The sequence below is a fragment of the Myiozetetes cayanensis genome, unplaced genomic scaffold, assembly GCF_022539395.1.
Source record: "Myiozetetes cayanensis isolate MyiCay16 unplaced genomic scaffold, myiCay2020 scf88, whole genome shotgun sequence".
NCBI classification, from domain to species: Eukaryota; Metazoa; Chordata; class Aves; order Passeriformes; family Tyrannidae; genus Myiozetetes; species Myiozetetes cayanensis.
The window spans coordinates 1,473-145,651 of record NW_026088163.1 but is presented as its reverse complement, the minus strand read 5'-3'; the positions used below and the strand labels follow the sequence as shown (position 1 = coordinate 145,651).

The following is a 144,179-nucleotide window of genomic DNA, read 5'->3' as shown; positions in this document are numbered from 1 at the left end:
GGACCATCCCAGACACTGAACTCCTCCCCAGCTCCCATCTTGATCCTTTAGATGAATGTGGAACCAGCCAGCTCATTCCAATCTGCCCAACTGGCTGACATGGGCTCTTAGAAAAAGAGGAGAGACCAGAGAAGACATGAAGAGGAGAGGAAGCAGTGAGCAGGATATGCCATTCCAGCCCAGTGAGATCCCAGCTGATGAACCTCCTCATGTCCTGGTGGTGGCAGCTGGGCAGCCTTGGCCCTGATGCTGAGGGTCACTGAGTGTGTGAGGAGGGAATCCTTCACCATTGGTGGCTGTGCCTGCCTGGGAGCTGGACCAGCTGCCTGGGAGGAGAAAGGCACAGGCTGAGAGCCTGCAGCTCCCCAGGTGCTGCACACACTGAGACACTGTGGGGATCCCAGATCCACCATCTGTCATCTGTGAGGATCAAGAAATGAATGCCCTGCCCAGTTGTGGCTCTGGAGAGAGCTCAGCCCCGTGCCCCTTCCACATTCCCATTACTGAGGACTTACTAGACAAGAATTTTCCCACCCATGTGGTTCCATCCCACACCTTCTTTTTCCTCTCTGACACCACCCCAAGCCCGGTTTTTGCATGGTTTGTGGTTCCAGGTGGATGGCTCTGATGCCTAAAGCATTTCAGCACCTCCCAGGTGTTACACTCTGCCCTGAACCCATTGGGAAGTGTTGAAAATCACCCCTTTTGTTCAGAGTCCCCTGGGGGCTGAAGGAAGCAATCATCCTCCTGCCTTCCCCAAAGCAGCTCTGCCCATCACTGCTGCACGCCTGATCCACACAGCCTGTGTCCTGCCCTGTGCCCAGGACATGCCCTGTCCTGCCCCTCTCAGCAGCACTCCAGTGCTCCTCCCTCCTAGACAGATTTTGTCCACATTGTGACCAACTCTTCTTCCAGGGTCAGCCATTCCCCTCTGGATCTGAATCCTGCGCTGTGTCCTCACAGTGCTCAAGGGCTGTGCTACCATTGCCCTGCTCTGCTTTGCTCAACCCCTGCTCTCTGCTCACACACAGCCCTGTAGAAATTCACAGAATCACACCCAATATTCCAAGTTGGAAGGGACCCACAAGGATCATCGAGGAATCCTCTACCAAAAATCCCCCTCAAAAAAAGGAACCAGTCCGGAATTCCTCGCTTTTGGCGCAATTCCAATCGCGGTCAGCAGGGGCCGCTGTTGGATCACCAGAGGGGCAGAGCCTGCAGGGGCTCCCTGACAAGGGCGATTTTCTCCCCCCACACTGAGAAGGGAAAGAGAAAGGGGATGTTTCTGCCTCATCCAAGGAGAAGGGTCAGGTGAAATGTCCCCCTGGAGCAGCTCTCTGTCTCCAGGAGTTTTAACCAAAACCTGCTACACGGTGCTCGTGTGGGGACAGCCCACATGGGAATATGCAGAGCTCTTTTTTTCTAAAACTGTAACATTACGGCAAACCTCTATCTACCAACTGATGACAATTTTGATGCAGGAACAGATGTGACCCTGTGACCTCACATGGTATTTTAACGCTCCATTGGTATGGGCTTTTTTGTGTCCAGTCAGGGCTAAAAATTACTTTGGGCTGGGATTTAGGTTAGGAAAGAAAATCCAAGGGAAGAAAGGAGGGGCAGTAGAACAGTATGAATAGGAAGGTTTGAGGTTCTGGTGGATGTCTCAGTGGAGATCAGACTGCAGAAGTCTTCCCCCACCCCCACTCCGTGTACCTTCACAGTCTCTTCATGTCTCTCCAGCCACTCCTTCTTATCTCTAGTTCTTTGGTGTCCAGGGACCTTTCCAGAATGGAGAGGAGAGGCCATGATGTAACAAAGGGGTCAACGGTACACAGGCGGGCCTGCACTCTGTGGGAGTGGGGTTTGTGTTCTTTGGTTTCCAGGGGCCATTCAGGAATGGAGAAGATAGACCATGGCATCACAAAAAGGCCCAGGGCACACGGGTGGGGCTGCACTGTGGCGATGAAGGGCACTGGTTCTTTGGTTGCCAACATCCATAGGCGAATGGAGGGGATATGCCCTGACATCACAAATGGGCACATGGCTTGGGCTACACTGTGGCATGGGAGCCGTTGGTTCCTTGGTTTCCAGGGGCCATTGTGGAATGGAGAGGACAGGCTGTGAAATTAGAATGGGGCCCATGGCACATGGGTTGGGCTGTACTCTGGGGTGTGATGCGTTGGTTCTGTGGTTTCCAGGGGCCAATCCAGAATGGAGAGGATAGGCTGTGACATCACAAAGACTCCCATGGCAGACATGCTGTGTTGCATTCTTGGTGTGTGAGGCATTAGTTCTTTGGTGTCCAGGGACCATTCTGGAATAGAGATGATTGGCCGTAAAATCACAAATAGGCCAATGGCACAAAGGAAAGGCTGCAGTGTGGGGGTGTGGTGCATTGGTTCTTTGGTTTTCAGGCATCATTCTGTAATGGAGAGGGTAGGTCATGACAACACAAAGGCAATCAGAGAACACTTTTGGGGCTGCAGGGAGGGGGTGTGCACTTCAGTTCCACCCAGGAAAGAAAGCCCTGAGCCTCTGTCTCTCTAGTGCAGTTGCTGCCCCACTCTCGGCACTGTACAAAGAAAAAGAGCTTTCTGTGTGGCATCTTTGGTCTGGCAGTTATCTCAAACACCAGACCTAAACTTAAAAAAAACCTCTAAACCCAAACCTAACCCTAAACCTTAATCCCTAACCATAACCCTGTCCCTTACCCTAACCCAAACCTTACCTAAATCCTGTCCTAATGTAACTCTAATGCTAAAATTTACCCTAAATCCTAGACCCTAAAACTAACCCTAACCCTGACTCACCACCTATCTAGTGCAGTTGGTGCACCACTCTTGGCACTACACAAAGAGAGCTTTCTGTGCAGGCACCTTTGGTCTGGGAGGTGTCTTCATCTGTACTAAATTTTGGCTGTCTGTCTCAGTTTAATGAGACAGAATTGTTTTTATAAGGAGGATGAGTTATGAGGAAAAACCAGAATTCTTCCATCTAAGAAATCGTAAATCCAAAATTAAGAGGCTCCGATTGAGAAAGTGTGGAGAAAGGAAAACAATAACAGCCCTTTATTAAAGGATATATGTGTATTGACAGAACAACGAAAGAACACAAAGAAAACAACCAAACAATAATCCTGTACCCAAGAGTCCTCTTCAAACAGAAAAGTAAACAGCTCAGTTTGCATTTCTTTGGTGCAATTGGAACCACAGTCAGCAGGGGGCGCTGTTGGATCACTGGAGGAGCAGAGCCTGCAGTGTCCTCTGGTGTCCAGCAGGGGCGCTGTTGGATATGGCGGTTGCCATGAGGGGTCCCTGGGGGTGCAGAAGAAGCTGAAAATGGAGATTTCCCCACACCACACCGAGAAGGGGAAAGAGCAGAGAAGGGGTTCTTCCCAAGAAAACTCACGCTGTCTGTGGCTGGCTCTGTGACTTCCCCTTTTCCTTGATGTATTTAAAAAAAAAACAAAAAAAACCAAAAAAAAACAACCAACCAACCAAACAAACAAAAAACCACTGCCAAAAACACAGGAGCAGAAGATTGGAAAAAAGGGTGACCTCCTTCCCAAATAGTTCCTCTCTGATGAAGCCCCAGGTCTGGGCTGGGGGCAGAAAACAGGGTGCAGGCAAACTGGAGTCAAGGGACCAGGCTGAGAATAAAGAAACCTTGGAGCTTTTCCAACCTACACCTTGTCTCAGTTAAAGGCAACAATGAAGTGTCCTGTTTCCCAGGAGAGGGAAAAGATAAGAAAACAAAACAAAACAAAAAAAAACACCTCCTCATCCCTCCCCACAGTCTTCAAGGACCATCAGTCTGGAATCTGAGTCCCCAACCAGTTCTTTTGTGTTACTCAATCACCCAAGGCAAGGTCAACCTGCCCATTAAACATCCCTCCCACAAAGTGAGGAAGGAGGGGAAGGAAAACATTCAATGCTCAGTTCCTTTTTTCATTAGAACAAGCAAATGTGTCCCACTGTGGGACGGCCATTTCAGCCCAGCACTCCTACAAGAGAACGACTGCCCTTCCACCCAGGAAAGAAAGCCCTGAGTCTGTGTCTCTCCAGTGCAGTTGCTGCGCCACTCTCAGCACTGTACAAAGAGCAAGAACTTTGTGTGTGGGCACCTTTGTCTGGGACGTGTCTTCGTCCCGTACTGACCTTTAGACCTAAACTTAAAAAAATTCTAAACCGAAACCTAACACTAAACTCTAACCCCTATTCGTAAAACTATCCCTTACTCTAACCCAAACGTTACTTAAACCCTAACCTTAACCTAATTCTAATCCTAACCTTAACCCCATCTGTAACCTTAACCCTAAATCCCAGCACCTCACATTAACTCTAACTGTGACTCACCATCTGTCTGCTGCAGTTGCTGCGCCACTCTCGGCACTACACAAAGAGCAAGAGCTTTCTGTGTGTGCACTTTTGAACTGGGAGGTATCTTAGACAGCACTGAACTTCAGACTTAAAAATAAATCTAAACTTGAACCTAGTGATAAACCCTAAACCCTAACCGTAACCCTATCCCTTACTCTAACCCAAATGTTACCTAAACCTTAAACCTAACCTAACCCTAACCCCTAACCCTAAAACCTAAACATAAATATAAGCCTAAACCTAACCCTAAACCCTAACCCCCTAACCTTAACCCTTAACCCTGAAACAAACTCTAACCCTAACCCCTAACCCTAACCCTAATGAATGCTGGGGACAGTGGTTACATCACAGGTGACTAGTGACAATTAAAGGATAGCTGTGATGTCACAGATGTAACAGTGATGTCACAGGGATGTGGTGACATCACAGGGGACTTCAGTGACTTCAAAAGGACAGGGGTGACATCACCATGACACCAGTGATATAATCTGGGTCATTGCTGACATCACAGGGGACACAGGTGACATCACAGGGAGAGAGGTTACATCATCAGGGAACAGTGATATCACAGGGGACTAATAACATCAAAGAGACAGCAGTGATGTCACAGGCACATGGGTGACATCATTAGGACATGGTGCCACGGCTCGGCACAGTGGTGACATCACAGAGACAGCAGGGACATCACTGGGGACCAGTGACATCAGAGTGACAACAGAGGGACAACAGTGATGTCACAGGGACATCTGTGACATCTAAGGGGTCTGGTGACATCACAGGGACATTGATCACATCACAGGGAAAGGGTGGCACTGTTGGGAACAGTGGTGAAATCACAGAGACAGCAGTGCCATTACTGGGAAGCAGTGACACCACAGGAGAATGTTGACAACAAAAGAGAGCTGTGATGTCACTGGGACATTGGTAAATTCACAAGAAGAGGGTTGACATCACAGAGACACCAGTGACATCATTGGGGACAGTGGTGACATCACAGGGACAGAGGAGAAATCTTTGAGGACCAGTGACATCACAGGGGACAACAGACAAAAAAGAAAAGCCCTGATGTCACAGGGAAATCAGTGACATGACGGGGACATGGAGCCACTGCTGGGGAAAGTGGCGACATCAAAGAGACAGCGGTGACATCACTGGGGACCAGTGACATAACAGGGGACTTGTGACAAGAATGGGAAAGTCGTGACATCACAGAGACATCAGTGACTGCACAAGACCAGGGGTGACATCACAGAGACACCAGTGACATCATCAATGACACTGGTGACATCACAGGGACATCGGTAACATCACTGGGGACCTTGGTGACTTCACAAGGACAAGGGTGACATTACTTAGACAGCAGTGACATCATCGGGTACATTGGTGACACCACAGGGGACAGTGGTGACATCACAGATTCAGAAGTGACATCACTGGGGACTAGTGACATCACAGGGACATTTGTGTCCCCAGTAGGGACATGGTGCCACCGCCAGTGGTGACATCACAGATACAGAATTGACATCATTGGGATCCAGTGACATCACAGGGGACTGTTGACAACAGAGGGACAGCCATGATGTCACAGGGACATTGGTGATATCACAGGGGACTTCAGGGACTTCACAAGGACAAGGGTGACATCACAGTGACACCAGTGACATTGTCAGGGACATCAGTGACATCAGAGGGGACAGGGCTGACATCACAGGAAAGTCCGTGACATCACTGGGGATCAGTGACATCACAGTGGAGTGTTGAGAAAACATGGAACATCCGTGATGGCACAAAGCCATCCGTGACATCACAGGGGTCCAGTGACATGACAGGGACATCAGGGACATCATAGGGACATGGTGGCACAGCTGGGGACAGTGGTGAAATCACAGGGACAGCAGTGACATCATTGGAGACCCGTGACATCACAGGGGACTGCTGACAACAAAGTGACAACCCTGATGTCACAGGGACATTGGTGAAATCACAGGAGACTTCAATGACTTCACAAGGACAGGGGTGACATCACAGTGACACCAGTGACATCATTGGGGATATTGTTGACATCACAGGGGACAGTGGTGACATCAGAGGAGATGGGTTCCATCACTGGGGACCAGTGACATCACAGGGGACTGCTGACAACAAAGGGACATCTGTGATGTCACAGGGACATCACTGACATCAGTGACATTACTGAGACATGGTGCCACAACTCGGCACAGTGGTGACATCACAGAGACAGCAGGACATCATTGCGGACATTGTCGACATCACAGGGGACATTGATGACTTCACAAGGCCAGGGGTGACATCACAGAGAAATCAGTGATATTATCAGTGCCACTGGTGATATCACAGGGGATAGATGGGTGACATCACTGGGGATATTGGTGACTTCAAAAAGACAGGGGTGACATCACAGAGACATCAGTGACATCATCAGGGACAGTGGTGACATCACAGAGATATCAGTGACATCACAGGGGACATCGGTGACATCACAGAGACATGGTGCTACTGTTGGGGACAGTGGTGACATCACAGAGACAACAATGACTGATAATAACAAAGGCACAGCAGTGATGTCACAGGGACATCAATGACATCACAGGGGACCTGGATAACAACACAGAGACACTAGTGATATCATAGGGGACATTGGTGACATCACAGGAGAGAGTGGTGACATTACTGGGACAGCATTGACATCATTGTAGACCAGTGACATCACAGAAGATTGGTAAAAACAAAGGGGTAGCCGTGATATCCCAAGGACATCAGTGACAGCACTGAGGACATCGGTGACTTCACAAGGACAGGGGTGACATTGCAGAGACACCAGTGACATCATCAGTGACACTGGTGACATGACAGGGACATCCATGACATCACTGGGGACTAGTGACCTCACAGGGGAATGGTGATAACAAAGGGATAGCTGTGATACCACAGTGACATCGGTGACATCCTTGGGGACATTGATGACTTCACAAGGACAAGGGTGACATTACAGAGACAGTAGTGACATCCTCAGGGACATTAGTGACATCACAGGGGACAGCGGTGACATCACAGGGACATCAGTGAGATCATGGGGTCATGGTGCCACCGCTGAGGACAGTTGTGACATCACAGGGAGAGCAGTGACATCACAGAGACATTGGTGACTTCACAAGGATATCAGTGACATCACAGAGAGACCAGTGATATCACCGGCGTCATTGGTGACATCAGAGGGGTCTGGTGACATCACAAGTATATCGGTGACATCATGGGAACATGGTGCCACCACTGGGGACAGTTGTGACATCACATGGAGAGCAGTGACATCACAGGGACATCAGTGACATTACTGGGGACCAGTGACATCACAGCAGATAGGTGACAAGAAAGTGAAGGCCATGATGTCACAGGGACTTCGGTGTCACCACTGGGGACAGTGGTGACATCAGGGGGACATGAGTGATATCATTGGGGTCAGTGACATCACAGGGGACTGGTCACAAGAAAGGGACAGTCGTGATGTTAGAGGGACATCAGTGAAATCACAGGGGTCTGGTGACATCAGAGGGACATGATACCATTGCTGGGCACAGTGGTGGAATCATAGGGACATTGGTGACATCATTAAGGACCAGTGACATCACAGGGGACAGGTGACAACAAAGGGACAGTCATGATGTCACAGGGACATCGGTGACATCACATGGGATGTAGGTGACTTCACAAGGACAGGGGTGACATCACAAAGGACTGGAGACATTACAGAGATACTGGAGAATTCACAGGGACAAGGTACCATTGCTGATGTCAGTGGTGGCATAAGATGGACCGCAGTGATATCACTGGGGACCAGTGACATCACAGGGGACTAATGAGAACAAAGGCTAAGCCCTGTTGTCACAGGGACATCGGTGACATCACAGAGGACATCAGTGACTTCACAAGGACAAGGGTGACATCACAGAGACACCAGTGACATTATCTGGGACATTGCCGACATCACAGGGGACACTGGGGACATCACAGGGACATCGGTGAAATCACTGGGGAACAGTGAAATTACAGGGGAATGGTGAAAACAAAGGGACATCAGTGAGGTCACAGGGACATCAATGACATCACAGGGACAGGGATGAAATCAGAGAGACAGCTGTGACATCACTGAGGACCAGTGACATCATGGGGGACTGGTGAAAACAAAGGGATAGTCACGATGTCACAGGGACATGGTTGATGTCAATGGTGTCTGGTGACATCGCAGGGACATGGTGCCATCGCTGGGGACAGTGGTGACATCATAGAGACAGCAGTGACATCACTGGGGACCACTAATGTCACAGGGGACTGTTGACAACAAAGGGACATCAGTGATGTCACAGGGACATTGGTGACATCACAGGGGACTTCAGTGACTTCACAAAGACAGGGGTGAAATCACAGTGACACCAATGACATCACTGGAGTAATTGCTGGCATCACAGTGGACAGTGGTGCCATCAAAGGGACGTGGGTAACATCACAAGGGACTGCTGACAATAAAGGGACAGCTCTGATGTCACAGGGACATTGGTGACTTCACAAGCACAGGGTTGACATTATAGAGACACAAGTGACATCACTGGGGACATTGCTGAAGTCACTGGGGACAGTGGTGACATCACAGGAACAGAGGTTACACCACTGAGGAATAGTGACATCACAGGGGACTGGCGGCACAAAAGAAAAGCAGTGATGTCACAGGGACATTGGTGACATCACAGGGGACATTGGTGACTTCACAATGACAGGGGTGACATCACAGAGACACCAGTGACATCATCAGGGACATTGGTGACATCACAGGGGACTGGTGACAATAATGGGAAGCCATAATGTCACAGGGACATTGGTGACATCACAGGGGATTTCAGTGAGTTCATAATGACAGGGATGACATCACAGTGACACCAGTGACATCATCAGGGTCATTGCTGACATCACAGTGGACAGTGGTGACATCAGAGGGAGATGAGTGACATCACTGGGGATCAGTGACATCACAGGGGACTGTTGACAGCAAAAGGACAGCTGTGACTTCACAGGGACATCACTGGCATCAGTGACATGACGGGGACCAGGTGCCACAGTTCGGCACAGTGGTGACATCACAGAGACAGCAGGACATCATTAGGGACATTGTTGACATCACAGGGGACAGTGATGACACCACAGAGACACCAGTGACATTAACGGGGACATCTGTGACAGCACGGGGGACACTGGTGACTTCACAAGGCTGGGGTGACATCACAGAGAGACCAGGTTTGTCTGGTTCTTTTTGGTCCTCAGGTCTACCCGGTTCTTTTTTTGCCCTCAGGTCTACCTGGTAGTTTTTGGCCCTCAGGTCTACCTGGTAGTTTTTGGCCCTCAGATCTACCTGCTTCTTAGCGGCCCTCACGTCTTTCCGGATCATTTTGGCCTTCAGGTTCGTCTGGTTCTTTTTGGCCCTTGGGTCTGTCCGGTTCTTTTTGGTCCACAGGTCTACCTGGTTCTTTTTGGCATTTTGGAACCTGGTGGAATAAGAGGAACCTCGAAGTATTTTGGGAACCTCAAGGAACAAAAGAAACCTCGAAACATTTTGGAACCTCACCGAACACAAAGGACATCTGGAGCAACAAAGGAACTCCCCAACTTTTGAGGGTTCTGGGGGTCCCTCGCCATGTTCAGTCTGCTGGTAGGTCTCCTGTGTTTTTGGGGGGTCCCCCCTCTCTGGGGTTCGGCCTTTTCTGGGCTGCTGGAGATCCCAGGAATCCTGGGGGGTTCCCCCTTGATGCTGAAAAAGCCCTGGAATGATGAATTGCGCAGAGACCTCCCCCATTAGGTGACCTGAATCCTTCAAGCCTGCAAAGTCCTGGCTCTGGGCCTTCTGTATCCCATTGCAACGTCTCATTTACCTGATTTATTCTTCCAGCAGAGCAGGGAGAGCAAACAGGAGAAGCTCTACCAGCTGAACCATTGTTAACTTTTGGGGTTTTTTTTTGGTGCCTTTTCGCCATCACCCTCTCAGAGCCCCCTGTTTCAGGGTCCGGGGGTCCCCGGTCCCCCCACACCCCTCTCTATTCACCCTCTCCACGCTCTCCGACAGCCGGGGGGGTCCCTCAGCTCTACTGTGACCCCTCTCTGCTTCCCCCACTCCGGGGTCCCTAAAAAAGGGTGTCATCGCGTCCCCCTCCCCCGCCGGGACCGGGCTGACCCCGGAACACCAACCCCCACCGCGGGGGAGTCCCCGCATCCCCCCGCCCAATCCCCGGGGCTCTGCCGGGAACCCACACCGGGATCCCCCTCCCCCCGTAAAAAAACCCCAAACCTCCAGGAGTCCCCCTAAGGTCCTCCCGAGGGACATTTGCGGCTCAGCTTCGAAGCTCCAAACATCCCCCCCACCCCCGAAACCACCCCGGAGGCCCCTCCCCCAAAATATCTGAGAGGAGCTCTCCCCTCCCCCCGCGGCAACGTGAGGGATTGGGGGGGAAGATGCTCCTCCTCTCCCTCCTCCTCTTCCTCTTCCCGCCCCTCCTCCCGCTCCTCCTCCCCGCTTTCCATTCCATGAGCGAGGAGCTCACCTGGTAAGTTTGGGTTTGGGGGGGAATGGATGGAAAAAAGGGAGAGGGGAAGGAGAAAGGGGGGGATTGGGACCCCCAAAGAGAGCGAGAGAGGGGGTGGGACCCCCAAAGAGACCGACCGAGGGCGGGAGGGGAGGAAGCCGGGGTTGATGGGGGGGGGAGGGGTGGGCGACGGGAAAAGGGTGGGAGAAGAGAATAAGAGGAGGTGGGAGAGCGGGAAAGGGGTTCCCGTGGGGGTCCCTTCGTGTCCCCATCGCTTGATCCCCGGCCAGGGGGACACCCCCGGGACTGAGGTTTGTTGTCGATTCCCGGCGGGCCGAACAAAGGCCCCGGCCACGTGTCAGGAACTCTTTGATTGTCCCGAACACTCCCAGAGTTCCCCAATCCTCCCCCCCACCCCCCGCCGCGGCTCCCCAAAGTGGGGATATCGGAGAGAGGGGAACCCTGGGAGTGCTTTTTTGGGGTGAATCTTGGTGTTTTGGGGTAAATCTTGGGGCTGCCGGGGGGCACAGTGCTGGGAAAGGGGAGTTGGAGGGGATCCCAGGGCCAAAGAAAGGGGAGGGCAGGGATCGGGAGAGGTGGGATGGAGGGTCCAGGGAGATCCTCTGCACAGGGGTCGCCGGTGTCTGGGAAAGGGAGGGTCGTGGAGGGGTTGTGAGAACGTCCAGAAAACGGGGTTCAGGGGGTCCCCCGGTGTTCTAAAACAACAACAAAAAGGGGGATTCAGAAGTAGGTAAAAGGCACGAATGGGGGTCCAGGGAGTACCAGTGTCAAGGAAAAGAGGGGCCTGGGGGCTGGGAGAGGCAGGAGGGCCGGGAAAGGGGTTGTTGCAAGGGGTCCTGGAGTTGAGGAAGGGGGTGAAAGGGAGTCCCAGTGCTGGAAAGAGGTGCAGGGGGGTCCTGATGCCCAGGACTGGGAGTCCAGGGAGTCCCAAGGTAAAGGAAAAGGGAGTGTGGAGTCTGGGAGAGGTGGGATGACCAGGAAAGGGGGTGCAGGGGGGTCCTGGTCCTGGATAAAGGGCTTCAGGGGAATCTGGTGTACAGGAATGGGGAGTTCAGGGGGTCCCTGGGGCACCCCAGGACCGCCCGGCAGGATAAACCAGGAGTGGGGAGCTGGGGAGACCTGGAGATTTGGGGGTCAGGGTGGTCCCAGGGTCAAGAGAAGGGAGAAACTGGGAGAGCTGTGGGAACTGGGACGGGGTTTCAGGGAGTCCTGGGATCAAGGAAAAGGGGAGCTGGGGCTGAGGTGATGGGGGATGGCCAGCCATGAAACAGGGGGATGCAGGGACTGGCAGAGGTGAGATGGTGAGGAAAGTGGGGGCAGGGTATCCTGGAGTCAAAGAAAGAAGGGTCTGGGGTCTGGAAAACTGGACTGGCCAGGCAAGGGGGGACCCAGGCCAGGAGGAGCAGGAAGAGGAGGAGGAGCAGCTGGTGGGGGCTGCTGAGACCCCTGGAGTGGGGAGAGTAGAGAGGGATGGTACCAGACCCGCGGGACCCTCGGCAGCCTGGAAGTTGGGAAGGGGGGAACCTGCAGAAAGGGGAATCTTGGGAGTCCAGGAACCCTGAAAAGGGGGCCTGGAGAGGGGGTACCTTGGGTCCTCTGGGACACTGAAGTGGGAAGCCTGGAGAAGGGCGAGTCCTGGGACCCCCAGCAGCCCAGACAGGGGGACCCCAGAGAAAGGGGAGCTCGGAGAAGGGGGACCCCTGGGATTCCCAGGACCCACAGCAGCCTGGAGAGGGGGAGACCCCAGAGAGGTGGGACCCCTAAGACCCCCAGCACCCCAAAGCAAAGAGTAAGGGGAGAAGGGACCCCTGGGGCCTCCAAAACCCCCAACATCCCTGAGCAGGGGGACCCTGGAGGGGGGAGGAAGTCCAGGACCCCCAGGAACCCAGAGAGGGCAGGGACCCTGGAGAGGGAGATCCTCCAATACACGTGGGACCCCCCCAGCAGCCCAAACAGGGGGGACCCCCCAGAACCCCAAAGTGGAGAGACCTGAGAGGGGAACTCCTGGAAGGGGTTTTTTTGGTCTGAACCTTGGAGTTCTGGGGGAGGGGTTTTTTTGGGGGGGCCTTTGGTGTTTTGGAGGTTTTTATGGTCCCAGGATGCCTGGTGAGCTCCAGAGATGGACTGGGGCAGGAGGAACCCCCAAGGCAAGGCACTCAGCCCTTGTTTTCCCCCAGGAGGATTTGTCCTTCCCAAAGCTTGGGCGGATGGAGGAGGAGGATGAGAGGAAGATGCCACGGTCCCCCCAGGCAGGTGAGGAGGAAGTCAGTGCCCCTTTGGCCCTGTCTTGTGGTGCCTGTGGGGGCCAAATTTGGGGGGAATGTCCTTGGCCTTCCCTCTGGGCCAGAGGTAAATCCCCTGCCTGTCCTTCTTCCTTTCTGCCCCAGGCCCCGAGCTGAGGACGGAGAGCACGGAGGACAAATCCCCCTGGCAGAGCCTGGTAGGAGAGGCTGTTTTGAAGGGCTCCCCAGTGCAGGAAGGCAGCGGGGAGGAAAAGGCCTGGAGATGCCCCCGGAGGAGGGGCTGCAAAGCCAGCCCAGGGAGCTCTGAGGAGGAAAGACCCGGCCTGCACCAGGAAGGCGGCCGGAGCTCTGAGCTGGTGGTCCCTGAGCAGCCTCCCAGCAGGGAGAAGCCCTTCAGGTGCTTGGAATGTGGGAAGAGTTTCAGGAAGAGCTCCCACCTCCTCAGGCACCAGCACATCCACACTGGGGAACAGCCCTACACATGTGGGGAATGTGGGAAGAGCTTCAGGCAGAGCTCCAGCCTGATCCGACACCAGGTTATCCACACTGGGGAACGGCCCTACAAGTGCTTGGAATGTGGGAAGAGGTTTAGGGGCAGCTCCAATCTCCTCCTGCATGAACGGATACACACAGAGGAGAGGCCCTTCCGCTGCACCAACTGTGGGAAGGGCTTCAACCAGAACAGCAACCTCATCACCCACCGGCGCATCCACACCGGGGAGAGGCCCTACAAGTGTGGGGAGTGTGGGAAGAGCTTCACCCAGAGCTCTACCTTGACCAAACACCAACGGACCCACCAGTAAGGGAAGGCCCTACGAGTGCCCCGCCTGCAGGAAGAGCTTTGGCTGCTGCTCCCACCCCGAATGACCCCCTGATGGTGAGGCAACCCCTGGAGTCCAGGGACTGTCAGTCCATCCCTTTCTACCAGAAAGGGCCAGTCCCCTTTCCCAGGGGCAGGTTGTGTCAACAGAACCCTTCTTGGAGGGTGTGTGGAGATTCCTGCCTTGGCTGGGGATCCCCCAAGGTCACTGCTGGAGGTTGAGAGCAGAGATCTCCCCATGAGCGTTGGTCTGGGGGAGTTCCATCCATCTCCAATTCATAATTCTTGCTTTGGTGCCAGCTTGAGTAGAATTGCTTCAACAATTGCTTTAGTGTAGAGCGCTGTCCTATCTTATGCTGCCCTACTGGTAGTTTTGTGGTTTCTATTGTACAGAAAATAATTCTGATGAAGATCTTTTGTCTGATCATTTGTAACCCTAAATAATTCATTTCTGTCAATAGATATGATTTGCCACCCTTAAAACCTGGGGGACAAAAGTGGTTCAGTCCCACCTCTGTAATTCCTCTGAACTGAAAGTGTTGGCATAACCCAAGGCTGAGATTGGATCCAGCAGCCCCAGCACCCCACAGTCAGTTGGGAGCTCAGGGGGGCACCCCCCTTTTCCAACCTCCCTGTTCCCAAAGACCCCCATGGGATTATTGGATCCTCCAGACCACCCCGACTTTTCCATCCTTCTTCCTGTTCCTCCCACTTTTCCATGGTCCCCTATTACAATCTGCTTAAATATTGCAGAAAGAACTTCAGATTTGAATATACCCTTGAGCAAAACTAAAACTCACACAAGTTATCTGTTGATACCAAAAACTGATTTTTATTAATTGCTAAGAGATACAAAGAGAATAAGGAAAAAATAAGAAAAGGTTGGAAACTGCTAAGATTATTTCTAGAAGTAGAGAAAAGATACCACCGAAAACTTTCTTCTCCCACTGAGCTGGTCTGTGTGTGTGTGGAGAAGCAGTTTCTGCCTTTTTTTCTCTGTCCCTGCAGCTTTTGGATGTTATCTCTGTAGCTGCAGGGGGTCTGACAGCTTTAGTTCTCTGCAATGCACCATGTGTGGTTTCACCACTAACACTCCTGTCCCAGGCCGTGCAGGGTCTCAGCGCAGCCAAAGCTTTGGGCCCTCAGAAATATGGTCAGGGTAGAAGGATAAGGTAGAACTCCCACATGTGGCACGGTGGTCTCAGCTCTCTCCAGGCCGGCACAGTTCCAGTCTCCGGTGGCAGGCAGGCAGCACGCGGTGGTGGAGAAAAGGTGAGGGGAGGTGGGCAGAGATTCTCGGCTACAGTCACCAGTTCTTCTGCCTTTCTTCTCCCTGATTTTCCAAAATTTGTCCTCAACTTTTATAGTGTTCAAAAGAGGTTGTACATGGTTTCTTGGCACGTAACCAGTTCAGATGTTGGAGGAGATATGGTAACCATAAACAATGGCAGGATCTTTTGGCAGGAAAGGTGGCATGGGAAGTCCTGGTGAGAACTTCCTTCAGAGAGCTGACAGAGAATGTTTGATAGGAAGTTTTTGACAGGCAGAAACAATTTTTGGCATTTTTATATTATCTGTGTGTTACGGATGGTTGCCATGGTAAGCGACGTAACAGGAAATGCATAATGGTTGCCTTATTAACCGACCCTAGCAATGCAAACGCACAATCTTTGCCATGGTAACCGAGTTAACAATGAGAATGCACAATGGTTGCCATGGTAACCAGCAAAACAGTGAGACTGCATGATGGTTGCCATGGTAACCGAGGTAATAATGAGAATTCACAATGGTTGCCATGGAAACTGTTGTAATAATGGGAATTCACAATGGTTACCACAGTAAGTGATGTCAGAATGAGAATGCACAATTTTTACCATGGTAAGCATCACAACGACAATGCACAATGGTTTGCATGGTAAGCAACATCACAATGGCAATGCACAATGGTTGCCATGGTAACCAACTTAAAAATGAGAATGCACAATGGTTGCCATGGTAACCGAGGTGACAATGAGAATGCACAATGGTTGCCATGGTAACCGAGGTCACAATGAGAATTCACAATGTTTGGCATGGTAACTGAGGTCACAATGAGAATGCACAATGGTTGTCATGGCAACCGGGGTTACAGTGGGAATGCACAGTGGTTGCCATGCTATGCACAGTCACAATGAGAATGCACAATGTTTGTCATGGTAACAAAGTTCACAATGAAAATGCACAATGATTGCCATGGTAACTGAGTTCACAATGGTTGCGAGGGCAACTGACAACACAATGAGGATGCATAATGGTTGCCATGGTAAGTGAAACCACAATGAGGATGCACAATGGTTGCCATGGTAACCTAGGTCAAAGTGGGAATACATAATGGTTTCCATGGCAACCGAGGTCACAATGGGAATACACAAGGGTTACCATGCAACTGAGGTCAAAATGAGAAAGCATAATGGTTCCCATGGTAACCAAAAGTCACAATGAGAATGTACAATGGTAGCCATGATAACCAAGGTCACAATGAGAATGCACAATGGCTGCTGTGGTAAGCTAGGTGATGATAGAAATGCACAATGGTTACCATGGTAATCATTTAATAATGGGAATGCACAATGGTTGCCATGGTAACTGATGTTAAGAAAAAAAAACCACATAATGGTGGCCAAGGTAACCAAGGTCTCAATGAGAATGCAGAATGGTTGCCACGGCAACCAAATCACAATGACAATGCACAATGGTTGCCATGGCATCTGATGTCACAATGAGAATGCACAATGGTTCCATGGCATCTGTGGTCATAATGGGAATGCACAATGGTTTCCATGGTAACGGAGGTCACAATGAGATTGCACAGTTGTTTCCATTGGAAGTGACATCACAATGAGAATGGACAATGGTTGCCATTGTAACCAACATCACAATGAGAATGCTTAATTGTTGCCATGGTAACCACTGTAACAGTGAGACTGCATAATGGTTGCCATGGTAACTGAGATCACAATGGGAATGCACAATGATTGCCATGGTAAGTGACATCATTATGAGAATGCACAATGGTTGCCATGGTAACCGAGGTCACAATGAGAATGCACAATGGTTGCCATGGTAAATGACGTCACAATGAGAATACACAATGATGTTCATGGCAAGCGACGTCACAATGAGACTATACAATGGTTGCCATGGTAACCAAGTTAACAATGTGAATGCTCAGTGGTTGCCATGGTGTAAGGGGGTGCTTTTGATTTAGATGATCCATGGAGCAAAAAGGGGTGAAAAAGTGATTATATTCGTATGTGAACACAGCCAGAGTATTGTACAATGTGACTTCATTGCACAAGTTGACTGTAAGGCCCATTGTGCCTTTAGCAAAGTTAACTGGATGTCCCCCATTATCAGAGCTGAGCTCCTCCTTGGCTTGGCTCCACTCTGCAAGAGAGATACAAATCCCCTTGAAACACAATGGTACAGGTCGTCCATAGGGCTGAGGAAGGGGATGGAGAGGAAGATGATGTGGGCAGGGGTCGTTGGCCCCTTGCCCTACAGTGGGGCACGCCCAGACTGTTGCCATGAGGTGATGAACGGGCGCTGTTTGGCTGTCACTCAAGCACCACCTTCTGCTGCGTCCTGGCCCTACGCAGTGTAATGTAGAGCTGATGGAATGGGGTGTCAGCACTGCTGGGTGGAGCGATGCTCATCCTTCCATCCACACTGTGCTGCTCCGCGGGGACACCCGCCAAGCACGGGCACCGACCAGCCCTGCAGAGCCTGGTAGGCCTGGCCTGTCTGTGCAGGTGAGCACAGTTTATTGATAGGAAGCAACCAGGAAAGCAAACATTTTATATCCTTTTTCTTGTATTCCTTTAATTCCCTTTTTACTAGCTAATGCTGTAACAGAGGCTGCTCGTAGTATTGTATGCATGCCAACTGATAAAGTAGTGTTTTTGTATTCTTTTTAAGCTTTTGATTCTCTTTGCTAATAGTTTTTTTTTACTCTCAATGCAATAAAAGACTTTTTGTAGTGTTTGAATGACTGTTGTACTTGTCTTTTTTCCGGACATGTGTCCTAGCAAACCTGGTACATGGGGTCATACTGGGAGTGACTGGAAGCATTCTGTTGGCACAACTTGGATATACTGGAGGTGACTGAGATCATACTGGGAGTGACTAGGACCACACTGGGGGTGACTGGGAGTGGCTGTGAGCAACTGGAATCATGCTGGAAGGTACTGGGAGCAACTGGGAGTGAGTGGGACCACACTGGGGCCAACTGGGATATACTGAGAGAGACCAGGAGTAACGGGGACTAACTGGGAGCAGGCTGAGGTCAACTGGGAGAGACTGGGACTATAGTGGGGTGAGTGGGAGCAAGTGGGACCCTGCTGGGGACAAATGGCTTTATATTGGGAGTGACAGGGAATGTCTGGGTTCATCCTGGCTGTGACTGTCACCATAGAGGGTGTCACTGGGATCATACTGGAGTCATACTGGGAGGGACTGGAACTACAGTGGGGTGACTGGGAGCAACTGGGACTGTGCAGGGAGTGACTTGGATTCTACTAAGAGAGACTGGGATCAAACTGGGACTGACTGGGAGAATGCTGGAGGCAATTGGGCTATACTGGGAGTGGCTGGGGGTGACTGGGATCGTTCTGGGAGTGACTGGAACCATAGTAGAGGTGAAGGGGAGCAACTGGAAGCCTGCTGGAGGCAACTGGGATCATAGTGGGAGCAGCTGGGCCCCTATTGCTGTCCTGCTGGGGTCTTACTGGGAGTGACTGCAATAATACTGGGAGTGTGTGAGAGGGACTGCAGCCATACTGGGGATGAGTGGGATAAAAGTGAATTTGTACTGGAAGTATCTGGAAGTTCCTGGGATCATACTGGGGGTGACGAGACTCATGCTGGGATCATACTGGGAGCAACTGGGACCATGCAGGGGGCAAATAGCATCGTCCAGGCAGGGACTGACAGTGCCTGGGGTCATACTGGACTCAGACTGGGAGTCCCTGAGAGGGAAAGGAACCATCCTGGTGTGGGGCTTGGAGCAACTGAGACCACCTTGGGGACAACTGGGATCCAATTGGGAGTGACTGGGAGTGACTGGGACCATAGTGGGAGTGACCAGCACCATACTGGGATCATAGTGGGAGTGACTGTAAGGGACCAGGATCAAACTGGGAGCGACTTTGTGGTAGTTTTAAGACTAGGCCTTCCTTGGTGACCAGGTTGTAACCAAGGAACCAAGGCCATGTTCCCAGTATTCCATACGATTTTTACGTAAGCAAGAGTATAAATAAGAGAGAGAGGAAACTCTCACTCTCTTTCTTCCAGTGGACCGAAGGCGAAGGTAGCTTTGCTGTCGCTCTGCCCGGGCGAGGGAGTGAGGCCTAGCGCATCTGGTTGGCCTTGAGAGGCAGAGAGTGCCGGCGGTTGTGTGGTGTGGTTCGCTATCTCTGGAGGGAAGTATTTGCATTGTATCCCTTTTTATCCCTTTTTCCTTTTCCCTTCCCTTTTCCCTTTTGGGGGGTTCCCTGTATATAATTTTCTTTGTATATATATATATATAAATCTTCCACTTAAAATTCAGTTCGGTTTGGGTTCTTTTGATTTTCTTTTTCGTGATCTTTTCAATCAATTACGTGAGAGGGAGAGGGAAGACTTCGTCCCTAAAGTCTGGGCACTTGGCTGGGAGCCAAGTCCAACCTGGGACATTTTTGGAGGTTCCACCGAGATAACCAGGAGGTTGTTTTGGTAACAATTTCTGGGCAGGTGGCCAAGTTCTGCCAAACATTGACTTTGTTTGGGAACAGTACCGGGATCGCAGCCAAGAGGGATTTGTTTATATAAATATACCTCTTGTTTAAGAACATTGAGGACAACTATATAAATAATGGCCACTTTCTTAATTTTTAATGTACTTTTAGCAGCTTTTGCACCTGTTTTAGGCTACTACATGTGGGACAACCCACTTCCAAACTTCAGGCTAGAGTGAAAGAGCTGAAGCAGAAGGAAACCAATAAGAAACTTGTCTTTGTAGTTGATGCGAATTTTGTGGAAAAGCAATTGCGATCTCCACAACACAAGAAGGCTGAAGTCCACTTCCTTGACAACAAGAAGGCCGCTGGTGGAGCAAAGAGGATATCTGACACTGAATACTCTGACAAGGACCAATAGAGGGGCCCTGCCTTCTGCCAGGAGAAGGAAAGGGACCAGAAGGATAATCGGGTTTACTGGGCTGTGTGGGTTTGATGGCCTGGCACATCGGATCCACAGAGATACCGGGCTTTGATAGATACCGGTGCCCAGTGTACACTAATGCCGTCTGAACATAAGACTATGGAGACTGTGTCTATTTCTGGAGTGACAGGAGGGTCGCAAGAGTTGTCAGTGGTAGAGGCCGAAGTAAGCTTAACTGGAGACCAATGGGAAAAGCATCCCATTGTGACAGGGCCAGAAGCCCCCTGTATCCTTGGTATTGATTACCTGAGAAGAGGATACTTCAAGGACCCAAAGGGGTACCGATGGGCTTTCGGTGTAGCCACGGTGACTGAAGAGAAATCCAAGCAATTGTCTGCCCTGCCTGGTCTCTCAGAAGATCCTTCTGTTGTAGGATTCCTGCAAGTTGATGATCAACAAGTGCCAATAGCCACTTCAACAGTGCATAGGCGACAATACCGGACCAATCGAAATGCTGTGATCCCTATTCATAAGATGATCAGGAAGTTGGAGAGTCAAGGGGTGGTCAGTAAGACTCACTCACCCTTCAACAGCCCCATTTGGCCTGTACGCAAATCTGATGGCGAATGGAGATTGACAGTGGACTATCGTGGCTTAAATGAAGTCACACCGCCATTGAGTGCTGCTGTGCCAAACATGTTGGAGCTCCAATATGAGCTGGAGTCCAAGACAGCGAAGTGGTATGCTACCATTGACATAACAAATACATTTTTCTCCATTCCCTTAGCAGAAGAGTGCAGGCCGCAGTTTGCTTTCACGTGGAGGGGCGTGCAATACACCTGGAATCGACTGCCCCAGGGGTGGAAACACAGTCCCACCATCTGTCATGGATCGATCCAGGTTGTACTGGAGAAGGGTGAGGCCCCAGAACATATACAATACATTGACGACATCATTGTATGGGGGAACACAGCAAAGGAAGTTTTCGACAAAGGAGAGAAGATTATCCAGATTCTCCTCAAAGCCAGTTTTGCCATTAAGAAGAGCAAGGTCAAGGGGCCTGCCAGAGAGATCCAGTTCTTAGGGGTGAAATGGCAAGATGGAAGGCGCCAGATTCCAACCGACGTCATCAATAAAATTGTAGCAATGGCTCCACCGACAAACAAAAAGGAGACCCAAGCTTTTCTGGGAGCCATAGGCTTCTGGAGGATGCACATCCCAGAGTACAGTCAAATTGTGAGCCCTCTTTATTTTGTGACCCGTAAAAAGAATGATTTCCAATGGGGTCCTGAACAACAGCAGGCTTTCAGGCAGATCAAGCAAGAGATTGCACATGCCGTGGCTCTTGGACCAGTTAGGACGGGACCAGATGTAAAGAATGTACTTTACACTGCATCTGGAGATAACAGGTCCCTCTTGGAGCCTCTGGCAAAAGGTGCCTGGCGAAACACGAGGGCAACCACTTGGCTTCTGGAGTCGAAGCTACAGAGGATCTGAAGCCAACTACACCCCTATGGAGAAGGAAATACTGGCGGCATATGAAGGCATACAAGCAGCTTCTGAAGTGATTGGCACTGAAGCACAGCTCTTCCTGGCACCCCGACTACCGGTGCTGAGTTGGATGTTCAAAGGGAAAGTGCCTCCTACACATCATGCTATCAATGCCACGTGGAGTAAGTGGATTGCTTTGATTACGCAACATGTCCGAATTTGGAAATCATAACTAATTGGCCCGAAGGTGGAAACTTCAGTCTGGCAGATGAAGAGGAAGAAGAGCCAGTGAGTCGAGCTGAAGAAGCTCCGCCATATAATCAACTGCCAGATGAAGAGACGCGTTATGCTCTTTTCACTGATGGTTCTTGCCGTATTATAGGAGGGAACCGGAAGTGGAAAGCAGCTGTTTGGAGTCCCACCCGACAAGTCATGGAGGCCACTGAAGGTAAAGGCGAATCGAGTCAGTTTGCAGAACTCAAAGCTGTCCAATTGGCCCTAGACATTGCAGAGAGAGAAGGATGGCCAAGGCTCTACCTCTACACCGACTCATGGATGATAGCCAATGCCCTATGGGGATGGCTAGAGCGATGGAAAAACATGAGTTGGAAGCGTAGAGGAAGACCTATATGGGCTGCTGATTTGTGGCAGGACATTGCTTCTAGAGTAAAGAAACTAGATGTGAAAGTCCGCCATGTAGATGCCCATGTACCCAAGAGTCGAGCCAACGAAGAACATCGTAACAACAGACAAGCGGATAGAGCTGCGCAAATTGAAGTGTCACAAATAGACCTGGACTGGCAACATAAGGGAGAGTTGTTCCTAGCCTGATGGGCCCACGATGCTTCAGACCATCAGGGCCGAGATGCCACCTACCAGTGGGGTGGATTTAACCATGGACACTATTTCCCAGGTTATCCATGACTGTGAAACCTGTGCTGCTATTAAGCATGCAAGAAGATTGAAGCCCCTATGGTATGGTGGACACTGGAACAAGTATAGATATGGAGAAGCATGGCAGGTCGATTATATCACGTTGCCACAGACCTGCCAAGGTAAGAGTTATGTGCTTACCATGGTGGAAGCAACCACTGGATGGTTGGAGACATATTGAGTGCCCCATGCAACAGCCCGGAATACCATTCTGGGTCTTGAAAAGCAGGTCTTATGGAGACATGGCACTCCAGAGCGAATTTAGTCAGATAATGGGACTCATTTCAAGAATAATCTAGTGGCCACGTGGGCATGGGAGCATGGTATTGAATGGGTCTATCACATTCCATATCATGCACCTGCTGCTGGGAAAATTGAAAGGTATAATGGACTGTTAAAAACAACTTTAAAAGCACTATGTGAGGGAAAATTTAAGAACTGGGATAAGCACCTAGCCAAGGCCACCTGGTTGGTAAATACTAGAGGCTCTGTCAATCGAGCTGGCCCTGCCCAAGCAGAATCCCTCCATGCTGTAAATGGAGACAAAGTTCCAGTGATTCACCTGAGAGGTATGTTGGGTAAAGCCATTTGGGTTACCCCTACCTCGGGCCAAGACAAACCCATTCATGGAGTTGTTTCCGCTCAAGGGCCAGGGTACACCTAGTGGGTGATGAGGAGGGATGGAAAGATACATTGTGTGCCTCAAGGAAATTTATCTTTGGGGAAAAACTAACTTTGTGCTTCAAGTTGTTTTACAGGAGACCAGTCACCAAATGAGAGAGACCTGACCAAAGCCGATACCGGTATCTGGCGATGAGACAGTGAACCAGTCCTAAACCTGAACTGTGATTGTAACCAAAGTGCCAAGGATCTGAACCGAGCTACTGTTGATGCTGAAGCTGATCTTCTACCACAAGACAACTACTCCAAAGGACTATATATATAATTATGTGTATATATACATGGGATATAAGCAAATACATGACATATAAGTGTTACATAAAAACAGTATGGAATAAGGGGTGGAGAATGCAGTGGTTTTGAGACTAGGTCTTCCTTGGTGACTAGGTTGTAACCAAGGAACCAAGACCATGTTCCCAGTATTCCATACGATTTTTACGTAAGCAAGAGTATAAATAAGAAGAGAGAGAAAACTCTCACTCTCTTTCTTCCGGTGGACCGAAGGCGAAGGTAGCTTTGCTGTCGCTCTGCCTGGGCGAGGGAGTGAGGCCTGGTGCATCTGGTTGGCCTTGAGAGGCAGACAGTGCCGGCAGTTGTGTGGTGTGGCTTGCTATCCCTGGAGGGAAGTATTTGCGTTATATCCCTTTTTATCCCTTTTTCCCTTTTCGCTTTCCCTTCCCTTTTCCCCTTTGGGGGTTTCCCTTTATATAATTTTCTTTATATATATATAAATCTTCCACTTAAAATTCAGTTCGGTTTGGGTTCTCTTGATTTTCTTTTTTGTGACCTTTTCAATCAATTGCACGAGAAAGAGAGGGAGGGGGAAGGTTCCTGAGGTCTGGGCACTTGGCTGGGAGCCAAGTCCAACCTGGGACACAAACCCTTGTCAGAGAGAAAATGGGGTGCCTGAGTCCTGGATGCTTTTAGTAAAGAGCTCGAAACGTTTCTTTAGTAATGGAGGGGTGACTTTTTTATTCTTGACATTTCCAGTTCTCCATCTGGGGGCAGGATGTCCTCTAGGCTGATGTTTTATTCCCTTTGGAGTGAGTGCAGCCTCAGAGGGCTTAGCCCTCTCTGGCTGGGCTGGGCCTGTCCTGGAGAGCCTCAGGCCTGGCTGGGCTGCCCCAGGCAGACATTGCAGGAAGAAGAGCCCAGGCTGCCTGTGTCTGCTGTCCCTGGGGCTCAGCCTGTGCCCCATTCTTGCCCAGAGGCTGAGCCCACCTCTGCCTCGGGGCCTTGGGCAAAGGGCTGGCGAGGGAGAGGCCCAGGAGCCTTGGGGCCTGCCCAGCTTTCCTCCTCCCTGGGGGCTCCCAGTCCTCTCCTGACACCCTGTTGGCCCCAGGACTTGCCGGCTCTCGGCTCACGGCCTGCCGGCACCATCCCACCGGCCTGATCCCCCTCCATACCCTCTCTCCAGTCGCTCCTGCCTTTTATGGCCCCATCCAAGGAGAACCCCGGTGATCAGCAATGGCACCTGTGGGACGGCTGCAAGGCTCGAGTGTGCCAGGCAAGAGCAGGCGCACAGAGAGCCTGAGGAGCCAGGAGATGCCCTGGCTGAGCATTGTGCTGCTGTGGGACGAGCTGACCCCTCTGCACAGTCTGTGCCGTCCCTGCCAGCCAAGTTCTGCCCGGGCTCTGTGCACGGGGACGGAGCACTGACAGTTTTCAGCCCCCGCGCTGTTCCACAAAGGCTGGGATGGCACAAGGCCCTTGCCTGGCACCCAGGAGATGGGCAAGGCAAGGCAAGGATGGAGCCTCTGAGCCACCAGCACGCTGTCCCAAAGGCTGGGATGGCACAGAAACCCAGAATCCATGAGGTTGGCAGAGACTTCTGAGGTCAACCGGCATCCAGCCTACGACCCATCCCCAGCACGTCAAGCAGACCACGGTACTGAGTTTGCCATGTCCAGTCTGTCCTTAAACACCTCCAGGGATGGTGACTCCACCACCTGCCTGGGCAACCCATGTCAATACCTAATCCTTGTTTCTGCCCAAAAATTCCTGCTCCTGTCCCTGACAAACACCCCCTGACAGGCAGGTCCTCATGTCCTCTGTATACTTTTGTGTACATCTGGTGTGTGCAATGGGTCAAAGAGGGGATCCCATGAGCAAATAAGGCAGGGTTGTCTGGCATTATATTCCTAAAGGTTCTCAATGCGGGTTTAAATTCACCTTTGATCCAATAGATGAGTGAGGGTATTAAATTTGAGGTAAGATGGTTACATTTACTTTTGATTCCATAGTTTCACAAACCCTGTGACCAGTTCTCAGGAGATGTTCCTTTGATTTCCACTTCTAACAGTCTGTTCTGCTGAGCACATGGACAAGGTAAATAACCACACAAACAGAACTAACAAATGATAACCACAGTTACCAGTGAACTGAACCAGAGTCCAGATCTGAGGTTTTTCATTCCCTGTTCTGAATCCTTTTCTCCATTGAACAGTTCCATGTAAAAGAAAAGAAAAAGGTCTGTCCTGCCCCTCTTAGGGCCAACATTAAAATACAGGAACAGTCCCCTGAGAGCTTATTTTATGTTCTTTATCATGAGCATCTTTTGCTTTCCAGGTGTCCCTGTCCAAGGGAGGACCATTGGTACAGCTCCTACAGAAGGTAGTGCCACCAATACAGGCTGGCCAGGAAGGGGAGAGCGTTTTTGATCACCCTCAGGTTTGGATGTTGCTGGTAGCAAAGGGGGAGGCAGTGGATAAAAAGCTGTGGGTCCAGGATAGCCATTTATTCCCCATCAGTCATTCACCATTTTTACAGCATCCCACAGTCGTTCAGTCCCATTAGATTTCTGAAGTTTTAGAAATTGTTTCAGCAGGTCATTTGTTCTTTCCATTCTGCATTTGTTTGTGGATAATAGGGGTTGTGAAATATCCACTGGATTCCTTCCTTGGCCCACTCCTGGATGATGGTAACTGTGAAGTGTGACCCATTGTCTGACTGGATAGATACAGGTTTTGGGAAAAAACTGAACCCCATTTTAGGAGCTGCTGGAGTCTTTGCCCTCATTGCCCAAGGGAAAGTTTCTGCTTGCACTGATCCTGACCCAATTTCCACTCCTACTAACACACACTGTTTTCCCTCAGATTTTCTAAAGGGTCCAATCTAGTCTGTCTGCCTCGTGTCCCACAGCCCTTTTCTGTCTCTTCTGTGTAAGGAGGGTTGTTCTACAGGGTGATGCTCCAGTTGGGCTCTGCGCTGCTCACATGAGGAGGTGCAGGTGGGGCACATCTCTCCAGTCAATGCCTATCCCCTGTTCCTGCTGCTCTGCATAAGTCCTGTGCCCCTGTGTGCTGTGGCTTGAAGTGCAACCATTCTCAGAGTCTGTCCCAGCTCTCTGGGAGGAGTTGTTACACTTAGAGGGGCTGATCTGGCCAGTTCATCTCCTTGGTTGTTCCAGTGACCAGCTGGAGTTTCATTTTCCTGATGGGAGGCTGCCCATCCCACTAAAAAGTTCCCTTTCTTTACTAGAGCAAGAATATCTTGCCATTTCTTCTTTTGCCAAACAGAGATTCCATTCACTTCCCAGTCACTGTTGTCCCAGCAGGGGAGCCACTCAGTGCACCCTTTGAACACAGTAAAAGAATCCCTGTAAACATAGACAGAGGGTTCAGTTTCCTGGTTAAATACCCTCCAAACTATTCCTGATTCTCCTGCCTGTGCCCTGCTTTCTCTTTCGGGGACTGTTTTGTCTCCTGGATGTCCCTGTAAAGCCACAGCACGATATTTCCAAACTGCCCCTTCCCGCTCAGCTGAGGCATCAGGAAACCCCCCATCCTGCAATTGCTCTGAGTGTGGGGGTGCCCCTTGAACCACAGAAGGGGGAGAATCAGCTGAGCTATTTACAGTCCCCTCATCTTCTCAGGGAGGATTTTTGTGAGCTCCTTCTGTTCCCTGAAAGATGGTGCAATAATGTTCAATTTGAGCCTCCCATTTCCCAACAGGAGCTGGCTGGGCCACCCCACCAGGGAGTAGGGTTCCTGTCAGAACAGGTTTGATGACCTTAAAGGGTCCCCTTCAAATTAGAGACTGCTGAGGAACAATTTTTTCTGCTTCCCACAAATAAGTCCTTTTCCCAGGGAGAATATAGTTTTTGGGTATCTTTGACACTGCATGAGGAAAACCCTACAGGCCTGGTGGGGACAAGTAGGTTTGTGCCCTAGTGTGGATGTTCTGGTGTCTGATCATGTTGGAGCTCCAGCTGGAGCCTCATAATGGTGCAGGCCTCATAAAGCCCATAAACATCACAAGAGGCTCTCATCATGAAGTCTCCTCATAAAGCCCATCTACCTCACAACGGGGCAGTCTCAGAAGGTCTCTGTGCTCATAGAACCCATCCACCCCATAATGGGGCAGCCTCAGAAAGATACTCTCCTCATAACCCTCACACACCTCATAACAGTGCAGGTCTCATAAGGCCCCTGTCCTCATAAGGCCCATAAACCTCCTCATGGGGCTCTCATCATAAAGGAGATGTTCTCATAAATGCCATAAACCTCATAAAGGCTTTGTCCTCATAAAGCCTTTGCACCTCAGAGGGGCAAACATCATACAGGCTCTGCCTTCATAAACACCATAAATGTCATAAAAGCACTGTCCTCATACACCCCACACACCTCATGACAGAGCTCTCATCATAAAAGATCTTTCTGCATAAAGCCCATGCACATCATAGGGTGCTGTCCTCAGAAAGCCCATACACCTCATAAGAGGCTCTCCTCATAAAGGCCATGTCCTTATAAACCCCATAAACACTGCTGCCTAAAAGACTGCAGAGGAAAAAAGACTCCAGGCCAAATTAGGCAGGAGGGCAGAGAAGCAGCAGAGGTTTCCATGAGCCTCCAGTCTCCAGGAATACAAACCCACACCCATCCCTTCCAACGCAGGGGTTACAGTTTTTATAATGATTTCCACCCAATGCCCGTCCCGTCCCCGCCCCGGTTCTGCCCCGCTTTGCCCCAGGAACGCCCGTGGGGAATTGAGTCTGGGGGAGTTTGGAGCTTTGAGCCGCTGCAACTACAACTCCCGGCGTGCCCCGCGCGGAAAAGGGGGCGGGGCGGGGTCTCTGCCGGCGGTGCGCGCGCACAGCCCCGCGGTGGCTGCCGGGAAAGCGATGGCGGCGACAGCGGGATCTGCTCCGACTCTGTGAGAGCTGGCGGGGGCTGCGGCGGGGCTGGGGATGCGCTCGGGGGCTGCGGGGAGCGCGGCTGTGGGCGGGAAGGCTGGAGGGCTCGGCAGAGTGGAGAGGAGGGGCTCGGGGGTTCCCGAGGAGGTTTTGAGGTCCGTGAGGGGCTGTCGGGGGGTCGCGGAGGGGATTTGGTGTCCTGAGGGCGCTCAGAGGGGAGGGTGAAGGTGCCTGAAGGGGTTTAGGGGGTCCCTGAAAGGGCTGGGGCCTCGGAACCCTCCTGGGGGGGGCTGTTTAAACACCATGGCTGCACTGCGCAGGCGCCGGCGGAGTTTCCACGAGGGAACTTCAACTCCCAACAGGCCTCGCGGGGCGCCGCCATTTCTGCTCGTGCCACAGCGCCCCCTGCCGGCTGGGCGGACCGACTGCAGGGAAAGGGAATCCTGATGCCCCCCCCGAACCCCAGAGACCCCCAAAACTCAGCACACAGAGACCCCACAGGGAGGGGATCCCGGGGTCCTCAGAAGCCAATCAGTGGGGTTCAAGGGGTTTCCCAGTCCTCAGGGGAGGGGTCCTGGCAGTGCCACCCAAAGTCTTGTGAGGAGTGACCACAGTGGTCCCAGTGCCCCAGTATAGCCCAGTGACCTCCCAGTGGTTCTCCGTATGGCCCAGTAACCTCCCCAGTGACCACCCAGTGTTTCCCAGTGACTTCCAACTGTCCCCCAGTATGGCCCAATGATCCTCCAGTGAGCACCCAGTAACCCCCAGTATGGCCCAGTAACCTCCCAGTGTCCCTCCGTGTGTCCTTGTAATCACCCCAGTAATCACCCAGTCCTTCCCAGTGCCCTCCCAGCATCCCTCAATAACCCCCAGTCCCCAATGTCCCCTGGTTCCCCCCAGTATGTCCCAGTATCCTCCAGTAATCACCCAGTGCCCCCCAAAGCCCCCTAATTGTCCCCAACGTGTCTCCACATGTCTTTGAATTTTCTATGAGTGTGAAGGGGGAATGGTCTGTGGTCAGAGGGTCCAGAGGGGGCTTCTGGGGGGTGATAGAGGGCTGGAAACATTTGGGATGGGGTTTGGGAACAGTGGAATTGGGGGTGTCAAGGGGGGAATTGGGGCCATGGGGAGGCCCTGAGGACATTGGGGACACCAGGGGGGTCTCAGGACTCACCTGCTTGTGGTGCTGCCCCTCCTCTCCCACCCAGGTGCACCTGAGAAATATCCCAGAGATGAGCCCGGAGCTGGCCCTGAGGTGGCCCTGAGAAGAAGTGGAAGGCAGAGGTGGTGCTGAGGCAGGAGAGCCCCGTGCTGGGGAAGAGGCTGAGCTGGGAGTGCCCAGCAGCGAGAAGGTGCTGTGTCCATGCCCTGTGTGCCAGGTGAGCTGGGGCTTTGCTGCAGAGCTGCGGGCGCTGATTGGAGCGGCTGCAGCTGCTGAGCTGGTGGCCCCAGGAACACAAAGTGTGCCCGGCCACGGAGCCTGCAGGGAGGAGCAGGGACAGGGTCAGGGCCACTGTCAGCCCGGGGCTGGCTGGGCAGACACAGCAGTTTTGGGGTCCCCCTGGGAGCTGCCGAGGGTGGAGGGCGGAGCGGGCGATGCCGGAGCTGGGGGAACCCCCGGCAGGCTGGAGGGGGGAGCACGGAGAGGGAGGAGCCCCGGGACCCCCGGGAGCCTGAAACGGGGGGAGCGGAGAAGGGGAAGCCTGGAGAGTGGGGACCCCTGGGATCCCTGGGACAATAAGGTGGAGAACCTGGAGAGGGGAATGTCTGGGAAGGCGGCACCCCGAAGGTGAGAGTCAGAAGAGGAGGGACCCTTGGGACCCCCAACACTCCCAGCATCCCTAAGTGGGACCTCCAACATCCCAGACAGGGGAGACCCTCTGAACCCCATAGGAGAGAGACCAGAGAGGGGGAACTTGTGGGGGAGATTTTTTTGGCTTAATCTTCAGATTTTGGAGTATATTTCAGCTGAATCTCAACTTTTTGCAGTTTGTGGGGCAGGGGTTTTCTTGCTATTTCTGAGGAGTTTTTTTGCCTGCATATTGGTGATTTCAGTTTTTCTAAGCTGAATCGTGATGTTTTGGAGGTCCCCCAGAACCCTGAAGTTGGGAGATGGGGAGTCTTGGATTCCTGGGAGCCCCAGCAGCCTGGAGAGAGCAGAGACCACGTAGATGGGAGACCCCAAATACACACAGGATTCCCAGCAGCCCGAACAGGGGGGACCTCCAGAATCTCAAAGTGGAGAGACCAGACAGGAGGAACTCCTGGCTGGGGATTTTTGGGCTGAATCTTGGTGTTTTGGAGGTTTTTATGGTCCCAGGATGCCCGGTGAGTTCTAGAGATGGACTTGGGCAGGAGGAACCCCGAAACCAATGCGCTCAGCCCTTGTTTCCCCCCAGCAGGATTTGTCCTTCCCAAAGCTTGGGCGGATGGAGGAGGAGGTTGCAAGGAAGAGGAAATATCTACAGGCTCCCCAGGCAGGTGAGGAGGAAGTCAGTGCCCCTTTAGCCCTGTCTTGTGGTGCCTGTGGGGGCCAGAATTGGGGACATGTCCTTGGCCTTCCCTCTGGGCTGGAGGCAAATCCCCTGCCTGTCCTTCCTTCCTACCCCAGGCCCCGAGCTGAGGACGGAGAGCACGGAGGACAAATCCCCCCGGCAGAGCCTGGTGGGAGAGGCCGTTTTGAAGGGCTCCCCAGCGCAGGAAGGCAGCGGGGAGGAAAAGGCCCGGAGATGCCCCTGGAGGAGGGGCTGCAAAGCCAGCCCAGGGAGCTCTGAGGAGGAAAGACCCGTTCTGTTCCAGGAAGGCGGCCGGAGCTTGAGCCGGAGCTCCGAGCTGGTGGTCCCTGAGCAGCCTCCCAGCAGGGAGAAGCCCTTCAGGTGCTTGGAATGTGGGAAGAGCTTCAGGAAGAGCACCTGCCTCCTCAGGCACCAGCACATCCACACTGGGGAACGGCCCTACACATGTAGAGAATGTGGGCAGAGCTTCAGGCAGAACTCCACCCTCCGCAACCACCAGCGCATCCACACTGGGGAACGGCCCTACAAGTGCTTGCGATGTGGGAAGAGGTTTCAGACCAGCTCAGCTCTCCTCAGGCATGAGCGGACACACACAGGGGAGAGGCCCTTCCGCTGCACCGACTGCGGGAGGGGCTTCAACCGGAAGTCCACCCTCATCAGCCACCGGCGCATCCACACCGGGGAGAGGCCCTACAAGTGTGAGGAGTGTGGGAAGAGCTTCACCTGGAGCCGTTCCCTGACCCTACACCAACGGACCCACGAGTAAGAAAAGCCCTCTGAGTGCCCCGACTGCGGGAAGAGCTTTGGCTGCTACTCCCACACCGAATGACCCCCCTGATGGTGAGGCAACCCCTGGAGTCCAGTGACTGTCAGTCCATCCCTTTCTACCAGAAAGGGCCAGTCCCCTTTGCCAGGGGCAGGTTGTGCCAACAGAACTCTTCTTGGGGGGTGTGTGGAGATTCCTGCCTTGGCTGGGGACCCCCCAAGGTCACTGCTGGAGGTTGAGAGCAGAGATCTCCCCCCGAGCGATGGTCTGGGGGAGTTCCATCCCTCCCTAATTCATAATTCTTGCTTTGGTGCCAGCTTGAGTAGAATTGCTTCAACAATTGCTTTAGTGTAGAGCACTGTCCTATTTTATCCTGTCCTACTGGTAGTTTTAGTGTTTCTATTTTGCAGTAAATATTTCTGATGAAGATCTTTTTTGTGATCATTTGTTACGCTAAATATTTCATTTCTATCAATAGATGTGATTTGCCATCCTTAAAACCTGGGGGACAAAAGTGGTTCAGTCCCACCTCTGTAATTCCTCTAAACTGAAAGTGTTGGTATAACCCAAGACTGAGATTGGATCCAGCAGCCCCAGCACCCCACAGTCAGTTGGGAGCTCAGGGGGTCACCCCGCTTTCGCAGTGCTTTTGGGCCCAAAGACCTCCTGGGGATCATCAGACCTGCCAGACCACCCTCCCTTTTCCACCGTTCTCCCTTTTCCTTCCACTTTTCCATTGTCCCTTCAATCCCCAGGCCCTCCAAGATCAGTTTTGTGGTCCCAATCCCGACATTTTTCCACACCCCTTCCACATCATCCCCCCACTCCCCAGCCGCCTCATGCTCAGTTTGGGGGTCCCACCCTGCCCTTTCCCCACTCTTTTCACCTCTCCTACCCTTTCCCCATGGACCTCAGTCCCTCTCCACTTTTGGGGCGGTCCCTCTCCCCTCCCACTCATTTTGGGGTCCCACCATCCCTTTTATCCCCTCTGACCCCCCTTTTCCCACCGACCTCCCCCTTCACACCCCCCGCTCCCCTGAGAGCTCCTCGCCCGCAGCCGGGGGGCTCCCAGCACCACCAGTGCCCAGAGAAACCCCCCCAGAAAAGGGGCTGGGTGGGGTCCTGGGTGGACTCTTGAGTGTTTTGGGGCATCCTTGAGGGGCTGTGGGGAGGTTTTGGGAAGGTCCCAGCACCTTTTGGGGTGAACTGGGTGCCTATTGAGGGGCCGGTGCCCTCCCAAAGCCCCCCAGAGCGGGGTGACACGGGGGGAACACAGGGGGATCCCCATTCCTGATCCATTCTGGGGCTGGTTCTGACTCCCCAAACTCAGCTCCACACCTTGGGACCCTCTGATTCCCCCCCAGTGCCCCCCAGTAACCGGGACTGGGGAGAACTGGGAAGCTGCCCCCAATAACCAGAACTGGGGCAACTGGGATCATACTGGGAGCGCCTGGGCCCATGCTGGGGTCTTACTGGAAGTTACTGCAATAATACTGGGAGTGTGTGGGAGGGACTGCAGCCTTACTGAGGATGAGTGGGATCAAACTGGGTTTGTACGGGAAGTGTCTGGAAGTTCCTGGGATCATAGTGGAGGTGACTGGACTCATACTGGGATCATACTGTGATCAGACTAGGATCATACTGGGAGCAGCTGGTTCTATGCTAGGGGCAACTGGGAGCTCTTAGGATCCCACTGGGAGCAACTGGGACCATGCTGGGTACACATCTTGGGTGCAACTGGGCCCACAGTGAAGGTGGCTGGGGTCATACTGGGAGTGACTGGGAGCATTCTGAGGCCAGTTGGGACCATGTTGGCCCAACTGGAATATACTGGAGGTGACTGGAATCATACTGGGAGTGACTAGGACCACACTGTGGATGACTGAGAGTGGCTGAGCAACTGGGATCATGCTGGGAGCAACTGGGAGTGAGTGGGACCACACTGGGGGCAAATGGGATATACTGGGAGAGACCAGGAGTGACTGGGATCCTACTGGGACTGACTGGGAGCATACTGGGACTGACTGGGAGCAGGCTGATGTCAACTGCGAGAGACTGGGAGTGACAGGGATCCTACTGGGAGGGACTGGAACTGTAGTGGGGTGAGTGGGAGCAAGTGGGACCCTGCTGGGGTCAAATGGCTTTATACTGGGAGTGACAGGGAATGTCTGGGTTCATCCTGGCTGTGACTGCCACCATAGAGGGTGTCACTGGGATCCTACTGGAGTCATACTGGGAGGGACTGGGAGGGACTGGAACTACAGTGGGGTGACTGGGAGCAACTGGGACCATGCAGGGAGTAACTTGGATCCTACTAGAAGAGACTGGGATCATAGTGGGACTGACTGGGAGCACACTGGAAGCAACTGGGCTATACTGGGAGTGGCTGGGAGTGACTGGGATCATTCTGGGAGTGACTGGAACCACAGTAGGGGTGAAGGGGAGCAACTGGAACCATGCTGGGAGCAACTGGGATCATAGTGGGATCAACTGGGCCCCTACTGGTGTCCTGCTGGGGTCTTACTGGGAATGACTGCAATAATACTGGGAGTGTGTGGGAGGGACTGCAGCCATACTGGGGATGAGTGGGATCAAACTGGCTTTGTACTGGAAGTGTCTGGAAGTTCCTGGGATTATCCTGGGGGTGACTGGACTCCTACTGGGATCATACTGGGATAAACTGGGACAATGCAGGGGACAAATGGCATCATCCAGGCAGAGACTGACAGTAGCTGGGGCCATACTGGACTCAGACTGGGAGTCCCTGAGAGGGAAAGGAACCATCCTGTGTGGGGCTGGGAGCAACTGGGACCACATTGGGGCAACTGGGATCCAATTGGGAGTGACTGGGAGTGACTGGGATCACAGTGGGAGTGACCAGTGCCATACTGGAATCATAATAGGAGTGAGTGTAAAGGACCAGGATCAAACTGGGAGTTACTGGAACTATGCAGGGGGAAACTGGGAGCCAGTGGGGCCGTGCTGGAAGTCAACTAGGAACATTCTTGGAGCAACTGGAATAATGCTGGAAGGAACTGGGAGTGAAAGGGTACATGCTGGAGGCAACTGGCCTGAACTGGGAGTGACTGGGCTCACACTGCTGGGAACTGGGACCATCCTGGGGCAAGTGGAAGTCACTGGGTGTCAGGGGTTTCTGTGGGTGGGTTTTGGTAGTGGGGGGGCTCCAGGGGTGGCTTCTCTTGGAAGCTGCCAGAAGCTTCCCCTGCCCCGTGGAGCCAATGCCAGCTGCTCCAGGATGGACTTGCTGCTGCTGGCCAAGGCCGAGCCCATCGGGAGCAACAGGAACAGCTCTGGGATAATAGATTTAGGGACAGAAGGAATTGCAGCCAGGGAAGAGCAGAGTGGGAATGTGGGACCAGCCGTGCAGACCCCAAGGGTGGGGCAGAAGGAGGGGCAGGAGGTGCTCCAGGTGCCAGAGCTGAGGCCCCTGCAGCCCCTGGGGGAGCATCGGGGTGCAGAGACCCCCCTGCAGCCCCTGGAGGCTCCCACGCTGGAGCAGGGGATGCAGGAAGGAGGTTGTGACCCCGGGGCAGGCCCAGGATGGAGCAGGTCCTGGCAGGGACCTGCAGCCCGTGCAGAGGGAAGCCCAGGCTGGAGCAGGTTTTTCCCAGGCAGGACTCGTGGCCCCTGTGGGGGACCCACGCCGGGTCAGCTCATCCCTGAAGGACTGACCCCATGGGAGGGACCCCACGAGAGCAGGGAAGGATCCAGCTCCTCTCCCTGAGCAGTGACAGAAACAACAACTGACTGTAACCCCCATTGCCGTCCCCCTGCACTGCTGGAGGGAGGAGGGAGAGCTGAGAAGGAAGGAGGGGTGGGGGGAAGGTGTTTTTCAGACTGCTTTATTTCTCACTCTTTGGCTTTTATCCCATCAGTAATAAATTGAAGTATTATCCCTACTTTGAGTCTGGTTTGCCCCTTAGGAAGCGACTTTCTCACCACCCTCATCTCTACTCAGGAATCCTCAGCTGTTTTTTCCTCTCCTCTGTGGAGTTGTAGAGGGAAGGGGAGGAAGCAGCTTTTAGTGGGTGTCTCAAATCCAGCCAGGGTCAACCCACTAAACCAACCCCTGTGCTTGAGGCCCTTTTGTGATGTCACAGCCTACCCTCTCCATTCCGGAATAGCCCTTGGCAACCAAAGAACCAACACCCCACAATGTCAGAGTGCAACCCCACCCATGTGCCCCTTTATGATGTCCCGGCCCATCCTCTCCATTCTGGAATAGCCCCTGGAAACTAAAGAACCAATGCCCCACACCCCCACAGTGCAACCCCACCCATCTGCCATGGGACTCTTTGGGAAGTCACAGCCTTTCCCCCAGGAAAGAAAGCCTGTAATCTTCGGGTTTCACATGCATTTGGTGGGCCACCCTGGGTACTCCATGGGCAGCAAGAGCTTTCTGTCCTGCCACCTTTTGTCTGGCAGGAATCTTTGTCCAGATTCCAATTTGGCAGTCGGACTGACAATTCCAGCTCGGGGCTCCTGCAAATGAACGACAGCCCTGCCCTCCAGGAAAGAAACCCCTTCCCCTCGGTCTCTTTTCCTCTTCCTTCAAATACAACCTGCAGGGCAGCTTTCTGCCATCTCTTCTCTTGGGAATTGTGAAGAGAGACCCGCTCCCATGTTTAACACCTCAGGCAAAACCACCCTGTTAACACCTTTCCCAACCTTCCCCATCCTTTCACAAAGCTGAGATGCGGAAAGAACAAGTGCCCTTGTCCCTGGTTGTGCTGCTGTGCTGGGAGTCTCTTCCCTCCAGCTCTGCACATGGGCACTGCCCCTACAGATCCAGAGAAGGGCTGAAGAAGCATCTTCAACACAGAAATCAGGGCAGATGTATCAGGGATTGTTGATATTTTTTGGTCTGTGTTTGGCCCAGCCACCTGCAAATGTTTTCTTTTTTGCCTACCAAGTTCACTGATAAATGGGAACTTCGTCCTTGGAGAGAGAGTTTCTTGTATAAACTGTTTTAATTGGTGTTCTGTGATTGGCTCGTTGTCTGTAGAGGACATTTGAAGGAGAAACTGAAGAGGAGAGGATGAAGTAAAGCCCCCAGACCCAAATAGATCAGAGCCCTTGAGTGAAACAGCGCAAGTGCGAGGGGAATCCCCACGTTCTCCCGCATGGCTGAAGGGGGGCACTCACAGAACGGGGCAGGGACCGAGGGCCTTTCGGCTGGGCGGTGCTGCCACACCGGCCCAGGGAGACATCCACGGATCATTGGATAAAAATGCAGGTGGCTCGTGCTCGGGGCTCTCAAGCTTCACAGGAAGGACAACGTTATCTTTTGTGGAGACACCGCTATATTTGTGAACCTGCTGACCCTCCGAGGATGCAGCCTCTGCTATGGGGAATTCTGGTTATCCTGGGGTCGGTAAGACAACCTGTGTGAGCAGGGGTTTCACTGAGGGCTTAGTTCACTCCTCTCCTTTCCTGACTCTCGGGTTCCTGTTTACTTGGCCACTTTCTGTAATAAATATTGGGTTTCATTGTTGAGCTTTCAGCATTGTCTTGGTTTTTCTATCTCGGCATCCTTTCGAACTCACCCCTTTACAGAGACTCAGACTGACAGTTCCATCAAATATGTTCTGATTCTAATCAAATGCATTTCTACCCAGGAAATGAAGCCCTTCCCCTCCATCTCTCCTGTGCAATTGGTAAGCCACTCTTGGCACTCCAGGCACAAAGAGATCTTCTTGTGCTGGCACCTTTTGTCTGGGAGGAATCTTCATTCTTATTCCATTTGGGGGATCAGACTTGTGGAGTGCTGAGCTGAAAAAAGACACACTATGGATCAGCCATGCTAATTGGCCTCAGTTAGGCCTGCCCCTGAAAACCAGAAGCCTCTTTGCAGGCAAGGGAAAGATACAGGAGCAGTGATAACAGATTGCAGGAATGTAAACAAAGGGAAACCTGTGACAAAAACAAGGAGGAATTTTAAGAGAAAAACAATGTCTTCATATCACATGGACATGTGTGTGCACCCAATAGGAAGTGTGTCAGTAATACACACTCGGTTTGTGGGTTACAGCAAATAACCAATAGTTTGAAAGTGATCATGCCCCGGGGGGCAGTGAAAGTATATAAGAGGTTGGGTTATGTAAATAAAGGGGAACATTTGCGTAAATCATCCTGATTTCTGTGCAGTTTGTTCTGGAAGCTCCTTCGCCGACATCCACGTTATATCACAGCTGTCCTTTTGTTGTCACCAGTCCCCTGTGACATCACTGGTCCCCAGTGATGTCACCACTGTCCCTGTGATGTCACCAGTGTCACCAATGACATCACTGGTGTCTCTGCGATGTCACTCCTTTCCTTCTGAAGTCACCGATGTCCCCAATGATGTCACTGATGTCCTTGGGAGATCACGGCTGCTCCTTTGTTTTCACCAGTCTTCTGTGATGTCACTGGTCCACAATGATGTCACTGCTGTCCCTGTGATGTCACCAATGTCCCCTGTGATGTCACCAATGTCCCCCATGATATCACTGGTGTCTCTGTGTTGTTATTCAGGTCCCCTGTGATGTCACCAATGTCCCTGTGACATCACAGCTTTCCCTTTGTTGTCACCAGTCCCCAGTGTTATTTTTGTCCCCAATGACACCATTGCTGTCTCTGTGATGTCACCACTGTCCCCAACGGTAGCACCATGTCCCCATGACATCAGCAATGTCCCTGTGATGTCACTGATGCCCCTGTGACATCATGGCTTTCCATTTGTTGACAACAGTTGCGTATGATTTCACAGGTTCCTGTGTGATGTCACCACTCTTCCTTGTGATGTCACCAATGTCCCCAATGATATCACTAGTGTCTCTGTCTTGTCATCTCCACCTTCTCTAATGTCACCAATGTCCCTGTGACATCGCACTTTCCCATTGCTGTAAGCAGTCCCCAGTGACGTCACTGGTCTCCAATAATGTCATTGCTGTCCCAGTAGTGCCACCATGTCCCTGTAATGTGATCCATGTCCATGTGCTGTCACCAGACCCCTGTGATGTCACCAATGTCCCTGTGACATCACTGCTGTCCCTCTGTTGTCACTCTGATGTCACTGGTCCCCAGTGAGGTCCCTGCTGTCTCTGTGATGTCACCACTGTCCCCTGTGATGTCACCAATGCCCCCGATAATGTCACTGCTGTCTCTGTGATGTCACCACGATCCCCTCTGATGTCACGGAGAGCCCTATGACATCACAGTTGTCCCTTTGTTGTCAGCAGTCCCCTGTGAGGTCACTGGTCCCCAGTGATGTTACCAATGACCCTGTGATGTCACCACTATCCCCTTGTGATGCCACCAGTGTCACTAATAATATCACTGGTGTCTCTGTGATGTCACACGTGGCCTTGTGATGTCACCGATGTCCCCTGTCATGTCACAGATGTCTCCAATTATGTCACTGCTGTCCTTGTGATGTCACCACTGTCCCCAGGGGTGACACCATGTTCCCATGATGTCACCAATGTCTCTGTGATGTCACCAGACCCCTATGACATCACTGTTGTGTCTGTGACATCACAGTCATCCTTTCATTGTCATCAGTCATCTGTGATGTCACTGGTCTTTAATGATGTCACTCTGTGATGTCACCACTGTCCCCAGCAGTGGCACTGATATCCCTGTGATGTCACCAATGTCCCTGTGACATCATGACTTTTTTTTTCTTGTCATCAATCCCCTGTGATGTCACTGGTCCCCAGTGATGTCACCACTGTCCCCTGTGATGTTAGCAATGTCCCTGATCAAGTTACTGGTGTCCCTGTAAAGTCACTGATGTTCCTGTGATGTCACCTCTGTCCTCTGTGTTGTCACTAACATCCTTGATGATATTACTGGTGTCACTGTGATGTCACCCCTGTCCTTGTGAAATCACCGATGTCCCTTACAATGTCACCGATGTCCCTGTGATACCACGCCTGTCCCTTTCTTTTGCACAGTCCCCTGTGATGTCACTGGCACCCAGTGATGTCACCCATGTCCCTGTGATGACACCAATATCCCCAGTGATGTCACTGATGTCTCTTTGATGTCAACCATGTACTTGTGATGTCACTGATGTCCCATGTGATGTCATCTATGTTCCTGTGACATCACAGTTGTGTCTTTGTTTTCATCAATCCCCTGTGATGACACTCATCCCCAGTGATGTCATCAATGTCCCTTTCAATAGGGTTAGGGTTTAAGGTTAGGGTTAGTCTTAGGTTTAGGCATAGGTTTTAGGGTTAGGGTTATGGGTTAGGGGTTAGTGTTAAGGTTTAGGGTTTAGGGGTTTGGTTTGGGTTAGGGTTAAGGGTTATGACTAGGGTTAGGGGTTTAGGGTTTTGGGTTAGGCTTAGGCTTACATTTAGGCTTTGGTTTTGGGGTTAGGGTTCAAGTTTAGGGGTTAGGGTTAAGATTTGGGGTAAGGATTAGGTTAGGGTTAGGTTTTTGGTAATGTTTTGGTTAGAGTAAGTGATAGGGGTACGGTTTGGGTTTAGGGTTTAGCATTAGGTTCAGGTTTGTTTTTTTTTTTTTTAAGGTTAGGTCTAGGGTTCAGTGCTGTCTAAGATACCTCCCAGTCCAAAGGTGCCCGCACAGAAAGCTCTTTCTCTTTGTGTAGTGCCGAGCATGACACAACAACTGCACTGGAGAGACAGAGGCTCAGGGCTTTCTTTCTCAGGTGCAATGCCAGTCGTTCACTTGTAGGGACACTGGACTGAAACTGCCGTCTGACAGCCAAAATTCCATAAGGACGAAGAAAACTCCCTGACTAAAGGTGCTTGCACAGAAAGCTCTTCCTCTTTATATAGTGCCATGAGAGGCACTTCCACTGCACTAGGTAGATGGTGAGTCAGGGTTAGGGTTAGTGTTAGAGTCTAGGATTTATGGTAAGGTTTAGCATTAGGGTTAGATTAGGATAGAATTTAAGTAAGCTTTGGGTTAGAGTAAAGGACAGGGTTATTGTTAGGGGTTAAGTTTTGGCATTAGGTTTGAGTTTAGGCGTAAGAGTAATTTTTAGGAGAAAGGCCCATGCCATTGGAGCATTAAAATACCATATGAAGTCACAGTGTCACATCTGTTCCTGCACCAAAACCGTCATCAGTTGGCAGATAAAGGTTTGCCTTTAAGTTTTAGAAAAAAAGAGCTGTGCATATACCCATGTGGGCTGGGTTTGATGTCCCCACACAAGCCCCGTGCAACACATTTTTGTTAAAACTCCTGGAGACAGAGAGCTGCTCCAGGGGGACATTCCACCTGACCCTTCTCCTTGGATGAGGCAGAAACATCCCCTTTCTCTTGCCCTTCTCGGTGTGGGGGGCGAAAATCGCCCTTGTCAGGGAGCCCCTGCAGGCTCTGCTCCTCCGGTGATCCAACAGCGGCCCCTGCTGACCGGGATTGGAATTGCGCCAAAAAGCGAGGAATACCGGACTGTTTCCTTTTTTCTGAGGGGGATTTTTGGTGCAGGATTATTTGGTTGGTTTTGTGCTCTATCGTTGTTCTGCCAATACACATACATCCTTTAATAAAGGGCTATTATTTTTCTTTCTCCATACTTCCTCCCATAGTTGGAGCTTCCTAATTTCAGATTTACAATTCCTTAGAAGGTGGAGTTTGGTCTTCCTCCTAACTCATTCTCTTTAGCCAAAAACTTGTGCTTCATTTAACTGAGAGAGGTGCAAATTCGTGCTTTGTTTACAGCCCAGAGATCTTGCAGGCTCTTCTCATTTGCCTCTGCCCCTCTCAGAGAACTTGTGTGGACACCTTCCCTGCCTGCACTAGGTGATTTCACTGGGAAACTGGGAGCTGGGGTATTTCTTGGAGAAAGACCTGGGGGTGTTTTGAGACCTCTCCAAGCAAATGTTTCCTTCAGGAGAGCTAAAGCCAGGACAGGGGGAGGAAGAGCAGAAACACAACTCCTCCAGCAATGGCAACGCCTCCAGGAATTCCCAGCACATGCCCACAGATCCTCTCAGAGCGGTGAGGCAGACATCAAGGTTTGATATGAATACCCTGTTTGGGATAACTTAGGAGATGGCTGCATCCCCTCTCCCTCCCCCAGAAGTTGGAGGTGCTGCTGTCTGGGAGCAGGAGGTGCCTGTGTGGGGGTTCAGCACTGCTTGTTTGGTGCAGGTACAAGAAGCGTTTGGACGATGCTCCCGGGTACATGGTGTGACTCTGGGGGATGGTCCAGAGAAGACTCAGGAGTTGGACTCGATGATCCTTGTGGGTCCCTTCCCACTTGGAGTATTCGGTGTGATTCTGTGAAGTTCCACAGGGCTGTGTGTGAGGAGAGAGCAGGGGCTGAGCAAAGCAGAGCAGGGCAATGGCAGCACAGCCCTTGAGCACTGCCCCAAGCGGGCTGAGCCCAAAGGGGAGCTGGGGGTGGGGTTGGTCCCACTCAGGTTAGGGGGCAGAGACACGGGGACAGCAGGGAGTGCAGGGCAGGGAGAACATCAGATGGGCATGGAGATGTCTCCAGGCTGGGCTCTCCCACTGCTCAGTGGCCCCATCTCTCCAGGACGAGGGTGCTGATGGGGGCGGACGACAAGAGGAGCAAGGTGAGGACACAGCACAGGATTCAGATCCAGAGGGGAATGGCTGACCCTGCAAGAAGGGTGGATCACAATGTGGACAAAACATATCCAGGAGGAAAGAAGAGTAGAAAGGACTCACAAGTTATCACTTGCCTCTGACAGGAAATATTGTCTTAGTGGAGGTGCTGGTGTCTGTTAGAGAAATGTAGAGCTCATGATTCTTGGTGTCCTGTGCAGGGACCATCCCAGACACTGAACTGCTCCCCCAGCTCCCATCTTGATCCTTTAGATGAATGTGGAACCAGTCAGCTAATGCAAATCTGCCCAAATGGCTGACATGGGCTCTTAGAAAAAGAGAAGAGACCAGGGAAGGTGTGATGGGGAGAGGAAGCAGGGAGCAGGATATGCCATTCCAGCCCAGTGAGATCCCAGCTGATGAACCTCCTCATGTCCTGGTGGTGGCAGCTGGGCAGCCTTGGCCCTGATGCTGAGGGTCACTGAGTGTGTGAGGAGGGAATCCTTCACCATTGGTGGCTGTGCCTTCCTGGGAGCTGGACCAGTTGCCTGGGAGGAGAAAGGCACAGGCTGAGAGCCTGCAGCTCCCCCAGGTGCTGCACACACTGGGACATTGTGGGGATCCCAGATCCACCATCTGTCATCTGTGAGAATCAAGAAATGAATGCTCTGCCCAGTTGTGGCTCTGGAGAGAGCTCAGTCCCGTGCCCCTTCCACATTCCCATTACTGACGATTTACTAGACAAGAATTTTCCCACCCATGTGACTCCATCTCACATCTCCTTTTTCCAATGTTTGACACCACCCCAAGCCCGGTTTTTATGTGGTTTGTGGTTCCAGGTGGATGGCTCTGATGCCTAAAGCATTTCAGCACCTCCCAGGTGTTACACTCTGCCCTGAACGCATTGGGAAGTGTTGAAAATCTCCCCCTTTTGTTCAGAGTCCCCTGGGGGCTGAAGGAAGCAATCATCCTCCTGCCTTCCCCAAAGCAGCTCTGCCCATCACTGCTGCACGCCTGATCCACACAGCCTGTGTCCTGCCCTGTGCCCAGGACACGCCCTGTCCTGCCCCTCTCAGCAGCACTCCAATGCTCCTCCCTCCCAGACATCTTTTCTCCACATTGTGACCCACCCTTCTTCCAGGGTCAGCCATTCCCCTCTGGATCTGGATCCTGTGCTGTGTCCTCACAGTGCCCAAGGGCTGTGCTGCCATTGCCCTGCTTTGCTCAGCCCCTGCTCTCTCCCCACACACAGCCCTGTGGAACTTCACAGAATCACACCCAGTAGTCCAAGTTGGAAGGGACGCACAAGGATCATCGAGTCCAAATCCTCTACCAAAAATCCCCCTCAAAAAAAGGAACAGTCCGGAATTCCTCGCTTTTTGGCGCAATTCCAATCCCGGTCAGCAGGGGCCGCTGTTGGATCATCAGAGGGGCAGAGCCTGCAGAGGCTCCCTGACAAGGGTGATTTTGGACCCACGCACCGAGAAGGGCAAGAGAAAGGGGATGTTTCTGCCTCATCCAAGGACAAGGGCCAGGTGAAATGTCCCCCAAGAGCAGCTCTGTCTCCAGGAGTTTTAACCAAAACCTGCTGCACAGGGCTCATGTGGGGACATCAAACCCAGCTCACATGGGAATATACAGAGCTCTTTTTTTCTAAAACTTTAAGGCAAACCTCTATCTGCCAACTGATGACAATTTTGATGCAGGAACAGGTGTGACCCTGTGACCTCACATGGTATTTTAATGCTCCAATGGTATAGGCCTTTCTGGGTCCAGCCAGGGCTAAAAATTACTTTTGACTGGGATTTAGATTTGGAAAGAAGATCCAAGGAAAGAAAGGAAAGGCAGTAGAACAGTCTGAATATGAAGGTTTGAGGGTCTGGTGGATATCTCAGCTGAGCTCAGGGCACAGACATCTCCCCTTTCCCTCACCGTGGAGCTCCACAGACCCTTCGTGTCTCCGCAGCCACCCCTTTGTATCTCCAGGGCTGTCACTGGGCAGCTCAGTCCCATTCCGGGAGGGACTGTGGGAGGCAGAGGTGCAGTTGGGGAGAGAAATCCATGTTTGTTCTCCCTGGGAGCAGAAGCACCTGAGCATTGCACACCCCATAGCCCTGAGCACAGCAGGGCCTCAGCCCCTGTGTGCCTGTGCAGCCAGGGGAGCATCAGGGTGGGCACAGAGAAGAGCACACCCGCAGTTGGATCCCATGATTATGGACACACAGCTTCCTTTGGACACAGGGCATGGAGATGTCTTCACTCGAGGGGCTCACGTCTCCATGTCCAATGCAGGGAATAGTTTTGATCTGGATTTATCCTTCAGACATTGTCAATACCTGTGCCAGTCACAAAGATGCTTTGGGATCAAGGCATCCAGAACACATTTCTGAGTGGTCTGGGCCTGGTGGAAGGGTTGGGTGTGGCCATGTTGGCATGGCCAGGGTTTGTGGGGAGGGGTTGCCCTGCCAAGCCAAGTGAGACCAAGAACATCCCCGCGCATGACATTTGCAACGGCATGTGTTCCATCCCATCCACACAAGAGTCAGTCAGGATGTATCAAACAGGACAAATAGAGGTCTCCACAGAATCTTGGGCTGCCATTCCCTTGGGATATGGAAGACAGGTGGGATGGCATTCTGGGGTAGTGAGGCATTGGTTCTTTGGTGGTCAGGGAGCATTGCAGAATGGAGAGAACAGACCATGATATCTGAAAGGGGCTGATGGCTCAAGGGTGGGGCTGCCCTGGGACACTGTGGGGTGTGTGTTCTTTGGTTTCCAGGGGCCATTCTGGGAGGGAGAGAGTAGGCCATGACACCACAAAGAGTCCCATGGCAGACATGTGGGGCTGCATTCTTGGGGTGTGAGGCGCTAATTCTTTGGTGGACAGGGACCCTTCCGGAATGGAGAGGAGAGGCCGTGATGTAACAAAAGGGTCAGTGGCACACAGGTGGGCCTGCACTCTGGAGCAGTGGGGCTTGTGTTCTTTGGTTTCCAGGGGCCATTCAGGAATGGAGAAAATAGACCATGACATCACAAAGGCAGTCATGGAACACTTTTGGGGCTGCATTGAGGGGGTGTGCACTGCAGTTCCACCCAGGAAAGAAAGCCCTGAGCCTCTGTCTCTCAAGTGCAGTTGCTGTGCCACTTTCAGCACTGCACAGAGAAAAAGAGCTTTATTGCCAGCACCTTTGGTTTGGTAGGTATCTTTGTCCTTATTGAACACCAGACCTAAACTAAAAAAAACCTCTAGATCTAACCCTAACCCTAACCCTAAACTGAAACGCATAACCGTAACCATTTCCCTTACTTTGACGCAAATGTTATCTAAACAATAACCCTAACCTAATCGTAACCCTAACCCTAAACCAAACCCTAACTCTTATCTTATCCCTAACACTAACTCTAACGCTAACGCTTATCCTAACCCTTACCTTTACCCTAAACCTAACCCTAACCCTAACCCTTACCCTAATCCTAAAGCTAATCCTAACCTTAACCCTAACCCTAAAACTTACCTTATCCCTAACCATTAACCCTAACTAACCCTAACAGTATTCTTAACCCTAACCCTAATCCTTATCCTAACCCTAACCCTAACCCTAACCCTAACCCATACTAGCCCTAACCCTAAACCTAAGCCTATCCCTAACCCTAACCCTAACCCTAACCCTAACCCTAACCCTAACCTTTTCTGTAACCCTAACCATAAGCATAGCCCCTAACACTATTCATAACCCTGATTCACCATCTTTCTAGTACAGTTGTTGCACCACTCTCAGCACTACAGAAAGAACAAGAGCTGTGTATGCAGGCACCTTTGTCTGGGAGACCTACACCCTAAACCTACACTTAAAAAAAAAATCCAAACCTGAACCTAATTCTAAACTCTAAACCCTAATCGTAACCCTATCCCTTACTCTAACCCAAACATTTCCTAACCCTAATCTAAACCTAACTTTAAACCTAAACCTAACCCTAAGCCTAACCCTAACCTTTAATCATAGCCCTGAACACGAACCCTAACCCTGACTCACCATCTACCCAGTGCAGTTGGGGCACCTCTCTCAGCACTATATAAAGAGAAAGAGTATTCTGTGCGAGCACCTTTGGTCAGAGAGTTTTCTTCATCCTTATGGAATTTTGGCTGTCAGACAGCAGTTTCAGCCCAGCGTCCCTACAAGCGAATGACTGGCATTGCACCCGGGAAAGAAAGCCCTGAGCCTCTGTCTCTCCAGTGCAGTTGTTGTGTCATGCTCAGCACTGCACAAAGAGCAAGAGCTTTGTGTGTGTGCACCTTTGGACTGGGAGGTATTTTTGTCCATACTGAACCCTAGACCTACACTTAAAAAAGAATCTAACCCTGAATCTAGTGCTAAACCCTAAACACTAACCGTAACCCTATCCCTTACTCTAACCAAAAAATGGTCTAAAACCTAAGTTAACTCTTGCTCCTAACCCTAACCCCTAAACCCTAACCCTAACCCTAACCCCTAAATCCTAACACTAACCCCTAACCCCCAACCTTAACCCTAAAACCTAAGCCTAAACCTAACCCTAACCCTCACCCTAAACCCTAAACCCTAACCCTAACCCTAAACCCTAAACCCTAACACTAACCCCTAACCCCCAACCCTAACCCTAAAACCTAAGCCTAAACCTAACCCTACCCTAAACCCTAACCCCTAAACCCTAACCCCAACCCTAACCCTTACCCTAACCCTAACCCTAACCCTAATGAAAGGGACATTGGTGACATCACTGGGGACGAGTGTCATCACAGGCAATTGATGAAAACAAAGAGACAGTTGTGATGTCACAGGGACATCGGTGACATCCCATGGGACACCAGTGGCATCACAAGTACATGGCTGACATCAAAGAGACATCAGTGACAGCAGTGGGGATATTGGTGACATCACAGCGGGACAGTGGTGACATCACAGGGACATGGGTGACATCATTGGGTACCAGTGGCATCACAGGGGACATCAGTGATTTCACAAGGACAGGGGTGACATCACAGTGACACCAGTGATATCATCAAGGGCAATGGTGACATCACAGAAGACAGAGGTGACATCACTGGGACATGGGTGACATCATGGGGGATCAGTGACATCACAGGGGTCTGGTGATATCACAAGGATATCAGTGACATCACGGGGACAAAGTGCCATCACTGGGCACAGTGATGACATCACAGGGACAGCAGGACATCATTGGAGACATTGTTGGCATCATAGGGGACAGTGATGACACCACAGAGACACCAGTGACATCACAGGGGACATCGGTGGCTTCACAAGGACAGGAGTGACATCACAGAGACACCAGTGAAATCATTTGAGACCAATGACATCACAGGAGACTACAGACAACAAAGGGACAACCCTGATGTCACAGGGACATCGGTGTCTTCACAAGGACAGGGTTGACATTATAGAGACACCGATGACATCATCAGGGACATTGCTGACATCAAAGGGGACAGTGTTGACATCACAGGGACAGAGGTTACATCATTGGGGAACAGTGACATCACTAGGGACTGATAAAAACAAAGGGACAGCAGTGATACCACAGAGCACATTGGTGACATCACTGGGACATGGTGCCACTTCTGGGGACAGTGGTGACATCACAGAGAAAGAAGTAACATCATTGGGGATATTGTTGACATCACAGGGGACAGTGGTGACACCACAGAGAAACCAGTGACATCAACGGGGACATCTGTGACATCACAACTGACATCGGTGACTTCACAAGGCAAGGGGTGACATCACAGAGACACCAGTGACATCATCAGGGACATTGGTGACATCACAGGGGACAGTGGTGACATCACAGAGACAGTAGGGACATCATTGGGGACCAGTGACATCAGAGTGACAACAGAGGGACAGTAGTGATGTCACAGGGACATTGGTGACATCACAGGGGTCTGGTGACATCACAGGGAAATGGTGGCATTGCTGGGGACAGTGGTGAAATCATAGTAACAGCAGTGACATCGCAGGAGAATGTTGATAACAAAGGGAGAGCTGTGATGTCACTGGGACATCGGCAAATTCACAAGGAGAGGGTTGACATCATAGAGACACCAGTGACATCATCAGGGACAGAGGTGACATCACCGGCACAGTAGAGAAATCATTGGGGACCAGTGACATCATAGAGGACTGGTGACAAAAAAGGAAAGCCCTGATGTCACAGGGAAATCAGTGACATCATGGGGACATGGAGCCACTGCTGGGGACAGTGGTGACATCACAGAGACAGCAGTGATGTCATTGGAAACCAATGACAAAACAAGGGAATGGTGACAACAATGGGAAAGTCATGATGTCACAGGGACATCGGTGACTGCAAAAAGCCAGGGGTGACATCATAGAGGCACTAGTGACATCATCAGTGACACTGGTGACATCACAGGGATATCGATGAAATCACTGGGGACATTGGTGACTTCACAAGGACAAGGGTGACATTACAGAGACAGCAGTGACATCATCAGGGACATTGGTGACACCACAGGGGACAGTGGTGACATCACAGAGACATCTGTGATATCACAGAGGACAAGTGATGTTGCAGGGGACTGGTGACAAGAAAGGGAATCCTGTGATGTCACAGGGACATCGCTGACATCAAAGGCATCTGGTGAAATCACAGGGACATCAGTGACATCACGAGGACATAATGCCACCACTTGGGACAGTGATGAAATCACAGAGAAAGTAGTGACATCACTGGTGACCAGTGACATCACAGGGGACTGTTGCCAACAAAGGGAAAGCCGTGATGTCACAGGGACATCAGTGACATCACAGAAACATTGGTGACATCACGGGGACATGGTGTTACCGTTGGGGACAGTGGTGACATCACAGAGACAGCAATGGCATTATTGGAGACCAGAAATATCACTGGGGACTGGTGACAACAAAGGAAAGCTGTGATGTCACAGGAATATCAATGACATCACAGGGGACCTGGATAACAACACAGAGACACCAGTGATATCATGGGGACATTGGTGACATCACAGGGGACAGTGGTGACATTACAGGGACAGCAGTGACATCATTGTGGCCCAGGGATATCACAGAAGACCAGTGACGACAAAGGGGCAGCCGTGATCTCCCAAGGACATCAGTGACATCATTGGGGACAAAGACAAGGGTGACATCGCAGAGACACCAGTGACATCATTAGTGACACTGGTGACATCACAGGGACGGCAGTGACATCATTTGGAACCAGTGATGTCACAGGGGACTGCTGACAAGAAAGGGACAGCCGTGATGTCACAGGGCTATCAGTGACATCAGAGGGACAGGGGTGACAACACAGGGGACAGAGGTGACATCACAGAGACATTGGTGACATTATTGTGGGCAAATGACATCACAGGGGACTGGTGACAACAAAGGGACAGCCGTGATATCACAGTGACATCAGTGACATCACTGGGGACATCGGTGACTTCACAAAGACAAGGGTGACATTACAGAGACAGCAGTGACATCACAGGGGACGATGGTGTAATCACATTGAGAGCAGTGACATCACTGGGGACTGGTGACATCCCAGAAGTCTGGTGACATCACAGGGACATCGGTGACATCATGGGGACATGGTGCCACCTCTGGGGACAGTTGTGACTTCACATGGAGAGCAGTGACATCACAGGGACATTTCTGACTTCATAAGGACACCGGTGACATCACGGAGAGACCAGTGACATCACCATGGTCATTGGTGACATCAAAGGGGTCTGGTGACATCACAGGGACATCAATGACATCATGGGGACATGGTGCCACCACTGGGGACAGTTGTGACTTCACATGGAGAGCAGTGACATCACAAGGACATCGGTGACATCACAGGGACATTGGTGCTACCACTGGGGACAGTGGTTACATCACAGAGACAGTAGTGACATCATTAAAGACCAGTGACATCATAGGTGAGTGGTGACAATGAAAGCATAGCTGTGATGTCACAGACATAACAATGTTGTCACAGGGGTCTGGTGACATCACAGGTACATCAGTGATGTCACAGGGACAAGGTGCCACTGCTGGGGACAGTGGTAACACCACGGGGAGAGCAGTGACATCACTGGGGACCAGTGACATCACAGGGGACTGGTGACAATGAAAGGATAGCTGTGATGTCACAGGGAAATCAGTGACATCAAATAGAACATTGGTGACTTCACAAGGGCGGGTTGAAATTATTCAGACACCAATGACATCATCAGGGACATTGTTGACGTTACAGGGGACAGTGGTGACATCACAGGTACAAAGGATACATCATTGGGGACCAGTGACATCACAGGGGACTGACAACAACAAAGGAACAGCAGTGATGTCACAGTGACATCAGTGACATCACTGGGACATGGTGCCACTTCTGGGGAAAGTGGTGACACCACAGAGACAGCAGTGACATCAATGGGGACATTGTTGATTCACAAGGCAAGGGGTGACATCACAGAGACACCAGTGACATTATCTGTGACACTGGTGACATCACAGGGGAAAGTGGTGACATCACAGGGACATCGGTGACATCCCTGGGGACCAGTGACCTCACAGGGGACTGTTGACAACAAAGGGACAGCCATGATGTCACAAGACTATCGGTGACAACACAGGGGACAGTGGTGAAATCACAGAGACAGCAGGGACATCACTGGAGACCACTGACATCAGAGTAAAAACAGTGGGACAGCAGTGATATCACAGGGACATCGGTGACATCAAAGGGGTCTGGTGACATCACAGAGACACCAGTGACATCACTGGGGACAGTGGGGACCTCACAGGGAAAATGGAGAAATTTTTGAGGACCAATGACATCACAGGGGACTGGTGACAAAAAAGGAAAGCCCTGATGTCACAGGGAAATCAGTGACATCATGGGGACATGGAGCCACCGCTGGGGACAGTGGTGACATCACAAAGACAGTGGTGACATCACTGGAAACCAGTGACATAACAGAGGACTGGTGACAACAATGAGAAAGTCGTGATGTTACAGGGAAATCAGTACCTTCACAAGGCAAGGGATGACATCACAGAGACACCAGTGACATCATCAGTGACACCGGTGACATCACAGGGACATCGGTCACAACACTAGGGATATTGGTGACTTCACAAGGACAAGGGTTATAGAGAAAGCAATGACATCACAGGACATTGGTGACACCGCAGGGGACAGTGGTGACATCACATAGACATGGGTGATATCATTGGGGACCAGTGACATCCAAGGGGACTGGTAACAAGAAAGGGACAGCTGCGATGTCACAGGGACATCGATGACATCACAGAGGTCTAGTGACATCACAGCGGACTTCAGGGACTTCACAAGGACAGGGGTGACATCACAGTGACACCATTGACAATGTCAGGGACATCAGTGACATCAGAAAGGACAGGGGTGACATCACAGGCAAGTCAGTGATATCACTGGAGATCAGTGACATCACAGGGGAGTGTTGAGAACAAAGGGACAGCAGTGATGGCACAAAGCCATCTGTGACATCACAGGGGTCTGGTAACTTCACTGGGGACATCAGTGACACCACAGGGACATGATGGCACTGCTGAGGACGGTGGTGATATCATTGGGACAGCAGTGACATCACTGGAGAACAGTGGTATCACAAGGGACTGCTTACAGCAATGGGAAAGCACAGAGACATTCGTGACATCACAGGGGGTGGAGGTGACAACACAGAGACACCAATTATATCATTGGGGACAGTGGTGACATCACAGCAGAATCTGCGAAATCATAAGCTATTGTTGCCAACAAAGGGAAAGCCGTGATGTCAGAGGGACATCAGTGACATCACAGGGACATCGGTGACATCACGAGGACATGGTGCTACCGTTGGGGACAGTTGTGACATCACAGAGATAGCAATGGCGTCACTGGGGACCAGAAATATCACTGGGGACTGGTGAAAACAAAGGGAAAGCCGTGATGTCACAGGGAAATCGGTGACATCACAGGGGACCGGGATAACAACACAGAGACACCAGTGATATCATGGGGGACATTGGTGACATCACAGGCGACAGTGGTGACATGACAGGGACAGAACTGACATCCTTGTGGACCAGTGACATCACAGAAGACTGGTGACAACAAAGGGGCAGCCGTGATCTCCCAAGGACATCAGTGACATCATTGGGGACATCGGTGATGTCACAAGGACAGAGGTGACATCACAGAGACACCAGTGACATCATCGGTGACACTGGTGAAATCACAGGGATAGCAGTGACATCATTGGGGACCAGTGACTTCACAGGGGACTGGTGACCACAAAGGGACAGCCGTGATGTCACAGGGTTATCAGTGACATCACAGAGGACATGGGTTACAACACATGGGACAGAGGTGACATCACAGAAACATTGGTGACATCACTGGGGACAAGTGATGTCACAGGGGACTGGTGACAACAGAGGGACAGCTGTGATATAACGTGGATGTTGGCAGAGGAGCTTCCAGAACAAACTGCACACAAATCAGGATGATTTACGCAAATGTTCCGCTTTATTTACATAACCCAACCTCTTATATACTTTCACTGCCCCCCGGGGCGTGATCACTTTCAAACTATTGGTTATTTGCTGTAACCCACAAACCGAGTATGCATTACTGACACACTTCCTATTGGGTGCACACAGATGTCCATGTGATATGAAGACATTGTTTTTCTCCTAAAACTCCTCCTTATTTTTGTCACAGGTTTCTCTTTGTTTACATTCCTGCAGTCTGTTATCACTGCTCCTGTATCTTTCCACTGCCTGCAAAGACGCTTCTGGCTATGTCAGGGGCAGGCCTAACTGAGGCCAATAAGTATGGTTTGTTCATAGTGTGTCTTTTTTCAGCTAAGCACCCCACACATGGACATCAGTGACATCACTGGGGACATCGGTGACTTCACAAGGACAAGGGTGACATCACAGAGACACCTGTGACATCATCAGTGACACTGGTGACATCACAGGGACAACCATGACACCACTGTCTGTACCAGGTTCACAAGAATACGTCTGGAATAAAGACAAGTACAACAGTCATTGAAACACTACAAAATATCTTTTGTTGCAGTGAGAGTAAAAAGAACTATTAGCAAAGAGAATCAAAAGTTAAAAAGAATACAAAACCACTACTTTATCTAGTTGGCATTCATACAATATTACAAACAGCCTCTGTTACAGCATTAGCTAGTAAAAAGGGAATTAAAGGGATACAAGAGAAAGGATATCAAATGTTTGCTTTCCCTGTTGCTTCCTATCAATAAACTGTGCTCACCTGCACACACATAGGCCAGGCCTACCAGGGTCTGCAGGGCTGGTCGGTGCCCGTGCTTGGCGGGTGTCCCCGTGGAGCAGCACAGTGTGGATGGAAGGATGAGCATCGCTCCACCCAGCAGTGCTGACACCCCATTCCATCAGCTCTACATTACACTACGTAGGGCCAGGACGCAGCAGAAGGTGGTGCTTGAGTGGCAGCCAAACAGCGCCCGTTCATCACCTCATGGCAACAGTCTGGGCGTGCCCCACTGTAGGGCAAGGGGCCAACGACCCCTGCCCACATCATCTTCCTCTCCATCACCTTCCTCAGCCCTATGGACGACCTGTACCATTGTGTATCAAGGGGATTTGTATCTCTCTTGCAGAGTGGAGCCAAGGCAAGGAGGAGCTCAGCTCTGATAATGGGGGACATCCAGTTAACTTTGCTAAAGGCACAATGGGCCTTACAGTGAACTTGTGCAATAAAGTTACCTTGTACAACACTCTGGCTGGTTTCACATGCGAATATAATCACTTTCTCATCCCTATGTGCTCCACTGGTCATCTAAATCAAAACTACCCCCTTACACCATGGCAACCATTGTGCATTCTCATTGTGACCTCGAAAAATGAAGAGGGAGAAGAGTGGAAAAGGGGGAGTGGTCTGGCAGGTCCAATGCTCCCATGGGGGTCTTTGGGCAAAGGGGGCTGGAAAAGAGGGGTGTCCCCCCTGAGCTCCCAACTGATTGTGGGGTGCTGGGGCTGCTGGATCCAATCACAGCTTTGGGTTATGCCAACACTTTCAGTGTAGAGCAATTACAGAGGTGGGACTGAACCACTTTTGTCCCCCAGGTTTTAAGGGTGGCAAATCACATCTACTGATAGAAATGAATTATTTAGGACTACAAATGATCAGACAAAAGATCTTCATCAGAATTATTTACTCCACAATAGAAACACTAAAACTACCAGTAGGACAGAATGAGATAGGAGACTGCTAATTACTAAAGCAATTGTTGAAGCAATTCTACTCAAACTGGCACCAAAGCAAGAATTATTCATTAGAGATGGATAGAACTCCCCCAGACCAATGCTCGGGGGGAGATCTCTGCTCTCAACCTCCAGCACTGACCTTGGGGGGTCCCCAGCCAAGGCAGGAATCTCCACACACCCCCAAGAAGGGTTCTGTTGGCACAACCTGCCCCTGGCAAAGGGGACTGGCCCTTTCTGGTGGAAAGGGATGGACTGACAGTCCCTGGACTCCAGGGGTTGCCTCACCATCAGGGGGGTCATTTAGGGTGGGAGCAGCAGCCGAAGCTCTTCCCACAGTCGGGGCACTCGTTACTGGTGGGTCCGTTGGTGTTTGGTCAAGGCAGAGCTGTGGGTGAAGCTCTTCCCACACTCCCCACACTTGTACGGCCTCTCCCCGGTGTGGATGCGCCAGTGGGTGATGAGGGTGGAGTTCCGGTTGAAGCCCTTCCCGCAGTCGGTGCAGCGGAAGGGCCTCTCCCCTGTGTGTGTCCTGCTCATGCACGAGGAGATGTGAGCTGGTCTGAAACCTCTTCCCACATTCCAAGCACTTGTAGGGACGTTCCCCAGTGTGGATGCGATGGTGTTTGATCAGGGTAGATCTATCAGTGAAGCTCTTCCCACACTCCCCACACGTGTAGGGCATCTCCCCAGTGTGGATGCGCCGGTGGGTGTGGAGGTTGGAGCCATCACCAAAGCTCTTCCCACATTCCCCACACGTGTAGGGCCGTTCCCCAGTGTGGATGCGCTGGTGTTGGATCAGGTTGGAGCTGTCTCTGAAGCTCTTCCCACATTCCCCACACGTGTAGGGCCGTTCCCCAGTGTGGATGTGCTGGTGGCTGAGGAGGTGGGAGCTCTGCCTGAAGCTCTTCCCACATTCCAAGCACCTGAAGGGCTTCTCCCTGCTGGGAGGCTGCTCAACAGATACACCACACAACAGGGCCAAAGGGGCACTGACTTCCCCCTCACCGGTCTGGGGGACCCGCAGCATCTTCGTCTTCCTTGCAGCCTCCTCCTCCATCTGCCCAAGCTTTGGGAAGGACAAATCCTGCTGGGGAGAAACAAGGGCTGAGCGCGTTGGTTTCGGGGTTCCTCCTGCCCAAGTCCACCTCCAGAACTCACCAGGCATCCTGGGACCATAAAAACCTCCAAAACATCACCATTCAACCCAGAAAAGCCCAAATCACCGAGATTCAGGCACAAGGCCTGGCTGTGCCCAAGGCAACCAAACAGCCCCAGAGTCGGCAGGACACCAGAGGCTGTCCCAGGGCAACAAGAGCAGGGTTCTCCTCACTCCCCTTAGCCCCCCTCTCCCATCAGACCCCAAACCCCGTCTCCCTTTGGGGGTGACCCCCCCTGCCCCTTGTTCTCCCTTTGGGGGTCCCACCCGCTCTTTTTGCTTGTCTTGCCCCTTTTCCATTGGGACAGGCAGGGCCTGCAGGAGAAGGCACAGGAACAATCTGTGTCCCCACAGTGCCAGTGCTGTCCCTGCTCCTCCCTGCAGGCTCCGTGGCCGGGCACACTTTGTGTTCCTGGGTGCCACAAGCTCAGCAGCTGCAGCCGCTCCAATCAGCGCCCGCAGCTCTGCAGCAAAGCCCCAGCTCACCTGGCACACAGGGCATGGACACAGCACCTTCTCGCTGCTGGGCACTCCCAGCTCAGCCTCTTCCCCAGCATGGGGCTCTCCTGCCTCAGCACCACCTCTGCCTTCCACTTCTTCTCAGGGCCACCTCAGGGCCAGCTCTGGGCTCACCTCCGGGCCATTGCTCAGGGCCACCTCAGGGCCTGCTCTCCAGGACAGGAACCTTGCAGGGAGGGCAGATGATGTGCAAGCCCAGGGGGGCCTGCTTGCACTGGCCTGGGGGCTTCTTTCTCCTGCCACAACCACCCCACAACTTCTCCTGCTTTTCTAACCCCACATCTTTGCAGACTGACCTTGTCTCTCTGTCTGCACAGACACATCTATCCCCTGTGGACAGAGCCTCCAGCATGTGCTGCCCTGGCAATGGCACCCAGAGAATCCCAGGATCAGCTGGCTTGGAAAAGACCTCCCAGATCATCAAGTGCACCCCTTGATCCAACCCCGCCGTGGTTCCCAGACCGTGGCACGGATGCCCAGGGGAGGGGCTTTGGGGATGAGGGCTCTCCCAGTACAGTCCACTGTGTTCCTGTCCCAGGGTGCTGGGTGATCCCTCTTTGTTGGGAGTTTGTTTGGGATTTGGGGCGTTTTGGGGGGCTCTGGGTGCATTTGTTGGAGTTAAAAGAGGTCTTGGGGGAATTAGGGGGTAAAAGGGATCTGGGAGGTGATTAAATGAAAAAGGAGGGTTAGGGGACATTTGGGGGGCCTTATTGGGGTCTGGGGGGGACAGGAGGGGCAGCACCATGAGCAGGTGATTCCTGAGACCCCCCTGGTATCCCCAAGACCCTCCTGCTGTCCTCAATTTCCCATTTGACAGCCCGAGACCCCCTGGTGTCTCCAATGTCCCCAGGGCCTCCCCATGGCCCCAGTTTCCCCCTTGACACCCCGCATTCCACTGTCCCCAAACCCCTCCCCACTGTCCCCAAACCCCATCCCTGATGTCCCCAACCCTCCACGTCCCCCCAGAAGGCCCCCCTGGACCCTGTGACCCCAAAAACGGCCCCATCCCCCCATGCTTACAGAAATGTCAAGGGCATCTGGGGACGCGTTGGGGAGACTTGGGGGGCTTTGGGGGACACTGAGTGATTACTGGGGGATACTGGGACACACTGGGGGGAACCAGGGGGCACTGGGAGGGACTGGGGGTTATTGAGGGATGCTGGGAGGGCACTGGGAGGGACTGGGTGAAAATGGGAGGTTACTGGGCCATACTGGGGGTTACTGGGTGCTCACTGGAGGATCATTGGGCCATACTGAGGGGTAGAGGAAGGTCACTAGGAAACATTGGGTGGTCACTGGGGGGGTTACTGGGCCATACTGAGAGCCACTGGGAGGTCACTGGGCTATACTGGGGGCACTGGGATCCCTTTACCCACATGTGGTTCATCTCCCTCACAAGACTTTGGGTGGCACTGCCAGGACTCCTCCCCTGAGGGCTGAGAGACCTCCTGAACCCCACTGATAGGTTTTAGGGGACCCCCGGGATCCCCTCCCTGTGGGGTCTCTGTGTGCTGAGTTTTGGGGGTCTCTGGGGTTCGGGGGGGGATCAGGACCCGCTTTCCTGCGGTTGGTCCGCCCAGCCGGCAGGGGGAGCTGAAACACGAGCGGCAATGGCGGCGCCGCGCGAGGCCTATGGGAGTTGTAGTTCGCTCATGGGGACTCCGCCGGCGCCTGCGCAGTGCAGCCATGGCGTTTAAACCTCTCTCCTGAGGGGGTTCCATGGCCCCAGCCCTTTCAGGGACCCCCTAAACCCCTTCAGGCACCTTCACCCTCCCCTCTGAGCGCCCTCAGGACACCAAATCCCCTCCGCGACCCCCGAAGAGCCCCTTAACGGACCTCAAAACCTCCTCGGGAACCCCCGAGCCCCTCCTCTCCACTCTGCCGAGCCCTCCAGCCTTCCCGCCCACAGCCGCGCTCCCCGCAGCCCCCGAGCGCATCCCCAGCCCCGCCGCAGCCCCCGCCAGGGCTCACAAAGCCGGAGCAGATCCTGCTATCACCGCCATCGCTTTCCCGGCAGCCACCGCGGGGCTGTGCGCGCGCACCGCCGGCAGAGACCCCGCCCCCTTTTCCGCGCGGGGCACGCCGGGAGTTGTAGTTGCAGCGGCTCAAAGCTCCAAACTCCCCCAGACTCAATTCCCCACGGGCGTTCCTGGGGCAGAGCGGGGCAGAACCGGGGCGGGGACGGGACGGGCATTGGGTGGAAATCATTATAAAAACTGTAACCTTTGCGTTGGAAGGGATGGGTGTGGGTTTGTATTCCTGGAGGCTCATGGAAACCTCTGCTGCTTGTCTGACCTCCTATCTAGTTGGGCCTGGAGTCTTTTTTCCTCTGCAGCCTTTTAGGCAGCAACGTTTATGGGGTTTATGAGGACATGGCCTTTATGAGGAGAGCCTCTTATGAGGTTTATGGGCTTTCTGAGGACAGCACCTTTATGACTTGCATGGGCTTTATGCAGAGAGATCTTTTATGATGAGAGCTCTTTTATGAGGTGTATGGGCTTTATGAGGACAGTGCCTTTATGAGGTTGCCCCATTATGACTTGGATGGGTTCTATGAGCACAGAGACCTCCTGAGGCCTGCCCCGTTGTGAGGTAGATGGGGTTTATGAGGACATGGCCTTTATGAGGAGAGCCTCTTAAAAGTTTTGTGGATTCTGTGGATGCAGCCTGGCAAAAAGAGAGAGGCTGAAAAAAATGGGTAAAACAGTGGGGAGAGCCCTGAGGCTCAGATCCAGTGCTGGTGGGGGGCTGTAGGGACAAGGCAGTTGTACAGAACAAGGCAGAGCCGTGGGGGCACTGTGGGGCTGTGGCTCTGACTGCAGCCAAACCCCCCCATCCCAGAGGAAGGCAAAGGGCACACAGAGATCCGCAGCCCCTGCGAGTGCAGGCACTGGGGCAGTTCCAGACGAACACTGTGGCCATCCTGCAGAGCCTGACTGAGAAAAAGATCCTTTCTGGGGAAGCCTGGGCTGGCTTGGGTGCAGGGCACTGGGGACAGAGCCCACCCGGGGAAAGGAGGGACAGTTAACAGGGCTGGGCAGAATTTTAGGCTTCTTCAAGGGCCAAAAGCTCTTTGCCCCCCACCCCGTCCGGCTCACGCTGTTTCCTCAGCACCTTCACTTGCTCAGGTGAGGCCACACTTGAAGACTTGGAAAAGCAGATTGCCCACAAGAAGGGATCCTGGCAGAGGGCTGCAGCCCTCGGATGGGGCACAGGGATATACAGGAGCTACATGGCATTGTTATTGCCAGGTTATGGTAAAGCATCAGGGTTTGTTCTTCTATCTCAAAACGCCCAGGGGGATGTGGATTGTATTTTAAAAAAAAATCCTGAGAACACCAAAAAGGACCTTGATCAAAACCTCTGCTGTGAAGCCAATGGCTTGCAGCCAGCAGGGGAAATAAAGAGCTTTCCTTTTCCCTCTCAAGCCTCACGTGCAAGAGCTGAACAGCAGCACAACCTCTGTTCCAGTGAGGCTCTCCCTCAGCCAGCCCAGGGAGCTCCAGCACAGCCAGTGCCCAGGGAGAATCGCCCAGCCTGGCCTGTTGTCTCTGAAAGAGCTTTTGACCTGGGAAAATGGGGCTGGGAGTTCCAGGCTGGGCTTGGTTGGGGTTTGCTGGGCAAGGGCTGGGAGCTGGGAGCATTGGGGCTGCTCCTCCAGGTCCTCCTCTCACCATGTTCTCCTCCTTTCCCTTCTTAACCCCACTTGCAGCCCCCACGGCACATGGGGTTTACAGACATCTTTGTAACTCCCAGCGGGTTTGTCCCTGTGTTCAGGAATCTGCTCTGAGCCAACCCCTGGGGTCGTCTGCACCAGTTCTGCTGGGGATTGGCAGTGCTTGGCTTGGCAGGGCAACACCTCCCCAGCTCCTCCTCTCCTGGAGGACAGAGAGCTGCTCCAGGGGGACATTTCACCTGAACCTTCTCCTTCGATGAGGCAGAAACATCCCCTTTCTCTTGCCCTTCTCGGTGTGGGGGGCGAAAATCGCCCTTGTCAGGGAGCCCCTGCAGGCTCTGCCCCTCCGGTGATCCAACAGCGGCCCCTGCTGACCGGGATTGGAATTGCGCCAAAAAGCAAGGAATACCGGACTGTTTCCTTTTTTTTTGAGGGGGATTTTTGGTAGAGGATTACTCCATGATCCTTGTGGGTCCCCTCTAACTTGGAATACTGGGTGTGATTCTGTGAATTTTTACAGGGCTCTGTGTGAGGAGAGAGCAGGGGCTGAGCAAAGCAGAGCAGGGCAATGGCAGCACAGCCCTTGAGCACTGTGAGGACACAGCACAGGATCCAGATCCAGAGGGGAATGGCTGACCCTGGAAGAAGGGTGGGTCACAATGTGGACAAAATATGTCTAGGAGGGAGGAGCACTGGAGTGCTGCTGAGAGGGGCAGGACAGGGCGTGTCCTGGGCACAGGGCAGGACACAGGCTGTGTGGATCAGGCGTGCAGCAGTGATGGGCAGAGCTGCTTTGGGGAAGGCAGGAGGATGATTGCTTCCTTCAGCCCCCAGGGGACTCTGAACAAAAGGGGGTGATTTTCAACACTTCCCAATGGGTTCAGGGGATGGTGTATCACCTGGGAAGTGCTGAAATGCTTTGGACATCAGAACCATCCACCTGGAACCACAAACCCCACAAAAACTGGACTTGGGGTGCTGCCAAACAGGGGAAAAAGGAGATGTGGGATGGAGCCACATGGGTGGGAAAATTCTTGTCTAGTAAATCCTCAGTAATGGGAATGTGGAAGGGGCATGGGGCTGAGCTCTCTCCAGAGCCACAGCTGAGCAGGGCATTCATTTCTTGATCCTCACAGATGACAGATGGTGGATCTGGGATCCCCACGGTGTCTCAGTGTGTGCAGCACCTGGGGGAGCTGCAGGCTCTCAGCCTGTGCCTTTCTCCTCCCAGGCAGCTGGTCCAGCTCCCAGGCAGGAACAGCCACCAATGGTGAAGGATTCCCTCCTCACACACTCAGCTGCCAGCACCAGGACATGAGGAGGTTCATCAGCTGGGATCTTCACTGGGTTGGAATGCCATATCCTGCTCACTGCTTCCTCTCCCCATCACGCCTTCTCTGGTCTCTTCTCTTTTTCTAAGAGCTCATATCAGCCAGTTGGGCAGATTTGCATGAACTGGGTGGTTCCACATTCATCTAAATGATCAAGATGGGAGCTGGGGGAGGAGTTCAGTGTCTGGGATGGTCCCTGCACAGGACACCAAGAATCATGAGCTCTGCATTTCTCTAACAGACAGCAACCCCTCGACTAAGACAATATTTCCTGTCAGAGGCAAGTGATAACTTGTGAACCCTTTCTACTCTTCTTTCCTCCTGGATATGTTTTGTCCACATTGTGACCCACCCTTCTTCCAGGGTCAGCCATTCCCCTCTGGATCTGAATCCTGTGCTGTGTCCTCACAGTGCTCAAGGGCTGTGCTGCCATTGCCCTGTTCTGCTTTGCTCAGCCCCTGCTCTCTCCTCACACACAACCCTCTGGATCTTCACAGAATCACACCCAGTATTCCATGTTGGAAGGGACAAATAAGGATCTTTGAGACCAACTCCTGAAACTTCCCTGGACCATCCCCCAGAGTCACACCACGTGCCCGGGAGTATCGTCCAAACGCTTCTTGTACTTGCACCAAGCCAGCAGTGCTGAACCCCCACACAGGCACCTCCTGCTCCCAGACAGCAGCATCTCCAGCCTCTGGGTAAGGGAGAGGGGATGCAGCCATCTCCTAAGTTATCCCAAACAGGGCATTCCCGTCCAACCTTGATGTCTGCCTCACCCCTCTGGGAGGATCTGTGGGCATGTGCTGGGAATTCCTAGAGGCGTTGCCATTGCTGGAGGAGCTGCATTTCTGCTGTTCCCTCCACTGTCCTGGCTTTAACTCTCCTGAAGGAAACATTTGCTTGGAGAGGCCTTAAAACACCCCCAGGTCCTTCTCCATTAAATACTCCAGCTCCCACTTTCGTGAAATCACCTGGTGCAGGCAGGGAAGGTGTCCACACAAGTTCTCTGAGAGGGGCAGAGGCAAATGGGAAGAACCTGGAAGATCTCTGGGCTGTAAACAAAGCATGACTTTGCACCTCTCTCATTTAATGAAACACAAGTGTTTGGCTAAGGAGGATGAGTTAGGAGGAAGACCAAACTCCTCCCCCTAAGCAATTGTAAATCCAAAATTAGGAGGCTCCAAGGATGAAGAGGAAATATGGAGAAAGGAAAAATAACATCCCTTTAGTAAAGGATATATGTATGTTGGAAGAACAATGAAAGAACACAAAACAAACCAAATAACCCTGTACCAAAAATTCCCATCAAAAAAAGAAATGGTTCAATATTCCTTTCTTTTTGGTGCAATTCCAATCATGGTCAGCAGGGGCCGCTGTTGGATCACCGGAGGAGCAGAGCCTGCAGGGGCTCCCTGACAAGGGCGATTTTCGCCCCACACACCAAGAAGGGCAAGAGAAAGGGGATGTTTCTGCCTCATCCAACCCTTACTCTAACCCTAACCCTAATCGTAACCCTTTCCTTAACTCTAACCAAAAAGTTACCTAAACCCTTACCCTAACCAAAAGCCCTAACCCTAAACCCTCACCCTCACCCTAACCCTAACCCCGACCCTAACCCTGACCGTATCCCTTACTCTAACCCAAACATTACCTAACCCCTAACCCTAAACCTAACCCTAAAACCTAAGCCTATGCCTAAGCTTAAGCCTAACCCCAAACCCTTGCCGCAATCCTAACCCTAAAGAAAGGGACATCAGCGACATCATTGAGGACGAGTGTCATCAAAAGGGATTGATGAAAACAAAGAGACAGTTCTGATGTCACAGGGACATCGGTGACATCACATGAGACATCAATGACATGACAAGTAAATGGCTGACATCAAAGAGACGTCAGTGACCTCACTGGGGATATTGGTGACATCACAGGGGTCAGTGGTGACATCACAGGGACATGGAGGACATCACTGAGTACCAGTGACATCACAGGAGACTCTTGAAAACAAAGAGACAGGTGTGGTATCACAGGGAAATCAGTGACATCACAGTGACACCAGTGATATCATCAAGGACATTGGTGACATCACAGGGGATGGAGGTGACATCACAGGGACATGGCTGACATCATTGGGGACCAGTAACATCACAGGGGTCAGGTGACAAAAAAGGAAAGCCCTGATGTCATAGGGAAATCAGTGACATCATGGGGACAGTGGTGACATCACAGAGACAGCAGTGACATCATTGGAAACCAGTGACATAACAGAGGACTGGTGACATGAATAGGAAAGCCGTGATGCCACAGAGACATCGGTGACATCACAGGGGACATCAGTGACTGCACAAGGCCAGGAGTGACATCACAGAGACACCAGTGATATCACTGGTGACATTGGTGCCAGCCTTGATATAACAGGGACATTGATGACATCACAGGAGTCTGGTGACATCACAGGGATATCTGTGACATCACGGGGACAAGGTGCCACTTCTGGGAACAGAGGTGACACCACAGGGACAGTAGTGACATCATAGAGGACCAGTGACATCACAGGGAACTGCTGAAAATAAAGGGAAGGCCGTGATGTCACAGGGACATCGGTGATATCATTAAAGACCAGTGACATCACTGGTGACTGGTGTCAATGAAATGATAGCTGTGATGTCATAGATATAACAGTGATGTCACAGGGGTCTGGTGGCATCAGAGGGACTTTGGTGACATCAAGGGGAAGAGGTGTCACTGCTGGGGACAGTGGTGACACCACAGGTACAGCAGTGACATCATTGAGGACCAGTGACATCACAGGGGACTGGTGACAATGAAAGGATGGTTGTGATGTCACAGGGAAATCAGTGGCATCAAATAGGACATTGGTGACTTCACAAGGGTGGGGTAAAATTAGAGATAACAGTGACATCCTCGAGGATATTGGTGACATCACAGGGGACAGTGGTGACATCACAGTGACATAGGTGACATCACTGGGGACCAGTGACATCACAGGAGACTGCTGACAACAAAGGGAAAGCAGTGACATCACATGGACATGGGTGACATCAAAGGGGACATCGGTGACTTCACAAGCACAAGGATGACATGACAGAGACACCAGTGACATCATCGGAGACATTGTTGACATTACAGGGGACAGTGGTGACATCAGGGGGACTTGAGTAATATCACTGGGGTCAGTGTCAATTCAGGGGACTAGTCACACGAAAGGGACAGCCGTGATGTCACAGGGACATCTGTGAAATCACAGGGACATGATGCCACCGGTGGGCACAGTGGTGAAATCATAGGGACAGCAATGACATCACTGGGGACCAGTGAGGTCACAGGGAACTGTTGTCATCAAAGGGACAGCCGTGATGTCACAGGGACATTGGTGACATCACAGGGGACTTCAGTGACTTCACAAGGACAAGGATGAAATCACAGTGACACCAGTGACATCATGGGGGTCATTGTTGACATCACAGGGGATAGTGGTGACATCACAGGGAGATGGGTGACATCACTGGGGACCAGTGACATCACAAGGGAATGCTGACAACAAAGGGACAGTCGTGATGTCACAGAGACATCACTGACATCGGTGACATGACAAGGACATGGTGCCATGGCTCGACACAGTGGTGACATCACAGAGACAGTAGTGACATCATTGGGGACATTGTTGACATCACAGGGGACAGTGATGACACCACAGAGACACCAGTGACATTAATGGGGACATCTCTGATATCACAAGGGACATCGATGATTTCACAAGGCCATGGATGAAACAGGTGACATCACAGAGACACCAGTGACATCACGAGAGACATGGGTGACATCACAGGGACTTGGGTGACATCACATGGGACTGTTGACAATAAAGGGAAAGCTGTGATGTCACAGGGACATTGATGACTTCACAAGCACAGGGTTGACATTATAGAGACACAAGTGGCATGGAAATTGCTGAAGTCACTGGGGACAGTGATGACATCACAGGGACAGAAATTACACCATTGAGGACCACTGACATCACAGGGGACTTATGAAAACAAAGGAACAGCTGAGATGTCCCAAGAAGACTATTTACATCACAGGGGACATTAGTGACTTCACAACGACAGGGGTGACATCACAGAGACATCAGTGACATCATTGGGGACCTGGGTGACATCACAAGGGACGGTGGTGACATCACAGGGAAAGCAGTGACATCATTGGGGACCAGTGACATCACGGGTGACAGTAATTGGAAGCCATGATGTTGCAGGGACATTGATGACATCACAGGGGACATCAGTGACTGCACAAGGTCAGGGTGACATCACAGAGACACCAGTGACATCATCGGTGACACTGGTGACATCTTAGGGAACAGTGGTGACATCACAGGGGACAGTGATAACACTACAGAGACAGCAGTGACATCAACAGGGACAACTCTGACATGACAGGGGACATCAGTGACATCAGAAGGCCAGGTGTGACATCACAGAGACACCAGTGACATTACCGGTGACATTGGTGGCCTCACAGGGGATAGTGGTGACATCACAGGGACATCAGAGACATCACTGGGGACCAGTGACCTCACAGGGGACTGTTGACAACAAAGGGACAGCCATGATGTCACAGGGTTATTGGTGACATCACAGGAGAACGTGGTGACATCATAGAAACAGCAGGGACATCACTGGGGACCAGTGACATCAGAGTGACAACAGAGGGACAGCAGTGATGTCACAGGGACATTGGTGACATCAAAGGGGTCTGGTGAAATCACAAGGACACTGATCACATCACAAGGACATGGTGGCACTGCTGGGGACAGTGGTGATATCACCAGGACAGCAGTGACATCACTGGAGACCAGTGACATCACAGGGGACTGCTTACAGCAATGAGAAAGCCGAAATGTCACAGGGACATTGGTGACAACAAAGGGACGGTCATGATATAACGTGGACATTGGTGACATCATTGGGGATATCGGTGACTTCACAAGGACAAGGGTGACATCACAGAGACACCATGACATCATCGGTGACACTGGTGACATCACAGGGACATCCATGACATCTCTGGGGACTAGTGACCTTGCAGGGGAATGGGGACAACAAAGGGATAGTTATGATACCACAGTGATGTTGGTGACATCCTTGGGGACATTGGTGACTTCACAAGGACAAGGGTGACATTACAGAGACAGCCACCCCTGGAGCCCCCCCGCTACCAAAACCCACCCACAGAAACCCACGACACCCAGTGAACTCCACTTGCCCCAGGATGGTCCCAGTTCCCATCAGTGTGATCCCAGTCACTCCCAGTTCATGCCAGTTGCCTTCAGCATGCAACCTGTCACTCCCAGTTACTCCCAGTTGCTTCCAGCATGATCCCAGTTGCTCTCAGTCCCCCCTGCATAGTTCCAGTCATTCCCAGTATGATCCTGGGCACTGACAGTCACCCCCAGGATGGTTCCAGTATGGTCCTGGTCACTCCCCACTATGATCCAAGTCACCCCAGTCACTCCCAATAGGGTCCCAGTTGCCCCCAAGGTGGTCCCAGTTGCTCCCAGTCCCCCCAGGATGGTTCCTTTCCCTCTCAGGGACTCCCAGTCTGAGTCCAGGATGGCCCCAGGTACTTTCAGTCCCTGCCTGGACGATGCCATTTCCCCCTGCATAGTCCCAGTTGCTCCCAGTATGATCCCAGTATGAGTCCACTCATCCCCAGTATGACCCTAGGAACTTCCAGACACTTCCAGTAAGTGGCCAGTTTGATCCCACTCATCCCCAGTATGGCTGTAGTCCCTCCCACACACTCCCATATTATTGCAGTCACTCCCAATAAGACCCCAGTAGAGATCCAGTTGTTCCCACTATGATCCCAGTTGCCCCCAGTATGGTTCCAGTTGCTCCCCTTCACCCCTACTATGGTTCCAGTTACTCCCAGAACGATCCCAGTCACTCCCAACCACTCCCAGTATAGCCCAGTTGCCTCCAGCATACTCCCTGTCAGTCCCAGTATGATCCCAGTCTCTCTTAGTAGGATCCAAGTTATCCCCTGCATGGTCCCAGCATGCTCCCAATCACCCCACTGTACTTCCAGTCCCTCCCAGTATGACTCCAGTATGATCCCAGTAACACCCTCTATGGTGGCAGTCACAGACAGGATGAACCCAGACATTTCCCCGTCACTCCCAGTATAAAGCCATTTGACCCCAGCAGAGTCCCACTTGCTCCCACTCACCCAGTACAGTTCCAGTCCCTCCCAGTAGGATCCCTGTCACTCCCAGTCTCTTCCAGTATATCCCAGTCGACTTCAGCCTGCTCCCAGTCAGTCCCAGTATGCTCCCAGTCACTCCTGGTCTCACTCAGTATATTCCAGTTGCCTCTAGTATGGTTCCACTTACTCCCAGTTGCTCCCACTAGCTTCCAGCATGATCCCAGTTGCTCACAACCACTCCCAGTCACCTCTAGTGTGGTCCTAGTTCCTCCCAGTATGATCCCAGTCAACTTCACTATGGGCCCAGTTGCTCCCAGTATGATCCCAGCTGCTCCCAGTTCCTCCCAGTGGGATCCTAAAGGCTCCCAGTTACCCCTAGTATAGAACCAGTTGCTCCTAGTATGATCGTAGTCTGATCCCAGTATGATCTCAGTAGGATGGCAGTAACTCCCAGTATGATCCCAGGAACTTCCAGACACTTCCAGTACGAAGCCAGTTTGATCCCACTCATCCCCAGTATGGCTGCAGTCCCTCTCACACACTCCCAATATTATTGCAGTCACTCCCAGTATGATCCCAGTATGACCCCAGTAGGACCCAGATGCTCCCAGTATGATTCCAGTTGCCCCAGTTCTGGTCCCGCTGGATCCAGTCCAGCTCTGGGTGTATCCCGGTGTCCCCCCTGTCCCCCCACCCCGCTGTCACCCCCTTTTCTCTCCCCACAGAGCTCCTGAGCCGGTGGCGGCCGCAGCCCCTCCCTGGGGCCTCGGGCACAGCCTGGACCCCCCCCATGTCCGTGAGGATTTTGGGGGGTCGTGTGTCCCCCCTCCCCTGCTGTCACTCTGCCTCCACCCGGCTGCTCCCAGTGATCCCAGCAAAGTTTCCCAGTTCTCCCCAGTCCCGGTTACTGGGGGGCACTAGGGGGGAACTGGAGGATCCCAAGGGGTGGAGCCGAGGTTGGGGGGACAGAACTGGTCCCAGGATGGATCGGGAATGGGGACCCCCCTGTGTTCCCCCCATGTCACTCCCCTCTGGGGGAACTTTGGGTGGGCACTGGCCCCTCAATAGGTACCCAGCTCACCCCAAAAGGTGCTGGGACTCCCCAAAAGTTCCAACAGCCCCTCAAGGTCCCCCAAAAACACTCAGAGCCCACCCAGGACCCCACCCAACCCCTTTTCTGGGGAGGCTTCTCTGGGCACTGGTGGTCCTGGGAGCCCCCCCGGCTGCGGGCGAGGAGCTCTCGGGTGAGCGGGGGGTGGGAAGGGGGAGGTCGGTGGGAAAAGGGGGTCAGAGGGGATAAAAGGGGTAGTGGGACCCCAAACTGAGTGAGAGGGGAGTGGGACCCCACAAAAGTGGAGGGGGACTTAGGTTCATGGGGAATGGGTGGGATAGATAAGAAGAGTGGGGAAAGGGCAGAGTGGGACCCCTAAACTGAGCATGAGGGGGCTGGGGAGTGGGGGGATGATGTGGAAGAGGGGGAGAGAGGGGAAAATGTGGGGTTTGGGACCCCTAGAATGATCTAGGAGGAGCTGGGGATTGATAATCATGAAAAATTGGAAGGAACAGGGAGAAGGGTGGAAAAGTCGGGGTGGTCTGGCAGGTCTGATGGTCCCATGGGGGACTTGGGCACAGGGGGTTGGGAAAGCGGGGTGGCCCCCTTGAGCTCCTAACTGACTGTGGGGAGCTGGGGCTGCTGGATCCAATCTCAGCCTTGGGTTATGCCAACACTTTCAGTTCAGGGGAATTACAGAGGCAGGACTGAACCACTTTTGTCCCCAGGTTTTAAAAATGATCAGATAAAAAGTCTTCATCAGAATTATTTACTGCACAACAGAAACACTAAAACTACCAGTAGGACAGCATAAGATAGGACAATGCTCTACACTAAAGCAATTGTTGAAGCAATTCTACTCAAGCTGGCACCAAAGCAAGAATTATGAATTAGAGAGGGATGGAACTCCCCCACACCAACACTTGTGGTGAGATCTCTGCTCTCAACCTCCAGCAGTGACCTTGGGGGGTCCCAGGCAAGGCAGGAATCTCCACACACCCCCCAAGAAGGGTTCTGTTGGCACAACCTGCCCCTGGCAAAGGGGACTGGTCCTTTCTGGTGGAAAGGGATGGACTGACAGTCACTGGACTCCAGGGGTTGCCTCACCATCAGGGGGGGCATTCGGGGTGGGAACAGCAGCCAAAGCTCTTCCCAAAGTCAGGGCATTCCTAGGGCTTCCCTTACCGGTGGGTCTGTTGGTGTGAGGTCAAGTTACCTCTCTGAGTGAAGCTCTTCCCACACTCCCCACACTTGTAGGGCCTCTCCCCGGTGTGGATGCGCTGGTGGGTGATGAGGTTGGAGTTCCGGTTGAAGCCCTTCCCGCAGTCGGTGCAGCGGAAGGGCCTCTCCCCTGTGTGTGTCTGCTCATGCATGAGGAGATTTGAGCTGGTCTGAAACCTCTTCCCACATTCCAAGCACTTGTAGGGTCATTCCCCAGTGTGGATACCCTGGTGTTGGATCAGGCTGGATCTATCAGTGAAGCTCTTCCCACATTCCCTACACGTGTAGGGTCGTTCCCCAGTGTGGATGTGCTGGTGAGTGAGGAGCTTGGAGCTCTTCCTGAAGTTCTTCCCACATTCCAAGCACCTCAAGGGTTTCTCCCTGCTGGGAGGCTGCTCAGGGACCACCAGCTCGGAGCTCCGGCTCAAGCTCCGGTCGCCTTCCCAGCACAGGCCGGGTCTTTCCTCCTCAGAGCTCCCTGGGCTGGCTTTGCAGCCCCTCCTCCGGGGGCATCTCCGGGCCTTTTCCTCCCCGCTGCCTTCCTGCACCGGGGAGCCCTTCAAAATGGCCTCTCCCACCAGGCTCTGCTGGGGGGATTTGTCCTCCGTGCTCTCCGTCCTCAGCTCGGGGCCTGGGGCAGGAAGGAAGAAGGACAGGCAGGAGATTTGCCTCCGGCCCAGAGGGAAGGCCAAGGACATCCCCCAAAACCTGTCCCCCACAGGCACCACAAGACAGGGCCAAAGGGGCACTGACTTCCTCCTCACCTGCCTCGGGGGTTCATGGCTTTTTCCTCTTCCTTGCAGCCTCCTCCTCCATCCACCCAAGCTTTGGGAAGGACAAATCCTGCTGGAGGGGAAACAAGGGCTGAGAGTGTTGCCTTGGGGGTTCCTCCTGCCCAAGTCCATCTCTAGGACTCCCCGGCATCCTGGGACCATAGAAACCTCCAAAACACTGAGATTCAGCCCAAGAAATCCTAGCCAGGAACTCCTCCTCTCTGGCCTCTCCACTTTGGGATTCTGGAGGTCCCCCCTGTCCAGGCTACTGGGAGTCCCATGTGTATTTGAGGTCTCCCCTCTACGGGATCCCTGCCCTCTCCAGGCTGCTGGGGGTCCCAGGAATCCAAGGCTCCCCCATCTCCCAACTTCAGGGTTCTGGGGGACATCCTTCTCCAGCGCCCCCTTTTTCAGGGTTCAGGCGTCCCTGCTGCTGGAAATCAGCACTTTGGAGCCTCATCACATTTTTTCCTCCTACTCTTCCCTATTATTATTGGGATCCCCCTGCACCCCTTTTTTTCCTTGCACTGGGACCCCCTGCCCAGCCATTCTCCGTTTTCCAGCCTCCAGAGCCCCCTTTCTTTGATTCCAGGACCCCCCTGCCTCCCCTTTCCCAGTTATTCCGTCTCTCCCAGCTCTTGGATCCCCTTTTTCCTTTGCCCCCATTCCCAGCCATCCCAGGTCACCTCACTCCCAGCCCCCCTTTCCTTCCCCCCAGCACCCCCTGCAGCCCCTTCCCGGCTCTCCCAGCTCTCCCAGTTCCCCCCTTTCCTTCAACTTGGGACCACCCCAGCCCCCAAATCTCCGGGTCTCCCCAGTTCCCCACTCCCAGTGCTTCCTGCAGGGGGGTCCTGGGGTGTCCAGGGACTCCCTGAACCCCCCATTCCTGTACACTGAGACGCCCCTGCAGCCCCTTATCTGGGACCAGGACCCCCTGCACCCCCTTCCCCGGCCATCCCACCTCTCCCAGACTCCACACTCCCTTTGCCTTGACGCTGGCACCCCCTGTGTTGCCCGTAACAAGAACACAAACCAACAGAGTGTCAGTTTATGCGGTGCTTTATTAAGGGCCCGGGAAACTTGAGGACTAACGTCCCAAGTCAGGATTCCAAAGACCCTCATGTCGACTACATCTTTTATACTCTTTAACAAACAAGGCTACGTGATTGGCTCATACATCAAAGTAAACACACCAGTTATACATAAACTTACATATATCACCCGATTACAATCCACCGTTCACCCCCTATCATAAATCTACCTCAACGGTCTAACTCTAAACTTTGTGTAACTGCCTCCCACCACCAGACCACATCCTATCTCTAGTTACAAATCATCTTGTACCAGTTCTGCATGCTTGACTTAATCCTTTGATTATTGTTTCTTCTCGATCAACACATTCTTAACTCTAACAAGTCCTAACTTGTGCCTGGCAGGGCCTCTTTCAGGCCTGCCCTACAAGGCAAGCCTTGACCACAGTACTACTAATGCTATAGTTACTGCAACACCTGGACCCCCAGTCCTGCCTCTCCCAGTCCCCAATCCCCCCTTTCCTCAACACCCAGGACCCCCTGAACCCCCTACTGGGACATCTCGGGTCTCCCCATCCAATGAACCACCTTTCCCTGAAACTGGAGGCCCCTGGACCCCCCTTTTACTCGGCACAGGGGCCCTCTAGACCCACTCTAGTGCTAATTCCTCCATTTCCCCTTTTTCCTTAACTCTGGGACCACCCTGCATCCCCTAATCCTGCACCAATAACCTCCTGCACCCCCTTTCCCAGACACTCCACCTTTTCCAGCACCCAGGTCCCCTTTAACCTTGACCCTGGGACGCCCTGGACTCCCATTCCTGCCTTTCCCAAACATCAGACCCCTGTGTTTTGAGCACTGAGGAACCCCCTGAACCCCCTTTCCTGCCATTCTGTGTCTCCCTACTCTGTGACCCCCCCCTTTCCCCGACACCGAGGACCTCTGGATCCCCCTTTCCTGGACACAGGGTCCCCCTTGACCCTCCATCCCCCCTCTCCAATCTCTGTACCCTGCTTTCCTTGGCCCCGGCACCCGCGGGAATCCCCTTCCCCAGCATCCCCACGACTCAGCCCAAAATAACCCTCCCACGAGTTCCCCCTCTCTGCTCTCTCCACTTTGGGGTCCCGAGGGTTCCCCCTCTCCGGGCTCCCCGTTTCGGGCTCCCAGGGGTCCCCCTCTCTGTGCTCCGGGTTGACAATGAAGGGCCTGACCCAGGAACACCAACCCTCACCGCGGGGGGGACCCACATCCCCCCGCCCACCGCCGGCAACCCCAAAAACACCTCCCAGCCACCCCCAACATCCCCCCAGGGCTCACCTGCGTCTCAGCTTTGGGCGCCTGCAAGATCCAAACCTCCTCTCCCGCAAAAAACAACCCCAAACCCCCCAACCCAGAGCCCCCCCAGCCAGCCGGGGCTCGGCTCTGCAGTCCCGCAGCACTTTCTCTCTCCTCTCGCTCCCGGTCCTGTTTCCCAGCTCCGGCCCAGCCCCGTGGCAGCACCAACGCCAGCCCAGCCCCGGGGCCATTCCTTGCCCCTTCCCGGCCTTGCCCCGGGCCCAGACCGGCTCTCCTCTTCTCTCCCACCCCCCGCACGCAGCTCTGGGGGGCACTGGGGGGATCGGGGGGCTCTGCTGGGCCTTGGCAGCAGCGCCTGGCAGCGCTTGGGCAGTGTGGGGGGAGCTCCTGCGAGTGCTGCCCACAAGAAAACACAAGAGCTGCGGCCACGTGTGCGGGGCTTTGTGGATCCCGGCGGGAATTCACAACCAACAGTACGGCCCCCACCGCGGGCTCGGCACAGGGGGCTCGGGGGTCCCCTCTCTCCAGGCTCCCCCCTCTCCAGGGACCAAGGGATGGGGACACCAAGGGACCCCGAGGGACCCCTTTCCCGCTGTCCCACCTCCCCTTATCCCCCCTCTCCCACCCCTTTCGCATCGTTCCCCCAAACCCCGGCTCGTTCCCGGCTCCATCTGGGGGTGACCCACCGCCCCTCGCGCTCCCTTTGGGGGTTCCAGCCCCTCTTTTCCCCCTCTCTCCCCTTTCCCACTCTGTCCCCCCCCGCTCACCCGCCCGAGAGCTCCACGTGTGCGGCCACCGGGACGGAGCACGTGAAAAGGGGGAGGGACGAAAGGGAGGACATTAAGGAGGAAAGGGAAAAGAAAGAGCATCGCCCTGCCCCATTGGGCGGGGAATTGTCAGGAAGAAACTCGTTCCAAAAATTCCGGTTGGTTGTCGGTTGTTTGTTCCTGGGGGGGTAGCGGGGTGAATGTTTGGATCTTTCAGGACCCCAAAGCTGAGCCGCAGATGCCCCTTGTGGGGATGTTGGGGATCCCCTGGAGGTGTTTTTTTGGGGGAGCCGGGGTGGGTTGCCGTCGGTGGGCGGGGGGATGCGGGTCCCCCCCGCGCTGGGGTTGCTGTTGCTGGGTCAGTCCCCGCCGCCTCCATTGCCAGCCCGGGGCCGGCGGGGGGGGCTGGGCCGGGACAGACGGACGGACACGACACAGCGGGTTTGGGGAGCCCTCGGGACAGCCGGGGGTGGGCGGGAGGACCCCCGGAGTGGGGAGAGCAGAGCGGGGTTATTCCACAGTGTCCCAGGGCTCCGTTGGCTCCAGAAGGCCCTGCAGTGTCACAAAGGTCCTTTGTTCCAGGAGGCTCCACCGTGTCCCTGCTGGAACACCCGTGGCTGTAACGCTGCTCCACCTGCAGAGCTGCCTCCAACTCTGGGGTCCAGAATAGGAAGGACATGGAGCTGTTGGAGCGAGTCCAGAGGAGACCACCAAGGTGATCAGAGGGATGGAGCAGCTCTGCTGGGAGGAAAGGCTGAGAGAATTGGGATTGTTCAGGCTGGAGAAGAGAAGGCTCCTGGGTGACCTCATTGTGGCCTTACAGTGCCTGAAGGGAGCCAACAAGAAAGATGGAGAGAGACTTTGGACAAGGCCTGCAGTGACAGGACAAGGGGCAGTGGCTTCTCACAAATAGAGGGAAGGATTCCAGGAGATAGGAGGAAGGAATTCTTTCCTGGGAGGGTGCTGAGATGCTCTTTAAGGCCCCTCCCAAGCTAAAGCATCCCATGATGCTGGGACTGGTGGGTGAGGGGGTGGTGGGAGCCGTCTGGGGCACAGGGACACGAAAGGAGGGAGTTTTCCATCCTGAGGGAAGGAAGGAGGGGGCAGCAGAACTGACCCCTTGGACACCTGGCAGGCAGGCTTTGGCTTGAGGTTGGTGATGGGCAGCTGAGTGAAGCCCCCACAATGCAGGAGGAAATGGTCAGTGACCTGCTCTGCCAGTGAGACCCCCACGAGTGCCTGGGCCCAGAGGGGATGAACCCCAGAGTACTGAGGGAGCTGCAGAAAGAGCTGGCCAAGCTACTCTCACTCCTGGCCCAGCAGTGCTGCAGAACTGCAGCAGTCCCAGCTGACTGGCAACAAACAAATGGGATGTCCATCCACCAGCAGGACCAGAAGGAGAATCAGGGGAGCTCCTGGTCTGTCACAGTGACCTCAATACCGGGGAAGTCCATGCTGCAGATCATCCTCAGTGCCATCCCATGGCAATGGGCAGGGGATCAGGCCCAGCCAGCGTGGGGTTAAGAAAGGCAGGTCCTGCCTGAAAACCTTATCTCCTCCTATTATGAAATGACCCATTAGCTGATGAGGGAAAGGCTGTGGATGTGTCTGTCCTGACTTCAGGAAAGCCTTTGACCCCATCTCCCACAGCATCTCCTGCACAAACTGGCTGCTTATGACCTGGACGAGGGAACTGTTTGCTGGGGGAAAAACTGGCTGATGGCCCAGGGAGTGGTGGGGGATGGAACGAAATCCAGGTGGGGCCGGTCACTAGTGGGGTTCCCAAGGGCTCAGGGTTGGGGCTGCTCCTGTTTAACATCGTTCTTGGTGATCTGGATGAGGGGATCGAGTGCCCCCCCAGGAAATTCATGAATACCATGAAGTTGGGTGTGAGTGTGGATCTGCTGCAGGGCAGGAAGGCTCTGCAGAGGGATCTGGACAGGCTGCATCAATCAGGCCAAGTGTCAGGGCCTGCACTTGGGTCACAGTAACTCCCTGGAATGTTCCAGGCTGGGGGTAGAGGGGCTTGAGAGCTGCTCAGCAGGAAGGGACTTGGGGGTGCACCGATCAGCCCTGCAGACCCTGGTAGCCCTGGCCTGTCTGTGCAGGTGAGCACAGTTTAGTGATAGGAAGCAACCGAGAAAGCAAACATTTTATATTCCTTTTTAAATCCCTTTAATTCCCTTTTTACTAGCTAGTACTGTAACAGAGGTTGTTCATACTATTGTATGAACACCAACAGATTAGGTAGTTTTTCTTGTATTCTTGTTTGGCTTTTGATTCTCTTTGCTAAGAGTTTTTTACTCTCACTGCAATAAAAGAGGTTTAGTAGTGTTTGAATGACTGTTGTACTTTCTTTGTTCTGGGCAGTTATCCCAATGAACCGATACAGCAAGCTCCTGAATTGTGTTTCTATCAATGCTTTTGTATCTGACCTGTGAAAAACCTTTCTGATAACGTTGTCCCTGATAGAAAGGTGACAGCATCAGGGGCAGCTTGTACTGAGCATGTGCTTACAGGTGTTTGGATGTTTAGGGAGGTTGTTCATGCTTTACATTTCTTGTCTTTTCTTAGAAAGAGGAAAACTTTTCCTGGGCCTGTGTGCAAGCAGAGCTCTAAGGAGAGCAGGTGGGAGATGGTGCCACGGGGCTGGAACATCCAGCTGCAGAGCTCAAATCTAATGCAAGAAGGGGGATGTCAGTCCAAGATGGGCCATGTCAGAACTAGTGAATTTGGGGGATGAGGAGCAAGGCTGATCATACAGGGTCAGTCTGGATCTCCTGAGGAGACACTCAGCATCAAGATCACTTGGAGAACACCGCTATCACCTCTCCTCTGAACTGAAAAATATCCATCCTTGAATTAAAAGAAAAAGTACATACTTTGAAGACTCGTTTTGAAATTGCTACTAATCTCCTTTGCTCCCCTTATCTTTGTGTCCAAATCCTTTGCACCGTGACCCACTTGCATCCCAAGGCTCTGTGTAAATCACTTCCTTTCATAGATAATTATATTTTTGTGACTTCTACTTTAAAATCTTCCTCCTTAGCTAAACTACAGAACAATTCCAATTAGTCATTTAAGAATTGAAAACACGAAGATAATTAAAGGAAAGAAAATATTTTGTTTTTTCTGGATTTTAATGAGACCCACAGGGTGTTTAGAGACAAGTCCATTGTCTTCAACTACTGAGAGAAGATTGAAGCAGCTGCTCAGGAAGTCAGAAGCCAAAGCCCAAGTCCCTTGAAGCATTGCTGGGCCCCACTGAGGGCAGGCACTGACAAAGCCTCCCCAGGGACTCCTTCGAGCAGATCCTTGCAGGCCAGGAGTGCAGGCAGACAAAGGCTCTGGGCAGGCCCCTGCAATGCTGAGCAAAGCCTGCCTTGGTTTTGTGGAGCACAAAGGCCAAGGCTGAGCCCCAGGCCCTGGCCCAGCAGATCCTGTCCATGCCGGGGAACTCAGGGCTGTTTGGGGGGCAGTGGGATGGGAGGGGGAGCAACAACAAAGGCCCAAAACTGTGCAAGCCCTGCCAGGCTGCTCAGGGAGGGGTGAGGCAGAACCCAAGGGCAGAAGCTGCCAGGAAAGTTGCTTGTGGTGGCCTGAGGGGCAGAGGCAGCTGCCAGAGCCAAGGGCACAAAGGCCTGGGTGCCTTTGGGCCTTGCAGCCCTGCCAGAGCCCTTGGCCATCTCTGCTGCAGGCTGTGCTCCCCTGGCCCTGCTACTCCTCTGGCCTTGCAGGCTGCACACACCCTCCTGCTTTCCCACCCCCCTCCCAGCAGCATTTCTGGGCCCTCCCTGATGGCTCTGCTGTCCCCCAGCTCTGGCTGCTGCCATGTGCACTTGGCCTTCTTGGCTTGGATGCTGAGCCCCTGTGCCCCAGGACATCCCTGAGAGAGCCCAGGCCCTTCTGCTGGGGGTCCCTGCAGAGCTGAGCAGATCCAGGTCACCTCCCATTGCTCTGCCAACCCCTTGGGGCTGCTCTGGGCCCTGCAGGTCCTTGCCCTGCTCCCAAGGGCTGTGGGGGTGCTTCATGGCCAGGGCTTGGGCTTTAGAGCTCAGGATGGGGATTAGGTAGAAGTTTGGGAGGTTTGTTGTTCTGCTGGCAGGCTCTGGTTCATGATTAGGGTTTTAGGCTGGGTTAGGATTAAAGCTTGTGTTTTCTTACTAACAATGCAGGTTTGTGATTGGGGTGGGCATTGGACTACAAATGAGTCTGGAGTGCTGGTTCGGGCTTTTTCTGTCTTGGAATTAGTGCAGTGGATTGCTTTCTGTGGGAAGGGCAGCACTTTTGGGTAATATTGGGGCTTGAGGTTACAAAGTGCAGTGGCATTTTTGGTTGCTTTCAATAAATCATATAAAGGTTTTACAAGTATTTCATATTGGTATATTCATGAACTACACCAAACTGTCATTCCCAGAAAAGCTCGAAGGTCCCTCACCGTGTCTGGTTTGGTCATCCAGCAGATGGCTCCTTTCCTTGTTGTTTTTAGGGATTGTTGTCCTCTGGAGATCCCATATCCTAGGTACACCACTTCTTCTTGCACTAGCTGTGCTTCCTGTTGGGAGACTCAATATCCGTTTAGACCCCGGAAATTTAATAGAGATATTGTCCATTGTACATTCTTCTTCTGTTTCATTTGCTATTAGAAAGTCATCTACATATTGCAGAAGGCCATGTCCCTGAGGCCGTTTCCATTGTTCCAACTCCTTGGCTAATTGATTTCTAAATAACGTGGGACTATTTTTATAACCCTGGGGTAAGACCGTCCAGGCTATTTGAGTCTTTCTCCCTTTGCTAACAGATTCCCATTTAAAGGTAAAAATCTTTTGGCTTTCCAATGCCAGGGTAAGGCAAAAGAATGCATCTTTCAAATCTAACACTGTGAACCAAGTCGGACTGTCTTTTAGTTTTGTTAAAAGTGTATAAGGGTTTGGCTACTACTGGGTGTATGAATTCCCATTTGCTTACAATTTGCTTTCAAATTTTATATTTAAGGGGTTTTAGGAAGAAAGTCTTTTCTGATTGGTTTGTCATTCCTATAACTTGAACAAACTCATTACTTTTGTTTTTATTCAAAACAAAAATGTATCTCCAATGTCAATTAGGAAATCTAATTCTTTTCCACCTTCCCCTAGCTCAATTCTGACCAATGGATCCGCCAGGGGTAAATCCACTGGTTCCCCTTATTTATTATTTTGATGAGTAATGACAGCCCCTTCTGGTTTTCTTTTAGGGTAGTCTCGTTTCCAGTGACCTGTTTGTAGACAATAGGAACATTGGTTAGATCTTATTTTTGCTTGCTGGGAGGGGAAGTTTCCTCTTCCCCTTGTAATCTGGCTCCTGTCTTGACCCCTTATGCCTGGTCCTGAGGAATTCAGGTTTTGGGTCATAGCAGCTATTACTCCTGTCAATTTTCTATCCTCCCTTTTCTCTCTCTTGTTAGTAGTAAACTTATTATTAGTACCTCTAAGTCTTTATTGGCAGGATGGTCTGTTTCCTGTAATTTCTTTCTAATATCAAAATTGCTTTGCAAATCTATGCTATTTTCCTTGTAACTTTTCAAGTAATTATTTTGCTGAATTTTTCATTCTAATTCTAGTTGTGCTAGATTTTACTCAGCATCTTCTAGTTGCATAGGCTTTTGTAAAATTCTGGCTCGTGTCTAAAAATATTTTTCACTTTATTCCACCACTTCATGTGTTAAATTATCAGTCGCTTCGTCCTTCTCTGGCTGCTGCCCTCGCGGGCAAGTCAGAAACAGAGATTGGGACTCCCTCTCACTTTGCAGTGACACTGCATCTCAGACACACTCACACACATACACTTGCACACTTATTCTTTAAAATTTTCTAGGTTTTATGTCTTACTGTTGTTTTACAATAATATTCATTTTCTTGGTCTCTTTTAAGCTCTGATTATCACCACACTTAATGCATTAAAAATTCAAAGGTTCAATTTTAACCTTATTCCTTGCGTCTCCTTAGGTCCTAAAATGTATCTGCTACAATCTCACGTACAATGCACAGTTACAAAGGACAAATATTAGTTTTTGGTTTCAAACGGCGTGGCAGAGTTTCTGTTACTCATTTGGGATTACCGAGGTCACTTTCTGTAAGCAAACAAACAAACCACAACTTTTAGCACAGAATAAATCAGTATGGAAAATGAAATGAAACAAAGAGACGCATAGTACGTTATCTCCAGCTACCGCATTCCAGGGATTCCTAGCAAGGCTAGAAGAAAAGCAAAAGGAAGCTTCTCTGGGTCCTAAATTCCTTATCTCAAGAAAATCTAAAGGAAACCTAATTCCAAATCTTAAGATAATGCAAAAGGAAATTTATGGATTATTAGCTTCCCATACGAATTCTTATTCTTAAACATATAAGAGAACAACTCACAAGACAAAACAATTAAAACCATAAAAGACAAGACGAGAAGAAAACCAAAATCAAATGCAACACAATACAGACCAAATCTAGGAGGTTTAAACCAAAGCTCCCCTCATTTTCAGGTCATGCAAATGGCATAAAACTCAATGATTACTACCACAAGTACCCTCACAACATACATCTGTGGGACTCGAACCCACAACTTTCAACTAGAACCCAAAACTTTCAATACATCGGTGGGACTCGGACCCACAATCGATATATACCCTTTTAGAAGACGTCCCTTCTTAATACCCCTGCCTTACAGCGTCCTGTCCCGTTTCACAGGGTTACTCCCTGTGTGATGGTATCCCATCCCAGGTTATCTGGCCAACCTTTAGATCCCCAAATAAAAACAAATATAAATACCTTTTTATGTTGAGCAGAAATGTGTGAAGCTGAGGGGCAGGGGAGACTTCACTGACAGAATCTGGTCGGGGGGCCCCTAAGCATACCCAGGCCCCCTGGATTCCAGCACCGGCGGAGAGGTCTCCTGGCTGGCTGGTCAGCCAAAATGATGCCCAAAAAGGCACATTAAAAACTGCTCAGAGACAGTTTTGAGTCTTTAAGCAGCAAAAGGTATTTATTAGAGAGCAACGTTGGGGGCTAGCCAACTCACGCTGGACAAAACTAGCCCAAAGTTATCAGTGTAAAGTCAGGTATTTATACAGTTTTTAGTGAGATATTACATCACCTTTTATGCCTATTCATACTATTGCAACATTTCATTATAATATTCATAGCAGGCGGAGCCTGGGCGGAGTCTGGGCAGTAGTGTCCTTTTGGGGTGCTGTTTTCGGGGTCGTTCCTGTTTCTTCATCCTCAGGGGGTCCCATTCCAGAAGTCTTCCTTGCTTTGAACTTTTCAACTTTCTTAGTTGGCTGTCTTCCTGATGGTGAATTTTGCAAGATTTTGGATTCATGCCCCTATTTTACCACTTACTCCATAAGGAACCCTTCCTTATGTCTATTTAGGTATGTGTGTTAGCATTTTTGGTGTTCTTTACTTTCCTGTGTTCTTAGTTTATGTTCTTTGTGTTAGTGTGTTAGCATTCTTTGGCCAGGTGTTATCTTTCACTAGCCTTGAATTCTAGTTCCTTTAGTTCTTTACCCAAATTATGCACTCTGAGTTAACTTTTTGGGTCTTGCTCTGTTTCAGCCCTGCAGTGTCACAGTGGCTGCTTGGATCCATCAGGTTCCAAAATGTTTCAAGGTTCCTCTCTTTTCACAAGGCTCCAAGTGCTAAATGGCCCCTTCATTCCACAAGATTCCACACTGTCCCTGTGTTCCTTGGTTTCCGTGAGGCCCTGCAGTGTCACAATGGCCCCTTGATTCTATGAGATTTTCCAGTGCAACAATGGCCTCCTGATTTCATGGGTTTTAGAAGTGACACAATGACCCCGCTATTTCCTAAGGTTGTCACTGTCCCTCAGTTCCTTTGGCTCCCTTAGGCCCTGGAATGTCACAATGGCCCCTTGATTTTATGAGGTTGCAGAGTGTCATCACAAAGCTGACCCCACCCAGATGGAAGTTTTGGGGAGGTTGGGGGTAACTGGGAAAGGGGAGCACAGCCTGCAGCAGAGATGGCCAAGGGCTCTGGCAGGGCTGCAAGGCCCAAAGGCACCCAGGCCTTTGTGCCCTTGGCTCTGGCAGCTGCCTCTGCCCCTCAGGCCACCACAAGCAACTTTCCTTTGTCTGCCTGCACTCCTGGCCTGCAAGGATCTGCTCGAAGGAGTCCCTGGGGAGGTTTTGTCAGTGCCTGCCCTCAGTGGGGCCCAGCAATGCTTCAAGGGACTGGGAGTTTGGCTTCTGACTTCTTGAGCAGCTTCTTCAATCTTCTCTCAGTACCTCACAACTATGGACTCTTCTGTAAACACGCTGTGGGGCTCATTAAAATCCAGAAATCTCTCAGGATCTCTTTGTTTTTCTTTAATTGTCTTCAAGGCAATTTCAAAACAAGTCTTCAAAGTTTGTACTGTTTACTTTTTTTTAAGTCAAGGATGGATATTTTTCCATTCAGAGGAGAGGTGATAGAGGTGTTCTCCAAGTGATCTTGATGCTGAATGTCTCCTTAGGAGATCCAGACCTACCCTGTATGATCAGCCTTGCTCCTCACCCCCCAAATTCACCAGTTCTGACATGACCTATCTTGGACTGACATCCCCCTTCTTGCATTAGACTTTGAGCTCTACAGCTGGATGTTCCAGCCCCACGGCACCATCTCCCACCTGCTCTCCTTGGAGCTCTGCTTGCACACAGGTCCATGAAAAGTCTTCTTCTTTATAAGACAAGAAAAGAAATGTAAAGCAGGAACAAGCTCCCTAAACATCCAAACACCTGTAAGCACATGCTCAGTACAAGCTGCCCCTGATGCTGTCACCTTTCTATCAGGGACAACGTTATCAGAAAGGTTTTTCACAGGTCCATACAAACACAGGTCGATAGAAACACAATTCAGGAGCTTGCTAAGGAGACAATCAGACTCCTGAAGACAAACAAGCTTTCACCTCCCTTCCCACATGCCCAGGTGAGAGGGATCTGAATGGAGAAGGAGGAAGGAGAGGAGAAAACTGGGAAGGGCCTTTGTCTTGACAGTCTGTGTAAGAAGATGATCATTGAGATGGTCAGTGTGTCAGGACAGGTGTGAGGATATGAGAGATTAGGGAAACTCAATAGCCCAGATAACAGGCAGAACAGTGGTGCTGAAGCTCCAGGGGAAGAGCGAGACTCTTTTGGAATGTCCCTTTTGAAAGGCCCTGGAATTGGTAGAGCTCTGCTGGGAGTGAAGACAAACCAAGGTGGCACCATCTGTGACAGGGGCCAAAAGTGCAGGCCAGGGAAGCACAGGCTGCACAAGGTGCCTTTGGGGAGCAGTGAGACAGGGAAGGGCTCCAGGGGGTGACGGGTCTGGCACTGAAAGAGAAGAGCAGGAGCAGGGACTGTCCAAGGATAAATCAGGCCCCACCAGCCTTGCTGGCTTCATGATGAAGTTACTGCCCTGGTGCACAGGGGAGGGCAGGGGATGTGTTTGAGCTCCACTTCAGCTCAACTCTTGGCCGGGCCAAGGAGGGGATTGTCCCACTCTGCTCTGCCCTGGGGTGGCCTCACCTGCAACACTGGGGCAGTTTGGGGGCACACAATGGAAGGGAGAGATTGAGCCATTGGAGAGTGTCCAAAGGAGGCCACGAGAATGGGGAAGGGCCTGGAGGGGAAGGCGTGTGAGGACACTGAGGGCACTTGGTGTGTTCAGCTGGAGGAGACTGAGGGGAGACCTCACTGCAGTCACAACTTCCTGGGCAGGGGAAGAGGAGGGACAGGCCCTGAGCTCTGCTCTGTGGGGACCAAGGATGGGACTGGGGGAACGGCCTGAAGTTGTGTCAGGGCAGGGTTAGGTTGGATCTTAGAAAAAGGTTCTTTTTCCCAAAGGGTGGTTGGGCACTGAACAGGCTCCCCAGGGCAGTGGGCAAAGCATCGAGGCTGAAAGAGCTAAAGGAGCATTTGGATGATCCTCTAAGGTTCATGGTGAGAAACTTGAGGATGACCCTGTGCAGGGCTAAGGGTTGGACTCGATGATCCTTGGGGGTTCCTTCCAAATTAGCATATTCTGTCATTTGCTGATTTGGTTTGGTTTGGTTGTGCTTGGTTCAGGACACAACACATTCTCACGGTTCTTCAGGAGAAAATTAGAAGTGATTTCATTCTAGAGGTCATTGGTGGAGCAACCCAGTCTGCTCTGGCCCCACAGCAGTGCCCACCCCAGGGAGTTGCAGAGCTCTGGGCACTCCCCCCACAGCCCCAGCCCCTCTGAAGGGCACAGCAGCTCCTGGGGCACAGAGAGGAGTCTCAGCATCCCCATCAGCTCAGGGGCTGCACACTCAGCATGGCAGCAGCAAATGGAGCTCAGGGCAACTGCAGGAGCCCTGGTGTCACCTGCAGGAGATGCCCAGCACAGCCTGACTGTGCCCCTCAGTGCCAGCCCCTCTGCCCAGCCCAGCACAGAGTCCTGGCCCAGGGACAGAGCAGCCTGTACCCAGGGGGGCTGCAGAAAGAGCTTTCTCTGTGCCATGGATTCCTCTGTGCAGGCACAGAAATGCTGCCTTGCTCTTCTGAGGCACATCCCTTTGCCCAGGGCAGTGTGTCCAGGCTGCCTTGGGCAGTTGCAGATCCCAGCCTGGGATCCCTGCAGGGCCCTGAGCTGGAGGGGCTGCTCTGCAGAGGGAGGGGCTGTGGCACCCTGGGCTGAGCCTGCACTGGCCATGCTGGTCAGGCTGGGAAGCAGAGCCAGCAGGATGGGGATCCCTCCTCTCCACCCTCTTCCATCTCCCTGGAAGGCTCAGTAGCCATGAACAAGGCTGGGTAGGACCATGGGCTATTTGCAATGGCACAGAGGGCAGGGCAGGGCTCCTCTCAATCCAGCCTGTGGGCTGCAGAGTTCTTCAGGACACCCTCCTAAAAAGCCCAGCCCTGGCTCTGGTACAGCCCTCCCTGAGCTGGGCAGGCACAGTGCGAGTTCACTTCAAGTGGACTTGCTCTTTACACCAACCTTTTAAAAAGAACAGAGTCTTCAGGAACTGCCCAGAGGGGATCCCCTTTCCTGATGGAAATGATGTTAAGTAGCCCAGCTCTGTGCCAGCAGTGCCAGAACCTGTTCCTGCCCATGGTCCCAGCACTGACCCACAGCAGTGACTGAGCTGCCAGAGCACTCAGGCCTTGGGCAAGGAGCAGAAAGAAGAGGGAGGCAGTGGATAAAGAGCATCTCTGAAAAGCCCAAGAGCTGCTGCTCCCTGGCAGTGCTCCTGCCCCTGGACTCTTTACCCCTTCTCCTCTGCACACAGGCACTGCCCTCCAGCTTCAGGGAACTTATTGGAGCAAGAATCTGGAAAAAAATATTCAAGTCCTTTGTTATACTCAGAGTTTGTGATTCTGCATGTATACAATAACAAAGGCAGGATGTTTGACAAAGAAGTGGCTGCAGGAACTTTTATTTTCTTTACACACTTGTGGGTCAAAAAAAAAGAGAGTATCAAGTAGGTACAGGATGAAGAATAAATTTCTGTGTTACCAATATTAAAAGAGGAAAAAATATTGGAAAACTCTGCCTCTGCCACTCGCAAAAGTTTTAGAAGGCAGGCTGGGCCAGAGATGTGCTACACAGTGAGTGTCCTGCAGCAGAAAAGAGGCAGGTTATTGCTCCTGAAAAGCATCTAGTCATCATTGTCCTTATGGCATCCTTGAGCTCCTGGTTCCTCAGGCTGTAGATGAGGGGGTTCAGTGCTGGAGGCACCACCGAGTACAGAACTGACACAATCAGATCCAAAGATGAGGAGGAGATGGAGGGGGGCTTCGAGTGGGCAAATGTGCCAGTGCTGAGGAAGAGAGAGACCATGGCCAGGTGAGGGAGGCACGTGGAAAAGACTGTGCCGTCCCTGCTGAGAGGGGATCCTCAGCACAGCCCTGAAGATCTGCACATAGGAGAAAACCATGAAAATGAAACAAACAAACACTAAAAAGACACTAACCCCAAGAAGCCCAATTTCCCTGAGGTAGCCTGAGTGTGAGCAGGAGAGCTTGAGGATCTGTGGGATTTCACAGAAGAACTGGCCCAGGGCATTGCCCTGGCACAGGGGCAGAGAAAATGTATTGGCTGTGTGCAGCAGAGCATTGAGAAACCCAGAGGCCCAGGCAGCTGCTGCCATGTGGGCACAAGCTCTGCTGCCCAGGAGGGTCCCGTAGTGCAGGGGTTTGCAGATGGCAACGTAGGGGTCGTAGCACATGATGGTCAGGAGATAAAACTCTGCTGACATGAAGAAGACAAAGAAAAAACCTGAGCAGCACATCCTGTGTAGGAGATGGTTGTGGTGTCCCAGAGGGAGTTGTGCATGGCTTTGGGCACAGTGGTGCAGATGCAGCCCAGGTCTGTGAGGGAGAGGTGCAGCAGGAAGAAGTCCCTGGGGGTGTGCAGGTGCTGGTCGCAGGCTACGGCGCTGAGGATGAGGCCGTTGCCCAGGAGGGCAGCCAGGGAGATGCCCAGGAAGAGCCAGAAGTGCAGCAGCTGCAGCTCCCACCTTCCTGCCAGGAGCAGGAACTTGGTCATGGAGCTGCTATTGGACATTTCTTGCCTCTGGACATGGAGACCTGTTGAATGAGGAAAGGACAGTTAAAAGTTAGGGTAGAGTAGTCTGAGAAAAATCAAAGCATCTTTCCAAGACACCTCTCACTGCTCCATTGCTTTTCCTTCTCTAGGAGTCTCTTCTTCAGCTCCATGACTGGAGCCCTGGTTGGGACTCACTACATTTTCTATGAGGATCAGACCCTGTGCCCACTGGCTGTGAGGGGTCAGCCCTGCTCTGCACCCCTGGGGTCATGGGCATGGTGGGGACAGGAGCCTGTCCTGGTGTTCAGCTGTGACAGATGAAACTGGTCCCAGTGCAAAAGTGCTTGTCAGCATCTCCTCTCCCAGAAGAACCAAGAGAGCAGAAGGCAGTTCCAGAAGTTTGGGGTTGTTTATTTTTCAGACTTCCCTCATCTCTCCTGAGGAGTGTTCCTGGATGTCAGAACCCTTCAGCACTTGTGATGCACTCAGGGAGAACAGAGCAGGTCCTGCCAGGTTGGAGGATTGTCTGGGGCTTAGTGCAGAGTGAGGGGAGCTGCTCTGTCCCTCTCTCTTGTTCCCAACTGCCCTGGGTTGGCTCCTTCCTCAGATGGAGATTGATCACACTCCCAGTTTGGTCTGAAAAGCCCCCAGACACTGCTGAGAGCAGAGGGATCCATCCCACACCCCTCAGTGTCTCAGCCTGTCTCAAGGACTCAGCACCCCCCTTGTAGCCAAGGACACCCGTGGCTCATCTCACCAACCCAACAGCATCTCCTGGGCTGGCACAGCAGCTCTGCCCCTCTGCACTGGGCCAGCTGAGAAACAAGGAATGCACAGGGAGGGGCCAGCTGGGAGAGGCCAGGGCAGAGCCCACTGGGCACTCAGGGCAGCCTCCCCCTGAGCCAGCTGGGCCACCTCCCACACACCACCAGTGCCAGGAAGGTGTTCTCAGCCCTGTGCAGCTCCTCAGAGGTCCCTCTGGAACTCAAACCACCAGGCATGTGGCTTGAGAGCTTGAGAGAAATCCCTCCTTGGACCTTCCCCTTGAAGGATCCCCTGGAAAATGTGCTGGGCTGCTCTGGTTGTGTGAGCAGCCCTGCCCCAGGAAACTCTCTGCTGATCAGGGAAGAAACCTGCCCTGCCCTGCCAGGTTTTGCTCTCTCCCCCCACAGCCCCTGCCCAGCCCTGAGGGAGCTCCCCAGCCCGGCTGAGGCTGCCCCTGGCAGGTGGCAGAGCTGCTGCCCCAGCACAGCTCCTGGGCTGCAGGACCCTGCTCTGCAGGACAGCTTGGGGCAACCTGGGGGGCACAGCCCGGCTTCACAGCCCTGCAGGAGCCCTGGCAGAAGGGAACCCTGCTGGGATGGGCCTGGGATGCTGCAGCAGGACTGGGATGTGCCAGCGCTCGCAGATCTTTGCCCAACCTGCAGACACCTTGCCCTTCCTGCTGACTGACCTGACACCAACACCCAGGGAGGAGTCTTCCTAAACTCTGAGGTGTTACTGAGGGGAACAGCAGGTCAGAAAACATCAATATCCAATCAGCCAAGGGACAAGTCCAGGGACTTTTTGCAAGAGAAAAATCTGAATTCCCACAAACAGGTCATCCTAAAACTTTTCATGTTTTCCCAAAGGATTTGTGCCATTTTCCTGTGAGTTTGATCTGTCTCATAGAGGTGTCATTCAAAATGTCCAAGATACAGTTAAAAATTGCATGAGAGAAAAGTCACCATGATTGTTTTCTAATTCACCAACTTCATAATATAATTACACAGAAAAAGGAAACATTCTTATTTAAAACAAAAACAAATCCCTGAGATACCCACCTTCATTTCAGTTGAATGCTTGAACTCAAAGCAACCATTCACATGCAGATTATCCACAGAGCAGCAATGCCTGCTTGTCCCCAAATGTTGTCAAAACTCCTCTTTTGAACTCTCAGGTGTCTCCCTGCTCCAAAGATGTGGGCTGGAGCCCAGGGCAGGCCAGCTTTGCTCCCAGGAACCTGCCAGAGCCCTTCTTAGGTGGTGCCAATCTCACAGGCAGCGTTTCCCAAAGCTGGAGGAAGCCTGAAAAGGAAGGAACCTTCCCCAAACCCAGCCAGGCTTTTCTCAGCAGCTGTGCTGGTGCCCAGAGCCTTTGCCTCCCTGCACTCAGGGCCTCCAAGGAGCTGCTGCAGAGTCCCTGGGGAGGCTTTGTCAGGAGGGGCCCTCGGGGGGCTCCTTAAGGCTTCGAGGGCCTGCAGGATTTTCAGAGCAATTTGGGGTTTGCATTTGGTTTTGCATCTCTGAGAGGTTTGTGCAACCCTGGCCTCCAATTATCTGCTGTAACGAGTCCCTTGAGAGCCTCAGACAGTGACAACCCTCAGTGGGTCATTAATGCTTCAAGGCACTCAGGGTTTATTAAAACACTTAACTTTTTGACACTGAGTCTCTGGGAGGTTTATGCAATCATGGCCTCCAATTATCTGCTTTAATTAGTCCCTGGAAAGACTTTGTCAGTAGTGACACTCAGTGGGGCTCCTTAATGCTTCAAGGTACTCAAGGGTTTTGAAGGAACTTTTCATTTTGAAAGTGAGTCTTTGAGAGGTTTGTTCAGTCATGGCCTCGAATTCTCTCCTCCACTGAGTCCATGAGGAGCCTGTTTTGGGAATGGCCCTCAGGGGGACCCATTAATGCTTCCAGATATTTTGGGTTTTCCTTCTGACTTTCACTTATGGTCAGGTTTGTACAATCTCCCCTCAGTACCTGAGGTTCAAGGACTCAGCACCAAAAGCCCCTCGGGGCTCATTCAGATAAAGCAAGTCCTGACAAACCATGCCCCTTCCCGTGATTTCCCTCTAGTCTAGACAGTAAATTGTTGGCGACGGGGTTTAAGCAACCATGGATGCTTGGAAAAAGGATAGAGACAATAACACTAATTTTGACGCGTGGAAGGTGCAGAGAGACGACGTGGGACCGAGACTTTGAGATTCACCTCATGGACAGTTGTACAGTGGCTCGTGTGTTGAACTCAAACCTATTGTTAGGTTGCCTACCCTCCATTTTCCTTTTCTTCTCCCCTTAGCTGGTAAGCCCTGTCAGGCTTGGCAACACTCTCCCCATTGGTCGGCTTATCATGGGATACCGTCCAATCCTGTTGCCCCAGGTTTTCTCCTCCCTGGTTTACTCCCCCTCATGTTTATGTATCCCCTGTTACCCAGTGAAGTGTTGTGGATTTGCATGCTCCACCCGGTTACCTCCCCTTTTCCAGAGTTTTCTCCCTAGGGGGTATAAAAAACCCTCCATTTTGGTTAATAAACGGATCAGCCTTTGGCATCCTCGGTGTTCACATCGTGTCTGTGTATTCCTTGTGGGTCACAGTGCGTGCGAACCTAACTGGGAAGCTCTTGCTGCTGCATACTTCAACACCTCACGAAGCAGCCTGCAAGAACCCCCCGCGGCTGGTCTGCTCCCTTCCCAGCAGACAAGGCTGCGACAAATGGCGCCCAACGTTTAGGGTTGCTTTGTGAGAACTTCTTTTTTGATCTTCTCACACCACCCTTCACTGGGTAACAGCTGCGGGAGTGTCTGATACGCCGCAGTCCGGCAGCCTCCCCCGACAGAGACTGGACAATGCGTCCCCCTCATCGACGGAGCAGGCGACTGCTGAGAGAGGTGAGCTGTCGGGGAAGTCCCTACCCTTCCTAACCCCTCTCCACAACCCCCGTTTCATCGCGTCTACACACCATGGGATCCACTCTCCGTAAACCCGAGCGCCCAATCTACAAGAAAATAATAGCGGTTATAGACTACCATGGGCATAAATATGATAAGGCTTCTCTAAAAGCCCTTGCCACCTGGATAAACGCCCATCAATTCCATCTCCCAGATGAACTTAACATCAACGACTGGGATACACTTGGCGCTACCCTTTGGAGGGCAGAAAAAAAGGGGGATAAGATAGCGGTTAAATCATTGATTGCGTGGAGACTTATATATATGTTACTCCAAGATCGTCAGAAGAGTGGACTTTGTACCCCTGTAGTAAACTCGCTTACGACTCAAAATGGCGACTCTACACCTTCTCGCCCCCCTACTAACATGGCGGGAGTGACCTCCGGGAGGGGTGAAGGACCAAATGGCGCGGGAACACGTGTCCACTGCATGCCACGCGACGACAATGGTGGCGTCGGGAGACATCTTGTTTCATGGAACCACGAGGGAAGGGCTGTAGGCGGAGTCAAAATCGTAACTCCAACGACGAAACCACCAAACTACACTCCCCCTGACGTCACACCATCATTTGTCTCCGCCCCTCTCGACGTCATAAACACTCCCCGCTTACATCATGTTGTGTCTCCACCCTCGACCCAAGGACACGCCTCATTTCCGGCAGTAAACCCCACCCTTCCGGAACATCATGGCTGCGCCCATGACATCGGGCCTGTACTTTCTCCACCCAAGACCTATCCACCACTACCACCTAGACCCCCCGCGAAGTCCACCATCCCCCACATCCAACACCACCTGAAGAGCCACACAGGCCTGAGCCCCTGGCCACGGCTCCCGTCCTGCTTCCACCTGTGGCCTTCAAAGAATTTTCTTTCAAATCCAGGCAATCTCGTGGCACTGTCACACATGCCTCTACCCCTCACATACAACAACAATCTCCTGTCCTACCTCCAAATATACAACATCCTGATACTAACCCACACAAACATTCATCCACACCACAATTACCAATGCATTCCTCTGATGACGACACTTGTTTAGAAAGTGATGAGGAAGTAGTACCACCCCCTCACACCCGAGTTATACCTTCAACAAAACCTAAAACACTTAAGACTAATACATGTACATCTCCTTCCTCTAAAACATCCACACCTACTATCTCCACAATTAAATACACCACACATACTGGAGATGAGGGAAACATATACACCTTCCCAGACACTACCACTACTCAAAAACCTGTAACACCAGGCCCTTGGGTAGATGTTACTCATGAGGTGATTGAGGCACAGGAGAAAGCCTGGAGAGTGTTCCATGAACAGGCAGCTCTTGCTGGTGATTTAGAGATGCTTCAAGCTTTCCCAATAATTAAAGAAGATGGCAGACCTCCTCAATGGAGACCCATCTCATACCCCGTCCTCAAGGACATAAAAAAGGCAATTACAGACCACGGCTTAAATTCCCCATACACCCTCAGTCTCCTAGAATCTTTTTTTAATGCTTTTGACCTTACACCTAACGACATAAGACAAGTCACCAGTGCTTGGTTATCAACACTAGAATACTCTGCTTTTGAAGCAGAATGGAAACTACTAATCAAAAAATATGTTAAAGAAGGCGGAGACATTAGAGGGATGAGCCATGAGCAAGCCATTGACAGATTGTTCGGGGAAGGGGCATACACTTCGAACGCACGGCAGGCTATGACACACATTTCTCTCATACATAAAACCTGCGAGCTGGCGTTTAAGGCTATAAAAAAGGTAGCTAAGGTCACCACGAACACTCCCTCATACGCTCTAATATTCCAAGGCCCTAAGGAGCCATTCTACGATTTCGCCACGCATTTGAAAGACGCTATTGCTGAACAGATTAACGATACAGTGTCACAAGACATACTTTTTAAATCATTAGTGGTTGAGAAAGCGAATGAGGAGTGTCAAAAGATTTTACGTCCATTGAAAAACCCCACATTAATTGATATGATTGAAGCATGCCGCAATGTAGGTTCCACCAAGGAAGATCTAAAACTAGTACTGTGTGCTGTTAAAGGCCAATGCTTTAATTGTGAAAAGGAGGGACATTTAGAGAGACACTGCCCTGAAAACAACCAGCAACAGCAACCGTTACCTACTCGAAATCTGCCAAGATTCAACTGTCAGAGATGTGGCAAAGGTAAACACTGGACCTCTCTGTGTAGGTCAGTGACTGATGTTAATGGTGACCCCCTTCCACCTAAGTCACCTAAACCCCAAATCAGAAAGCAGGTCACTTTTAACACTCCACCTCCACAACGAAAGCTAGACAGTGAACAGGGAAACTCTCTCCCGAGCGCCAAGGGGGGCGCGATGACAGCAAATACCTCCCCGATCTACCTCACACGGGCTCAGTCCGAGCCAAATCTCCATTAAAGGCGACACAGCACATTGCACTTTATCCCTGCACCTCGTCGGCCACACTATCTGGGGAAGAGTGCACGATTGCTACGACACCCAATAAGACTTTAAATAAAGAAGAAATCTATTTAGTCCAACCAACCGAAGAAGCCTCCTCCAGAGGCATAATAGCTCAAACTGAACTTATTGACAATTGTGATAATAATAAACTCACCATTTCTGTTCGAGTTCTTCTCCCACCTACAGAAATAGGCCAGCAGGATCCAGTCGCAACACTATTACCCGTGTCAAAGTTAACCCAACTGGCGCAGGACGTTACCAAAGTTGTCAATTGGACAACAACACTCGCGGACACCCAACCACTGATGAGGGTCGACATCGCTTCACAGCTGGGAAATTTACCAATTACAGGTTTACTCGACACGGGAGCGGATGTCACCATAATAGCCACCAAGGACTGGCCGGATTCCTGGCCTATTGAAGAAACTATTGTAAATGTGTCTGGGGTGGGGGGTTCTCGAAAACCCCAGCAAAGCAGACATGTTATTACTTTTACCGACCCTGACAATAATGTAGCCACTTGTAAACCCTTGATTTTACCTCTACCAACGACACTTTGGGGCAGGGATATACTGGCTCAATGGGGCACTAAGATCAAAACAAATTTATAACATCGGCCACTGGTGAGCAGCTGCTACCGAAACTCAATTGGCTCACACAAAAACCTATCTGGGTAGACCAGTGGCCCCTTCCACAGAAAAAGCTGCATCAATTGGAAGTTCTGGTCAAGGAACAATTAGATTCAAAACACATAACCCCATCAACCAGTCCCTGGAACTCCCCTATATTTGTTATTCAGAAAGCTTCGGGAAAGTGGCGTTTATTACAAGACCTAAGAAAAATTAATGACGTTTTAGAACCCATGGGCTCCTTACAATTAGGAATGCTGGCGCTCTCAATGCTTCCGCAAAATTGGCATATAGTTATAATCGATATTAAAGATTGCTTTTTTCAAATCCCTTTACATCCTGAGGATGTTGACAAATTTGCCTTTACTGTACCCTCCAGGAATGCCGGAGAACCCAATAAGAGATATGCGTGGAAGGTTTTACCCCAGGGCATGAAAAATTCACCCACCCTTTGCCAGTTATATGTGTCTAAAATTTTGTCCCCGATTAGACTCCAAAATCCATCTGTCATCATTTACCATTATATGGATGACATCTTAATTTGCGCTCAATCCAAAAATGAAGTTAATCTGGCTTTAATTTCAGCAATGGCAGCACTAGAAACCTTCCACCTCCATGTCTCTTCGGAAAAGATCCAGTGGGACTCTCCGTGGCACTACCTGGGATGGAAAGTATCCCACACTTCGATTACCCCTCAAAAAATAAAAATTGATCATGAAGTCAAAACACTTAATGATTTACAAAAATTACTAGGCAACATCAATTGGATAAGACCACAATTGGGAATAACAACCGACAAACTCAGCCCCCTTTTCAATTTATTACAAGGAGATCCAGACCTTAATTCCCCCAGATCCCTTACAAAGGAAGCATTGCAATCCCTTTACATTGTTGAGCGCAAGATTTCCAATATGCAAACACATCGAAAAATTATTGGTGTTCCACCTGTTATTATCATCCTGTTTGGCCCCAAACAACCCTTTGCAGTCTTAGGTCAAGTCACCAACAACTCCGATGATTTCTTGATTTGGGAATGGGTTTTTCTACCACACTGCTTCTCCAAAACGTTAGTAACTCCCCCCGAGTTACTCGGTAAATTGATTTTTAAAACCAGAATGCGGTGCTGGGAGATGTCAGGTGAGGAACCTCATACCATCTATATTCCCCTGTCGTCGGAACGATTTGAGCAAATGCTAGTTCTCTCCATGGATTTTCAATTGGCGATTCAGGATTTCTGAGGACAAATCAAATTCTCATCCCCCGGACAAAAAATCTTACAAAAACTCAAATTCATTTCAATCACATTTAAATTTACACAATCCTTAACCCTGATTCCCAATGCCATCACAGTTTTTACTGATGGCTCGGGACGCACGGGCAAGGCCATAGTGACGTGGCAAATTAATGATGAATGGTATCATGACTGCCACGTCACTACTGGTTCTTCTCAAATTGTGGAACTTTCGGCTGTAATCAGGACTTTTACCATCTTTCCTAATCAACCCTAAATATTGTAAGTGACTCGGCCTATGTCGTAGGAGTGGTACAAAGAGCGGAACACTCCTATTTGAAAAACTTGAATAACGAACAACTGTTTTTAATGTTTCGGTCTTTAATCACACTGATTAGCCAACGAGAGCACGCCTATTTTATTACACACGTCCGCTCCCATTCCACTCTCCCTGGACCTATAGCAGAGGGAAATTGCCGAGCTGATCTTTTGGCAGGTATGTCAGTTGTCCCTAATCTATTGGAGCAGGCGCGTACCTCCCACGATTTTCTTCACCAGAATGCAAAATCTCTTCAAAAGCAATTTAAAATATCCCGAAATCAGGCCAAAGAGATAATCAAGGCTTGCCCTGATTGCCAAAGAATAACCCCTCTTCCACCTACAGGAGTCAACCCCCGAGGATTAGAACCCCTTCAAATCTGGCAGACGGATGTTACTTATGTCCCTCAATTCGGCAGATTAAAATACGTACATGTCTCCATTGACACCTTTTCTAAATTAATAGTAGCATCCGCGCATTCTGGGGAAAAAAGTCGAGATGTTAAGAAACACTTCTTAATGGCTTTTGCCCACATGGGAGTACCTCATCAAATTAAAACAGATAATGGTCCTGCATATGTGTCTTCAGGCACCCAAACCTTCTTTCAAGAATGGGGCATCAAACATATCACCGGCATCCCTCACAATCCTACAGGACAAGCAATAGTGGAACGTGCTCATCAAAGCTTAAAAAATATGCTGAAAAAACAGGAAAAAAGTACACATTCTCTTTCCCCACAGGAGAAATTAGCCAAAGCTCAATTCGTCTTAAACTTTTTAAATCGACACAACGGGGACCTCACCCCCATTCAAAAACATTTTTCTGAATCACCTAATATAACTTCAGAAAGATCCCAAGTCCTTTTTAAGAATTTAGAAACTGAGAAATGGGAAGGCCCTTTCCCCCTGTTAACATGGGGAAAGGGATATGCTTGTATCTCTACAGATTCAGGGACGAAATGGATACCATCACGCCGGATAAAGGTTTTTCTTGGACCTACACCTTCCTCATCCTCTTCGCCGTGAGCATCTCTCCGACTACACCGCGACCTGTCCCCCAACCTCCTCCGATGCCACCTGCGGGATCACCCCTGAGGGGCAACATTTGGGTAAAACTCGCACATGCCATGAACTCAGACAGACTTTGCCTCACCAACAATAGCATTGATGACCCACTAAAGTCACATGTAATTGGCCTACCAAAAGAATCTGAAGTGCACCTCTTTTTTAACAATTACAGTTACAAAACAAAAATTGACTCCGAACCTCAGGAACTTAAAATCCTAGGTTCAGTGAAAGCCAAACTGTGTTTCAATTTCACCAAGAAAAAGATTAACCATGTTCTTACCCCTGACTCTCCTTTTTACCAGAACGCATCTTTGTGGTGCGAGAACCCTTCATTTAGAAATGATAGAAGGTCCCATTAACACATTGAGCCAAAAAGCCTTCCCAAAGGGATATTTCTAATTTGCGGTGACAGAGCATGGGCAGGGATTCCATCTCTCCCTTTAAGAGGCCCATGCACAATTGGCAGATTAACTTTTCTCGATCCGGCCACCCCCACTCTACCTAAAAGAGTCAACGAGGACCCTGATCCTTTTAACCTCAAAGCCAAAATTAGCTCTCTCGCGTTAATTAATTCAGAGCAAGATTTCAATCTTTTAGAACAATTTGACAACCTTACCTTCAAAAACCGACCTGATTGGGCATTAACAAAACATATCCATCCGATAAACGTTGCTCTACAGAATATTACCTTAGACTCTGTTGTTTTCTCTCATATTTCTCCCAATTACCGTGCGGCTATCGATTACTTCATGATGTCTCGCACAATTGGTTGCATCGAAAAACCGGATTTATGTTGCTTAAATTTCCGAAATTACCCTAATTCAACCAAACACATATATTATAGTGTCACGGAATTAAAAAACCTTCTCACCGCAGCCAAAGTCCCTACCAATTTTTATTCTAAAGATATTTTTGAAAGTATAAAAATCCCCTTCCTACCTAATTGGCTTAAACAAATATTCCTCATATGTTTGTCATCGGCTTTCACTTGTTCCCTCTCCTACATGAAAGACTCAATTATCAAACGAGTTTTCCCTGCCAATTTACAAAACAAAAAAGGAGGAGATGTTGGCGACGGGGTTTAAGCAACCATGGATGCTTGGAAAAAGGATAGAGACAATAACACTAATTTTGACGCGTGGAAGGTGCAGAGAGACGACGTGGGACCGAGACTTTGAGATTCACCTCATGGACAGTTGTACAGTGGCTCGTGTGTTGAACTCAAACCTATTGTTAGGTTGCCTACCCTCCATTTTCCTTTTCTTCTCCCCTTAGCTGGTAAGCCCTGTCAGGCTTGGCAACACTCTCCCCATTGGTCGGCTTATCATGGGATACTGTCCAATCCTGTTGCCCCAGGTTTTCTCCTCCCTGGTTTACTCCCCCTCATGTTTATGTATCCCCTGTTACCCAGTGAAGTGTTGTGGATTTGCATGCTCCACCCGGTTACCTCCCCTTTTCCAGAGTTTTCTCCCTAGGGGGTATAAAAAACCCTCCATTTTGGTTAATAAACGGATCAGCCTTTGGCATCCTCGGTGTTCACATCGTGTCTGTGTATTCCTTGTGGGTCACAGTGCGTGCGAACCTAACTGGGAAGCTCTTGCTGCTGCATACTTCAGCACCTCACGAAGCCATTTGTTGGCAAAGCCTCCTTTGTCCTCTGGGGGGAGAGAGCACAAGCAGTGCAGCAGCAGTCATTCTGGATGGTTTTGCAGGGCACTGGAGCAACAAGGGACATTTCTCTTCCAAAGCTGATACGCCTTCACTTAGAAAGACACTGCTCTGCTAGTGTTGGAGCAGCAAGCTCTTCCGCTTGACAGCACCATGCGCTGGCTTCGCTCACTATTCCCCTCAAAAGGGGGGAATCTTTTAGAGCAGTTTCCTTTCTTGTGGGATGAAATCAGATGGCACAGTTTTACCCTCTGGTTTTTTTTCTCTCTTGCAGTGCCTGCAGGGACTGGCTTTCCTTCATTCCAACTGGGTCATCCACAGAGACATTAAAAGTGACAACATTCTTCTGGGCCTGGACGGAGCGGTGAAGTTGGGTGGGTGTTCTTGGTTGGGCTCAGAGTTCCGGGCATGCAGTGTGGGGCTGCTGTGGAGTGACTGCCACTTCCCCAACAGCGCTGCTGAGTGGCTCTGGGGAGACTGTGTCCCTTCCAGAGGCAGGGAGTTACAACGGAAACCTTCAGAGGAATAAGTGAAAGGCACTGCTTGAAGCATGGGACTTTTGTTCTGTGGACAATGCCCTATTTCCTTGGTTGAAGCCTTTAGGAAACAGAGCACGGCCACTTTTGCAGATAGATCCAGCACCTCCCTCTCAGAGTGGGCCATTCTTTTCCTTGGTTTCCTAAGGGAAGCATGTTTGAACAGCAGAAGGCTGATTTTGTGGCTTTTCATTCCACTGGAGGCTGGAGCTTAAACAGCAGGGTCTGGGTGCTCAGGTACGGCTATGGAAGAAAGAGGCAGAGGCTCATGTTTCCTTTCTCTTCAGGCTCAAGACCTCATAGCCAGAGAAAGGACACCAAAGCTGCAGAACCCCTGGCTACACTCCTCTCTCCTGCGTGACTTCCTGAACTGCTGCCTGCAGAGGGACGAGGAGAGGCGAGCATCTGCCCAGGAGCTTCTGCAGGTAAAGAGGGAAGCGGCTGCAGGTGGAACAGCTGTCCCATGTCAGGGATTGCTTTGGGGCTAAGCTCCAAGGCAGCAGATGGGCCCCCCTCCTGGTGCTCTCCACGCCTGGTGCTTTTCCAATGAAAACTAAGCAGGATCCTACACTGCTGGGGGTTGCAAGGCACCTGTGAAGGTCATCGAGTCCAACTGCCCTGCCCTGGGTGGGGACACCTTCAAGGAGATCAGGTTGCTTGCAGCTCCTTCTGGCATGACCTCAAATGTTTCCAGGCCTGGGGCACCTCCCAGCTCCCTGGGCAACCTGTGCCAGTGTTTCACCACTCTGCCCAAAAACACCTTCTTCTCAGAAGACACCTTGAGGAATGAATTTGTTGATTATGGGCCAGCTTTGCCTGGGATAGCAAGGTCCTGGACATGAAGACAGAGTTGCAGATGGTCCCCTCTGTCCTATTTCTGCATCCTTCTGGCAACCAGAGGAGTCCTGCTTGAGCCTGTGAGAAAGTGAGTTTGGAAAGTAATGCTTCCTCTCTTTTTTTTTCCCCTTTTGGCAGCATCCATTTCTACAATCAGCTGAGCCCCTCTCCAGACTGGTTCCTGTGATTGTTGCAGCAAAGCAGTCCAGGGAGTACAGAAGATAAACAGACCATTTCAGGACAGCTTTCTCTGAGTGGGACTCAGAATAAAAACTCTGTAAGAGCTCAACTCCCCTGGAAGATTCCCTTCCTTTTCACCCTGTGAATAAGCTCTCTGTTCCCTTCTCAATTGTCCATTATTTCTTACAGATGGAAAGTCCCACTTATGCGGTCTTTGCTATGGTTTTGAAGTGGGAAGAGGCTCCTTCCTTGATCAACTCCACACTGAACTGAACTGAAGGAAGGGAGCGATGGGGGCAGGGATGGGGAGAGGGACAAAGGAAGGCAAGGAAGGAAAGGTGGTGAGGGGAGGGAGGGAGGCACAAAGGAAAGAAGGAGGAAGGAAGGCAGGAAGACAGGCAGGAAAGAAGGAAGGAAGGAAGGGAAGCATTTCTCCTGTGAGTTGAGTCGCCGTGGTGAAAAGGTAAAAGGGGCACTTCTGGCTCATTCCCAGTAGGAGGCTAAGGAAGTACGGAGAGGACAGCAATGCTGAATGGCCCTTAGGGACAGAGTTCACTGGTGGACATGCCAGTGTTTTGTTAGACGCAATCATCTTAAAGATCCTGTCCTCCCTGCACAATTCTATAACCCTGCAGAAACCCTCAAGGGGTGGCAGAAACCCTCTCCTCATGCCAAACCCTGCAGGAACCCTGACCAGGCTTGTCAAGGACGTGCAGGTCTGGCTGCCTTCTTGCCCACAGCAGCAGCAAATGAGTGCACAATGGGAGAAGGCCTTTTTTTTTTTTTTTCTTCTTGCTTTGCTAGGGATACTTCTTTAAAAGAAGGTTCATTGCCCAATTGACTGCAATTTACTGAGTACAGGGAGAAATCTGCTAAGGAGGGCTGCACCCTCTCCAGCTCTTGAAAGGGCACTGTGGAGACCTTCCAGCCCAAGGCAATTTCTCCAAAGGTGCCTTTTCAATTCACTTCAATTCTCTTCCTCACAGGAACACACTGCTTGGTCATCCGCCAGACAACCTCTGCTTTGGAAACTCTTCAGGACCGGCTGTCAAGGCAAAGGGACAAAAAGAAGAAGATGGTGGAATGGCTCCTAATAAATAGTTGTTGGTTCATCTGCACTTGGCAGCGTTGAAGTCTGAGTGTCTGTCGTATCAGTCACTGGGATCTGAGTAGCCCCAGTGCTTGACACTGGAACTTGAGTAGCTGCACTGCTCATTGCAGGGAGGGAAGGAGCTGCAGTTTGAGTGGCCCCCCAGTAAATGCAGGGCGTGGTGCAGGGACAGAAGTGGCTGCAGTGCCTGTGGCTGGAGATTGAGTGGCTGCAGTGCCTGTTGTGGGGACTGAAGTAGCCCCCATGCTTGTCACCAGAATTTGTGCAGCTGCAGTCGCTCTCCTTTTCCTTCGAGCTGCAGTGCTTGTCCCTGGGTTGGGGTGACCACCAAGCATTGCTCATGCCTAAACAAGATCTCAGCCATAGGCAAGCCCATGCTGATTCCCGGCAAAAGGGCCAGGCTGGTTTCAAGGGGGATTCAAAGGACATTCAGAATCTTCAAAATTCTCAAATACTTCTGCTGTCAGCCTAGAGGACTTGTGAAGAACGAGGCAGGGAGGTGGGCAGCCGTTGGCCTGCTTGGTCACAAGGACACACTGCTGGTTCCTGAACACCTTGTTGTCCACCAGGATCCCCACACCCTTCTCCCATCAGCTGCTTTCCAACAGGTCAGCCCTCAGCCTGTGTTGGTGGGTGGGTTCATCCTTCCCCAAGTGAGGACCCTGCAGTTACCTTCAGCTGAACTTCCCATGCTTCCTCCCCAGCCTGTCGAGGTCCTTCTGAAGGGCTGCACAGCCCTCTGGGGTCTCGGCCACTCCTCCCAGCTTTGTGCCCCCAGCAAACTTGCTGAGCAGGCATAAATTATTCTGTCTGGATGTAGGCAAGAATTGCTAATCACAATTAGGTCTTTACTGAATTTATACTTTCAAAAAAATTTAAAACTACATATAATTTTAATAACTTATTAGAAACACACTGGAGAGTTCCAGTAGTTAAAGGAAATTTTCTGCTCTCTGAAGAAATAGTTTCCTTTTTAAAGGTTCTGGAGCCAAAAGTTAATTCTGATCGCATTACACCAGTAGAGACATTGTCTCTTACTTTTCCCAAGCAAAATACAAGCTCTATATCAAATTTCTGCATGAAAAAGTACAGAAAAATTCTGATATCCATTTAGCAATTTAATTCAGCATGTTTAGATGCAACATTTATCAAGGTTTCTTTTAACAGGTGCTTTGAAGCCTGCCAGACTCAGCTGTTGTCTGTGTAAGCTGCTTTTCCCCAAACTTTCATTGCTCTGCATTAACTGAAATCAACCTCCTCTGGACACTGCTGGAGCCAAGTCCTGTGCACCAGAGCATCACTTGCTTACTCCCATGCTGTATGTGGGCACAGGGCATGTGACTTCGGGGTGACAGATTGTTTTCACAAAAGTTCTTGAGCCGTAAACTTTTCTAATTGGAGGAAAAGGAGGCAGATTTTTATATTTTTTGTTTATTTTCCCATTCAGTCTGATTCAATTAAAAAGAAAAAAGTCAGTTTTCATTTCAGATCCATTTAGCTTATGTGCTTTATGAAAAACTTGGTCAAAGTTGAAAATTTCCATAAAACTTTTCTTCTTTGAGAATAAACAGACTGATGCATAAATCTTTCACATTAGACCCAGCTGCCTCAGAGCCATCAGCATTTAATGCCAGCAGCTGGAATGAGCAGTCCCTGGATTACAACTGCTATGTGAGGATGAATAAAGATAAGAGATTGGTCAGATGCCGGAGCTCTTAGCCAAGAGTAATTAACATTTTGACCCGCCTCCAGAAATGGATAGTGTAGGTAGTGAACATGCTATTAAAAGAGTAATTAGCAGAAGAGATGCTCCAGTCCCTTTTGCTGCAAGGCCCAGGTAGAACAAACCTCAGTAGATCAGACTGGAGTCAGACAAGGACATGGACCACCTGGTCACCCCTCCAAGCCAAAGCAGGTGGAAATTGGAGAAAGTGCTGCAATCAACCTCTGCCAGGCAGTACTGCAGCTTCCCTAGCACCGCTCATCTCTCTGCAGTTTCCCAACAGAAGGCCCAGAAAGGGCTTTGGACCCTGATTCTGGATACGTTTCCTTCCTACCTAGGATTATTTAAGAGGAACTTCCTTTTGCTTCACAGCCAGATGTCTCAGACTTGAGACCTTGCTGAGGAAGTGCCATCTGCTGGACTAGGTTTCCTTATAAAGCAGAAAGTACATGTATGTTGATGGGTTCCAGGGTAAAACTGATCTTTTCAGGCAAATTTTGGGCCACCTCCTCTGCAGATTGTTTTTGCACATCTGGAAAAAGAGTGATTTGGTTTTGAGGGGTTTTTTTGTTTCATTTTCCATCCATACAGCTGAGCAAGAAAAAAGAACCAGAGAAACAGTTTACTGTTTTGAGATGCTTTACTTGTAACCATGGAATTCAAATCAAGCTTTACAGCCCCCCACAAGCCTCCTGGACAAACTCCACAATACAGAAAAAATTACATCCATTTGGAGTTTTGCCCTGTCCCTTGAAGGCTCCAGGTAGGTGACAGCAGAAGACAGGAAATTTCCATCTTACTTCCTGGGCTAATTCCAGCAGCTTCTAAGTGAAAAATAAGTGTCTCTGAATTTCATAATCCTTCTGTTATGTTTAATATTATTGCTATTTATCTGAGGTACACCATGGTAATGATGGGAGTTAGAGAGGAGATTTTCAAGTGTAAGGCTTTGGGAGTCAGTGCTGAAATGAGAACTTCTGTCATTTGCTCTAATGTCAGTGATGAATGCTACCAAAAATCTCACTTGAAAACTCTCCTATCAAATTCTGCATGCATTTATCTCCAGCAACTGCAGTCAGAGTAACTGCTAGACACTAGAGAGGACAAAATCTTGAAAAGCTGTTTTTTGTGCAAATTAGGCATCGATCCTCCTTTTCTGTTACTGCATTTTCACAGATACACCCTCATTGTCCCAAAGGGATACAAGCCTCAGTACCAATGGTTTGCCATTTCTCTGTGCCATCATTATATTTAGCCCATGCATTAAGCCCTATTGGCCTTACCACAGCGTCTCGGGACGTCCTCATCTCCCAGACCCACGCGGGCACTTCATCTTGTCGGTTGTCCCACTGTGATATCCATGGTGCCGAATATCAGGATCATTTCCAGAGTCGAAGCTTGGCTGGTCTGGTGTGCTCTGAGGATCACTGCTGTGATTTCTCCAATCCCTGTCCACATTTCCCCCTGAGAGCCCCTCCTCTGTCTCATTCTCAGCCCCTCTTTCTTCACCTCTTCCTGCACCGCTCTTTGCACCTGCTTCTGCTCCTGCAGCAACTTCCCCTGAGCCAGTCTCTCCTCCTTTTCTCACACCATCACAAAAGGCTCATCCTCTTTTCTTTCTCTCTGCAAAAACAATAATAGACTAAACAGGATCCTGGCCTGTTGAAAGCAGAAGAAACTTGTCTGTGTAATAATAATTCAAAACCCAACAAGCAGTTGCAGAAGATGTACGAGTACACAGCCTGACCAGTGAAAAGCAAAGTTTGTATTAACACAAAGCTGGTTTTGAACTAAGCCTTTTCCTTCACCAAAAGCTACCTTCTTATAAATCCTAACATAACACACAAAATACAAGCAAAGCACACCTACCCTGCACAACAGTTACTACTTGTCTAAACAATCTGACACATTTCAGGCCTTTTAAATTTAGCAGCAGAGAGACAAGTTTAGTTTGCACTGTCCAAATTGTACTTCACCTTCAAAAAGACACAGATTATTATTGCATTTACCCAAACAGCCAATATTTTCAGACTTTTCCAGGTGACAGCTGGAAAGAACTAGATCAAACTTTACAATGCATAGTTTAACAAGATGCTTAATGTACTTTATATACACTTTCAGTAAGAAGACTGAACTTTATTTTCTTTCAGACAACTCTGGTGCTTCCCCTGGGGCGAAAGCCCATCAGCCCTACTGCTGAACCCCTTCATGGACACAATCCTGAGAGTGGCTGCAAACAAACATTTAATACACATCAAACACTCTAAATTCACAACCAACACACGACTGACCACAGGCATCCCTGTATATGCACACTCTTATTAACACACCCTCACTGATTCCAGGGCCAAGAGGTTTTAAACACAAGGGTTCAGAGCGCTCACAACAAAGTCCCAATAATCCCAGGACAACAAAACTACTACAAGGCTAATAACAAGCAATCAATCATGACAAGGGGTATCAAAATCAAAAGCAAGTAGGGGGACAACGAGACACCGACAATCCTGGGACAGCAGAACAGTTGTTACAATAGGCAGACAGCCCAAAAGGGACTCCAAATCTGGCTTGGTATCTGCTGTCTTGCCTAAGGACCCTTCCTCCACATCTTAGAGGGAGTTTGGCACTAAAGACCAGTCCCAAACCCAAAACAGAGGGAAAGGAATGCTTCTTACCAGCAGGTCTTGTCTCTCCAGAGAAAATCTCCAGGGCATCCCAAGAGAGTTCTCGACTCAGCAGGTCCCGCAGCCAGATAGAGAGGCTCCTAAATGGCTCCCCAGACTGATTTAGAGAAACACCCAAGTAGATCAGTGTTGAGCAGCTTTCCTTTTTATTGGTAGTGCCGAAGAAGCATTGAGGATAATCCTCCATAAATGCTTCCCATGGAATTACAAAGACAAAATGACATATTACATTTTCATGTTCAATCCCACCTTTCTACGTCTCCTTACTATGTAAGTCCTTTCTTTCTAGTCCATAAAAATCCTTTGTATGATGTATCCTTTTTGTCTTCAATGCATTATTTTCCAGCCTTGAATGTCCAGTGCTGATTGCCGATTTGTCAGTTGAAAAGATGCATCCTATCTACTTGCAGAGGTTCTTCTCCCAGTCTGCCTTCACTTGCATATCACTCATGTAAAAGTTTAAAACTTCTCAGCAAGTGAAGCAAAAATGCAAGGTTCTTATTACATTAGAAGTGTACATGACTTTGGCCTAAAATAACTCTACATTAGTTCTTTCTTAGCTATTTCCTATTAAAACTTTAAAGGAAAAATTTATCCATATTAACAAATTCAGGCTTAACTGGAAGCACCCACGATTTAGCAGCTTTTTCAATGTACAGCATTTAACGACTCCCTTTCCCTTATCAAGTCCCACAGTCTGGCCCAGAGGGGCAGTTGGAGAGCTGCCAGAGGGAGCAACAGAGGGAGCTGCCTGTCCCACAGGCTGCAGCAGTGGGCAAGGGGCAGACTCCCAGATTTAGAGTTTACAGAACACAGTTCACAGTTACATTCAACAACTCACAACAGAACAGATTGCTGGAGCCATGGGCAAATACACAGCAGGTTTTATATAAGAAAGGAATGAACTAAAAGCACAGTCTTCGTATCCAAGGCATACAAATGATGTGGGGAAAAATAGTTTCTAGAAAGGAAACTTATCTCAAGAATTTAGGATGCATGCTAACTGCCAGGGGAGTCAATGAAAACCTGGTCCTTTGGAAACTGTTGAGCAGGAATACACCAATATTGTCCCATGTGAACAAGTAACACTGCTATTGGTAGTGCTGGAGCCTCAGGATCATGTAATGCACAGCACAGTACAGTCAGGTCATGAGGTGCAGCAAGGACAGAGCAGTAACCTTTCTGATAACATAATGAGGATATAAATATCACCCAGTTACACTGAACAAAAGCAGACAAAACTCAGCTGCTCCTTTAGACAGAAAGCACAAAGAGCCATCTCCCCATAGGAAGCAGCGCAATATCAAGAGCTGGCCCACAAGCTCTTCCCCATTTCCCAACAGAAACATCAGCAAACAGATGCTTGCCAAAGTCAAATGAATTGCAAGGCTCCCAGCACACAAATTACCACTAAGGAAACAAGCAAACACTTCCTAGATGAATTAAAGTCTCTCCCATAGTCTAGGGTTGTAATAGCTGAGCTTCTACACTGCTGCACAGGCCAGGGAGAGCAGGAAGAACTCCACAGTGTTCATGTGCAGTCCAAAATGTGGGTACAGGGTTGGACCAAAGGTTTTCCTCAGGGGGGATGATGCTGAAATGCACTGTGTTCTGGCACATCAGCATTGCAGACTCCAGCAGGTCTGACAGACAGAGCATGCAAGGAACAACCTACATCTGGCTACGACACAAAGCAATGGGAAGGGACGCTGACTCCTTATGACAAGCAATTAGTGGCTAAAGGAAACCCAAAACCAGGCTCCTTTGAGTGAAATGGAAAAGCAAAGTGATTTTGGCAATAGCAATTGAACTCTCAGAATTAGGAGTGCTTTGTAACAGCAGCTGACAAGGACTAATTGCTGCCACTGGACTTGGGGGAGGATGAGAAAAAGGAGAGTTTGGGTAACATGGGAGTCCTGCAAGCACATGAACAGTCATCCCATGCTTTATCATCACCTTGCAACAAGCACAAAGGGCTGTTTTGTCAAAAAAAAAAGTAAAAATAGCAAGAAAACCGTAGTGACTCCTGCCGAGACACTGCCACTCTGGGGGATCAGTCACCGCCTGCTTGGTGGTCACCGCCAGCTCCGAGAAATCACTCCTTGGAACTGCTACCTGTGTGAGCAACAGAAAGAATGTCAGAGCAGAGCCCCTAGCCCACCTTGGTGCTTTGCTTTCATCCTCCTGACATCAGCTCTGATAACTGGATGCCTTGTGCAACACTCGGGCTCCAAGAGCTCCTTGCAGCCCCCATCCAGCACACAGTGCCCTGGGGGAGCAGCAGAGACACGAAAGAAGGGACAGCAAAAGAAACACCTGCAGGCAAAGCACCTGTACAGGCCAATCTTCCCCGTGAGGGTGGGCAGGCCCTGGCACAGGTTGCCCAGAGAAGCTGTGCCTGCCCCTGGGTCCCTGGAAGTGTCCAAGGCCAGGTTGGACGGGGCTTGGAGCCACCTGGGCTGGTGGAAGGTGTCCCTGCCCACAGCAGGGGGTGGGACTGGATGGGCTTTAAGAAACAGAAATGTGGAAGAGAACTTGGCTCATATTCCTTTTCCAGTATTAGACAATATGAATACAAGCATCAGTAAAGAATATTAACCCTCCTTCCAGAGACACACCCATCTGGCATTACAAATGCTTATAGACCTTATTCAAGCCAGAGAATGGATTTAAAGAGGGCTTACCCTGCTCAGGCAGCTGCTCTTGGATTTCAGCTGCCTTCATTTGATTTTGCTAGAAATCTCTTTCAGAAGGCCTTTCAAATCAGAGAGCTTCACTAAAAAAAAAAATAAAGGTTATTTCTGTAAAGTCAGTTTAGCTCAAAGAAAGCAATGCTCACAAGTTATGTGAGTAACAAGCAATTGCCTCTCCAAATATTACACTAAATGCAACAGTGCTTGGAAGGACACTTCCAATTAGAGTATTCATCAGGGCAATTAATGCAGTGAGCCCTGATGCAGATGTATTTCAGCTGGTTAACAAGAACAGAAGCACAATATGGATATTACTTTTCAGTAGAGAATTACGGTTATCAGATCTCCTTTCAGTTTCAAGAAGAGCATCACTAGCCACAGACTCACTCACCATTTCCATTTCAGCCTGGGGAGCAAGCCATTATTTTGCAGTCTAAATTATTTGACAGCAATCAAAAGATATATTTTGAAGTATTTTGTGGGCCTTATCACCCTTGGACTTCTAAGAAGTCTGTTCTTCACGCCAGAGCAACTCCCTGCTTCAGAGGCCAAATACACAATTCAATCAAGCCTCAGAAAATACCCCCTGGGAAGGTCTTTTCAGTATCACAGTCATAAAAATTATACCTGTATGACAATTCTGATCATGATGTGCTCTCTAGTACACCAGTAGCTTTCCATTGCTTAATTACTTCATGCCTTCAGCTCTAAAAGCTAAATCTGACAGACGTGTTTGGGAAAGGGACACTTCATTACTTGATCACTATAACCTTTCTCTGTAGTAGTGATCAGATGCATTGCCAAGTGTATCCTTTCATAAGCCACTGCTTCTTCTGTAATTCTTTACTCTTTTGCACTATAGTAAACTTAGACATTCATTCTTTAAAGTTGGTGTCTTTGTTCCTTAAATCCATCCTCATTCCCAGGGCAAAACAGACTGGCAAAACAGTGGCCCATCTGTCGCGGTTGAGGCGGGACACGACACAAAACCCTTGTGGATCCAGAGGCTGGAACACTTTATTGCACGATGTCTGCTACTTTTATACACTTTTTAGGCTACACATGTCAACTCTCCACTGGTTCCCACATACATAAATATTCTTCCATTGGCCACTAACGGTGTTATATAACTCTGCTTACTGCGCATGTCACGAAACACATTTTGCTGTGTTCAGCACATTTTACCGGAAAACCATATTGTTACAATTTCCGGGTCTGGGCGCAATTCTCCCCTGAACAAAGGTTCCTGCTAACTTTAATTCTTCCCGAATCCCCCAGGCCAGCTGCGGGAGAACCACCACAATTCCCCCTGTTTTTGTATTAAAGAAACCGCCAACGAGTGTCATCCATTGCGGGGCCCCTTGCAAGGGAGACACAAACCACGGCAATATCGATAATACAAAAACAACTAAACGAACAGGCAAGAGTTACAGCCCAGACAGTGCTTTCGTTATTAGTCCATGGCAGTAGCATTCAGTTGTCAGGTGTGGCCATAGATGGACTTCACGTAACTTGTGGGCGTGGTTCATCCAGTACAGGGCGGACACATCGAGCAGGTACCCAGCGTGGTCCTTCATCTGTGGAAACACAAGCATACCCTCTGCCCCAAGTTAATAGTTCGCACGGTTGAGACCACTGCCCTGTGTGGAAATCTTTTACTCTGACTCTCACCTCAGGGGAGACAGGTGTGGACTTTTGTAAGGAGCCAAAATGCTGGACCATGGGTGGATCCCGCTGGCCCTCCGCGATGTTAACAAAATTGAGCACATAGGTAGCCTTAGCGAGGCGAGCTTCGGGGTTTTCCCCAGACATTCCCGCCTTCTGTTTTTCTAATTGACGCTTAAGGATACCATGTGCTCGTTCCACAATACCTTGACCCTGGGGAGAGTGAGGAATACCAGTGACGTGAGAAATTCCCCACATTTGGAGAAAAGATTGCACCCGGGAAGAGAGATAAGCAGGGCCATTATTAGTCTTAATTTGGTGTGGCACTCCACACGTAGAAAAGGCCCGCAGCCAATGGCGAATGACATCCCGGGCAGTTTCACCTGCATGGGCAGTAGCGACTATAACAGAGGAGAAGGTATCCACAGATACATGTATGCATTTCAAACGGCCAAATTCCGCAATGTGGGTCACATCAGTTTGCCAGATCTGTAAAGCTTGCAGCCCTCTCGGGTTAGTGCCATAAAAGGCAGGTACCGATTGACCTTGACAGTCAGGGCATGCAGCAATAATGGAGCGGGCTTCAGCAGACGTCAAATGAAACTGCCGTTCCAAGGCACGCCGGCTTTGGTGAAGAAATTGATGCGAAGTGATGGCCTGTTGACGAAGATCGGGCACTGGACCCAAAGCGGCTGGTGAAACAAGGCGATCTGCGCGAGCATTCCCGTGGCGATGAAACCTGGCAAAGTGGTATGACTGCGCACATGTAAAATATAATAAGAATTAGTACGTTTTTGAATCGTTTCCCACAACAGACGAAGGACCCCAAACAAAAGGGCATTTGAAACCTCTCGAAGGACCGCTTTATCCAGGCGTCGAACTAAGCCAGCCACGTATGCAGAATCAGTGACTATATTGAGGGGGCAGGAAAAATGCTGAAACGCAATAGTAACTGCGCGTAATTCGACGACCTGGGGTGAACCTTCCTGGAGTTCGACAATGTGTTGCCAACTGTGACCATCGTGCCAAGTCACAGCAGCCTTGTTTGTCTTTCCGGACCCATCAGTAAATACAGTGGGTCCAGGCACAGGCGTTGTGCAAGAAAGCAGCTTCTGACTTAACGTGACTTGTTCGTGCAATTTACACAGGGGGTGGGAGGGTAAATGGTACTTAATAGTACCAGTATAATTGGTCAGTGCCGCTTGTAAGGCGGAACTGTTGGCCATGCACCATTCAAAATAGTCTAGTTGCACAGGAACTACGATGACCTCAGGGTCACGTGCAACAAGTTCCGTGCAACGGGTACGTGCTCTGACAATTAGCTGTGCCAGAAGCTCAAACAAACCGGGAGCTGTTTTCTTGGAGCGCACTGACAGGAAAAGCCATTCTAGCACATGCAGGGGATCTTGCCAGGCAGGGTTCCATTGTGCAATCATGGCAAAAGGAACCATGCTTTCGATAAGAATATACACATGAATTGCAACATCAGTGGCAATTCTCCATAAGTGTTTAGTTTGCATGCACTGTTCCACTAAAGCAATAACTTGCTTTGCTTGGGGGGTCAATTTCCGAGGAGCTCGAAGGTCAGAATCGCCTTTAAGAAGATCAAGTAAAGGCTGAATTTGGGATGGAGTCAGGCCAAGATAGGGACGCAACCAATTTATAGTCCCTGGCAAGTTTTGGACATCATTTAGAGTCCTAATATTTGTTCCCAATTTGAGGGCCTGTGGCTGAACGGTACGTTCGAGTACCTTCATGCCAAGGTAAAGCCATGGCTGAGCACGCTGTACTTTCTCAGGAGCCACAATCAAACCATACTGTTTCAGAGAAGCATGGGTGTTGGACTCCATGGCAGACAGCATCTCACTGGAAGGAGCCGCTAGGAGGATATCATCCATATAATGGTAACAATACCCTTCCGGATAGGTCTCTCTAACAGGGCTCAAGGCCTGGGCAACAAACCATTGACAAATTGTGGGTGAATTTTTCATGCCCTGTGGCAAAAACTTCCAGTGATACCGTTTAGAAGGCTCAGCACGGTTTATCGAAGGAACAGTAAATGCAAACTTTTCCTTATCGTCTGCATGTAGGGGAATGGTAAAGAAGCAGTCTTTCAAGTCAATGATAACAATAGGCCAATTCATGGGAATCATTGTTGCCGAGGGTAACCCTGGCTGCAATGCTCCCATGGTAGCCATCACCTCATTGACTCGACGTAAATCCTGCAGGAGCCTCCATTTCCCTGATTTCTTCTTTATGACAAACACAGGAGTGTTCCATGGACTGTGTGATGGTTCGATATGACCTGCTTCCAACTGTTCTTTAACTAGAGTGTGCAGGGCAATAAGTTTCTCTTTGTTAAGGGGCCACTGTTCAACCCACACAGGCTTATCTGATAACCATTTTAAAGCTACTGTGGGTTGTCTCACACCCTGCATCACAGTGACCCCTAGGGAAAATCCGTAGTGAGACGGACTCCCCACTGAGAAAGGCAGTCCCGTCCCCACAAGTTCAAAGGTGCTGCAACCACATAGGGCCGAAGGGTGGCAGCCTGGCCCTCTGGGTTGGTGATGAGCACTGGTTTAGCCGCAAGAGACCCAGTGGAAGTACCTCCCAGACCTATAACAGCCTGAGAGGCCGGGACCAAGGGCCAAGAAGCAGGCCAGTCCTTTAGCGAAATGATGGTAATGTCCGCACCAGTGTCCAGCAAGCCAGATACCTTTGCTGTAGCGGGAGACGCGTGTGCCATACTCAGCACGCAGGTCATTTGAGGCCGACAGTCCTTCACAGTCATTGTCCAATGGACTTGAGGAACTCCAGTGGATCCAAATCCTCCTGTGCCTCGGGTGACATCTTTTGTCCTAGGAACACAGCTCATAAAGGGTATAAGTTGAGCAATGCACGTTCCCTTTTCAATACAAAGAGGGGGGGTGGGTGTTGATACCATGGCACATATCTGTCCGGTGTAATCGGCATCGATTACTCCGACATGCACCATGATCCCCTGGATGGTAGCAACTCGACCTACCAATTAGCAAGGCACTTAAGCCCCTCCCAATAGGTCCCCAAGCATCCAGAGGGACTTTATGAACCCCCATGGTGGAAATGGTTACTGTTGAAGCTGTGGATACATCCATCTCGGCTGCTCCCCTCGTCTCTCCTGACAATCGGTTGCATAGGCCTGTGGTCTCTGGAAGTGCTGGGTTAGCTGATCGATCGGAGCAGGTACTTGTGTCAGAGCGCGCTGCCTCGCGCTCGTCTTCCCGTTTCCCGACAGCACATGTCCATCAGAGTAATGAGTTGACCGACAGTTCTTAGTAAAATGCCCTGCTTTTCCACATCTAAGGCAAGTTGTTATTGCTGACTGTGTGGGTGAATTCTTTTTTGATTTCTGGGAGCCCTTTTTACCGCAAGAGACACAGCGATGGCCTGTGGTATTAACCGCAGCCATAGCCTTAGCCAATGCAGCCATCTGGTAGTCCACTGAGTCTACTTTTGAACATGCTTGAATCATATCATCAAGTGAGGAATCATCTGGTAAAGTATGAAGGATCTTCCGACAGTCTGCATTGGCATTGTCTCTTGCTAACTGTTTCACCATGGCATCACGCAGATTAGCATCATAAATCTGCTTCTCCACAGAAGCCAGCAGTCTCTCAACAAAAGGCAAATATGGCTCATTAGCACCTTGCCTAATAGAGGCATATCTGGGTTTAGGAGCTGACAGCTCAGCAGTACGAAAAATTGCCTCCATGTCTACAGCTTTAACTTGCTCTAATACTAAAGGAGGCCATTGTGCCTGATGTTGAGGGTTAGAAAACTGTCCTGTACCAGTAAGGACATCACCACCATTTCCATACCGGGGGTCATCTTGAGGCCATTGCAAATTTCTTAATCCCTGTGCTGCAGCCCTTTTAAACCAGACTGACTGGAATACTGAGAATTGCACCAGGGGAAATAGAATCTGGGCAAGCATCTGTACATCATATGGGGTCATTTCCTCCACAGCCAATAGCCTAAGCATACACATAGTAGGGGTCGAGTTTGACCCATACTGCACTGCTGTTCCTGAATCACTTTCCATGAAAACAGTCACATTTTGGGGGGGTCACATTTGGGGGGTCACATTTGGGGGTCACATTTGGGTGGGTCACCCACACCCCAATCCCAACCTAAACCCGCCTTAAACCCACCCCTAAACCCACCCTAAGCCAAACCCCAAACCCACCCTAAAACCACCCTAAACCCACCCTAAAACTACCCTAAACCCACCCTAAACCCACACCCCAATCCCACCCTAAAACCACCCCTAAAACCACCCCTAAACCCACCCTAAATCCACCCCTAAAACCACCCCTAAACCCACCCTAAAACCACCCCTAAACCTGCCCCTAAAACCACCCCTAAACCTGCCCCTAAAATCACCCCTAAACCTGCCCCTAAAACCACCCCACCCACACGCCCATCCCACCCTAAACCTGTCTCTAAAAGCTACCCTAAACCCACCCTAAACCCACCCCTAAACCCACCCTAAACCCACCCTAAAACCACCCCTAAACCCACCCTAAACCCACCCCTAAAACCACCCTAAAACCACCCCTAAACCCACCCCTGAACCCATCCCTAAACCCACCCTAAAACCACCCACACCAACACCCCAATCCCACCCTAAACCCACCACTAAAACCCACCTTAAAAGCACCCCTAAACCCACTCCTAAAACCACCCTACCCACACTCCCATCCCACCCTAAACCTGTCCCTAAATCCACCCCTAAAACCACCCCAAATCCCAAACCCCAAATCCCAAACCTCCAACCCCAAAACCACAAAATTATAAATCCCAAACCCCAAATCCCAAACCTGAAAACCCCACCCAAAACCCCAAATCCCAAACCCAAAAACCCCAAACCCCAAATCCAAACCCCAAATCCAAAACTCCAAATCCCAAAATTATAAATCCCAAAATCCCAAATCCCAAAACCCCAAATCCCAAAACCCCAAATCCCAAACCCCAAATCCCAGACCCCTAACCCCCAAACCCCAAATCCTAAACACCCAAACCCCAAACTCCAAATCCCAAAACCCCAAACCCCAAATCCCAAACCCCAAAAAATCCCAAACCCCAAAACCCCAAACCCCAAAACCCCAAATCCCAAATCCCCCAAACCCCAAATCCCAAAACCCCAAATCCCAAGCCCAAATCCCAAATCCCGAAATCCCATATCCCAACCCCCTAAATTATAAATCCCAAACCCCAAACCACAAAACCCCAAATCCCAAACCCCAAAACCCCAAACCCCAAATCCCAAACCCCAAATCCCCAAAACCCCAAATCCCCAAACCCCAAATCCCAAACAGAACTGGGGGGGGACACCCAGAATTGGGTTGGGGGCAGACAGAACTGGGGGGACACATAAATATATAAATATATATTTCTTTATTTTCTATCTGTCTCTCTAAACCCTTTCTGATGAGATCACCCCCTTGCAGGAAGGTGAGAACATCACAGACAGCTCAGCACGGGGTTCCCCGGGGATGTTTTTGGGGGGTTTAGAAAAAAACAGTCCCCAAATATTCCCCCCCAATGTGGGAGAAACATTCCCCAAATATTCCCCCAAAAAAAGAACCAGACAGACCTGAGGGTAAAAAAAAATCAGACGTGAGGGCCAAAAAAAACCTGAGTAGACCTGAAGGTCAAAAAGAACCGGGAAGACCTGAGGGGCAAAAAGAATCAGACAAATCTGAGGGGCAAAAAAGAATCAGACAGATGTGAGGGTCAAAAAGAACTGGGGAGACCTGAGGGCCAGAAAGAATCAAAGGGACCTGAGGGCCAAAATGAATCAAGAGAGACCTGAAGGTCAAAAAGAACCGGGTAGACCTGAGGGTCAAAAAGAACCAGTTTACACATGAAGACCAAAAAGAACGGGACAGACCTGAATCCATCACCACTTGGCTGTGGAAGATGGGCCAGAGAGGATGAGAATCGTGGAATTATTTAGGCTGGAAAAGACTTTAAAGATCATCCTTGCCCGAGAGTCTCGAGGTGCAGGAAGGACTCCCTGGCTTCCTAAACATCCTAAACTTCCCAGTGCAGCTGAATCCTCTCTCAGCCCCGGACTGTGTTAGCAGTTTAAATTCAAAGGAATTCCAGAGCTCTTAAACCACTTTGTCCCACAGGTTTTTAATGACGGCAAAACCAGAATATTTATATAAAACGAGCAATTTACGCGATTTACAAATGATCAGGCAAAAAAAAACCTTAATCAGAACTATCCACTGCGCAACATAAACCCTAAATAGAAACACTAAAAACCTGCTAGCGGGGTGGAGCAAAGCTGGACAAAAAACCAGGATGGTTTTAGCGGAGTTAACACCGAGACAACCGCCCGGCTCCAGCAGCTGATCTTGCGTGGGAGCCTCGTGATGAGCTGGGTTGGGTCTTCTTGGGCCCGGTCAGGGTGGGACTACCCAGCCAGGGGTCTTCCCAAGGCGGGTCACTGGGAATGTGGGTCCCCAAAAAGGCTGTTCCCAAGGTGGGTCACCAGGGAATGTGGGTCCCCAAAAAGGCTGTTCCCAAGGTGGGTCACCAGGGAATGTGGGTCCCCAAAAGGCTGTTCCCAAGGTGGGCCACTGGGAATGTGGGTCCCCAAAAGGCTGTTCCCAAGGCGGGTTTTCCGATGGGTGACGGCGCTGGAGCAGCGGCCAAAGCTCTTCCCACAGTAGGGGCACTCGCAGGAGCTTCCCTTAGCGGTGGGTCCGTTGGTGTCTGGTCAAGGTAGAGCTGTCGCTGAAGCTCTTCCCACACTCCCCACACATGTAGGGCCTCTCCCCGGTGTGGATGCGCCGGTGCCTGATGAGGTGGGAGTTCTGGTTGAAGCCCTTCCCGCAGTCGGTGCAGCGGAAGGGCCTCTCCCCTGTGTGTGTCCGCTCATGCACGAGGAGCTTGGAGCTGGTCTGAAACCTCTTCCCACATTCCAAACACTTGTAGGGTCGTTCCCCAGTGTGGATGAGCTGGTGTCGGATCAAGGTGGATCTAAGAGTGAAGCTCTTCCCACATTCCCCACACGTGTGGGGCCGTTCCCCAGTGTGGATGTTCTGGTGCTGGATCAGGTTGGAGCTGTCCCTGAAACTCTTCCCACATTCCAAGCACCTGTAGGGCCGTTCCCCAGTGTGGATGCGCTGGTGCCTGAGGAGGGTGGAGCTGTGCCTGAAGCTCTTCCCACATTCCCCACACGTGTAGGGCCGTGCCCCAGTGTGGATGTGCTGGTGGCTGAGGAGGTTCGAGCTCTCCCTGAAGCTCTTCCCACATTCCAAGCACCTGAAGGGCTTCTCCCTGCTGGGAGGCTGCTCAGGGACCACCAGCTCGGAGCTCCGGCTCAAGCTCCGGCCGCCTTCCCGGCACAGGACGGGTCTTTCCTCCTCAGAGCTCCCTGGGCTGGCTTTGCAGCCCCTCCTCCGGGGGCATCTCCGGGCCTTTTCCTCCCCGCTGCCTTCCTGCGCCGGGGAGCCCTTCAAAACGGCCTCTCCCACCAGGCTCTGCCGGGGGGATTTGTCCTCCGTGCTCTCCGTCCTCAGCTCGGAGCCTGGGGCAGGAAGAAAGAAGGACAGGCAGGGGATTTGCCTCCGGCCCAGAGGGAAGGCCAAGGACATCTCCCCAATTCTGGCCCCCACAGGCACCACAAGACAGGGCCAAAAGGGCACTGTCTTCCTCCTCACCTGCCTGGGGGGCCCGCAGCAGCGTCCTGTTCCTCACAGCATTCTCCTCCATCCACCCAAGTTTTGGGAAAGACAAATCCTGCTGAGGGGGAAACAAGGGCTGAGTGCCTTGCCTTGGGGGTTCCTCCTGTCCAAGTCCATCTCTAGAACTCACCAGGCATCTTGGGACCATAAAAACCTCCAAAACACCAAGATTCAGCCCAAAAATCCCCAGCCAGGAGCTCCTCCTCTCTGGTCTCTCCACTTTGGGATTCTGGAGGTCCCCCCTGTTCGGGCTGCTGGGAATCCTGTGTGTATTCGGGGTCTCCCATCTACGGGGTCTCTGCCCTCTCCAGGCTGCTGGAGCTCCCAGGAATCCAAGGCTACCCCATCTCTCAACTTCAGGGTTCTGGGGGACCTCCAAAACATCACGATTCAGCTTAGAAAAACTGAAACCACCAATATGCAGGCAAAAAAACTCCTCAGAAGTAGCAAGAAGACCCCCGCCCCAAACTGCAAAAAGTTGAGATTCAGCTGAAATATACTCCAGATTATGAAGATTAGCCCAAAAAATCTCTCCCACAAGTTCCCCCTCTCTGGGTTTCAGAGGGTCTCTCCTGTCTGGGATGTTGGGGGTCCCAAGGGTCCTTTCTCCACTGACTCTCACCTTCGGGGTTCCGCCTTCCCACACATTCCCCCTCTCCAGGTTCTCCACCTTGTTGTCCCAAGGATGCCAGGGGTCCCCACTCTCCAGGCTTCCCCTTCTCCGCTCCCCCCGTTTCAGGCTCCCGGGGTCCCGGGCTCCTCCCTCTCCGTGCTCCCCCCTCCAGCCTGCCGGGGGTCCCCCAGCTCCGGCATCGCCCGCTCCGCCCTCCACCCTCGGCAGCTCCCAAACACAGAGATGGCACTTGTTCCTCTGCAGGGACTCCAGGGCAGCAGGGTGACTCCTGCACCATGGATGGAATGGCACAGGATCCCCTGGGTCCCCAGGCTGGATCAGCACTCGGGGATACAAACTGACCTCGGGCTCAGGATGCAGCTGCGAGCACAGATTGCCCTGCAAAGTCTGCAGGGAGTCAGTTGAGCTCTGGAGAGCAGATTGTGCCCCAGGGATGGGACCTCAGGTCCCCAGGATGAAGCATCAACCAGCAATAGACACAAAAGGTCCCACCGAGGATTTCTGGGGGAGTGTCCTGGAGGGAGGGGACAGTGCTGAGGTCTCCCTGAGCCTCCTCTTCTCCAGGCTCAACAACCCCAGCTCCCTCAGCCTCTCCTCACAGCACTTGTGCTCCAGTCCCTTCCCCTGCTCCAGCCCCTCCATGTCCTTCCTGACCTGAGGGGCCCAGAGCTGGACACAGCACTCCAGGGTGGCCTTCCCAGCGCTCAGTGCAGGCCAAGAATCCCTGCCCTGCTTCTGCTGCCACACTCTTCCTGAGCCAGGCCAGGATCCCTTGGCCCTCTTGGCCCCCTGGGCACACTCTGGCTCCTGTTCAGCTCCTGTTCCTCCACACTCCCAGCTCCCTTCCTGCCTGGCTGCTCTCCATCCCGTCTGTCCCCAGCCTGGGGGCTGCCGGGGCTTGTTGTGGCCAAAGGGCAGGACCCGGCCCTTGGCCTGGTTGAACCTCATCCCCTTGGAATCAGACCATGGATCCAGCTTGTCCAGCTCCCTCTGCAGAGCCCTCCTGCCTTCCAGCACACCAATATACATCCCAGCTTGGTGTCAGCTGCCAATTTGCTCATGAAATGCTGGTTCTGCAGGAGCTGGAGATGCTCAAGGGGCAGCAGGACCAAGTCAGGGGCCTGGGGGGGTCTGGGAGGCTTTGGGGTCCAGGAGGGTCCTGGGGGAGCTGGGGAGGGGCTTTGGGGATTGGGGGTACAAACCAGGACAGACCAGGACAGACCAGGACAGACCAGGACAGACCAGGACCTCCTTGCTGCTCCCCAAATCTCTCCTGGAGCTGGGCCACGTTGTTGTGAGACACCTGATCCCCCCCAGTGCCCTCCCAGTACAGCCCAGTGCCCTCAGCACAGCCCACTGTGTTCCTGTCCCAGGATGCCAAATGATTCCTCTTTGGGGGGAGGTTGGATGGGGATTTGGGGGGGGTTGGGGAGTTAAAAGGGGTCTCAGGGGCACTGGGAGGTCAAACGGATTGGGGGGGGCGGGGATTAAAGAGAAGAGGGGGGTAAGGTGACATTTGGTGGAGTTATTGGGGCCGGGGGAGGGACAGGAGGGGCAGCACCACAACCACGTGAGTCCTGAGAGCCCCCCCTGCTGTCCCCAAGACCCTCCTGCTGTCCTCAATTTCCCACTTGGCACCTTGAGATCCTCCAGGTATCTCCAATGTCCCCTGGGCCTCTCCATGGCCCCAATTCCCCCCTTGAAACCCCCTATTCCACTGTCCCCAAACCCCTCCCCACTGTCCCTAAACCCCATCCCTGATGTCCCCAACCCTCCATCTTCCCCCAGAAGGCCCCCCTGGACCCTGTGGACCCCAAAATGGCCCTGTCCCCCCACACTCACAGAAAGGCCAAGGGCATCTGGGGACACTTGAGGGGTTTTGGGGGCACTGGGTGATTACTGGGGGATACTGGGACACACGTGGGGAAACCAGGGAGGTACTGGGAGGGACTGGGGACTTACTGAAGTACGCTGGAAGGGACTGGGTGATTAGTGGGTGATTACCAGGACACACGGGGGGACAGTGGGAGGTTACTGGGCCATACTGGGGGTTACTGGGTGCTCACTGCAGGATCATTGGGTCATACTGAGTGGGGCAGTGGGAGGTCACTGGGAAACACTGGGTGGCCACTGGGGGGTGTTACTGGGCCATACTGAGGGTCAGTGGGAGGTCGCTGGGCTATACTGGGGGCACTGGGATCCCCTTACCTGCATGTGGTTCATCTCCTCGCCAAGACTTTGGGTGGCACTACCAGGACCCTCCCTGAGGGCTCGGGAGACCCCTGAACCCCACTGATAGGCTTTAGGGGACTCCCGGACCTCCGTCCCTGTGGGGTCTTTGTGCGATGAGTTTTGGGGGTCTCTGGGGTTCAGGGGGGGGCATCAGAACCCGTTTTCCTGCGGTCGGTCCGCCCAGCCGGCAGGGGGCGCTGTGGCACGAGCGGCAATGGCGGCGCCGCGCGAGGCCTTGTGGGAGTTGAAGTTCCTTTAATGAGAACTCCGCTGGCGCCTGCGCAGTGCAGCCATGGCGTTTAAACAGCTCCCCCGGGAGAGTTCCATGGCCCCAGCCCTTTCAGGGACCTCCTAAACCCCTTCAGGCACCTTCACCCTCCCCTCTGAGCGCCCTCAGGACACCAAATCCCCTCCGCGACCCCCGGGAGCCCCTCACGGACCTCAAAACCTCCTCGGGAACCCCGAGCCCCTCCTCTCCACTCTGCCGAGCCCTCCAGCCTTCCCGCCCACAGCCGCGCTCCCTGCAGCCCCCGAGCGCATCCCCAGCCCCGCCGCAGCCCCCGCCGGGGCTCACAAAGTCGGAGCAGATCCCGCTGTCGCCGCCATCGCTTTCCCGGCAGCCACCGCGGGGCTGTGCGCGCGCACCGCCGGCAGAGACCCCGCCCCGCCCCTTTTCCGCGCGGGGCACGCCGGGAGTTGTAGTTGCAGCGGCTCAAAGCTCCAAACTCCCCAGACTCAATTCCCCACGGGCGTTCCTGGGGCAGAGCGGGGCAGAACCGGGGCGGGGACGGGACGGGCATTGGGTGGAAATCATTATAAAAACTGTAACCCCTGCGTTGGAAGGGATGGGTGTGGGTTTGTATTCCTGGACCCTCATGGAAACCTCTGCTGCTTCTCTGACCTCCTGCCTAGTTGGGCCTGGAGTCTTTTCCTCTGCAGCCTTTTAGAGAACAACGTTTATGGGGTTTTTGAGGACATGGCCTTTATGAGGAGAGCCTCTTATGAGGGGTTTGGGCTTTCTGAGGACAGCACCTTTATGACCTGCATGGGCTTTATGCAGAGAGATCTTTTATGATGAGAGCTCTATCATGAGGTGTGTGGGCCTTATGAGGACAGTGCTTTTATGACATTTATGGTGTTTATGAGGGCAGAGCCTTTATGAGGTTTGCCCTTCTGAGGTGCACAGGCTTTATGAGGACAGAGCCTTTATGAGGTTTATGGCATTTATGAGAACATCTCCTTTATGATGACAGCCCCATGAGGAGGTTTATGGGCCTTATCACGACAGGGGCTTTATGAGGTCTGCAGCATTCTGAGGTGTGTGAGGGTCATGAGGACAGAACCTTAATGAGGCTGCCCCATTATGGGGTGGATGGGTTCTATGAGCACAGAGACCTTCTGAGACTGCCCCATTGTGAGGTGGATGGGGTTTATGAGGAGAGACACTCTAGGATGGCCCCTTTATGAGGTTTATGGGCTTTATGAGGAGAGCACCATTATGACATTAAGGGTGTTATGAAGACAGAGCTTTCATGATGAGAGCTCTTTTATGAGGTGTTTGGGCTCTGTGAGGCCTGCACCATTGTGAGGTTTATTTGCTTTATGAGGGCAGTGTCTTTATGAGGCCTGCACTGTTATGAGGTGGATGGGGTTAATGAGGGCAGAGCTTTTATGATGTTTATGGGTTTTATGAAGACATGGCCTTTATCATGGGAGCCCTTATGAGGTTTATGGGCTTTATTAGGACAGCACCATTGTGACATGTATGGGCTTTATGAAGACAGAGCTTTTATGATGAAAGCCCCATTATGAGGTTGTTGGGCTTTATGAGGACAGTGCCTTTATGGGGCCTGCACCATTATGAGGTTTATGGGTGTGATGGTTCAGACCTGACTCCCTGCCAAATGCCCAAAATCACAGTAGCAACCCTCTTCCCCCTCCTTTCTTCCCTTAGGGCAAAGGAAAAAAAAAAACCTATAAAAAATTGAAGAACCCCAAATCAAGCTAATTACATAAAAACATATATATTTACGTATGTTGCAGTTATATACAGTTAAGATGCTATGTACACAGCACAGGGAATCCAAACACTTCCTGAAGGAAAGGGAAAGGGGAAAAGGGGACAAAAGGGGACAAAAAGGGACACCAAACATATATAAACAATCAAACTCAAGAACTATCCTAATAACTAGCAAAACAAATCTCACCACGTCCCTTAGAAAAGCAGGATTGGCAGACAGGGCCAGCACTCTCCAATCTCCCACGTGGTAGGCCAGGGGTCACTGAAGGCCTCAGCCTTAGGTAAGCGAGACCAACGCAAGGACCCCCTGCCCTGAACCTCGCTGGAAGAGAAGAGAGCGAGGTCTCTGATCTCCAACTTATTTATACTCTGGATTATGTAAAATTCATATGGAATAGTGCGTACATGGCCACTTCCTTGGTTACAAGCTGGTTACCAGGAAGGCCTAGACCAAAACCATCACAGGGAGGAATCTTCATTCTTATTACATTTTGGGACACAGACTGACAATTCCAGGGCAGGGGCTCTGACACCAAACAAATGCAATTCCACCCAGGAAAGGACGCCCTTACCCTCCATCTCTGCCCTGCAATTGGTGAGCCACTCTTGGCACTCCAGGCACAAAGAGACCTTCTTGTGCTGGCACCTTTTGTCTGGGATGTATCTTCATTCTTCTTCCAATTTGGGATTCCGACTGACAGTTGCAATTCAGGGGTTCTGACACCAAACAAATGCATTTCCACCCAGGAAAGAAAGCCTGTAGTGGTTTTGAGTCTAGGCCTTCCTTGGTAACCAGGTTGTAACCAAGGAACCAAGACCATGTTCCAAGTATTCCATACGATTCGTACATAAGTAAATGTGTAAATAAGAAGGGAGAGGAAGCTTTTGCTCTCTTTCTTCTGACCAACTGAAAGCGCAGGTTTTTCGCTCTCATTGTGCCTGGGTGAAGGAGCGAGGCCTCATGTGCCTGGTTGGCCTTGAGAAGCAGAAAATGCCGGCAGTTTTTGGTGTGATTCTCTGCTAACTTAAGGAAAGTATTAGGGTAACGGTTTGGCTTTATGGTTCAGATTCAGGTTTAGGATCAGGGTTAGTGTCAGGGTCATGGTTAGGGTTAGACTTAGGGTTCAGGCTTGGGTTAGGGTTGGAGTAAGGGCTAGGGTTAGGGTTAGGGTTAGGGTTAGGGTTAGGGTTAGGGTTAGGGTTAGGGTTAGGGTTAGGGTTAGGGTTAGGGTTAGGGTTAGCGTTAGGGTTAGGGTAAGGGTTAGGGTTAGGTTAGGGTTAGCGTTAGGGTTAGGGTTAGAGTTAGGGTTAGGGTAAGGGTCAGGGATTCTGACAATTCCTGCAGAGGGGTTCTGACACCAAACAAATGCATTTCCACCCTGGAAAGAGAGCCCTTACCCTCCATCTCTCCTGTGCAATTGGTGAGCCACTCTTGGCACTCCATGCACACATGGAGCTTCCTGTGCTGGCACCTTTTGTCTGGGAGGAATCTTCATTCTTATGCCATTTGAGGGATCAGACTTGTGGAGTGCTGAGCTGAAAAAAGACACACTATGGACAAACCATACTAATTGGCCTCAGTTAGGCCTGCCCCTTACATAGCCAAAAGCCTCTTTGCAGGCAGGGGAAAGATACAGGAGCAGTGATAACAGACTGCAGGAATGTAAACAAAGAGAAACCTGCGACAAAAACAAGGAGGAGTTTTAGGAGAAAAACAATGTCTTCACATCATATGGACATCTGTGTGCACCCAATAGTGTGTCAGTAATGCACGCTCAGTTCGTGGGTTACAGCAAATAACCAATAGTTTGAAAGTGATCACAGCCCGGGGGCAGTGAAAGTATATAAGAGGTTGGGTTATGTAAATAAAGCAGAACATTTGCATAAATCATCCTGATTTGTGTGCAGTTTGTTCTGGAATCTCCTTCGCCGTTATCCACATTATATCACGGCTGTTCCTTTGTTTTCACCATTCCCCTGTGAAGGCACTAGTCCCCAATTATGTCACTGTTGTCTCTGTGATGTCACCAGTGTCATCGATGATGTCACTGGTGTCTCTGAGATGTCACTCCTGTTCTTGTAAAGTCACCGATGTCCCCAGTAATGTCACTGATGTCCTTGGGAGATCACGGCTGCCCCTTTGTTTTCACCACTCTTCTGTGATGTCACTGGTCCACAATGATGTCACTGATGTCCCTGTAATGTCACCACTCTCCCCTGTGACATCACCAATGTCCCCCGTGATATCACTGGTGTCTCTGTGTCGTTATCCTGGTCCCCTGTGATGTCACTGATGTCCCTGTGACATCACAGCTTTCCCTTTGTTGTTACCAGCCCCGGTGATATTTCTGATCCCCAATGACGCCATTGCTGTCTCTGTGATGTCACCACTGTCCCCAATGGTAGCACCATGTCCCCATGATGTCACCAATGTCCCTGTGATGTCACTGATGCCCTTGTGACATCATGGCTTTCCATTTGTTGACAACAATTGCCTATGATTTCACAGGTTCCTGTGTGATGTCACCACTGTTCCCTGTGATGTCACCAATGTCCCCAATGATATCACTAGTGTCTCTGTCTTGTCATCTCCACCTTCTCTAATGTCACCGATGTCCCTGTGACATCACTGCTGTCCCTCTGTTGTCACTCTGATGTCACTGGTCCCCAGTGAGGTCCCTGCTGTCTCTGTGATGTCACCACTGTCCCCTGTGATGTCACCAATGTCCCCGATGATGTCACTGGTGTCTCTGTGATGTCATCATGGTCCCCTCTGATGTCACAGAGAGCCCTATGACATCACGGTTGTCCCTTTGTTGTCAACAGTCCCCTGTGAGGTCACTGGTCCCCAGTGATGTCACCAATGACCCTGTGATGTCACCACTATCCCCTTGTGATGCCACCAGTGTCACTAATAATGTCACTGGTGTCTCTGTGATGTCACATGTGGCCTTGTGATGTCACCGATGTCCCCAGTCATGTCACAGATGTCTCCAATTATGTCACTGCTTTTCTTGTGATGTCACCACTGTCCCCAGGGGTGACACCATGTTCCCATGATGTCACCAATGTCCCTGTGATGTCACCAGACCCCTATGACATCACTGTTGTGTCTGTGACATCACAGTCATCCTTTCATTGTCATCAACCATCTGTGATGTCACTGGTCTTTAATGATGTTACTGCTGTCTCTGTGATGTCACCACTGTCCCCAGCAGTGACACTGATATCCCTGTGATGTCACCAATGTCCCTGTGACATCATGGCTTTTCCTTTCTTGTCATCAATCCCCTGTGATGTCACTGGTCCCCAATGATGTCAGTGCTGTCCCTGTGATGTCACCACTGTCCCCTGTGATGTCAACAATGTCCCTGATCAAGTCACTGGCGTCCCTGTAAAGTCACTGATGTTCCTGTGATGTCACCCCTGTCCTTGTGAAATCACCCATGTCCCATATGATGTCACTGATGTCCCTGTGATACCACGCCTGTCCCTTTCTTTTGCACAGTCCCCTGTGATGTCACTGGTACCCAGTGATGTCACCCATGTCCCTGTGATGACACCAATATCCCCAATGCTGTCACTGATGTCTCTTTGATGTCAACCATGTACTTGTGATGTCACCGATGTCCCTGTGACATCACAGCTGTCTCTCTATTTTCACCAGTCTCCTGTGATGACACTCGTCCCCAGTGATGTCACCAATGTCCCTTTCAATAGGGTTAGGGTTTAAGGTTAGGGTTAGTCTTAGGTTTAGGCATAGGTTTTAGGGTTAGGGTTACAGGTTAGGGGTTAGTGTTAAGGTTTAGGGTTTAGGGGTTTGGTTTGGGTTAGGATTAAGGGTTAGGACTAGGGTTAGGGGTTAAGGGTTTTGGGTTAGGCTTAGGCTTACATTTAGGCTTTGGTTTTGGGGTTAGGGTTCAAGTTTAGGGGTTAGGGTTAGGATTTGGGCTAAGGATTAGTTAAGGGTTAGGTTTTTGGTAGTGTTTTGGTTAAAGTAAGGGATAGGGGTACGGTTTGGGTTTAGGGTTTAGCATTACGTTCAGGTTTGGTTGGGTTTTTTTAAGTTTAGGTCTAGGGTTCAGTGCTGTCTAAGATCCCTCACAGTCCAAAGGTGCCTGCACAGAAAGCTCTTGCTCTTTGTGTAGTGCTGAGCATGACACAACAACTGCACTGGAGAGACAGAGGCTCAGGGCTTTCTTTCCAAGGTGCAATGCCACTCATTCACTTGTAGGGACGCTGGGCTGAAACTGCTGTCTGACAGCCAAAATTCCATAAGGACGAAGAAAACTCCCTGACCAAAGGTGCTCACACAGAAAGCTCTTCCTCTTTATGCAGTGCCGAGAGAGGCACCCCAACTGCACTGGGTAGATGCTGAGTCAGGGTTAGGGTGAGTGTTCGGGGCTATGATTAAAGGTTAGGGTTAGCGTAACTACACAAAGAGCAAGAGCTTTCTGTGTCAGCACATTTGGTCTTGGACAGATCTTAGACAGCACTGAACCCTAGACTTGACCTTAAAAACAAACCTAATTCTGCACCTAATGCTAAACCCTAAACCCTAACCGTACCCCTATCCCTTACTCTAACCCAAATGTTACATAAACCCTAACCAAACCCTATTCCCTAACCCTAACCTTAACACCTAAGCCTAAGCCTAACCCTAAACCCTTACCCCCTAACCTTAACCCTAACCCTTAACCCTAACCCTAAACCCTAACCCTAACGCTAATGAGAGGGACATTGGTGACATCACTGGGGACGACTGACATAACAGGGGATATGTGAACACAAAGAGACAGCTGTGATGTCACAGGGACATTGGTGACATCAAAAGTACATGGCTGACATCAAAGAGACATCAGTGACATCATTGGGGATATTGGTGACATCACAGGGGACAGTGGTGACATCACAGGGACATGGGTGACATCATTGGGTACCGGTGACATCCCAGGGTGGTGTGGAAAAGGGACAAGTGTGGTATCACAGGGAAATCAGTGACATCACAGGGGACATTGATGATTTCACAAGGACAGGGGTGACATCACAGTGACACCAGTGATATCATCAAGGACATTGGTGAAATCACAGGAGACAGAGGTGACATCACAGGGGACTGGTGACAACAAAGAAAAGCCCTGATGTCACAGAAAATTCTGTGACATCATGGGGACATGGAGCCACAGCTGGGGGCAGTGGTGACATCACAGAGACAGCAGTGACATAATTGGAAACCAGTGACATAACAGGGGACTGATGACAACAATGGGAAAGCTGTGATGTCACAGGGACATCGGTCACATCACAGGGGATGTCAGTGACTGCACAAGACCAGAGGTGACATCACAGAGACACCAGTGACATCATCGGTGACAGCCATGATATAACAGGGACAGTGGTGACATCACAGGTTTCTCGTGACAACAAGGATATTGGTGACATCACGGGAACAAGGTGCCACTGCTCGGCACAATGGTGACACCACAGGGACAGCAATGACATCACTGGGGACCAGTGATATCACAGGAGGGTGGCTAAAACAAGGGGAGAGCCATGATGTGACAGGGACATCAGTGACATCAAAGGGTCTAGTGAAATCACAGGGACATGGATGACATCACTGAAGACCAGTGACATCACAGAGGACTTGTGAAAACAAGGGGACAGCCATGATGTCACTGGGAAATTGTTAACATCACGGGGATATGATGACATTGCTGGGGACAGTGGTGACATCACAGGGACAACAGGACATCATTGGGGACATTTTTGACATCACAGGGGACAGTGATGATACCCCAGAGACACCAGAGACATTAACGGGGACAGTGGTGACATCACAGGGGACAGCGGTGACATCACAAGGCCAGGGGAAACATCACAGAGACACCAATGACATGATTGGTGATGTCACAGGGACATCAGTGAAGTCGCAGGGGACTGGGGTAACATCGCAGAAGTACCAGTGACATCATTGGGAACAATGGTGACATAACAGATGACATTGGTGACATTACATGGAAAGTAGTGATGTCATTGTGGTCCAGTGACATCACAGGGGACTGTTGAAAACAAAAGGACAGTTGAGATGTCACAGGGACATTCGTGACATCACAGGGGACATCACTGAGATAACAACAACACGAGTGACATCACAGTGGACTAACGAGAACAGAAGCTAAGCCGTGTCATCGTAGGGGACATCAGTGACTTCACAAGGACAGGAGTGACATCACAAACACACCACTGACATGATCGGGGACATTGCTGACATCGCAGGGGACACTGGGGACATCACAGGGACATCGGTGAAATCATTGGGGAACAATGAAATTACAGAGGATTGGTGAAAACAAAGGGATAGCAGCGATGTCACAGGGACATCAATGACATCACAGGGACAGGGATGAAATCACAGAGACAGCAGTGATATCACTGGGGACCAGTGATGACAACACAGAGACACCAGTGACATTAATGGGGACATCTTTGATATCACAGGGGACATCAATGACTTCACAGGGCCAGGGTGACATCACAGAGACACCAGTGATATAACTGGTGACACTGGTGACATCACAGGGACATCGGTGACATCACTGGGGACACTGGTGACTTCATAAGGATGAGGGTGACAATACATAGACAGCAGTGACATCATCAGGGACATTGGTGACATCCCAGGGGACAGTGGTGACATCACACGGACATCGGTGATATCACTGGGGACCAGTGACATCCCAGGGGACTGGTGACAAGGAAGGGACAGCTGTGATGTCACAGGGGCATCACTGACATCAGTGGGGTCTGGTGACATCACAGGGCCATCATTGTCCCCAGTGGGGACATGGTGCCACAACGGGGGACAGTGGTGACATCACAGAGACAGAATTTACATCACTGTGGACCAGTGAGGTTACAGGGGACTGTTGACAACAAAGGGACAGCCGTGATGGCACAAACCCATCGGTGGCATCAAAGGGGTCTGGTGACATCAGAGGGACTTTGGGGACATCATAGGGACATGGTGGCACTGCTGGGGACAGTGGTGAAATCACAGGGACATCGGTGACATCATTGGGGACCAGTGACATCATTAGGGACAGCAGTGACATCACAGGGACAGTGGTGACATCCGTGGGGACAGCAGTGACATCACTGGAGACCACTGACATCACAGCTGTCTGGTGACATCACAGGGACTGCGATGACATCAGTTGGACAGCTGTGACATCATTGGGAACACCAGTGACATCCCAGGGACAGTGGTGACATCACTGGGGATGTTGGGGATGTTTGGGGGCCTTTGGGATGGCACGTTCCTGGGGGGTTTTCATGCGAGCACGGACGACTCAGCACACCAATGTGATGATCAGAGAGCACCGTTGATTGGAATCAAGCAGCAGTCTTTGATCCAGTTTTCTAACAATACTCTTCTATCAGCTCTGTTTCTTTAACATTCTTTATGTCCTTTCCCACTCTGATAGCTGGTACTGAGACCCTGTTTTCTATATCTAGTTTTGCTACTGCTTCTCTTGGTAGATCTTTCACATCCTGGTACCATCAGAAGGCCATCAGAACAACAGATCACGTTTTCACAATTGCAATATAAGATTGTATTCTCACATCTGCAGCATATCCTCCATATTAGCACTAAAAATCCCTACACTTCCTCCTTTTTCTTTAAACAAAGCAGGCACAGTTTGAGCCAATATGCTGCGAAAACATTGAACCAGACATGGCAGAAAAATACACACTCCTGGAAGCAGAAAGACAACGGGTGCCAGCCATTGTACAGTTTGCATAAGCTGATTCGGGGGGGGCTTTGGGAGGGCACCTGCCCTTCAACACCAGGACTGCAGAGAACTGGGAAGCTTTACTCGGAGCACTGGGAGCAGCAGACGGCTGGTGTGAGAACAAAAGCAGGGCCAGGGGGACACACGACCCCCAAACTCCAGGCAGGGATGGACTGGGGGGTCCCAGCTGGGCCTGAGGCCACGGGGAGGGGCTGCGGCCACCGCCAGCTCAGGAGCTCTGTGGGGAGAGAAAAGGGGTGACAGCAGGCTGGGGGGGCAGGGGGGACACACACGCTCTGGAGAAGGGGGACACGACCCCCAGGGACCCCCCTTTACCTTCTCCCGCAGGTAGAAGCCGAGCCCCAGCACCAAGAAGACGAAACCCAACACGAAGCCCCCGATCCCCATCAAGATCTGCTGCGGACGGTGTCCTGTGGCATCTCTGGGGGGAGCCGGGGGGGTCAGGACCCCCAAAACCTCCCATAGACCATCCAGGACCTCACAAATCTCATCCTGGTCTCTTCCAAACCATCCAAAACCTCCTGAAACCTCCTGTCAGTCTCTTCTGTATTAGTTCATTTGAATCCATTTGTGCCCATAAGAAAGACAGGTACAACAGTCATTCAAATACTACAAAAAATCTTTTATTGCAGTGAGAGTAAAAAAAAGCCCTAGGAAAGAGAATCAAAAACTGAAAAAGAAGACAAAATCACTACTTTATTAGTTGGCATTCATACAATACTACAGCCTTTGTTACAGCATTAGCTCGTAAAAAGGAAATTAAAGGAATACAAAAAAAAAGGATATCAAATGTTTCCTTTCCCGGTTGCTTCCTATCAATAAACTGTGCTCACCTGCACAGACAGGCCAGGCCTACCAGGCTCTGCAGGGCTGGTCGGTGCCCGTGCTTGGTGGGTGTCCCCGCAGAGCAGCACAGTGTGGATGGAAGGATGAGCATCGCTCCCCCCAGCAGTGCTGACACCCCATTCCATCAGCTCTACATTACACTACGTAGGGCCAGGACGCAGCAGAAGGTGGTGCTTGAGTGGCAGCCAAACAGGATCCGTTCATCACCTCATGGCAACAGTCTGGGCGTGCCCCACTGTAGGGCAAGGGGCCAACGACCCCTGCCCACATCATCTTCCTCTCCATCACCTTCCTCAGCCCTATGGACGACCTGTACCATTGTGTTTCAAGGGGATTTGTATCTCTCTTGCAGAGTGGAGCCAAGCCAAGGAGGAACTCAGCTCTGATAATGGGGGACATCCAGTTAACTTTGCTAAAGGCACAATAGGCCTTACAGTGAACTTGTGCAATAAAGGTACACTGTACAACATTCTGGCTGGTTTCACATGGGAATATAATCACTTTCTCACCCCTCTGTGCTCCATTGATCATCTAAATCAAAAGTACCCCTTTACATCATGGTAACCATTATGCATTCTCATTGTTACAAGTGGTTACCATGGCAACCACTATGCATTCAAATTGTTACACCAGTTACCATGGAAACCATTATGCATTCTCATTCTTATGTTGGTTACCCTGGCAACCATTACCCATTCTCATAGTGAAGTCGCTTACCATGGCAACAATTACACATTCTAATTGTTACGTCGGTTACCATGAAAACCATTATGCATTCCCATTGTTACCCTGCTTACCATAGCAACTATTATGCATTCTGGTTGTTACGTCGCTTATCATGGCAACTCTTATGTATTCTCATTGTTACGGTCAGTTATCATGGTAACCATTATGTATTCTCATTAATACTCCAGTTACCATGGCAACCTTTATGCATTCATATTGTCATGTGGGTTACCATGGGAACCATTGTGCATTTACATTGCTAGGCTAGGTTAATACATTTTGCATCGGCAACCATTATGCATTCCTATTGATGCGTAGCTTACCATGGAAACCATCATACTATCCCATTGCTATGGTCAGTTACCATGGCAACCATTATGCATTCCATTTGCTATGGATGGTTACAATGGCAACCATCATACATTCCCATCACTAGGGTCGGTTACCATGGTAACAATGATGCCCTGTTACGGCACTTACCATGGCAACCATCTGTTACACACAGATAATACAGAAATGCCAAAAATTGTTTCTGCCTGTCAAAACCTTCCTATCAAACATTCTCTGTCAGCTCTTTGCCAGAAGTTCCCACCAGGACTTCCCACGGCACTTTTCCTGCCAATAGATCCTGTTATTGTTTATGGTTATCATATCTCCTTTAACATCTGAACTGGCTACATGACAAGAAACCACATTCAACCTCCTTTGAACACTAGAAAAGTTGAGGACAAATTTTTGAAAATCAGGGAGATGAAAGGGAGAAGAACTGGTGACTGTAGCCGAGAATCTCTGCCCACCTCCCCTCCCCTTTTCTCCACCACCGCGTGCTGCCTGCCTGCCACTGGAGACTGGAACTGCCGGCCTGGAGAGAGCTGAGACCACCGTGCCACCTGTGGGAGTTCTACCTTATCCTTCTACCCTGACCATATTTCTGAGGGCCCAAAGCTCGGCTTAGCTGAGACCCTGCTCGGCCTGGGACAGGGGCGTGAGCGGTGAAACCACACCTGGTGCATTGCAGAGAACTAAAGCTGTCAGACCCCCTGCAGCTACAGAGATAACATCCAAAAGCTGCAGAGACAGAGAAAAAAAGGGGCAGAAACTGCTACTCACCCACACACACAGACCAGCTCAGGGGAAAGGTAGCATGGTGGTATCTTCTCTCTGCTTTCAGAAGTAATCGTAAGAGTTTTCCAACGTTTTCTTATTTTTTCCTCGTTCTTTTTGCACCTCTTAGCAATTAATAAAATCAAGTTTTGGTATCAACAGAAAACTTGTGTGAGTTTTAATTTTGCTCAAGGGAATATTCGAATCTGAAGCTCCATCTGCAATATTAAGGCAGACTATAACGAGGGACCATGGAAAAGTGGGAGGAACAGGGAGAAAGGTGGAAAAGGGGGGGTGGTCTGGTGGATCCGGCGGTCCAATGGGGGTCTTTGGGTACAAGGAAGTTGGAAAAGGGGGGGTGACCCCCCTGAGCTCCCAACTGACTGTGGGGTGCTGGGGCTGCTGGATCCAATCTCAACCTTGGGTTATGCCAACACTTTCAGGTTAGAGGAAGTACAGAGGGGGGACTGAACCACTTCTGTCTCTCAGGTTTTAAGGATGGCAAATCACATCTATTGATAGAAATGAATTCTTTAGGGTTACAAATGATCAGACAAAAGATCTTCATCAGAATTACTTACTGCACAATAGAAACACTAAAACTACCAGTAGGACAGCATAAGATAGGACAGTGCTCTACCCTAAAGCAATTGTTGAAGCAATTCTACTCCAGCTGGCACCAAAGCAAGAATTATTCATTAAAGATGGATGGAACTCCCCCAGACCAACGCTCGTGGGGAGATCTCTGCTCTCAACCTCCAGCAGTGACCTTGGGGGGTCCCCAGCCAAGGCAGGAATCTCCACACACCCCCCAAGAAGGGTTCTGTTGGCACAACCTGCCCCTGGGAAAGGGGACTGGCCCTTTCTGGTGGAAAGGGATGGACTGACAGTCACTGGACTCCAGGGGTTGCCTTCCCATCAGGGGGTCATTCGGGGTGGGAGCAGCGGCCGAAGCTCTTCCCGCAGTCAGGGCACTCGTAGGGGCTTCCCTTACTGGTGGGTCCGTTGGTGTCTGGTCAAGTGGGAGCTCTGGGTGAAGCTCTTCCCACACTCCCCACACTTGTAGGGCCTCTCCCCGGTGTGGATGCGCTGGTGCCTGATGAGGGTGGAGTTCAGGTTGAAGCCCTTCCCGCAGTCGGTGCAGCGGAAGGGTCTCTCCCCTGTGTGTGTCCGCTCATGCACGAGGAGAGTTGAGCTGCGCTGAAACCTCTTCCCACATTCCAAGCATTTGTAGGGCCGTTCCTCAGTGTGGCTGATCTGGTGGCTGCAGAGGTTGGAGCTGGTCCTGAAGCTCTTCCCACATTCCCTACACATGTAGGGCCGTTCCCCAGTGTGGATGTGCTGGTGCGGTCAAGGCTGTCCTGAAGTCTCCACATTCCAGTGTAGGAGTCAGTTGGAGCTGTGTCCCTAAAGCTCTTCCCACATTCCTTACATGTGTAGGGTCGTGCCCCAGTGTGGATGTGCTGGTGTTGAATCAGGTTGGAGTGTCTCCTGAAGCTCTTCCCACATTCCTTACATGTGTAGGGCCGTTCCCCAGTGTGGATGAGCTGGTGGGTGAGGAGGTCTGAGCTCTTCCTGAAGCTCTTCCCACATTCCAAGCACCTGAAGGGCTTCTCCCTGCTGGGAGGCTGCTCAGGGACCAACAGCTCCGAGCTCCGGCTCAAGCTCCGGCCGCCTTCCCGGCACAGGACGGGTCTTTCCTCCTCAGAGCTCCCTGGGCTGGCTTTGCAGCCCCTCCTCCGGGGGTATCTCCGGGCCTTTTCCTCCCCGCTGCCTTCCTGTGCCGGGGAGCCCTTCAAAACGGCCTCTCCCACCAGGCTCTGCCGGGGGGATTTGTCCTCCGTGCTCTCCGTCCTCAGCTCGGGGCCTGGGGCAGGAAGGAAGAAGGACAGGCAGGGGATTTGCCTCCAGCCCACAGGGAAGGCCAAGGACATCCCCCCCAAATCTGGTCCCCACAGGCACCACAAGACAGGGCCAAAGGGACACTGACTTCCTCCTCACCTGCCTGAGGGGCCCGTGGCCTCTTCCTCTTCCTCGCAGCCTCCTCCTCCATCTGCCCAAGCTTTGGGAAGGACAAATCCTGCTGGGGGGAAACAAGGCCTGAGCGCGTTGCCTTGGGGATTCCTCCTGCCCAATCCATCTCTGGAACTCACCCAGCATCCTGGGAGCATAAAAAACTCCAAAACACCAAAATTCAGCCCAGAAAAACCCAATTGCTGACATTCAGGAAATAAACTGCCTCAAAAATAGCAAGATTGACACCCCTCCATCACAATGGAAAAATTTAAGGTTCAGCCAAAATATGAAGATTCATGCCAAAAATACTCTCCCAGGAGTTCCCCCTGTCTGGTCTCTCCCCTCTGGGGTTTGGAGGGTCTCCTCTCTCTGGAATGTTGGGGGTCCCACTTAGGGATGCTGGGAGTGTTGGGGTTCCCAAGGGTCCCTTCTCCTCTGACTCTCCCCTTTGGGGTACTGCCTTCCCAGACATTCCCCCTCTCCAGGTTCTCCACCTTGTTGTCCCAGGGATCCCCACTCTCCAGGTTTCCCCTTCTCCGCTCCCCCCGTTTCAGGCTCCTGGGGGTCCCGGGGCTCCTCCCTCTCCGTGCTCCCCCCTCCAGCCTGCCGGGGGTCCCCCAGCTCCGGCATCGCCCGCTCCACCCTCGGCAGCTCCCAGGGGGACCCCAAACCTGCTGTGTCTGCCCAGCCAGCCCCGGGCTGACAGTGGCCCTGACCCTGTCCCTGCTCCTCCCTGCAGGCTCCGTGGCCGGGCACACTTTGTGTTCCTGGGTGCCACCAGCTCAGCAGCTGCAGCCGCTCCAATCAGCGCCCGCAGCTCTGCAGCAAAGCCCCAGCTCACCTGGCACACAGGGCATGGACACAGCACCTTCTCGCTGCTGGGCACTCCCAGCTCAGCCTCTTCCCCAGCACGGGGCTCTCCTGCCTCAGCACCACCTCTGCCTTCCACTTCTTCTCAGGGCCACCTCAGGGCCAGCTCTGGGCTCACCTCCGGGCCATTGCTCAGGGCCACCTCAGGGCCTGCTCTCCAGGACAGGAACCTGCAGGGAGGGCAGATGAGGTGCAAGCCCAGGGGGGCCTGCTTGCACTGGCCTGGGGGCTTCTTTCTCCTCCCACAACCACCCCACAACTTCTCCTGCTTTCCTAAGCCCACATCTTTGCAGACTGCCCTTGTCTCTCTGTCTGCACAGACACATCTATCCCCTGTGGACAGAGCCTCCAGCATGTGCTGTCCTGGAAATGGTACCCAGAGAATCCCAGAGTCAGCCGGCTTGGAAAAGACCTCCCAGATCATCAAGTGCACCCCTTGATCCAACCCCGCCGTGGTTCCCAGACCGTGGCACGGATGCCCAGGGGAGGGGCTTTGGGGATGAGGGCTCTCCCAGTACAGCCCAGTGCCCCCTCAGTGCCCTCCCAGTACAGCCCAGCGCCCCCAGTACAGCCCACTGTGTTCCTGTCCCAGGGTGCCGGGTGATCCCTCTTTGCCAGGGCTTTGATTGGGATTTGGGGCATTTTGGGGGCCTCTGGGTGCATTTGGGGGAGTTAAAAGAGGTCTCAGGAGCATTGCGGGGTAAAAGGGATCTGAGGGGGGAGGTGATTAAATGAAAAAGGGTGGTTAGGGGACATTTGGGGGGTCTTATTGGGGCCTGGTGGGAACAGGAGGGGCAGCACCACGAGCAGGTGAGTCCTGAGACCCCCCTGGTATCCCCAAGACCCTCGTGCTGTCCTCAATTTCCCATTTGACACCCTGAGACCCTCCTGGTGTCTCCAATGTCCCCAGGGCCTCCCCATGGCCCCAATTCCTCCCTTGACACCCCCCATTCCACTGTCCCCAAACCCCTCCCCACTGTCCCCAAACCCCATCCCTGATGTCCCCAACCCTCCATCTCCCCCCAGAAGGACCCCCTGGACCCTCTGACCCCCAAAATGGCCCCATCCCCCCACGCTCACAGAAAGGTCAAGGGCATCTGGGGACACGTGGGGGAAATTTGGGGTCTTTGGGGAGCACTGGGTGATTACTGGGGGATACTGGGACCCCTGGGGAGAACCAGGGGGCATTGGGAGGGACAGGGTGATTACTGGGGGATTACCAGGACACATGGGGGGACAGTGGGAGGTTACTGGGCCATACTGGGGGTTACTGGGTGCTCACTGGAGGATCATTGGACTGTACTGGGGGGCAGTGGGAGGTCACTGGGAAACACTTGGTGGTCACTGGGGGATTACTGGGCCATACTGAGAGCCACTGGGAGGTCACTGGGCTATACTGGGGGCACTGGGATCCCCTTACCCACATGTGGTTCATTTCCCTGAAAAGAATTTGGGTGGCACCACCAGGACCCCTCCCCTGAGGGCTGGGGGACCTTCTGAACCCCACTGATGGGCTTCAGGGGACCTCAGGATCTGAGGTGCTGAGTTTTGGGGGTCTCTGGGGTTCGGGGGGGAATCAGGACCCGCTTTCCCTGCGGTCGGTCCGCCAACCCGGCAGGGGGCGCTGCGGCACGAGCGGCAATGGCGGCGCCGCGCGAGGCCTCATGGGAGTTGTAGTTTGCCTATGGGGACTCTGCCGGCGCCTGCGCAGTGCAGCCATGGCGTTTAAACCTCTCTCCTGAGGGGGTTCCATGGCCCCAGCCCTTTCAGGGACCCCCTAAACCCCTTCAGGCACCTTCACCCTCCCCTCTGAGCGCCCTCAGGACACCAAATCCCCTCCGCGACCCCCCGGGAGCCCTTCACGGAACTCAAAACCTCCTCGGGAACCCCCGAGCCCCTCCTCTCCACTCTGCCGAGCCCTCCAGCCTTCCCGCCCACAGCCGCGCTCCCCGCAGCCCCCGAGCGCATCCCCAGCCCCGCCGCAGTCCCCGCCAGGGCTCACAAAGCTGGAGCAGATCCCGCTGTCGCCGCCATCGCTTTCCCGGCAGCCACCGCGGGGCTGTGCGCGCGCACCGCCGGCAGAGACCCCGCCCCGCCCCCTTTTCCGCGCGGGGCACGCCGGGAGTTGTAGTTGCAGCGGCTCAAAGCTCCAAACTCCCCCAGACTCAATTCCCCACGGGCGTTCCTGGGGCAGAGCGGGGCAGAACCGGGGCGGGGACGGGACGGGCATTGGGTGGAAATCATTATAAAAACTGTAACCCCTGCGTTGGAAGGGATGGGTGTGGGTTTGTATTCCTGGACCCTCATGGAAACCTCTGCTGCTTCTCTGACCTCCTACCTAGTTGGGCCTGGAGTCTTTTTCCTCTGCAGCCTTTTAGGCAGCAACGTTTATGGGGTTTATGAGGACATGGCCTTTATGAGGAGAGCCTCTTATGAGGGGTATGGACTTTCTGAGGACAGCACCTTTATGACAGGTATGGGCTTTATGAAGAGAGATCTTTTAGGATGAGAGCTCTGTCATGAGGTGTGTGGGGTGTATGAGGACAGTGCTTTTATGACATTTATGATGTTTATGAGTGCAGAGCCTTTATGAGGTTTATGGCATTTATGACAACATCTCTTTTATGATGACAGCCCCATGAGGAGGTTTATGGGCCTTATCACGACAGGGGCTTTATGTGGCCTGCAGAGTTCTGAGGTGTGTGAGGGTTATGAGGACAGTGCCTTTATGAGGCTGCACCATTATGGGGTGGATGGGTTCTATGAACACAGAGACCTTCTGAGACTGCCCCATTGTGAGGTGGATGGGGTTTATGAGGAGAGAGACTTTATGAGGAGAGACACTCTAGGATGGTCCCTTTATGAGGTTTATGGGCTTATGAGGAGAGCACCATTATGACATCTAAGGGTGTTGTGAAGACAGAGCTTTCATGATGAGAGCTCTTTTATGAGGTGTTTGGGCTCTCTGAGGCCTGCACCATTGTGAGGTTTATGGGCTTTATGAGAGCAGTGTCTTTATGAGGCCTGCACTTTTATGAGGTGGATGGGGTTTATGAGGGCAGAGCTTTTATGACGTTTATGGGGTTTATGAGGACATGGCCTTTATCATGGGAGCCCCTGATGAGGTTTAAGGGCTTTATGAGGACAGCACCATTATGACATGTATGGGCTTCATGAAGACAGAGCTTTTATGATGAAAGCCCCATTATGAGGTTGTTTGGCTTTATGAGGACAGTGCCTTTATGGGACCTGCAGCATTATGAGGTTTATGGGTGTGATGGTTCAGACCTGGCTCCCTGCCAAATGCCCGAACTCACAGTAGCAACCCCTTCCCCCTCCTTTCTTCCCTTGGGGCAAAGGAAAAAAAAACTACAAAAAATTGAAGAACCCCAAATCAAGCTAATTATATAAATATATATATATTTAATTATATTACAATTATATACAATTAAGATGCTATGTACACAGCGAATCCAAACACTCCCTGAAGGGAAAGGGAAAGGGGAAAAGGGACAAAAGGGGACAAAAAGGGACACCGAACAGATATACACAATCAAACTCAAGAACTATCCTAATAACTAGCAAAACAAATCTCACCACGTCCCTTAGAAAAGCAGGATTGGCAGACACGGCCAGCACTCTCCAATCTCCCACATGGTAGGCCAAGGGTAAGTGCAGGCCTCAGCCTTAGGTAAGCGAGACCAACACAAGGACCCACTGCTCTGAACCTCGCTGGAAGAGAAGAGAGCGAGGTCTCTGATCTCCAACTTATTTATACTCTGGGTTATGTAAAATTCGTATGGAATAGTGCGTACATGGCCACTTCCTTGGTTACAAGCTGGTTACCAGGAAGGCCTAGACCAAAACCATCACAGGGAGGAATCTTCATTCTTATTACATTTTGGGACACAGACTGACAATTCCAGGGCAGGGGCTCTGACACCAAACAAATGCAATTCCACCCAGGAAAGGAAGCCCTTACCCTCCATCTCTCCTGTGCAATTGGTGAGCCAGTCTTGGCACTCCAGGCACAAAGAGACCTTCTTGTGCTGGCACCTTTTTTCTGGGATGTATCTTCATTCTTCTTCCAATTTGGGATTCCGACTGACAGTTGCAATTCAGGGGTTCTGACACCAAACAAATGCATTTCCACCCAGGAAAGAAAGCCTGTAGTGGTTTTGAGTCTAGGCCTTCCTTGGTAACCAGGTTGTAACCAAGGAACCAAGACCATGTTCCAAGTATTCCATACAATTCGTACATAAGCAAATGTATAAATAAGAAGGGAGAGGAAGCTCTCACTCTCTTTCTTCTGGCCAACTGAAAGCGCAGGTTTTTCGCTCTCATTGTGCCTGGGTGAAGGAGCGAGGCCTCGTGTGCCTGGTTGGCCTTGAGAAGCAGAAAGTGCCGGCAGTTTTTGGTGCGATTCTCTGCTAACTTAAGGAAAGTATTAGGGTAATGGTTTGGCTTTAGGGTTCAGATTCAGGTTTAGGATCAGGGTTAGGGTCAGGGTCATGGTTAGGGTTAGACTTGGTTCAGGCTTGGGTTAGGGTTGGAGCAAGGGCTAGGGTTAGAGTTAGGGTTAGGGTTAGGGTAAGAGTTAGGGTAAGGGTTAGGGACTCTGAGAATTCCTGCACAGGGATTCTGACACCAAACAAATGCATTTCCACTCAGGAAAGAAAGCCCTTCCCCTCCATCTCTCCTCTGCAATTGGTGAGCCACTCTTGGCACTCCAGGTACAAAGAGATCTTCTTATGTTGGCACATTTTGTCTGGGAGGAATCTTCATTCTTAATCCATTTTTGGACTTAGACTTACCATTTCAGCACAGGGGTTCTGAAACCAAACAAATGAAGTTCCACTATGGAAAGAAAGCCCTTACCCTCCATCTCTCCTGTGCAAATGATGAGCCACTCTTGGCATTCCATGCACACACAGAGCTTCCTGTGCTGGCACCTTTTGTCTGGGAGGAATCTTCATTCTTATTCCATTTGGGGGATCAGACTTGTGGAGTGCTGAGCTGAAAAAAGACACACTATGGATCAACCATACTAATTGGCCTCAGTTAGGCCTGCCCCTGACATAGCCAGAAGCCTCTTTGCAGGCAGTGGAAAGATACAGGAGCAGTGATAACAGACTGCAGGAATGTAAACAAAGAGAAACCTGTGACAAAAAAAAGGAGGAGTTTTAGGAGAAAAACAATGTCTTCATATCACATGGACATCTGTGTGCACCCAATAGGAAGTGTGTCAGTAATGCACGGTCGGTTCGTGGGTTACAGCAAATAACCAATAGTTTGAAAGTGATCACGCCCCGGGGGGCAGTGAAAGTATAGAAGAGGTTGGGTTATGTAAATAGAGCGGAACATTTGTGTAAATCATCCTGATTTGTGTGCAGTTTGTTCTGGAAGCTCCTCCGCCAACATCCACGTTATATCACAGCTGTCCCTTTGTTGTCACCAGTCCCCTGTGACGTCACTTGTCCCCAATGATGTCACCGATGTCCCTGTGATGACACCTCTGTCCCCGGTGTTGTAACCCCTGTCTCCTGTGATGTCATCGATAGTCCTGTGAAATCACAGCTGCCCCTTTGTGGTCACCAATCTCCTGTGACATCACTGGTCCCCAATGATGTCACTGCTGTCCCTGTGATGTCACCAGTGTCACTGATGATGTCATGGTGTCTCTGCGATGTCCCCCCTGTCCTTATGAAGTCACCGATGTCCTCTGTGATGTCACTGATATCCTTGGGAGATCAAGGCTACCCCTCTGTGTTCACCAGTCTTCTGTGATGTCACTGGTCTACAATCATGTCACTGCTGTCCCTGTAATGTTACCACTCTCCCCTGTGATATCACCAATGTCCCCCATGATATCACTGGTGTCTCTGTGTTGTTATCCAGGTCCCCTGTGATGTCACCGATGTCTCTGTGACATCATGGTTTTCCCTCTGTTGTCACCAGTCCACAGTGATATTTCTGGTCCCCAATGACACCATTGCTGTCTCTGTGATGTCACCACTGCCCCCAACAGTAGCACCATGTACCTGTGATGTCATTGATGCCCCTGTGACATCAGGTTTTCCATTTGTTGACAGTAATCATCTATGATTTTACAGGTTCCTCTGTGATGTCACCACTGTCCCCTCTGATTTCACCAATATCCTCAGCGATATCACTGGTGTCTCTGTGATGTCACCTCCATCCCCTGTGATGTCACCAATGTCCCTGTGACATCACAGTTTTCCCTTTGCTGTAAGCAGTCCCCTGTGATGTCACTGGTCTCCAGTGATGTCACTGCTGTCCTGGTGATATCACCACTGTCCCCAGCAGTGCCACCATGTCCCTGTGATGTGACCAACGTCCCTGTGATGTCACCACACACCTTTGATATCACTGATGTCCCTGTGACATCACTGCTGTCCCTCTGTTGTCACTCTGATGTCACAGGACCCCAATGATGTCCCTGCTGTCTCTGTGATGTCACCACTGTTCTCTGTGATGTCACCAATGTCCCTGATGATGTCACTGATGGCTCTATGATGTCACCCTTTTACTAGTGAAGCCACCGATGTCCACTGTGATTTCAACGGTCTCTCTGTGACATCACGGCTGTCATTTGTTGTCACCAGTCTTCTGTGATATCAGTGGTCCCCAATGATGTCACCGATGTATCTGTGATGGCACCATCTGTCCCCTGTGATGTCACCCATTTTTACAATGATGTCACTGGTGTCTCTGTGATGTCACCCCTGTCTTTGAGAAGTCACCAATGACCCCAGTGATGTCACCCATGTCTTTCTGATGTCACCACTTTCCCTTGTGATGTCACCAGTGACACCGATAATGTCACTGGTGTCTGTGATGTCATTTCTGGCCTTGTGAAGTCATCACTGTCCCCTGTGATGTCAACAATGTCCCCAATGATGTCCTGCTTTCTCTGTGATGTCACCACTGTGCCGAGTCGTGGCAACATGTTCCCGTCATGTCACCGATGTCAGTGATGTCCCTATGATATCACGGCTCTCCCTTTGTAGATAATAGTCCTCCTGTGAGGTCACTGGTCCCCAGTGATGTCACCGATGTCCCTGTGATGCCACCAGTGTCACTGATAATGTCATTGGTGTCTATGTGATGTCACACCTGACCTTGTGATGTCACTGATGTCCCCTGTCATGTCACAGATGTCCCCATTAATGTCACTGGTGTCTCTATGGAGTCATCACTGTCCCCTGTGATGTCAACAATGTCCTCAAATGATGTCCTGCTGTCTCTGTGATGTCACCACTGTGCCAAACCATGGCACCATGTCCCCGTCATATCACTGATGCCAGTGATGTCCCTGTGATGTCACGGCTGTCCCTTTGCTGTCAACAGTCCTCTGTGATGTCACTGGTCCCCAGTGATGTCACTCATCACCCTGTGATGTCACCACTGTCCCCTGTGATGTCAGCAATGCCCCAGATGATGTCACTGGTTTCACTGTGATGTCATCTCTGTCCTTGTGAAGTTACTGAAGTCCCCTGTGATGTCACCAATGTCCCTGTGACATCACAGCTGTTCCTTTGTTGTCAACAGTCCCCTGTGATGTTACTGGTACCCAGTGATGTCACCCATGTCCCTGTGATGTCACCACTGTCCCCTGTGATGTCACCAATATCCTCAATGATGTCACTGATGTCTCTGATGTCAGTCATTTACTTGTGATGTCACCAATGTCCCTTTCATTAGGGTTAGGGATAAGATTAGTGTTATGGTTAGAGTTTAGGTTTAGGGTTAGGCTTAGGTTTAGGCTTAGGTTTTAGGGTTAGGGGTTAGGGTTAGTGTTAGGCTTTAAGGTTTTGAGTTAGGATTAGGGTTAGGCTGAGGGGTAAGGGTTGGGTTAGGGTTAAGTTTTCAGTAATGTTTTGATTAGAGTAAGGGGTAGGGTTAGAGTTAGGTTTTAGGGTTTAACATTAGGTTCAGGTTTAGATTTTTTTTTTAAGATTAGGTCTAGGGTTCAGTACTGTCTAAAATACCTCCCAGACAAAGGTGCACAAACAGAAAGCTCTTACTCTTTGTGTAGTGCCGAACATGATGCAACAACTGCACTTGAGAGACAGAGGCTCAGGGCTTTCTTTCCTGGGTGGAACTGCATTGCACACCCCCTCACTGCAGCCACAAAAGTGTTCCATGGTTGCCTTTGTGATGTCATGGCCTACCCTCTCCATTCCAGAATGATGCCTGAAAACCAAAGAACCAATGCACCACACCCCCACATTGCAGTCTTTCCTTTTTGCCATTGACCTAGTTGTGATTTTAGGGCCAATCATCTCTATTCCAGAACGGGCCCTGGACACCAAAGAACTAATGCCTCATACCCCAAGAATGCAGCCCAACAGGTCTGCCATGGGAGTCTTTGTGGTGTCCTTGTCTATCCTCTCCATTCCAGAATGGCCCCTGGACACCAAAGAACACTCGCCCCACAGTGTCCCAGTGCAGCCCCACCCGTGAGCCATCGACCCCTTTCAGATATCACGGCCTATTCTCTCCATTCTGCAATGCTCCCTGGCCACCAAAGAACCAATGCTTCACTACCCCAGAATGCCATCCCACCTGTCTTCCACATCCCAAGGGAATGGCAGTCGGAGATTCTGTGGAGACATCTGCTTTGTCCTGATTGATACATCCTGACTGACTCTTGTGTGGATGGGATGGAACACGTGCCATTGCAAATGTCCTGCTCGGGGATGTTCTTGGTCTCTCTTGGCTTGGCAGGGCAACCCCTCCCCACAAGCCCTGACCATGCCAACATGGCCACACCCAGCCCTTCCACCAGGCCCAGGACCATCAGAAATGTGTTCTGGATGCCTTGATCCCAAAGCATCTTTGTGACTCACACTTGTATTGACAATGTCTGATGGATAAATCCAGATCAAAACTATTCCCTGTATTGGACATGGAGACGTGAGCCCCTTGAGTGAAGACATCTCCATGCCCTGTGTCCAAAGGAAGCTGTGTGTCCATAAACCACGGGATCCAGCTGCGGGTGTGCTCTTCTCTGTGCCCACCCCGATGCTCCCCTGGCTGCACAGGCACACAGGGGCAGAGACCCTGCTGTGCTCAGGGCTATGGGGTGTGCAATGCTCAGGTGCTTCTGCTCCCAGGGAGAACAAACATGGATTTCTCTCCCTGACTGCACCTCTGCCTCCCACAGTCCCTCCTGGAATGGGGTTGAACTGCCCAGTGACAGCCCTGGAGATACAAAGGGGTGGCTGGAGAGACACGAAGGGTCTGTGAAGGTACACAGTGAGAGAAAGGGGAGAAGTCTGCGGCCTGAGCTCAGCTGAGACATCCACCAGACCCTTAAACCTTCGTATTCATACTGTTCTACTTCCCGTCTTTTCTTTCCTTGGATTTTCTTTTCATACCTAAATCCCAGCCAAAAGTAAATTTTAGTCCTGGCTGGACCCAGAAAGGCCCATGCCATTGGAG

General features: G+C 51.2%; 3 protein-coding genes and 1 pseudogene across 4 annotated transcripts; 2 read left to right on the top strand and 2 right to left on the bottom strand.

The window, feature by feature from the left end:
• Positions 1–13,194: 13,194 nt before the first annotated feature.
• On the top strand, positions 13,195–18,943 carry LOC126652464 (zinc finger protein 3-like). Its single transcript, XM_050339216.1, is given in 3 exon segments — positions 13,195–13,251; positions 13,563–14,027; positions 14,029–18,943. Coding segments are annotated over 3 exon segments (591 nt in total). The 3' UTR covers positions 14,098–18,943.
• A 10,724-nt stretch (positions 18,944–29,667) lies between these two features.
• On the top strand, positions 29,668–32,175 carry LOC126652465 (zinc finger protein 773-like). Its single transcript, XM_050339217.1, has 4 exons — positions 29,668–29,845; positions 30,522–30,794; positions 30,866–30,947; positions 31,078–32,175. The coding sequence occupies exons 2-4, from the start codon at positions 30,579–30,581 to the stop codon at positions 31,746–31,748; spliced, it is 969 nt and encodes a 322-aa protein (XP_050195174.1). The 5' UTR covers positions 29,668–29,845; positions 30,522–30,578; the 3' UTR covers positions 31,749–32,175.
• Positions 32,176–53,665: 21,490 nt separating this feature from the next.
• LOC126652463 (zinc finger protein 239-like) lies at positions 53,666–134,804 on the bottom strand (annotated as a pseudogene).
• Positions 115,436–134,806, bottom strand: LOC126652461 (zinc finger protein 239-like). 2 transcript variants are annotated; one of them, XM_050339215.1, is made up of 4 exons: positions 134,683–134,806; positions 133,827–133,905; positions 133,388–133,692; positions 115,436–115,984 (listed from the first exon to the last, which is right to left on the bottom strand). In XM_050339215.1, exons 2-4 carry the CDS (start codon positions 133,876–133,878, stop codon positions 115,451–115,453), a joined length of 891 nt encoding a protein of 296 aa, XP_050195172.1. In that variant the 5' UTR covers positions 133,879–133,905; positions 134,683–134,806; the 3' UTR covers positions 115,436–115,450. The 2 variants fall into 2 exon arrangements, with proteins under 2 accessions (XP_050195172.1, XP_050195171.1); XM_050339214.1 differs by lacking the exon at positions 133,388–133,692 and having other exon boundaries at positions 115,436–116,289.
• Between the last annotated feature and the right edge of the window lie 9,373 nt (positions 134,807–144,179).

Bases quoted from the DNA above. Each gene is read 5' to 3' on its own strand.
- LOC126652465 (XM_050339217.1), top strand. From the start codon at position 30,579: ATGGGGAGTCTTGGATTCCTGGGAGCCCCAGCAGCCTGGAGAGAGCAG. The intron at 30,795-30,865 runs GTGAGTTCTAGA...GTTTCCCCCCAG, and splicing joins TTATGGTCCCAGGATGCCCG to CAGGATTTGTCCTTCCCAAA. The intron at 30,948-31,077 runs GTGAGGAGGAAG...TTCCTACCCCAG, and splicing joins TCTACAGGCTCCCCAGGCAG to GCCCCGAGCTGAGGACGGAG.
- LOC126652461 (XM_050339215.1), bottom strand. From the start codon at position 133,878: ATGGAGGAGGAGGCTGCGAGGAAGAGGAAGAGGCCACGGGCCCCTCAG. The intron at 133,693-133,826 runs GTGAGGAGGAAG...TTCCTGCCCCAG, and splicing joins GCCACGGGCCCCTCAGGCAG to GCCCCGAGCTGAGGACGGAG. The intron at 115,985-133,387 runs CTCCTCACCCAC...GAGAGCTCGAAC, and splicing joins GCTTCAGGAAGAGCTCAGAC to CTCCTCAGCCACCAGCACAT.